The sequence below is a fragment of the Leuciscus leuciscus genome (assembly GCF_965113295.1).
Source record: "Leuciscus leuciscus genome assembly, chromosome: 23".
Classification (NCBI taxonomy): Eukaryota; Metazoa; Chordata; class Actinopteri; order Cypriniformes; family Leuciscidae; genus Leuciscus; species Leuciscus leuciscus.
The window spans coordinates 33711427-33855605 of NC_138747.1; the positions used below are offsets into that span (position 1 = coordinate 33711427).

The window sequence follows — 144179 nt, forward strand, 5'->3', positions numbered from 1 at the left end:
TCGGCCCATTCTCCTCTGACCTCTAGCATCAACAAGGCATTTTCGCCCACAGGACTGCCGCATACTGGATGTTTTTCCCTTTTCACACCATTCTTTGTAAACCCTAGAAATGGTTGTGAGTGAAAATCCCAGTAACTGAGCAGATTGTGAAATACTCAGACCGGCCCGTCTGGCACCAACAACCATGCCACGCTCAAAATTGCTTAAATCACCTTTCTTTCCCATTCTGACATTCAGTTTGGAGTTCAGGAGATTGTCTTGACCAGGACCACACCCCTAAATGCATTGAAGCAACTGCCATGTGATTGGTTGATTAGATAATTGCATTAATGAGAAATTGAACAGGTGTTCCTAATAATCCTTTAGGTGAGTGTATATCCTTTCATTTGCCAAAAAAAAAGCCTATAGACTGCAAATGTACTACGCATGTGCATGACGTCACCGTTTTCACAGTTTCACGGTAGTTTACACAGAGATGATAAGTGTCGCTTTCAAAAACCTGTTTTCAAAAGTTTACGTTTTCATGCCACCGAAACACCGCTGTCGTGTAAATGAACGGCCAAAACGCATAAAAATTCTTCCATTTTTTGTTGAAAACAGTGTAAACTGCCCCTAAGACTTAAATACACAAGGGAAGATCATTAACAGAACAGGGAACACATGTGTAACTCAATTAGAAAACATAGCAAATAAAAATGAACGAGAACTCAAGCAAACAGACTTTTTTCCTTGCAATTCTGAATTTCTGACTCAGAATTGCGAGAAAAAAAGTCAGAAAGTCACCAGAATTACTTTTTTTTTCTCAGAATTTTGAGATTTAAACTTGCCATTGTAAGAAAAAAGTCATCATTTTGAGATAAAAAGTAGTAATTACCTTTTCATGTGGAAACCAGCAAAACAAAAAAATTCTGAGAATGTTTTGCTACCGTTCCCATTGAGTTATGAAACCATTGTTTCCTAATGTTCTCTGAACGTTCAAAACGTCCAGTTTTTTTAGATGTTTTAAAAACGTTTTTCCTTGGTTATGTGAACGTCATGGGGACATTCCTTTGTATTATTCCTCAAACATTATGGGAATGTTACTTTTGAATGTTCTCTGAACGTTCTGAAACAAGTAGCAACATTTAAAACACGTCACATGAACGTCCAACTACATGTTTCAGAAATGTTTTTCCATGAACAACGTTTAAATAATGTTTTAGTGCTAACGTTTTGAGAACATTATTAAAGACCAGATAACTTTGGAAGTACATTTGTTCATAACGTTATAGCTAAAGTACTGAGAACGTTCCCTTTTAGCTGTGAAACAAGCTTCCATAATAAGTTTCCATACTTGCTGAACCAACCAGCTGAAGCCTGAACACACACACACACACACACACACACAGAGGGATAAAACACAAATCTGCCATTAAAGTGCTGGTCATGTCATCAGGGACGAACCTACGCAACACATCCATTAACCACCATGACAACTAATAGGCTTACAGACTAAAGCATTGATGTGTATGGGAGTGACTGAGACACTGTTTCTGTCTTATTACAGCGTAATTCACATGTCCAGCGATGATTCACAGCAAGATTACTAAAAGTCGAGTCTGAGATGCTCTGTTGATACTACGATGTTCATCTAGACATCATGATGCAGTTTAATGGCAGCGATGCTGAAAGTGAAAGACTCTTTAGATAAAAGCATGTGTGAATGAGTGAACATGATGGAGATTCAGTAAGTCTCAGAACACGTGCTGACGCCGACGCCGAGGTCTCTGGGGAACCGCTGGAGTTCGAGAGATTCACTGTTCCTGACGAGGCTTTACACCAGAATGGACTCCAGTTCATCATGATCACTTACTGAACTACTGACTTCCAGACTCAGAAACCTCTAGACAGCTGATCTCACAGGCATCAGGGAGGCTTATATACACCACCCCTGTGAAAAAGAAGTGCACTTAACTCTCTTAAATGTGCACTTCAAGACCATGTTTCTTAAACTGTACTCAAATCAATTAAATAAAAGACATTTTAGCTGTACATGTTCATTACTGTTTCTTAACACACCTTTAAATAATGTCTAATTAAATTAAGTTTTACTTTCAAGTACTTTTTAAATCATGTCTTAATAATCTTTTGTAGTGCTTTAAAGAAGGGCACGTGTTCTGATGTGTTGACTAACGCACTAAAGCACATGTAAAGTACTAAACTACCAGGTTTATTTATGGCATAAACATCATGTGAAGTGATGATGCGTTTGACAGGTCATTACCTGAGGTCCGTTAAACTCACACTCTCGTCTCCGTGCCATGAGAAACACATCACTGTATTAACATCTCATTAATGTATGCATACTTGCTTATGAAGGCAGATCTGAGAGAATAACAAAGCAAAAAAAGATCCCACTTAATTTTTTTATCACTATTATATATACTTATTATTTAGTTGACGGTGGACTTAAAGTGCACTTCATATTGTCAGGTACTTGTATGTAAAGGCTATATTTGTTTAATTGAAACATGATTTTCCCTTCATTGCTGTACGTTTACTGCACAATCTGCTCTGTTTGCACACAATATGTTATTTTCTGCAGATTCACACAGTTCTGCCTCAATTATTGTTTCTGCAGCAATAAAACATCTGACATCAGACCTGAAGCTGGTGACACTTTGGACTTTTATTCGTTTGTCAGCATGTGCAGTGTCAATAATGTACATCAGGATCATACGGATCATGTCTTGCAAACATAAATACATCTCAGCCACACACACACAGCATGGAATGTGTTTAAAACAAACACCAGAACGAAACACGGGTTATGCCACAATAACTCACATCTGTTATAACGAGAGAAACAGTAAATTAAAGTCATCACGACTGGCATTTCAGAGCACAAACATGAACGAGACGAAACTTCAGAAGATCAATGACAAGAATGTAGAATATGACATGGATTGAAATTTGAAATTGATTTAAAGGCACTTTTGTGGCTTCATGAAAGGTTTTTGAAAAGCTGAATCAACTATTACGCCTCAATGGTGTAGGGTTAGGGTTAGGGCTAACTGTGTTACGCATCACTGGTGTAGGGTTAGGGTTAGGGCTAACTGTGTTACGAATCACTGGTGTAGGGTTAGGGCTAACTGTGTAACGCATCACTGGTGTAGGGTTAGGGTTAGGGCTAACTGTGTTACGCATCACTGGTGTAGGGTTAGGGCTAACTGTGTTACGCCTCACTGGTGTAGGGTTAGGGTTAACTGTGTTACGCATCACTGGTGTAGGGTTAGGGCTAACTGTGTTACGCATCACTGGTGTAGGGTTAGGGCTAACTGTGTTACGCCTCACTGGTGTAGGGTTAGGGTTAACTGTGTTACGCCTCACTGGTGTAGGGTTAGGGTTAACTGTGTTACGCATCACTGGTGTAGGGTTAGGGTTAGGGCTAACTGTGTTACGCTTCACTGGTGTAGGGTTAGGGCTAGGGCTAACCCAACTGTGCTATGCCTCACTGGTGTTATACTGTCAAATGAAGGCAGAACATCTGTTGACTAAACAGATGAAGGTTTGAAGTATTCATGCACAATCAGCATGGATGTGAAATGATTCAATGAAAATGATGATGGATGAATATTTTATTGACGGAAACGAGAACACGTTTGTCTTCATCCCAGATAAAGACTGTCAGACGACAGGGTTCATGAGCTGATGCCGTTTCTGCCGTTCCTTCAATAAAATAAACACTCATTCTTCTTTGATTCAGCCATTTACTTAAAACACACGCTTTAGTGTGAAAATATTACCACAGGTCATAAAACTCTTCATCGGTTTATTCATGTTAATAAAAACAACAAATATGTAAGAACCCTTAAATAACTGTTGAATCATCCAGTCTGCCGTTCATCATTAGTAAGTTAGTGAGTCATAAACTGACTTTGTACGGCTGAATTATCTTCAGACTGTTCTTTTATCATTTCAGTAATTATATTTTAAATGCATATTTATGCAGCTGTTGCAGTGAATAACTTATCTCAGTAGATCTACTCTATCGGTTCTGCCAGACCTACAATAGTAGATCTATAAAACGTGGTAAAGAGCCACGGATCAGGAAAGGAAACACAGGAAAAGAAACACATATTTGGATTGTACTGTTTGTCACAGTATGGACGTTCCTCACGTTAGAAGAACAAACGTTCATACTTTGGATGCGATCATGCGTTTGGTTCAGGAATCGAGCTCTGGCTGTTCGTCGATCAGAACGGCGGGTGGAAACCGAACCGTTCCTCTGAAGTCCAGACGAGAGACGCCGAGAGCGATCAGACAGATCCAGACCTGAGGACAGAAGAGATGGCACACATGACCACGGCTCTCACCCACTCATAACTGACCATTCAAAGACTCCCACCTGATTCACAACATGCACGTACGCTAATGAATTACTTCTTAATGAATTTGTAGTGTTTTAAATGAGCGATGCGTGTCTTAAGAGAAAATTGCGTGCCATATAAGGAAATTCTGCACAGGTTTTCCTGACTCCCAGCAAACATGAGACGTACAGCTAAAAGCCTAGTCTGTCTAAACCATTTCAAACTCAAACCACTTTAATACTAGCGCTGGGACAATAAATTGATTTTGAATGAATCGAGAAATGATTCTGGATCGATTCCAATTTTTTCCGAATGCATTGCGATTCTCTCTCGAATCTGGGCTTCGTTTTTAACAGCAAAAATTATTTTAGTTTTTAGCTTTCCTGTAGCTCCAAGCCGAGGTCATGGGTTCGATTCCCAGGGAAAGCAAGAATTGTTAAGAATGTGAATGTGTGAACCTTGAAATGCAATGTAAGTCGCTTTGGATAAAAGCGTCTGCCTAATGCATAAATGTAAATGTAAACAGCAGATGAAGTGTGTGCTTTAGAAACAGCCCTCTGCTGTTAAACACTAGCCTAGAGCGCCCTCTGCTGTTAAACACTAGCCTAGAGCGCCCTCTGCTGTTAAACACTAGACTAGAGCGCCCTCTGCTGTTAAACACTAGCCTAGAGCGCCCTCTGCTGTTAAACACTAGACTAGAGCGCCCTCTGCTGTTAAACACTAGCCTAGAGCAGTGGTTCCCAATCCTGGTCCTGGGGACCCACAGCTCTGCACAGTTTGCATGTCTCCCTCATTTAACACACCTGATTCAGATCATCATCTCGTTAGGAAAGAGCTCTGAACTGAACTGGGTGTGTCAGATAAAGGAGACATACAAACTGTGCAGAGCTGTGGGTCCCCAGGACCAGGATTGGGAACCACTGGCCTAGAGCGCCGCCTGCTGTTAAACACTAGCCTAGAGCGCCCTCTGCTGTTAAACACTAGCCTAGAGCGCCCTCTGCTGTTAAACACTAGCCTAGAGCGCCGTCTGCTGTTAAACACTAGCCTAGAGCGCCGTCTGCTGTTAAACACTAGCCTAGAGCGCCCTCTGCTGTTAAACACTAGCCTAGAGCGCCGTCTGCTGTTAAACACTAGCCTAGAGCGCCGCCTGCTGTTAAACACTAGCCTAGAGCGCCCTCTGCCGTTAAACACTAGCCTAGAGCGCCCTCTGCTGTTAAACACTAGCCTAGAGCGCCCTCTGCTGTTAAACACTAGCCTAGAGCGCCCTCTGCCGTTAAACACTAGCCTAGAGCGCCCTCTGCCGTTAAACACTAGCCTAGAGCGCCCTCTGCTGTTAAACACTAGCCTAGAGCGCCCTCTGCTGTTAAACCCTAGACTAGAGCGCTGCCGTCTGCTGTTAAACACTAGCCTAGAGCGCCCTCTGCCGTTAAACACTAGCCTAGAGCGCCGTCTGCTGTTAAACACTAGACTAGAGCGCCCTCTGCTGTTAAACACTAGCCTAGAGCGCCGTCTGCTGTTAAACACTAGCCTAGAGCGCCCTCTGCTGTTAAACACTAGCCTAGAGCGCCCTCTGCTGTTAAACACTAGCCTAGAGCGCCCTCTGCTGTTAAACACTAGACTAGAGCGCTGCCGTCTGCTGTTAAACACTAGCCTAGAGCGCCCTCTGCTGTTAAACACTAGCCTAGAGCGCCGTCTGCTGTTAAACACTAGCCTAGAGCGCCCTCTGCTGTTAAACACTAGCCTAGAGCGCCCTCTGCTGTTAAACACTAGCCTAGAGCGCCCTCTGCTGTTAAACACTAGACTAGAGCGCTGCCGTCTGCTGTTAAACACTAGCCTAGAGCGCCCTCTGCTGTTAAACACTAGCCTAGAGCGCCGTCTGCTGTTAAACACTAGACTAGAGCGCCCTCTGCTGTTAAAAACTAAGCTCAGAATCAATTCGCGATGCATTCTGAAAAAATTGGAATCGATCCACGAATGGCGATGCATCGATATATGATCCCAGCCCTATTTAATACAGACTCTCACTGGCAGCTGATCACGCGTGTTATAAAGAGAAACCTCGCAGCTCCAACTGTTCTTACTCTGTCACTGGATATGATGGAATATTGATGTCTAAAACTTCATCTGACGAACTGCTGACCTGCAGGATCTGCACAACTGAGCCATTCAAACGAAGGATGCATTGAGTCTAGAGTTCAGACACTGCACATGATCTCACCAGATAGATGACGAAGCTCAGATATGCGATGGAGAGGAGGGCAGAGAAGACGTAGAGGATGGTGCTGTTGAGAGCTGTCACGTACACCACCACGAAGTACATGTTGATGGCACACACCATCAGGATGAGCACACCACCGCTGATCTTCCACACGCTGCAAACACAGAACAATCCTCAGTCCACTGGACTACACAACAGGACTGGAACTGTTGATCAGATCTACTGAAACAGCTGACTGATTTGATGAAGTTTACCTCACTGATCGTTATTTTCCTACTGTGAAGCTGCTTTGTATAATGTGCGGTTCATTGTTATTAAGTGACGTCACACCCTTATATTGGAGGGCAAAGCAAGGCTTTCCTCCATCGGTCGCCAGTCATTTTTCACATTTCACATACACGCTTTTCACGCTAGTGTAAATTGGCGGAGGAAAGCAAAACACAAAAGCGAGTAATAAAAAAATGCACTCACTATATACAGGGTTCCCACACCTTGGTTAACTTCAAATTAAAGGTCCTTTCAAGCACTTTCCAGGTCCAATACCCTCAAATTCAAGGACTTAATGTAGGGACACATTTCAAGTGAGAGCAAGGTCACATCGTGTTACCTTGTAAGATAGCTTTTTTTGCATTTATTTTTGCCCATATGAGATTTGATATTCTATTTGTCGTATTTCTGTTTTGCATAAAACTGAAGAATATTTGGTACATCCTTCACTGTATTCTAAAATGATCAGATATTAACTGTTGCATGGATTTTATTGAAAAATTAGGCTTAGGCTCATCTAACCAGCCAATTTTTGCAATGTTTGCAACATTGAGGTACCATCGTAGTAGTTTTGTGCGCGCGTGAACGCCATGGCAACGTACAACACAGGGTTAGCAAGCAAGTTAGTAAAGAAAGTTACAAAGCAAGCTAGCATGCATAGGCCACGAAGTGTTGGCGAAATAACTCATTAGCGTACCGGAGGGAATAATATGGAATTTTTTCCAGAAAACGTCTTGCACAAAATAAATTCAACACTTCAAGGACCTGCATCTATGTATGCTTATTTTCAAAAACTTCCAGGGCCTTGAATTTTTTGGTTTCAGATTTACAAACATCCAAGGATCAAGGACCCGTGGGAACCCTGCTATTTTAACATTTAGAGCGTGTGCGTAGGTGTGTGTGCGCATGTGACTGTGTGTGCGTTGACATAATCGTAATGGAATTGAATTGTGAGACCAGTGACAATTCACACCCCTAACAGGGATATTAAAAGACCAAATACAGTATACAGATTACTGAAGAAGCACATACAGGCAAACAGATGAACCCAGAATATAAACACAGCCCATCGTTTCTCGAGTTTGCAGTCAGGTACAGTATAGATACTCACAGTCCGTTAGCGAAATCGTTCATTAGTGACGTCAGACTGGTGAAGGTCAGGATGGGGATCAGAGCAAACGGCAGCTGTTGGAAACAGAGCAGAAGATCAGGAGAGCTGCATGGGTCAGGAGTGTCTACAGAATCAGGAGTGTCTACGGCATCAGGAGCGTCTACGGCGTCAGGAGCGTCTACGGCGTCAGGAGCGTCTACGGCGTCAGGAGCGTCTACAGAGTCAGGAGCGTCTACGGCGTCAGGAGCGTCTACGGCGTCAGGAGCGTCTACGGCGTCAGGAGCGTCTACGGCGTCAGGAGCGTCTACGGCGTCAGGAGCGTCTACGGCGTCAGGAGCGTCTACGGCGTCAGGAGCGTCTACAGAATCAGGAGTGTCTACGGCGTAAGGAGCGTCTACAGCGTCAGGAGCGTCTACAGAATCAGGAGCGTCTACGGCGTAAGGAGCGTCTACGCCGTCAGGAGCGTCTACGCCGTCAGGAGCGTCTACGGCGTCAGGAGCGTCTACGGCGTCAGGAGCGTCTACGGCGTCAGGAGCGTCTACGGCGTCAGGAGCGTCTACAGAATCAGGAGTGTCTACAGAATCAGGAGTGTCTACAGAGTCAGGAGTGTCTACGGCTTCAGGAGTGTCTACAGAATCAGGAGTGTCTACGGCATCAGGAGTGTCTACAGAATCAGGAGTGTCTACAGAATCAGGAGTGTCTAGAGTGTCTACAGAATCAGGAGTGTCTACAGAATCAAGAGTGTCTACGGCGTCAGGAGTGTCTACGGCGTCAGGAGTGTCTACGGCGTCAGGAGTGTCTACGGCGTCAGGAGTGTCTACGGCGTCAGGAGTGTCTACGGCGTCAGGAGTGTCTACGGCGTCAGGAGTGTCTACGGCGTCAGGAGTGTCTACGGCGTCAGGAGTGTCTACGGCGTCAGGAGTGTCTCTACGGCGTCAGGAGTGTCTACAGAATCAGGAGTGTCTACGGCATCAGGAGTGTCTATGGCATCAGGAGTGTCTACGGCATCAGGAGTGTCTACGGTGTCAGGAGCGTTTATGGCGTCATGCGTCACACGTGTACCTGCATGCTCTGCAACACGTTGAGGAAGTCGTTCATGCCTGTGAGATGCCGCACATCCTGAAAGACGGCCACCAGGAGAGTGGGGAATATGGCGATGGAGCGCGTCAGCAACACGCGAGCGAAGCGAGACCAGCGCAGGTTCAGGAAACCCTGCGAGAAAAAACAGCTCGTACAGATGCACATTCCCAAATGCAATGCCATTAGATGAACAAATAAAGAGTACATCTGTAGATGAACATACCTCCATCACAAACTGACCAGAGTAGGTTCCCGTCATAGTTGAACTCTGTCCAGCCGCAAGGATCCCAATCGCCCAGATATAGAGCGCAGCGGGGCCAAAAAAACAGCCCAAAACCACACCCTTCAGTCACAGGAAGACAAAAGAAACCGTTCATTCATTCATAAGCACACAAACCTCACATGAACCACGTCAGTATTAGACTGAATATAAAATTGCAGTGACTATTTAAATTAAAGTGGAACACACTACAGGCAAAACTATTTTTTTCATGCACCGATTCATTTTGGGCTGTTTCTGTTTCAGACTATTGGAAGGAAACCTTCAAGACACATTTAAGTGAAATCTACAGATGCAAATATATGAAGTGCAATAAAATAAACAATCTTTAAAGGCAGTGAGTTTGAGTAAGAAATCTCCACTTCAGCAGCTTTACACACAACAAAACTTTTATTCATATCTATATTCTGAAGGTTTGTTCAGATATCATTCACCTGATTTATGCAACATTGCACTCCTAAACTCTGTGAGTAAATGTATTTGGTGGGAAAAAAAAGGTGAACATCGGTTTGTTTTCAGTCTGTTGACAGTATTTTCTGATTGTTATCCAAAGTCTCCTCTGTAAAAACCTTTAACTATAATCAACAAAATCAAACAAGAATTATGACCCTGCTTTATCCAATGATCAGATTTCTGTTCTGGGAATGTATGCAAATTAGTGCATATTTCATAAAACTTATACCATAATGTCTGTAATTCTTAATGTAAATCAATCAAATGTGGAAAGTATGTTGATATCTATTAGTTTAATTGTTTTCTATTAAGCTCGAGTTATTGAACATGCACTTTTTGACCCACAGGTGGCCAAACCAAACTCCTCAGCTCATATCAAGTTATGAATATGCTGATCCTCAGGGTCTGTTCACCGTCTGATGTAGCACACGAGAAGGGCAAGGTTATCAGATTGTGTAGTTGTGCTTGTTTTATTTGTGTAATAACACAATGAAACATGACAAATTGTGCATCATTTTTGGCCACATGCAAAAACAAGAGAGAACCAACCAAATATTAATAACTGAATATGTTGTTGTCAATGTGTGCTTTTTCCCATCGGCTTTTTTTCTCGTAAAATAGTCAAATAAAACCTATAGCTGTAGTTTGCCTTTTTTGCTAAATAATTTTGTCAGATAAATACCATAAACCAAGATTAGTGTTTTGTTCTTCCCTCATATTGGACATGTTTAATAAATATTTTCCTCATATTTTGATGGTATTAATCAAACTTGTAGGGTCATTAAAAACAAATCTCTCCTCCAGATATAACTTTTGGACACTACTATATTCATTGTGAAATTATTCCAACGATTGTTCCCGTCATACCCCTTTGTAGATGTCGACTTCCAGTGTCTCGTTGTTGGCTGGGAAGAGATCGCTGTGAGGACTTCCAGACGCATTACACTGCTGGCCCTGAAGGGAACATGTCAACCAAGAGCTCAGAGGAATCGCACTCAAACATACCGATATAAGAGTCTTTAACAGGAGGCAGATATAAGTCCTCACCACTTCCATGTTTGTCTTGCCATAAAAGGCCTCAGCAAAGACGGCCACCACAAAAACATTGATGAGGAAGGAGACAAAGAGCGCGATGGTGGACTCGATGAAGTAGTACTTGTTGGCCTCCTTCACCTCCTTCTTGTTGCCTCGATTGATGTCTCGAGACTGAAGCAAAGATAAACACCAATCAGCCAAATAGGTCAGATTAAACATCAGATGGATTCTCTAACTCTGGGCTGTTAGCTCTAGCTCTCTAACTCTAGCTCTCTAACTCTAGCTCTCTAGCTCTCTAACTCTCTAACTCTAGCTCTAGCTCTCTAACTCTAGCTCTCTAACTCTAGCTCTAGCTCTAGCTCTAACTCTAACTCTAGCTCTAACTCTAGCTCTAGCTCTAGCTCTAACTCTAACTCTAACTCTAACTCTAACTCTAGCTCTAGCTCTAGCTCTAGCTCTAACTCTAGCTCTAGCTCTAGCTCTAACTCTCTAACTCTAGCTCTCTAACTCTGGGCTGTTAGCTCTAACTCTAGCTCTAGCTCTAACTCTAACTCTAGCTCTAACTCTAGGTCTAGCTCTAGCTCTAGCTCTAGCTCTAACTCTAGCTCTAACTCTAGCTCTAACTCTAGCTCTAACTCTAACTCTAGCTCTAGCTCTAGCTCTAGCTCTAGCTCTAGCTCTCTAACTCTAGCTCTCTAACTCTAGCTCTAGCTCTAGCTCTAGCTCTAGCTCTAGCTCTAGCTCTAACTCTAGCTCTAGCTCTAACTAGGTCTGGTGCAGTTCACTGACCTTAACGAGAGCAGAATGCAGATAGATGTTGTGAGGCATTATTACGGCTCCAACGATCCCGACGGCCTGCTCGAGCTGCACGGGTCCACAGCCGCTGCAATACGGCACAAACATGCCCTTCAGAACCTCCGCCTGGTCCGGAGCCACACGCACATACTGCAAACACACACACACACACGCTCAAAAACTGCAGAGACGTGTCTACCTGACAGAGCCAGTCTACAGAGAACGAGCTTTACTGAACCTCGTAGCCGAAGCTGATAGCCATGATGGTGATGAGGAACCCAAAGAAAGCCTCCAGCTTCCTCAGACCTGACCAAAACAAACCAGATATGCTAATCAGATAGAGATACGAGTCACTCTCTTCACTCTAACTCTCTTCAGAGCTGACCTACCGTACTTGTCCAGAAACAGGAACACAAACGTGTCGATGATGGTGATCAGCACTCCAGCCCACAGAGGAATCCTGCAGAAGAACAAACACAAGCTTCCTCAAGATCAACTCTAATAAACTCAAACAGCAAACATTAAAACCCTCTAACAAAAAATGTAATTCAGTTAAGAGCTCTTTATTTATCAGATTTACAACTTCAATTGTTTTCAGGGAAAAAACTGGGTTTGTTGAAAAATATATCAAAATGTCCACATAGATGATGCTACCCAATTGTTTCTCTCTTTATGATAGTGATAGACATGAAATTAAGAGAGTGTTGCTGAACAATATCAGCTATATATCAGGGCATGTGAGCGGAGTGGAGCGGTGAGAATCTCTGCTCATCGCTCACGGAACTGTCCACCCCTCCGCTCCTCCGCTCCTCCGCTCCTCCGCTCCCCCGCTCAAAGCTACATCAGGCCGCTCCGCTCATTATCGCTCAGCGCTCAACAAGGTTTGCTTCGCGCTCCACTCAAATCGCCCCCTCGCTCGCTCCGAAAAAGGACAAAAATCTACATGTATATCACTTTTAGTTTAGACCACAGCACAAATTTTTCAAATTGAAATGTTTTATTTCAAATTACAGGCCTATGTAAGAAGGAATATAGCCTAAACAAAAAGTCCTGTAAAATTAAACGAATAAATGGGCCTAATAATATAAATAAAAATTATATAAACAAAAATATACATATACATTTTTAAAAAAGTAAATTAACTATAAGGCCAGAATTTTGATAAGTGAACTTTTGCGCAACGCGCACGATTAAAATTTTAATGGGCTTCCATACACACAAACTGCTGTAAAATTAAACGAATAAATGGGCCTAATAATATAAATATTATTACGGACGACACAAATTCGGCTAAATAAAACGAACCATTAGGTCTACTTGAATGAAAAAACGAATTTGTTTGAATATTACGCTATATTTAATTTACACTTTGTTACAAGTTACCGTATTCAATTTGCTAACCTTTTGTTGCGTGTTCGCGTAGGTCACGTTCATGTTTTCGAGAGATGTGTCTTTTGAGATTCCAAAATGAATCTTTGCTGACTGAAACGATGTCTCCACATTCGTTTTCTTGTACCACATTATCATTTTTAGTTAGTTTTATATTAATAGTAGCGTACACCTGTATGACTTCTCATTTTCCTTTTTGAAGTAGCCTACTTTTTGAACTCCATTATTGAGCCGAGTTTTGACTGAAAATAGTCTACTGTTGATGACTGTGCAAGACAGATGGATCCTGGTTTAGGTTTGACTGAGCATGCTTCAGACTCGTGGTGTGAACTGAGCGAAAATGGAGCGGGAAATAAGGCGACGCTCCGTCCTTTTAAAAATGCCGCTCTGCGCTCTGTCCAAGATCCGCCCGCTCCCGCTCCCCGCTCGCATGCTCTGCTATATATATATATATATATATCTGATATGCCCTTATATCTAGAAACAGTAATAGATCTCATCTCTGCATGTGGAAGATTAACATGAGCTTTAAATGAATGTTTCGTCCCACTGAACTGATGCCACAAATGTTTGAGTAATTGTTTGCCGCAGCTCTACAGACTGACCTCCTACAGACTGACCTCCTACAGACTGACCTCCTACAGACTGACCTCCTACAGACTGACCTCCTACAGACTGACCTACAGACTGACCTCCTACAGACTGACCTCCTACAGACTGACCTCCTACAGACTGACCTCCTACAGACTGACCTCCTACAGACTGACCTACAGACTGACCTCCTACAGACTGACCTCCTACAGACTGACCTCCTACAGACTGACCTCCTACAGACTGACCTCCTACACCAGGGTTCCAGACTGCGACCAAAATGGTCGCACATGCGACCATTTTTTGAGAATGTGCGAGCAAAAATTTTTTGTGGTCGCATTTGTGCGAGTGCATGGTCGTTAAATTCACGCATGAATTTTCCTGCATTGAACTTGTTTTAGCGCCCGCCAAAGTTCATTTTTGTCCCCCCCAAAGTCTTTGATCGATGAGTAATGTAGATGAACTGCTGCGCTTGTGACAGGGCGCATGTTTAACTGAAAGAACGAGCAGAGAGAGAGAGAGACCCGGTCGCGCGCACGCACTCTCTCTCTCTTCGGAGCCAGGCGAAAGCGTAAACAAGACTTCACCGTCTCCAAACTAAGCGCTGTCTTGCTCTCTCTCCCTCGCACATATTAATCAAAATAAATCGACACGGTGGTAAAAGGTCGGAAGACCAAAGTTTCATGTGGAGCATTCGGAGAATTTTTATTTTATTAAATTTTTTTTTTGAATTACCGCTGGGTGTGAATTGTGCTAAATAAGCTGCCTTATCTTCTCTGAAAAGCGTTCCGCACATTCAGCTGACATAAAACAACACTTTAATTAAACGAAAAAAAAAACTATCCAGTGATAAAATGTTTTCTGTGTTGACACAAATCTTGGATGTCCATGTCCTAACTGCTGGGATAATCACACAAAGCGCACGACACGTCCAATTCGCGAACTAATGACTCCTTCGAACCGATTAATTTTAATGAATGGTTAAAGCAACAGATTTTTCCAACAGTGAACTCAGGAGACGTCTGAATCGGTGTATAACTAATCAGTAACACTTTACAATAAGGTTCTATTTATTACATAAAAAGTACAGTTTGAAACCACTTGTTTTTTTGAAAAGCATATGACTACATTTTTCCACACAGTGCTATCAATAATCGATAAGAGAATCGTTAAAGAATCGGATCGATAATCAGAATCGTCAGTAGCATTATTATTGATAAAATCTTATCAATTCCCATCCCTATCCCTATGTGAAGACAGTAAAATTGTAATCAAACATTAAAGAACATACATGTTTTTTTAATAGTTTTTTTTTGAGAGTTAAAAGATTAAAACATTTAGCTAACATGAGGTCTTGTCACTGTCAGTCTTTTTACATCAGTGCAAAACTAAGGTATGCAGATTAAAGGACAAGTTCGGTATTTTACACTTAAAGCCCTGTTTACAGATCGTATCTGATGAAATAGAACGGTTAAGATTAAAATTTGGACACATGCTGCTGTCCCGAGAATTTTAGGTTTATTTCGCTCCCCCCCCCCCCCACCCCCACACCCCCACAATGGTTGTCTATATGCACTGGAAGATTCCGTCCTAAAAACACATTCAACTTTCGTTTACAAAGACGTGAAACTCACCGAGTGGTCAGGGGGTGTTCACTGATTATGTTCCATCAAAAATCGCTGAAAAAGATGCATTCCAACAGGTTTTATCGTAGTTTTTGTCCAACTCCATTGACTTAATAGGACGTGCTGTGAGACCGCAGCACCTTTACGGTATTACTCCGCCGCTTCTTCTTCTGCTTCTTCTGTGTATTCAATGAAATGCCCGTGGTTTGCTTGCAATTGGCAAAGGTGCATTATCGCCACCAACTGGGCTGGAGTGTCTATTATTCAAGCTCTCAACGGAAGAATCACGGGTGTGACGCGTTTGGCAAAATAGGTCCACAAAAGCGAAATAAACCTAAAATTCTCGGGACAGCAGCATGTGTCCAAATTTTAATCTTAACCGTTCTATTTCATCAGATACGATCTGTAAACAGGGCTTTAAGTGTAAAATACCGAACTTGTCCTTTAAGACCACTCACTATTCATCAGCATGCATTGATTAATCTCATGGCATGTATCAAAAAAAAAAAAAGGTTCACCAAATCATATGCTGGTGCGACCAACTGAGAAAGTTGGTAGCACCAGTGCAACCAGTGGAAAGTAGGCATGTGCCGGTATCACATTTTCATGCTGCGATTAATTGAGTGATCTTTTATCACGGTATACGGTATTATCACGATATTTTAATTGCACATGAGAAACAAATGGATTGGGGGGGGGGGGATGCAAAAAATTAAATAAAACTTGCATCACAAGGTGTAATTGTGATTGTCAAAACATTTGGTAAATAAACTGAATTTTATTAAGTTTAGTGACAACATGTTACAATGATTACATGGTACAATGACTGGTAGGCTACTGTTTGTATTGCTTAACACAAATTTAACGATTTCAATTCAATACTTGGGATTTGATTTAAATCTTGATTCAATATTGACTAATTTTGGATAAATATTAGGAAGGCTACAGTAGATAGCCCACATGTTATTTTTTTCTCATGAAAAAAAAAATATCTCACATAATGCTATGTAACCATATAGAGCCCTATCAGCTGGTATTATTAAAGGTTACAAATAACTAATTAAATCAAATATAATGTGGTTTTCATTATAATAACAATTATGTAATGACACACGTAAAAAATATAATAAATATGTAAAAAAGTGCAGTGCACATATTCAGCAAAATACTCCTCTTTATCTATTTGTTTTAGTCATCTAACATGCTGCCGGTCATTAAATGGTTTAAATGTAACGTTCTGTGACACAATTGTTCTCCTGTTTCATATCAAAAGTAACCTGCTCTGTCTTGTTTGACGGTCTTCGTGTCCTCTTTGCTCCGCGATTTTTCTCTGCGTGAGAAAACGGATGTGTGGCGTGAGCGTGTGAAGAGTCTCGCGCTGAATGCGTCGAGTTGGCAGCTCTGCTTTTAGAAGCGGGATGGATCCGGATAGATCGGCGGCGGCCATAGACCGTAGGCGGCGGCGTTCCTCCTTCCACCATGCTGCTTCTCCATGTGAGGACTGTTTACATTAGACTAGAAGTGCGCACCGGCCGCATGCTTATACACGTGGCGATTGTTTACATCAGAGTGCGCACGTGTTTCGCGCAGCATATACGCAGTGTTTGTTTAAGCGGTTGATGGAAAATAAGCTATAATGCGCGTTCTAAAAATCTAAATTCGGATCTATTATTTTTCACGGTATTTTGAAGTGCCCGCGATAACAATATCGTGCATATTCATTACCGCGATTTATCGCATTACCGAATACCGGCACATGTCTAGTGGAAAGTAGGGCTGGGAATCACTGGGTACTTCACGATACGATACGATACACGATACATTGTTCACGATACCGATAATATCACGATATGGCGATACTGCGATAATCGATATATTATCAGTAATAACTCACAATATATCATGTTTTAAGAAATAAAACGTTTTTTTTTTTTAATTAGGAAAATTAATCTCCATTTATTTTTTGGGATGAAACACAATAACAAAAACAACTTGTGTCTTATCAGTTGCAACAAAACAGTCACAGACACTATTTTTGTTTTGCTCGCAGATGATTTTTTTCACTCGGGAGAAATCGAGTGGATGATGCTCGCATGGTCGCGGCTCGCAGCGTGTGAGAGGAATTACGAGCCGAGCCGAGCACGTTACCAGCACCTCCCGATCATTTTTAAACATGTTTAAAAAATTCGGGGAGTCGGCCCGATTTTCACCAGCTGTCCCCTATTGCCCTAATCATACACAACCACGTCGATGGGGCTATACCTCAGTGGCAGCAACCATACAGCGTGCGCATACACTGTCACACACACACATCTCTCTCTCTCTCTCTCTATCTCTCTCAAGTTTTTATGTTGAAAGGAATGGCTACTGTTCTCTGCTTTTCAACAAATCATTTGCACACACATTTATGTCATTTTTCTATCTGAAGCTTTGCCTGCATGCAACATGACGGTCTCTGTGTTTAGCGCGAAAGCCCACGTGATTGCTGCCGGCTCGGGATAAAATTCGTGCAGGACAGTCGTGCCGTGTACCAGCTGCTTTGACGTGATTATCAGTTAAACTGACTCGCAACGTGACGTGTGCAATATCACGACCTCCCGAGTGTCCGAACTCGCACCGTGTACGCCCGCCATAACGGCTTTTAAGATCGATACTTGGCAAGAGCGCATCGAGAATCGATCGCGGGAGAAAATATCGCGAGATATCGCCATATCGATATTTTGGCGCACCCCTAGTGGAAAGGTTAGTCTGGAGCCCTGTACAGACTGACCTCCTACAGACTGATCTCCAACAGACTGATCTCCAACAGACTGACCTCCTACAGACTGATCTCCAACAGACTGATCTCCAACAGACTGACCTCCTACAGACTGACCTCCTACAGACTGATCTCCAACAGACTGATCTCCTACAGACTGACCTCCTACAGACTGATCTCCAACAGACTGATCTCCAACAGACTGACCTCCTACAGACTGACCTCCTACAGACTGATCTCCAACAGACTGACCTCCTACAGACTGACCTCCTACAGACTGATCTCCAACAGACTGATCTCCTACAGACTGACCTCCTACAGACTGATCTCCAACAGACTGATCTCCAACAGACTGACCTCCTACAGACTGACCTCCTACAGACTGATCTCCAACAGACTGACCTCCTACAGACTGACCTCCTACAGACTGATCTCCAACAGACTGATCTCCAACAGACTGACCTCCTACAGACTGACCTCCAACAGACTGACCTCCAACAGACTGACCTCCAACAGACTGATCTCCAACAGACTGATCTCCAACAGACTGATCTCCTACAGACTGACCTCCTACACGCTGACCTCATACACGCTGACCTCATACACACACTTAGAAGAACAGCGTTTGATCATGATGACGTACCTGCCGACCGACAGCAGATTGAAGGCGATGGCGCACCCGATGACCTCCTGCATGTCCGAGCCGATGATGGCCAACTCTACCATCAGCCACAGGATGATCCGAGGCACCTGCACAGCACAGGAAACACTTCAGGAACAGGAAACATTTCATTAAAAAAAAAACCCACAGCCTTTGCGTTTTCATAATCGCAATAAACCAAATCAGTTTAAGCGCAATTTCATGTTAATTGCGATTAATCGTGCAGCCCTAATGCACATCATTATTGTTTTAAACTCATGTTCATCTTGAATCAGAATAACTTCCTCTTGCAGCATCTCTTCTCTGATGACGAGGGCGGGGCAACCTGTCACTCACATGAGATCCACCAATAGCAAACCACAACCATCCAATCAATTCCCCACAGACACAATCAAGCCCCGCCTATAACTTTCTCCAGGCTGTTGGTCTCGCTCAGGAACGTACCATGGGATAGTGGCGGTTGCAGACCTCGGCGAGATGCATCCCGGTGACGACCCCGAGCCGAGCGGCCAAACGCTGCAACAGGAGCCCGATGATGGTGGAGCCCAGGAGCACCCAGAGCAGCTGCGGGACACAAACACACACACACAGACGCACACGTCACACAGACGCACAGGTATGGCGTTCCGATCGGCTCTTTAATATGACTTTGCAACATGCACTCGTCTCAATGAACGTGACGTCTGCGTCTGCCGAACGTGACGTCTGCGTCTGCCGAACGTCTCGTCTGCGTCTGCCACATCACTCGTTCGTGTGCCGAACGTGACGTCTGCGTCTGCCATAGTCTGCTGCAAGGGCGGTTGCCAGCACATTCCACACACTCATTCTTTATTATTTTTTCCCACTGATCTTCAGTTGTATTTTATTAGCAATTAAGTGATTTTACCTTGCTTATGTATAGCTTTTATTCCAAATGTTCATGTTAAAATATTTGTTTGCCATTGTTTCTTGTCAACATATCCTGATATTCATTCATGCACTGTAACTAAAAGAGATAATCGATCAGTTCATGTCCTGCTTGGACAGTAAAGAGTCATAAAATGGTGTGTCTATTTATTATTTGAATTTCTTAAACATTTCCAAAACTGTAAAAGGTTAGGTTATAAAAATAAAACATTCATAAATTATTTCATGAAAAACATTAGCCTACTGAACTCATTTATAGTTAGGTAAAAACGCAAATAATAATAATTCATTATTAATATGCAGGCTAGTCTAGGCTACATATTTAGAAGACGCTTTTATCCTAAATGGGAACAAAGCAATTCGTCAAATGTCAGTCATAATATAAGATTATCACATATAAACACAAGATTTTGACGCATATCCAGTGTTTGTGCGAAGTGTGGAGCGCGCTTGCTGCATGCCACGGAGGCGCGGGCGCGAACACTTTCCTATCAACAGTGGGAGCAACTTAAAATAGCCTGTAATAGCTGTAAACTCACAATAACAAGAAAACATTGTGCTTTTGTAAAATAAAATAAAACAATCAGCCGCATGATCTCCGTGAACTGGAGCGCGTCTCAAAAATGAACTGAAACAGTGTAGGCCCTATACTGCCTCACAGTCAGACTTGAGGAATATACTTGAAATGGCTACTTTTAAATGAACAAGTTCAAATCGAAAGTGTCTTTCTCTCTAAGGCGCATCCGCAGCGGAGGAGATATGTTTGCAGACACGAATAAAAAATAAAAAAACACTTTAAACAATTAAAATGCCTCTTTATTTTTTTCAGACACATTTATTATAATTAGCCTACTTTTGCTGGTGCTTTGCAGCAAGATTTATGCGTGCGTTTGAGCTATAGCCTACCATGCATGCACCCAGTATTTAATTAATATAAACGTGCGATTAGTCGACTAATTGCTTAAATAAATTACTACTAGTTGACTACAAAAATCTTTAGTCTATGGCAACTCTAATCAATACATTTATTTGACATTTTTTACTTATTATTTATTGGATAGTAATTATCCAGTTATTTACATTGCATTAGTTGAGTTAACATATATAGCCTAATTAGTAAATGAACGAAAAAAAGAGATTAAATCAATATGCTATGTACCTCTTCCAAGCGGGCCAGGGCCGGCTAATCGAGCCGCACCCGGGCACGGTTCGGAGCACTCACACTAGTCAAACGAACCGCGCTTTGGTGGTCAAACGCACTCGGGCACGGTTCAAACTGGCTAGTGTGAGTACACCCTAAGACAATTTAAAGTATTCCACTTAATACACAATATACAATAATTAACAACGTATCGCTTGCTGTTCTAGTGAGGACGGGCTGAAAAAAAATATTCCTCCAATTTATACCCACCCCACCAAATACACCAAAATTCTCTCTCTACACAACTTTAATAGTTGGGAATGCATTGCTGTACTATTTTCTACATCTCACAATCCATAGTATATTGTTTATACAATTGTTATTTCCCTGTCGACTGGTGATATAACGGATTGCACTTTATGGAGTTTTTATTGCACTTATATTGTAAGATTCTCTGATGTTATTTCGTTGTTATTTATAACAATGACAACAAATAAAGAAAAAATAAAGAACAAACAATATTTACAAGACGCTTTTATCGAAAAAAGGAACAAAGCAATTCGTCATATGTCAGTCATAATACAGGTTAGACAATAATAATACAGGGTTTTATTTGATAATCACAAATCAACACAAGATTTTGACGCATATCCAATGGTTTGTGCGGAGTGGAGCGCGCACTGCGTGGCACGGAGGCGCGGGCGCGAACACTTGTATTTTCCTATCAACAGTGGAAACAACTTAAAATGCTCATAATTTATGGTCATATAGAAAATAATAATACATAATTTGCAACTACTTTTATTTGAGTAAACTCAAAATAACAAGAAAACGTTTTGATTTCGTGAAATAAAAGAAAACAATCAGGCGCGCTTTCATGATCTCCGTGAACTGGAGCGCATCTCAAAAATGAACTGAAACAAAATAAAGCTTGAAATGTCCAATTTTAAACGAACAAATTTGAATCGAAAGCAAATACTGTCTGATAATCCGCATGAACGGTGCATTTCTATCTAAAGGCGCATCCGCTTTACAGCGGAGATGGATATGTTTGCAGCCGACACTGATTAGAAAATACTAGTTTATTAATAAAAACAATTAAAATGCCTCGTTATTTTTTCAGACACATTTATTATCATTAGCCTATAAACCACCTATAGCCTAAATCAGCTCTCTGTATGTTTCCAGAGATGGCTCTTCTCATTCAGCCCTGCGGGAAAATAATTTGGCCTTAGAAAACCAGTAAAATCTAAAAAGAAAATCCATATTAATTTGTGAATATTTTAAATATTTAATAAAGGGGCAAAACGTCATAAACAAAAAGTCAAATAATAGTTTACAAACTATTTTAAAAAAAAAGTTTACAGTCGTTTTTTTTTTCACCACAGGTGACTTATATATAAAAAATATAGCCTATTTTTCAATTCTATTCTTCTATTTAAAGGATCTACAGAAACAGTGTTTGCACGATCGAGTTGTCTGTTTTCTAGTTTACCAAAGTGCTGTAGCCTAGGCCTTTTAAAACTATAAAAAATTAAAAACACAATAACAACCCTAACAATAAGCTATAAAAATGCAATAGCCTATATCAAGTTTGTTTCTTCATATTTCTATCTTTGTAGGGGGCATTTGGCCCTCAAAATGTGGGTTAAACAACACACACACACACACACACACACACACACACACACACAATATCCAATATATAAATCACAGACGTCACGTTATAAGACAGACGCAAGTGTCACGTTCATTGAGACGAGTGCATGTTGCACAGTCATATTAAAGAACCGATCGCAACCGCTGGCACACTGCACTGAGCTGTGCTGAGTCGAGTGTTAAATACGTGTTAAATACGTGTTAGAAAAAAATAAAATAAATAACTTCACTGCCACACGTGAATGACGCGTGACGTCTGACTGGACACTTCACTGCCACGCGTGATTTACGTGACGTCAGCGTGACGTCTGCGTCACGTCTGCGTCTTAAAATGAATGGAATAAATAGCAGAAAGAAAAAAAAAATAAGACGTTGAGTGAGACATTAATTGAGACGAGTGCATGTAGCAAAGTCATAATAAAGAGCCGATCGGAACGCCATACACAGGTCACACAGACGCACACGTCACACAGACGCACACGTCACACAGACGCACACGTCACACAGACGCACACGTCACACAGACGCACACGTCACACAGACGCACACGTCACACACACACGTCACACAGACGCACACGTCACACAGAGGTTACACAGGTCTCACACACACACACACACACACACACACGTCACAGGTCACACACATACACAGGTCACACACAGGTTACACAGGTCTCACACACACACACACACACACACACACACACACACACACACACGTCAGAGGTCACAAACATACACAGGTCACACACAGGTTACACAGGTTACACAGGTCTCACACACACACACACACACACACACACACACACACACACACACACACACAGGTCACACACAGGTTACACAGGTTACACAGGTTACACAGGTCACACACACACAGACACAAGTGTCACGTAATAAACAAGTGAAGATGAACCCTTCCTCACCTTAAACCCTGCTTTAGCCCCGGACTGCAGGTCCGACTCGATGTTCCCCGGGTCCAGATAGGCGATGCTCATTAGGAAACCCGGGCCAGTGAAAGCCCACAGTTTCCGAAAGCTGAACATCTAGAGAGAAGAGGAGCAGTGAGAGTCAGCACAGTTCTTCTCCATCTGGACTCAGAGCGCTCACGCTGCACACGTCATGTGACTGCAGGGAAACGTGGGCATGACGACACTAGCTTCCAAACACTATTATTTGAAAAATAATGAAAAAACACTGGATGGAAATGCCAAGATGTAAATACAAAATGTATGCACTTAATTGAAGCGGATCATTTTTTATCCAATAAGCAGACATGCACATAAACTACGACGGAGAGACATTTACTAAATAAATCCCTCAAACCTTCATGTGACTTTGCCTCAGCAGAGGCAGTGATTGGATAACTGGAGTAACCAGTGGACCAATGGCATCGCAGCATCTCTAATGGCCAGAGTCAAAATGTGTGATCAGAATGATCTGGTTTAATTCCCTCCAGAAGCGTCTCACACACACACGAGTGTGTTCCCGAACACCAGCATCCGAACGCCAGAGAACATGACAGCGTGTACTGTGTTTCGTCTGGCGCTCTGAGACGCACTCGTTTATGATGGAGGGAAAACAGCCTGATTGAAGAAACTTCGTTTATAACTGATATTTTGAGTCGATTTCACAGGAAGTGAAGATTTTGTTCTCTTGAACACATGGGATGGAAACGATGCTTTAGTCACAAATGTTATATGAATTATCCAGTTTTGTGCAGAAGTTGATTTCGCAGCTTTGGATGGAAACACAGCTAGCGAGAGTCTGACGGTCTGTATGAGCGTGCTCTACTTTCACTTCTCCACAATCCTGATCCAGGTCAAAGGTCGGTGTAAAGCACATGCTCATGCACATGTTTTCGCTTCTACAGTCCCCTTTTTCTTTTAAAGCTGCCGTCGGCAAGTCTGGCAGATTGGGTCGATTAGCCAAAATTTTGAATGTTTACAACTCTCATGCCCCTCCCCACTACCAGCGAGCACCCTCCCATCGAGGTCGTGCTCGTCAGTGCGTCACTGTGCGTGTGTACCTGATTTTCTGTGAACGTGTCCGTCTCTTCAGCATCTATCAACACCATGGACTCGGAGGTAGGCTGCCCTGGCTAATCTATCCATAGATAGCAATAACCGAGGAATTGGAAGCTTGTTAGTAGATTTTCTCTCCGCCATCACGCTTCATGCAATCTCCAGGCGAACTTCAGGCGTGGCGTGTGCATGTGATATTAACGTGCGCGAGTGAGGGGGGATCTGTGGCGTGTGCACGACCTGTGATTGACAGTCAGATCTCACACCCCCCTGCGCTGATTGGACCTGATGAAGCGGGAGCGCTGGGTTTTTGCAAAACAAATAACACACTCCAGGTGGAGTTAGAAGCTCGGGTTTTTTCTAAAACCATCTTATTTATGTTGTTCTGTCGGATTATAGTGTCGATTACACTGAATATGATAAAAAAACCTTTAATAATCACCTTTAATAATCAATAAACTTTATTTTGATTGGCAGACTTTTGTTTTTGTGTCCTTTATGTTGCATCCCTAGAGCCAGGGTTGTAACAGTGTCGGACCCGTATCGATCTCAAGAACACATGACGAGTGTACAGTTACGCTGTTTTTTCACTACTTCCCTTCTGTCTTTATTTTTCCACTTGAGTCTGTTCCTCTTGTTTGAGCTTGAAGAAATCAAGATTCATGATGTTTTTAGACTAATTCATGAGGAAGAATGTAATAATTATAAACATCACAATCTGACAAAGCACTGTGTTCTTTCCAATGACTCTTCACACTCTCGAGACTGATAACAACAGATCCCTCGCTCTCACAAACCCTCACTGCCATAGGCCGACAATATATTGACATGAAACAGTCTCAGCTTCAAATCCTGGCAGTTTCCTCAGTAAATCCACTCAGTAAATGTGTGTTTGTGTGTGTTTAATGTGTGTGACGGATGAACCGATCATCTCTTCCTCTTTACTACTAGTTACAGCAGCAAATAAACATCAATGAACATCAGAAGGAATGTTGAAAGATACAGAACAACTTCCTGAAATCAATCATGTCTCAATTCATCAATCAGTGTTTCAACCATCAATAAAACAGCTGGAGAACAATAACGTCACGTAACGTCACATTATCCTCAGAAAAGCCTTTCCGTGACTATAAACTCTAGAGAGGTGTTCTAATTAATATATGCGATTACATACTGATTTTTACTACACCTGTCCTTAAATATCTAATGTATATTTGAATAAATCCATCAAGAAGTAATTACATCCACCATTTAAAGTTTAATTGGAGTTATTAAATTAATTTACATTAAAGGGCATCTATTATGCCCCTTTTCACATGATGTAAAATAAGTCACTGGTGTCCCCAGAGCGTGTATGTGAAGTTTTAGCTCAAAATACCCCACAGATAATTTTTCACAGCATGTTTAAATTGTAACTTTTTGGGGCTCAGAAAAACGTGCCGTTTTAGTATGTATCCCTTTAAATGCAAATGAGCTGCTGCTGCCAGCACAGGGGGAGGAGCTTCACGAGCTCTCGCTCCGTCAGGACAATCTCATCTCACGGAATGATAATATCGAAACAGAAACTCTCAATAGCAGTGTTCATTTCGACCTGGAGTCGGACAATAATGCCTACAGACTCAGAGAATATACTCTGTATGGAGACAGAACAGGTATAGTTAGTTTAATTACGGTTATAACACACATTTATGTTCAAACACCATGTAATAGTGAATTTTGCATAATAGGTGCCTTTTAAGTTAAATATGCCTTTTAATGTTTTAATGAGTGTCGATGATTATATCTAAAAAATAAATAGCAACTGAATTTGGCAGGATTTTTGTACTTTACAGCTTCAGTTCAGAGAGATTTTATTCATGAAGAAAAATTGACATGAATGTGTTTGGCAGCAGTATCGAGTGCGCAGACTGACAGAGAACCAGCGGAGGATAATAACGCTGTCATAGAATTATTTTGAATGCATTTGTTTTAAATAAAATATTTTCAAACAACCAAAATGAATAAAGGAAAGTTGGCATACTTAGGGTGGAATTAAGGCCTTCTAGGGTCCATACGGTAAAAGCTATTTTATCTAAAACTACCTGAGACCAGACCCCTGACCCCGAAGGCAGTTCTGAGGGTGTCGGGTTCGGTCAGGTCTCGGGTCAGGTAGTACTCGGTTCGGGTGTCAGGTCAGGTAGGTTCTCGGGTCAGGTATCGGTTCAGGTCTCGGGTTCGATCAGGTCTCGGTTCGGTTCTCAGTCCGGGTATCGATTTGGGTCTCGGGATCATTCAGGTCTCGGTTCGGGGGTCGGGGCGGGTCGGATATCGGTTCGATCAGGTCTCGGTTCGGGTGTCGGTTTGTGTCTCAGTTCTACTCTCGGTTCGGGTCTCGGGTTCGATCAGGTCTCGGGTCGTTTCTCAGGTCGGGTATCAGTCCGGGTCTCGATTCGGATCGGGTGTCATGTGGGATGTCCTCTACCTTCGCTCGGTCATCCTCCGGGATGGGGACCTTCTCCTCGAAGTAAGTGGAGACCGGCTGATCCTGCGGGAGAGGAGACACAGGACTGTAGAGGCCCGGCTCCTGCGGGCTCTCTGAAACACACACACACACCAGAGAGAGAGGGACAAACGGGTCAGAAAGACTGAACCTTGAGATGTGGCAGAAACTCTCACACTTCAGTCACATGACCCTCAACACATAAACTCAAATTAAGACTCAAACATCCTGCAGTTAAAGATCCTCTTGATTGTCCTCATGCATTTATGAGCCAGAGATATGATCAGATCTCCTGTAATATAATCTCTCATTTCCTTCCACTGACATCATCAAACCCAAAACTGCCCAGAAAGCAAATAACATTTTAGTGTTGGTGTTTAACTCATGACAAGAGACATACATTGTGTAATCAGACAATAATGACAGCATATACATTTATACATTATTATTCCATTTCTTTTTAAAGTAGTACACGTTACTTAATCCTAACCCTGTACACTGTAATATAACCCGTACTGTTCAGAGATCTTTAGTACAGCAACCATCGCTCTAGGGCTCACGAGATAATATTCTAAAAGCATTTTTAAAAGAACATGAAGGTGTATGTTTTATAGGCATTACTGCGTTAAACACTTGCAAAAAAACAAACAAAAAAACACCTGCAAGGCCTGGAAGAGATTGCAAACATAAAACCATTAATGTAATGTAATGAAACTAGATACTTTTTTAGGGAGTCACCATTATTGAAACGCATTACTTTTAAAAGTACGCTTCCCAATGCTGTGTAGAGTGTGGAAACAGCAGAGCAAGCCGAGTCACTGAGTTCAGAAGAGGATATGACTCTCCATAAACCTGGACATCACGAGAGCAACGTTCATCATAAACACGAGGAAACTACCCTGATGACTTCCTCTCAGTTACGACAGCCATTCATAAAACTCACTTACACACACAGCAATAATACATCTACCAGTCACACACTCACAGACACTGGCCTGTTTCTCTGTTGATCTGATGGACGTACAGAGTCAGTGCCTTAACCAGTTTAATCTTCTCTAATAAAGACATCTGATTAACTGGTCAACACTGGTTTTCCTGTGGTTTTGAATCATTGAGCTGCACTGATGCTCATTCAGGAGACGTGCGTGTGTGCTGACGGTCACGTGTGTCAGGAGACGCGCGTGCGTGTGCTGATGTCACGTGTGTCAGGAGACGTGCGTGTGTGTGCTGACGGTCACGTGTGTCAGGAGACATGCGTGTGCTGACGGTCACGTGTGTCAGGAGACGTGCGTGTGTGTGCTGACGTCACGTGTGTCAGGAGACATGCGTGTGTGCTGACGGTCACGTGTGTCAGGAGACATGTGTGTGTGTGCTGACGTCACGTGTGTCAGGAGACGTGTGTGTGTGTGCTGACGGTCACGTGTGTCAGGAGATATGCGTGTGTGCTGACGGTCACGTGTGCCAGGAGACATGCGTGTGCAGACGGTCACGTGTGTCCGGAGACGTGCGTGTGTGTGCTGACGGTCACGTGTGTCCGGAGACGTGCGTGCGTGTGCTGACGGTCACGTGTGTCAGGAGACGTGTGTGTGCTGACGGTCACGTGTGTCAGGAGACATGCGTGTGCAGACGGTCACGTGTGTCAGGAGACATGCGTGTGCTGACGGTCACGTGTGTCAGGAGACATGCGTGTGCTGACGGTCACGTGTGTCAGGAGACATGCGTGTGCTGACGGTCACGTGTGTCAGGAGACGTGCGTGTGCTGACGGTCACGTGTGTCAGGAGACATGCGTGTGTGCTGACGGTCACGTGTGTCAGGAGACGTGCGTGTGTGTGCTGACGGTCAAGTGTGTCAGGAGACAGGATGTGATGCGTGTGTCAGGAGACAGGATGTGATGTGTGTGTCAGGAGACATGCGTGTGCTGACGGTCACGTGTGTCAGGAGACGTGCGTGTGTGTGCTGACGGTCAAGTGTGTCAGGAGACAGGATGTGATGCGTGTGTCAGGAGACAGGATGTGATGTGTGTGTCAGGAGACATGCGTGTGCTGACGGTCACGTGTGTCAGGAGACGTGCGTGTGTGTGCTGACGGTCACGTGTGTCAGGAGGCAGGATGTGATGCGTGTGTCAGGAGACAGGATGTGATGCGTGTGTCAGGAGGCAGGATGTGATGCGTGTGTCAGGAGGCAGGATGTGATGCGTGTGTCAGGAGGCAGGATGTGATGCGTGTGTCAGGAGGCAGGATGTGATGCGTGTGTCAGGAGGCAGGATGTGATGCGTGTGTCAGGAGGCAGGATGTGTGCTGACGGTCACGTGTGTCAGGAGACATGCGTGTGTGTGCTGACGGTCACGCGTGTCAGGAGACAGGATGTGATGCGTGTGTCAGGAGACATGCGTGTGCTGACGGTCACGTGTGTCAGGAGACGTGCGTGTGTGTGCTGACGGTCACGTGTGTCAGGAGGCAGGATGTGATGCGTGTGTCAGGAGACAGGATGTGATGCGTGTGTCAGGAGGCAGGATGTGATGCGTGTGTCAGGAGGCAGGATGTGATGCGTGTGTCAGGAGGCAGGATGTGTGCTGACGGTCACGTGTGTCAGGAGACATGCGTGTGTGTGCTGACGGTCACGCGTGTCAGGAGACAGGATGTGATGCGTGTGTCAGGAGGCAGGATGTGTGCTGACGGTCACGCGTGTCAGTAGACATGCGTGTGTGCTGACGGTCACGCGTGTCAGTAGACATGCGTGTGTGCTGACGGTCACGTGTGTCAGGAGACGTGCGTGTGTGCTGACGGTCACGCGTGTCAGTAGACATGCGTGTGTGCTGACGGTCACGCGTGTCAGTAGACATGCGTGTGTGCTGACGGTCACGCGTGTCAGGAGGCAGGATGTGTGCTGACGGTCACGTGTGTCAGGAGACATGCGTGTGTGTGCTGACGGTCACGCGTGTCAGGAGACAGGATGTGATGCGTGTGTCAGTAGACATGCGTGTGTGCTGACGGTCACGTGTGTCAGGAGACGTGCGTGTGTGTGCTGACGGTCACGTGTGTCAGGAGACATGCGTGTGCTGACGGTCACGTGTGTCAGGAGATGTGCGTGTGTGTGCTGACGGTCACATGTGTCAGGAGACATGCGTGTGTGCTGACGGTCACGTGTGTCAGGAGACGTGCGTGTGTGTGCTGACGGTCACGTGTGTCAGGAGACGTGCGTGTGTGTGCTGACGGTCACGTGTGTCAGGAGACAGGATGTGATGCGTGTGTCAGGAGACAGGATGTGATGCGTGTGTCAGGAGGCAGGATGTGATGCGTGTCTCACCTTCCAGCACCTCCCCGTCCCGTTCAGTCTTCATGAGCTCCAGGAGTGTGTGTGTCAGACTGAAGGACAGAAAACACACACGGGTCACACACAGACAACAGTTCTACTGCAGAAATAAACTGTATAATAATAATAATAATAATGAGGCGTGTTGCATATGCCGTGGAGGAATGACAAACTGTGCCTCAGTTAAACTACAGATCCTGTTCAACATTTTACTCCATTAAATTCTTAATTACCTAACCAAAATTACCTTTTTTTTGTTTATTAATGCAAGTGGAGTGGAACTCTGTATAAACCCAACTGGGTTTCGTTCCCCTCCTTGTACTGTATCCATGTGATATTCGTGCAGAACAAATAAACATAAACATAAAAAAGTATTTAAAAGCAAACACTTTTCTTAGCTTTTTATTTATTTTTTATTAAGATTAATAATTTTAAGATTCTCATTTCATCTCAATTACTGAGAAAAGATGATGTATGAGATACATTTATAAACATTTAAATCTTCATAAAATTTTTAAAATCCAACAGAACTCAAATCAAGCACAGATTCCCCAAACTAGTGAAGTATAACAGAGTATTATTACTCAAATGCTTCACAACCGCTGCGGTAATAAACCCACTAACATCAAACTTCTCAAATAAAAACATTAATTATTGCATTTGTCATGTATGATGTTTGTGTGTTTTAAGGGAAACTCCTGCACAGAATAAAACACACACGAACACGACTGAGATCCTTTAAGCTCAAAATCCCACAGGAGAAGCTTTTCCCATCAGAACCACCAATTATAACAGTAACTGAAGCTCCTGTGAAACCCCAGAAAACAGGGAACGTTCCGGGAAGATTCCCTCACAGTCATCAACACGTTCTTACAGTAACGTCAGGAGAACGTCTGGTCTAATCTGGTCTTTAATAATGTTTCTTCCTGAAACATTTTAGTTGGATGTTTGTGAAACTGTTTTAAATGTCGCTACTTGTTTCAGAGCGTGTTTGAAGAATGGAGTGTGTCCTTAAAGTTCGTTCACATAACAAAGAAGAAACATTTTAAAAAACGTTCAGAGAATATTCAGAAACAATGTATTCATAACTTAATGGGAACGTTAGCAAAACATTCTTTGAATATCTTTCAGTTCAGAGGAAACACACACTCTGTGTGTGAGAGAGAGAGTGTGTGAGCTGGGTGTGTGTGTGTGTGTGTGTGTGTTTGTGTGTGTGTGTGAGAGAGAGAGCTGGGTGTGTCTGTGCCGTTGGGTTTATCACAGAACTCTCTCGCTGCTCTTCACAGATTAAACAGTGAGAGTGAGTGTGTGTGTGTGTGTGTGTGTGTGTATGTGTGTGTGAGTGAGAGTGAGTGTGAGAGTGAGAGAGAGAGTAAGCAGTGTGTCTACTCACAGCCTAACTCAACAGAAGATCACTGGTCAGATGAAGAAAAGCACCGAGCGCCACAGTGAGTGATGTCATTCATTCAAGTGAAGGATTCTGGGAAACGGAGGAAGCGCTCGTAGACTCAGCTGTTTAATCTGTGAAGAGCAGCGAGACGGTTCAGTGATAAACCCAACGGCTCACACACACTCTCACACACACTCTCACACACACTCTCACACACACTCTCACACACACTCTCACACACACTCTCACACACACTCTCACACACACTCTCACACACACTCTCACACACACACACACTCACACACACACTCACACACACTCTCACACACACTCTCACACACACTCACACACACACTCACACACACTCTCACACACACTCTCACACACACTCTCACACACACTCTCACACACACACACACACACACACTCTCACACACACTCTCACACACACTCTCACACACACACACTCACACACACACACACACACACTCACTCACTCACTCACTCATACACCCGTTACAGTGTGATAATGAGCGATACACACGTTACAGTGTTAACGAGCGATACACACGTTACAGTGTTAACGAGCGATACACACGTTACAGTGTTAACGAGCGATACACACGTTACAGTGTTAACGAGCGATACACACGTTACAGTGTTATTAATTAGTAGTTAATTACAACAGAAAACACATTTACTGTCAGCTCATGTAAACTAGTGTATTTAATGTTCACTGCTTTTGTAAAGTGTTACAGTGACATTTCTCAGATAGTTCGTAATCTGACGCTTATTTCTCATTTTCCAACGACAGAAAAATTAGAAACGACTCTAACGAGTGACAGGTTCAGGGAAACTCGTCATGTTAATCTCTGGGTCAGGGGGACACTAACCCTAACTCATCATGTTCATCTCTGGATCAGGGGGACCCTAACCCTAACTCTGGATCAGGGGACCCTAACCCAACCCTAACCCTAATCACAGTGAGAAGCTTCACAATCTCTGACTGGGTCGTGTGTTTATTAAAGCGCAGAATCTGATGCAAACACTCTCACACACACACTCTCTCTCTCACACACTCTCTCTCTCTCTCTCTCTCTCTCTCTCTCTCTCTCTCTCTCTCTCTCTCTCTCTCTCTCTCTCTCTCTCTCTCTCTCTCACACTAAACTAACGAGACGCTGACAAACACTTCCATGACGAGACGAGTGTTTCAGTCCTGCAATCCTCCACAGATTAATGTGTTCATGTTTCCTATTCTCCAAACACTAGAGCTGTTCCTCTGATCCCGAGAGGACCTGATTGAGCACAGGTGTGACTCTGGCCTGATGGGATCTGGATCTACTGTCCACACACACACACACACACACACACTCACACTCACACACACACACACACACACACACTCTCTCTCTCTCTCTCTCTCTCTCTCTCTCTCTCTCTCTCTCTCTCTCTCTCTCTCTCTCTCTCTCTCTCTCACACACACACACTCACACACACACACACACACACACACACACACACACTCTCTCTCTCACACACACACACTCACACACACACACACACTCTCTCTCTCTCTCTCTCTCTCTCTCTCTCTCTCTCTCTCTCTCTCTCTCTCTCTCTCACACACACACACTCACACACACACACACACACACACACACACACACACACACACACACACACACACACACACACACACACACTCTCTCTCTCTCACACACACACACACACACACACACACACACACACACACTCTCTCACTCACTCTCTCACTCTCTCACTCTCTCTCTCTCTCTCTCTCTCTCTCTCTCACACACACACACACACACACACACACACACACACACTCACACTAGATGAACATCTGAAGTGATGATCACAGCGCGATTATGAATCAAACAGCAATAATACATTTGGTTACATTTGGTTAAATTACATTACATTTGGACATTTGGTTCCCACAATGTAATATAAATCAAACGCACACACACACACACACACACACACACACACACACACACACACACACACTCTCTCTCACACACACACACACTCACTCTCTCTCTCTCTCTCTCTCTCTCTCTCTCTCTCTCTCTCTCTCTCTCTCTCTCTCTCTCTCACACACACACACACACACACACACACACACACACACACTAGATGAACATCTGAAGTGATGATCACAGCGCGATTATGAATCTAACAGCAATATTACACAATCATAAGAGTGCAGAAGTGAAGGACACAATGTTGCAACTCCAGAGTTTCCCTCAGTAAACACAAACATCCTCAGCTGTGTGTGTGTTCAACACATAATGTGCTTTTATAAATCAATATTCACGCTATAGATGCAGAAATCACGATAAACTGCTTTCATTAGTAACTACTTACAGAAACTCTTTACTTTAAGGTCATGTTGAGTGTACTTACACGAAGAGCTACTGAGTCATATTAACTGACAACATGTACGTACTAGGGTTAAGGTTGTGTTTAGGGTTAGTTGCTTGAAGTTATACAGTATTAGCTGTTATTACTACAGTAAATAAAGTCACTTGTGTAACTGCGTCGCCATAAACTAAAGTGTTGCCTTCCTCTTATTATAACTCTATTATTCTCCCACAATCTGTCCTTCTTCATATCCTCGGCTTATCCTTGCGCGCATATCAATTGTTAATTAAGTCCTTACAAACTTTGCTTAGATTTCATTGCCATTATTTCCACACACACTGACTCAAGCAGAACTTCAGGTAGAGCCGCTGTTCACTTTAAGAGAATTCATTCATCGGCAACATTTCCCTTTCACTCGCTGATCGCGCCAGTCTGAGAAACCACTAACTAAACATCATGTTTTCATCGATGTGACACTGAATCAACTCACTCACTCACAGAACAGTCTCCTGATGAAGAAGAAGAAGAAGATGAAGATGAAGATGAAGAGAAGAAGACCCGCTCAGTCTACAGGCATGAGGACGCGAAGGTGACAGCGAGTGACGACAGCAGCGAGACGTTTCAAAATAAGAGTCCGGACACCACGTGGAGTCACGTGTCAGTTCTTCTGCTGTTCTCTACAGAGACAATAAAGTTAATTAATTATTTATTTTAAAGTCACCATGAAATCAAAATTGACAGTTCGTATTTTATGGAATATTGCAGTATTTATTATAAATTATTTATCCGGGCACATCATTATTTTTTAAAACTTGTTTTAATGTGCTCTCCCAATCTTTAAAGTCAGCATGAAATACGTTGTCGTAATTACAACTTGTAAACTGGGAATTTTCCGAGATCTCCCACTTGTACCACATGACTGCTGCAGATTCATATTGGTTTTGATAGCATCGCCATAGAGATAATAAAAAATAAATAAATAAGTAAACATAATTTTAGATTCGAGGACTGAGCATCATATGTGTTGTCAAATCGTGAAACAATGACGACATGAACTGAACGAATACAAAAATAGACCTTCGTCAGGTTATACTCCATATTGAATTAAACGCAGATGAAAATGAGGAATAGACATATATACTCTTATTACAACAGCACACACTATAAAGCTCATAGATCATATCATTTCTGTTTGTTTTTCAGAAAGATGTTTCGTCAGCTGAACAACCGCTATGTTGTTAAACAACAGCCCAGTCGACTGAACCCGCTGTAATCTGTCCCTCTCACAGACAAATGTGGGCGGGGCTTGATTGTGTCTGTGGGGAATTGATTGGCTGGTTGGATGGTTGTGGTTTGCTATTGGCTGATCCCCTGTGAGTGACAGGTTGCCCCACCCTCGTCATCAGAGATGCTGCAAGAGGAATTTATTCTGATTCAACATTATTAACACAATAATGATGTGCACCCATAAATCATGTAGAATAAACACTGCAATATTCCATAAAAAATAAGAATTGTCCATTTTGATTTCATGCTGACTTTAAAAGAGTGCAATGCTATGTTTCTAAGGGAAATGTGATTATTTAGTTTTCGTGTCGCGCTCCATCACAGTAGTTTCAGAGGCTGGTTTACAGAGTGTCCAGCAGGGGGCAGCAGGCGCGCGGCCGAGGCAGCGCGCGCCGCAGAAGAAGACCAGTGTCGCACGTGCGGTCAGAGAGTGAAGTCAACACGAGATTATTGTGATTAACCTGAGACTGTTTAACCTGTGACATCACTGTATAACCTGAGACTGTTTAACCTGTGACATCACTGTATAACCTGAGACTGTTTAACCTGTGACTTTATAACCTGAGACTGTATAACCAGTGACTTTATAACCAGTGACATTACTGTATAACCCGTCCGGAACACTATGAGTGTGTCGATGCCCCAGAAGCGCTATTACCGGCAGCGCGCGCACTCCAACCCCATGGCCGACCATACCTTCCAGTAGTAAGTGTGTGTGTGTGTGTGTGTGTGTGTGTGTGTGTGTGTCTGTTAGTCCTTTACTGTGTGTGTCTGTGTGTGTGTGTGTGTGTCTGTGTGTGTGTCTGTGTCTGTGTGTGTGTCTGTTAGTCCTTTACTGTGTGTGTGTGTGTGTGTGTGTGTGTGTGTGTGTGTGTGTCTGTCTGTTATGCTGGGTACACACCAAAAGATAATCGGGCTGATTATGGGCCGATTTCTCCCCTTCCGACAATCCTAGCTATGTCCCGATTATCTTGATGGTTTAACAGATTATTTAATCAGATTTTCCCTTGGTGTGAGGTGTGTTAAGAGTGTCCGAACCTGCTCGGAAGAACGTCGGAGCCGCTCCGATCGCGAATCGTAAATATTAAACATGTTTAATATTTACGATCAGAAATCCTGATGTGTGGGGGGAACTCCGAGGACAAACACGCGCACACACTGGAGATTATCGCGTGAAACGAAACAATATCCAATCAGAAAGCGAGATGATGGAAGACACGGTCATTCTCTCTCACACACACACACACACACACACACACACACACACTTGCAGGAAGCTTAATGTTAAGATTTAGTATTCATATTGTGTAAATTTCGAGGAAACAAGCCTTTGTTTTTCATTTTAAGAGCAGAACTTTTACAATACCTAAACACAATATTGGGTTTGAAAAATAAGAAAGCTGCAAAGTGTTTTTTCAATCTGTAAACATTTTCAAATTTTTGTTTAACTTTTAAGTTTGTCACTGTTTATGTATATGTCTTTTTATGTTTGTTTATCGGCTTTACTCTTTGTACCCCCCTGACTGTAATTGTATAATTCTTAAAATCAATAAAAAAAAAGATAAAAAAAAAAAAAAGCTGAGTGTTAAGGGTTCAGTGAGGTTCTATAGACTAGAGGGATTAAATAACTTTTTCTAAAGAGACAATAAATCCAATAAAGAATAAATAAAGACAATAAAGAATGAATATATTTCTGTATAAAAGGTTATATATAATGGTAGGTACAATGTTTTTTTCACGTGAAATTTTCTGTGAAAATCATTCCAAACACTATCGCAATTTCTTCCTGCATATCGTCCGTCATGCTTATTCTGAAGTCTCACGATATTTTGCGAGATTTCCTGTGTTCATAGTCGAGACTCTGGTTGAAAAGCTGTTTGTGTGTGGTGTGCTGTCTTTGTCACATCATGGCACACCACACACTATAGGAGCAAAACGCTTAAATCTAGGATTTTTTGTCCTCATGTTTGTGGTCTGTCACATTTTGAAAATCTTATAAGATGTAAAAAATCTTTTGGTGTGTACCCAGCATTAGTCCTTTACTGTGTGTGTGTGTGTGTGTGTGTGTGTGTGTGTGTGTGTCTGTTAGTCCTTTACTGTGTGTGTGTGTGTGTGTGTGTGTGTGTGTGTCTGTTAGTCCTTTACTGTGTGTGTGTGTGTGTGTGTGTGTGTGTCTGTCTGTTAGTCCTTTACTGTGTGTGTGTGTGTGTGTGTGTGTGTGTGTGTGTGTGTCTGTCTGTTAGTCCTTTACTGTGTGTGTGTGTGTGTGTGTGTGTGTGTGTGTCTGTCTGTTAGTCCTTTACTGTGTGTGTGTGTGTGTGTGTGTGTGTGTGTGTCTGTCTGTTAGTCCTTTACTGTGTGTGTGTGTGTGTGTGTGTGTGTGTGTGTGTGTGTGTCTGTTAGTCCTTTACTGTGTGTGTGTGTGTGTGTGTGTGTGTGTGTGTGTGTTAGTCTGTTAGTCCTTTACTGTGTGTGTGTGTGTGTGTGTGTCTGTGTCTGTTAGTCCTTTACTGTGTGTGTCTGTGTGTGTGTGTGTGTGTGTCTGTTAGTCCTTTACTGTGTGTGTCTGTGTGTGTGTGTGTCTGTGTCTGTGTGTGTGTCTGTTAGTCCTTTACTGTGTGTGTGTGTGTGTGTGTGTGTGTGTGTGTCTGTCTGTTAGTCCTTTACTGTGTGTGTGTGTGTGTGTCTGTTAGTCCTTTACTGTGTGTGTGTGTGTGTGTTAGTCTGTTAGTCCTTTACTGTGTGTGTGTGTGTGTGTTAGTCTGTTAGTCCTTTACTGTGTGTGTGTGTGTGTGTGTGTGTGTCTTTTAGTCCTTTACTGTGTGTGTGTGTGTGTGTTAGTCTGTTAGTCCTTTACTGTGTGTGTGTGTGTGTGTGTGTGTGTGTGTGTGTGTGTGTGTGTCTGTTAGTCCTTTACCGTGTGTGTGTGTGTGTGTGTGTGTGTGTGTCTGTCTGTTAGTCTGTTAGTCCTTTACTGTGTGTGTGTGTGTGTGTGTGTGTCTGTTAGTCCTTTACCGTGTGTGTGTGTGTGTGTGTGTGTGTGTGTGTGTCTGTTAGTCTGTTAGTCCTTTACTGTGTGTGTGTGTGTGTGTGTGTGTGTGTGTTAGTCTGTTAGTCCTTTACCGTGTGTGTGTGTGTGTGTGTGTGTGTGTGTGTCTGTTAGTCCTTTACTGTGTGTGTGTGTGTGTGTGTGTGTGTGTGTGTGTGTGTGTGTGTGTCTGTCTGTTAGTCTGTTAGTCCTTTACTGTGTGTGTGTGTGTGTGTGTGTGTCTGTTAGTCCTTTACCGTGTGTGTGTGTGTGTGTGTGTGTGTGTGTCTGTTAGTCTGTTAGTCCTTTACTGTGTGTGTGTGTGTGTGTGTGTGTGTGTGTTAGTCTGTTAGTCCTTTACCGTGTGTGTGTGTGTGTGTGTGTGTGTGTGTGTGTGTGTGTGTCTGTTAGTCCTTTACCGTGTGTGTGTGTGTGTGTGTGTGTGTGTCTGTTAGTCCTTTACCGTGTGTGTGTGTGTGTGTGTGTGTGTGTGTGTGTGTGTCTGTTAGTCTGTTAGTCCTTTACTGTGTGTGTGTGTGTGTGTGTCTGTTAGTCCTTTACCGTGTGTGTGTGTGTGTGTGTGTGTGTGTGTGTTAGTCTGTTAGTCCTTTACCGTGTGTGTGTGTGTGTGTGTTAGTCTGTTAGTCCTTTACCGTGTGTGTGTGTGTGTGTGTGTGTGTGTGTGTGTTAGTCTGTTAGTCCTTTACCGTGTGTGTGTGTGTGTGTGTGTCTGTTAGTCCTTTACCGTGTGTGTGTGTGTGTGTCTGTTAGTCCTTTACCGTGTGTGTGTGTGTGTGTCTGTTAGTCCTTTACCGTGTGTGTGTGTGTGTGTCTGTTAGTCCTTTACTGTGTGTGTGTGTGTGTGTGTGTGTGTGTGTGTGTGTGTTAGTCTGTTAGTCCTTTACTGTGTGTGTGTGTGTGTGTGTGTCTGTTAGTCCTTTACTGTGTGTGTGTGTGTCTGTTAGTCCTTTACCGTGTGTGTGTGTGTGTGTGTGTCTGTTAGTCCTTTACTGTGTGTGTGTGTGTGTGTGTCTGTTAGTCCTTTACTGTGTGTGTGTGTGTGTCTGTTAGTCCTTTACTGTGTGTGTGTGTGTGTCTGTTAGTCCTTTACTGTGTGTGTGTGTGTGTGTGTGTGTGTGTGTCTGTTAGTCCTTTACTGTGTGTGTGTGTGTGTGTCTGTTAGTCCTTTACTGTGTGTGTGTGTGTGTGTGTGTCTGTTAGTCCTTTACTGTGTGTGTGTGTGTGTGTGTGTGTCTGTTAGTCCTTTACTGTGTGTGTGTGTGTGTGTGTGTGTCTGTTAGTCCTTTACTGTGTGTGTGTGTGTGTGTGTGTGTGTGTGTGTCTGTTAGTCCTTTACTGTGTGTGTGTGTGTGTGTGTGTGTGTGTGTGTGTGTGTGTGTGTCTGTTAGTCCTTTACTGTGTGTGTGTGTGTGTGTGTGTGTGTGTGTCTGTTAGTCCTTTACCGTGTGTGTGTGTCTGTTAGTCCTTTACCGTGTGTGTGTGTGTGTGTCTGTTAGTCCTTTACTGTGTGTGTGTGTGTGTGTGTGTGTGTGTCTGTTAGTCCTTTACTGTGTGTGTGTGTGTGTGTGTGTGTGTGTGTCTGTTAGTCCTTTACTGTGTGTGTGTGTGTGTGTGTGTGTGTGTCTGTTAGTCCTTTACTGTGTGTGTGTGTGTGTCTGTTAGTCCTTTACTGTGTGTGTGTGTGTGTGTGTGTGTCTGTTAGTCCTTTACTGTGTGTGTGTGTGTGTGTGTGTCTGTTAGTCCTTTACTGTGTGTGTGTGTGTGTGTGTGTGTGTGTGTGTGTCTGTTACTCCTTTACTGTGTGTGTGTGTGTGTGTGTGTCTGTTAGTCCTTTACTGTGTGTGTGTGTGTGTGTGTCTGTCTGTTAGTCCTTTACTGTGTGTGTGTGTGTGTCTGTCTGTTAGTCCTTTACTGTGTGTGTGTGTGTGTCTGTTAGTCCTTTACTGTGTGTGTGTGTCTGTTAGTCCTTTACTGTGTGTGTGTGTGTGTGTGTGTGTGTGTGTTAGTCCGGTGTGCCCGCAGGAGATGGACTGGGCTCAGCTTTACCGTGTGTGTGTGTGTGTGTTAGTCCGGTGTGCCCGCAGGAGATGGACTGGGCTCAGCTTTACCGTGTGTGTGTGTGTGTGTTAGTCCGGTGTGCCCGCAGGAGATGGACTGGGCTCAGCTTTACCGTGTGTGTGTGTGTGTGTTAGTCCGGTGTGCCCGCAGGAGATGGACTGGGCTCAGCTTTACCGTGTGTGTGTGTGTGTGTTAGTCCGGTGTGCCCGCAGGAGATGGACTGGGCTCAGCTTTACCGTGTGTGTGTGTGTTAGTCCGGTGTGCCCGCAGGAGATGGACTGGACTCAGCTTTACCTTGTGTTTGTGTGTGTGTGTTAGTCCGGTGTGCCCACAGGAGATGGACTGGGCTCAGCTTTACCGTGTGTGTGTGTGTGTGTGTTAGTCCGGTGTGCCCGCAGGAGATGGACTGGACTCAGCTTTACCGTGTGTGTGTGTGTGTGTTAGTCCGGTGTGCCCGCAGGAGATGGACTGGGCTCAGCTTTACTGTGTGTGTGTGTGTGTGTGTGTTAGTCCGGTGTGCCCGCAGGAGATGGACTGGGCTCAGCTTTACCTTGTGTTTGTGTGTGTGTGTGTGTTAGTCCGGTGTGCCCGCAGGAGATGGACTGGGCTCAGCTTTACTGTGTGTGTGTGTGTGTGTGTGTTAGTCCGGTGTGCCCGCAGGAGATGGACTGGACTCAGCTTTACCTTGTGTTTGTGTGTGTGTGTTAGTCCGGTGTGCCCGCAGGAGATGGACTGGACTCAGCTTTACCTTGTGTTTGTGTGTGTGTGTTAGTCCGGTGTGCCCGCAGGAGATGGACTGGACTCAGCTTTACCGTGTGTGTGTGTGTGTGTGTGTGTGTGTTAGTCCGGTGTGCCCGCAGGAGATGGACTGGGCTCAGCTTTACTGTGTGTGTGTGTGTGTGTGTTAGTCCGGTGTGCCCACAGGAGATGGACTGGGCTTCGCTTTACCCGCAGTTCTTCCGCGAGGGAAACGGGAGCGCGCAGGTGGAGTTTGCGGACATCGGCTGTGGATACGGAGGACTTCTGGGTAATCTACACTTATTTCATATGTCTGAGAAAATATATAAATGTATATTGATAAAATATATTGGGCCATTTTATTTTAGAGAGTGTGTGGTTCAGGACCAAACTCCCCACAAAGACAGTAAAATCAGAAGTTTGCTCAATGCTGGAGGAGGTGTGAGTGAGGCCAGCAGGGGGCGCTGTTCACCCTGTGGTGTGTGCGGTGAGGGAGGCCAGCAGGGGGCGCTGTTCACCCTGTGGTGTGTGTGGTGAGTGAGGCCAGCAGGGGGCGCTGTTCACCCTGTGGTGTGTGTGGTGAGTGAGGCCAGCAGGGGGCGCTATTCACCCTGTGGTGTGTGCGGTGAGGGAGGCCAGCAGGGGGCGCTGTTCACCCTGTGGTGAGTGAGGCCAGCAGGGGGCGCTGTTCACCCTGTGGTGTGTGTGGTGAGTGAGGCCAGCAGGGGGCGCTGTTCACCCTGTGGTGTGTGGTGAGTGAGGCCAGCAGGGGGCGCTGTTCACCCTGTGGTGTGTGCGGTGAGGGAGGCCAGCAGGGGGCGCTGTTCACCCTGTGGTGTGTGTGGTGAGTGAGGCCAGCAGGGGGCGCTGTTCACCCTGTGGTGTGTGTGGTGAGTGAGGCCAGCAGGGGGCGCTGTTCACCCTGTGGTGTGTGTGGTGAGTGAGGCCAGCAGGGGGCGCTGTTCACCCTGTGGTGTGTGTGGTGAGTGAGGCCAGCAGGGGGCGCTGTTCACCCTGTGGTGTGTGTGGTGAGTGAGGCCAGCAGGGGGCGCTGTTCACCCTGTGGTGTGTACGGTGAGGGAGGCCAGCAGGGGGCACTGTTTACCCTGTGGTGTGTGTGGTGAGAGGCCAGCAGGGGGCACTGTTTACCCTGTGGTGTGTGTGGTGAGTGAGGCCAGCAGGGGGCGCTGTTCACCCTGTGGTGTGTGTGGTGAGTGAGGCCAGCAAGGGGCGCTGTTCACCCTGTGGTGTGTGTGGTGAGGGAGGCCAGCAGGGGGCACTGTTTTCCCTGTGGTGTGTGTGGTGAGTGAGGCCAGCAGGGGGCGCTGTTCACCCTGTGGTGTGTACGGTGAGGGAGGCCAGCAGGGGGCGCTGTTCACCCTGTGGTGTGTGTGGTGAGTGAGGCCAGCAGGGGGTGCTGTTCACCCTGTGGTGTGTGTGGTGAGTGAGGCCAGCAGGGGGCACTGTTTACCCTGTGGTGTGTGTGGTGAGTGAGGCCAGCAGGGGGCGCTGTTCACCCTGTGGTGTGTGTGGTGAGTGAGGCCAGCAGGTGGCGCTGTTCACCCTGTGGTGTGTGTGGTGAGTGAGGCCAGCAGGGGGCGCTGTTCACCCTGTGGTGTGTGTGGTGAGTGAGGCCAGCAGGGGGCGCTGTTCACCCTGTGGTGTGTGTGGTGAGTGAGGCCAGCAGGTGGCGCTGTTCACCCTGTGGTGTGTAGGGTTGGGAACCGAAACCCGGTTCCAATAGGGAACCGGTTCCGACGTAAACGGTAGTAACGAGACCGAATAAGAACTAAACTTTCGGTGCCTGACTTTTTTCACCGCCCCTATAAAACATCTCGCGGCACGAATGATCCAATAACAAAACATATCCAGTTAACCAGCAGAGCATTCATTTAGTTTGTTTGTTAAATAAGAGACGATCTAGCGCTGAACTGTGTTTTTTAAATCAAGTGATCAAAGTGCTCGTTGCCGCTGCGATCAGTGGCGCGGATACAGTGTTTTCTCTTGTGGCTCGCGCACACCGCACTGTCTTCACTCGGACGCGCGCTTCAATACGTTGCAGAGATCGATCTATTTATGAGGCGCCGTCTATATGAGTGTGTGTGGAGAGTTTGTGTGTGCGTGCTCGCGTCTCAGATGAGTATGTGCGCGGAGAGTTTGTGTGTGCGTGCTCGCGTCTCTGAGTATGTGCGCGAGTTTGTGTGTGTGTGTGTGAGTGTGTGTGTGCTCGCGTCTCAGATGAGTATGTGCGCGGAGAGTTTGTGTGTGTGTGTGTGTGTGCTCGCGTCTCAGTCTCAGATGAGTATGTGCGCGGAGAGTTTGTGTGTGTGTGTGTGTGTGTGCGCTTGCGTCTCAGATGAGTATGTGCGCGGAGAGTTTGTGTGTGTGTGTGTGTGTGTGTGTGTGCTCGCGTCTCAGTCTCAGATGAGTATGTGCGCGGAGAGTTTGTGTGTGTGTGTGCGCGGAGAGTTTGTGTGTGTGTGTGCGCGGAGAGTTTGTGTGAGTGTGTGTGTGTGTGTGTGCGCTTGCGTCTCAGATGAGTATGTGCGCGGAGAGTTTGTGTGTGTGTGTGTGTGTGTGTGCTCGCGTCTCAGTCTCAGATGAGTATGTGCGCGGAGAGTTTGTGTGTGTGTGTGCGCGGAGAGTTTGTGTGAGTGTGTGTGTGTGTGTGTGCGCTTGCGTCTCAGATGAGTATGTGCGCGGAGAGTTTGTGTGTGTGTGTGTGTGTGTGTGTGTGTGTGTGTGTGTGCGCTTGCGTCTCAGATGAGTATGTGCGCGGAGAGTTTGTGTGTGTGTGTGTGTGTGTGTGTGTGTGTGTGTGTGCTCGCGTCTCAGATGAGTATGTGGGCGGAGAGTTCCGCGCGTCTCGTGTGTGTAGAGTTTGCGTGTGTGTGTGTGTGTGCGTGAGCGACTTTAGATGTGACGTTGTGCATTTCATATAGTTGGAGCATTCAGCAGTATACTGCTACATGTATGTGTGACTACTTAGTAGAGGTCGACCGATTCATCGGTTTTGCCGATTAATCGGCACCGATAGTTGATTGGTGGAACTATCGTTATCGGCAAAAATACATACCGATAGTTTTTCCTGGTTGCGTCCGTTGCTGGAGCGGCTGAGGAGCGCGCGCTGTCATTCATTACACAGTAAGAGAGAGCTGAGAAGGGTCTGCTGGCATCATGCAGTACAAGAGCGGCCTCTAGAGGTGTAATAAAAACTATCGCTGATGCCTCGTGTTGTTTATTTCGACACGTGATGCTGCGTGCTGCACTGAGAGCACACGCTGCCTGGAGAGCGCTGACATCAGATGCTCGTTTAAAGCACCGACAGCTAAAAGGTAGCCTATGTATACACTACATTTTGTCATATCATTATAAAGTGATTAATTTGTTGACTAAATGCTGCATTAGTAGAGAAAGAACAGCACAACATTATGTTTGTTTGCCTTCGAGGCTGAGAGGACGCTAACATTAGTAGTACCTCAAGCGGTTAAAACACTGACTAAAATAAATGTCCGACCCGAATGTTTAATGTCACAATTGTTACCTCTATTTGCATTAGTTTATATCGAGCTGGTCACTTTTATGCATTTAATATGCAGAGAAGTTGCATATTTAAAGCTAGAGACGTAAGATAGCAAACTGATATGTTCATACAGCCGACAGAAACATTTAAAAAAATCAGAAAAGCATTCGATTTCGGTTATTTTTTCGTCATCACTTTAATACATGTTTTGTTATTTTGATTAGATAATCATCAAGTGTTTATAAAATAGAAGCAAAAATGTGAGACTATACATTTAATATTTATGTAATTTCAATGCTCTGGCATTGTAGATATTTAAGCATGACTGTTTGGATTTATATGAAATGATAACACTTACAATAAAATTCCATATGTAACATTAACTAAGGTTAATAACTTCTGTATAAGGATTGTTCATTATTTGTTAATTAACATGTACTAATACATTTTTAAATTAAGGTTTTTATTTGTTAATCATAGTTAATGCATCAAACTAACATGAATGATCAAGGTGCAATTGTATTGCTCAAATATTATACCGATCAAATTTTGTTACTTTTTTATTCATTAAGTTGGCTTGAAAAATAACAGTTTAATAGTTACATTTTGAATGTAACTGGTTTTATTTGTTATTTAGAGTATTACTTTTTGTTTCAGTTTGAATGAATGTCTTTTATTGACTTCAGTATTTTTTCATATTATATATTTATTTCATTTAGCATGTTTTCATGGTTCAATACAGTTTTATTATTTTTATAATAAAGTTCAGCACTGTTTTACTTGGAGTGTTATGTTTGTTTTTATCCAGTATCAATTTTAAAAACTATCGGTTGATTAATCGGTTATCGGCAAGTATGGCCCAACCTAGCAATCGTTATCGGTAAAATCCACTATCGGTCGACCTCTACTACTTAGTATGCAAGCGTTTTATGTGTGCGTGAATGAAGTTCGATTTAAGCCCTAGACGGCGCCTCATATCTATTCGTTCTGGTGAAATCACAAAATATAATGCACACAAAGTGTCCCTGCTTGATATACAACCACTGATGAGCATAATCGGGTAAAAAAAAATAAAAAAAATAAAAAAAAATACGAATGCGGATTAGAACCCAAAACCTCTGACACTCTTGACTAAAGTTAAAGTTCAGCTGCAGTGTTCCTCTTCGGGTAAGTCTAGTATTTTAATGCCAACTGCAAATCTTGCATATCAAGTATGAAGTATATTTATATGAGGCTATACTATGTGTGTTAAATATTTCTGCTCAGTGTCAGATATTTCTCTGTTTTGTAAAAGTCTATAATATATAATATGTAATATAATATATATATAATATATAAATAATATGAGAAGACAAAATTTTGATCTTAACTTAAGTGTTTTCGGCTACATCAGTAGCCTTTTAAACGGCACAATTTTTTATTTAATCAGAAATCAGAAAATCTTTTTCAGAAAACACACACAGGTATTATTTTTTTGATAAAGTGTGTGCGCCGGAACCGTTTGAAAAATACAGAGTAGGTACTGGTATCGGATAAAACCCAACCAATACCCAACCCTAGTGGTGTGTGTGGTGAGTGAGGCCAGCAGGGGGCGCTGTTCACCCTGTGGTGTGTGTGGTGAGTGAGGCCAGCAGGGGGCGGTGTGTGTGGTGAGTGAGGCCAGCAGGGGGCGCTGTTCACCCTGTGGTGTGTGTGGTGAGTGAGGCCAGCAGGGGGCGCTGTTCACCCTGTGGTGTGTGTGGTGAGTGAGGCCAGCAGGGGGCGCTGTTCACCCTGTGGTGTGTGTGGTGAGTGAGGCCAGCAGGGGGCGCTGTTCACCCTGTGGTGTGTGTGGTGAGTCAGGCCAGCAGGGGGCGCTGTTCACCCTGTGGTGTGTGTGGTGAGTGAGGCCAGCAGGGGGCGCTGTTCACCCTGTGGTGTGTGTGGTGAGTCAGGCCAGCAGGGGGCGCTGTTCACCCTGTGGTGTGTGTGGTGAGTGAGGCCAGCAGGGGGCGCTGTTCACCCTGTGGTGTGTGTGGTGAGTCAGGCCAGCAGGGGGCGCTGTTCACCCTGTGGTGTGTGTGGTGAGCTGGTTGAGGAGAGATCCCCTGATTTGATTGTAAAGTGCTTTGGGTGTACAGTATAGTACAGTAGTACATATGGAAGCACTATATAAATGCCTCATTCATTCAATATAATGTACAAATTGGTTTCAGCTATTCTCATTTTATAAGTGCATATATCCGCAAATAATTTAGTGTATTAATAATTCATATAGTCAAGTCAAGTATATTTGTATAGCGCTTTTCACAATACAGATTGTATCAAAGCAGCTTCACAGTATTAAATTAAAATAATACAACAAAGTTTGTTTCAAGAGGAATTTATTGATTGATAAAATTAAATTAAATATCCCCAAAATATCCCCAACTGAGCAAGCCAAAGGCAACAGTGGCAAGGAACCGAAAAACTCCATCAAGTGACCTAATGGTGTCCTAAAACTCCATCAGGTGACCTAATGGAGAAAAAAAAACCTTGGGAGAACCCAGGCTCAGTCGGGGGCCAGTTCTCCTCTGGCATTTATGAGCTAGAGGCCGGATTGTAGTTTGAACTGTGGGATTATATGAATGCCTGGCTGAAGAGATGCGACTTTAATCTAGTTTTAAACTAGGAGAGCGAGTCTGAGCAACGAACAGTATCAGGAAGACTATTCCAGAGTTTTGGAGCCAAATGTGAAAATGCTCTCCCTCCTTTGGTGGTTCTGGATATCCTAGGTATGACCAAAAGCCTTGAATTTAGTGATCTTAAAGAGCGCGATGGATTATAGGGTGATAGAAGATCCGTTAAATAGACTGGAGCTAAGCCGTTTAGGGCTTTATAGGTCAGTAGCAATACCTTGTAATTAATACGGAACTTTATAGGTAACCAATGCAGTGATGATAAAATCGGTGTTATATGATCATATTTTCTTGATCTCGTAAGAACTCTAGCGGCGGCATTTTGGACTAACTGTAGCTTGTTTATTGAGGATGCAGGACAACCAGCTAATAAAGCATTACAGTAATCCAGTCTCGAGGTCATGAATGCATGAACTAACTTTTCTGCATCAGAAACTGATAGCATATTACGTAGCTTAGCAATGTTTCTAAGGTGGAAAAAGGCTGTTTTTGTAACATATGAAATATGATTTTCAAAAGACAGGTTGCAATCGAGTATAACACCCAGGTCTTTTAGGCTTGTTGAGAAATATAGTCTTTCTCAACAAATGTCATATTATTGTTTTCTTGTCTTATTTAATATTTAAAAGGCTGTCTAATAGTGTTGTCACGATACCAAAATTTTTGTTTCGATACCGATACCAAGTCAAGTATTGCGATTTCGATACTTTTTCGATACTTTTCCTGAAAAGGGAGAAACACTCTCAAATATCACTGCTGTGCTTTATTTTAAAACCGGGACAACATTCTAATCATATAACACACTAATAAATGAACATATGAACAGCAGATATATTAAACATTTGAACAAAATATGAAATATGAAATATAAAAAATAAATTAGAGCAATGACATTCAAGGAAAAAAAAAAGATAAATTTAGCAGCATTATATCATTTATCATAAGAAACATAAGAGCTTTATCTTGATTCTGAACTTTGAATAAAAATATGAACAGCGATTATATTAAACAATGTTTAATATTGGTAACATATGATAAGCCTCATTGGGGATATATTTTACATGTGGGGAGAGAGTTGTGGAAGGCCTATACTTCATGTTAAACATAAATATATAGCAGCAAAGACAACAATAGGCTACAGAATAATTCGTTCTGTATTGAGAGGTGCAATATTTGAAAATTGATAATATTTTTTTAAATTACATTTATATTGTATTTATGTCAAAACTTTCAAACATCAAAATGTCATTTATTAATATGTATTCGTGTCAAAATGACATAGAAACATCTTTTCCTATTCTATTTTGCCTGGAAACGCTTCCAACAGGCTTGCGTGTCGCGTGAAAAATAGGCGTCGGTTCTATTTATAGCATACACGCGTTTTCCGCGCGTCTCGAGCTGCGCCCAGACGCGTGTGTCACGCAGGCAGTTAACATGGGAGCCGAAATAAAAACGGACACGACACGCAGACAGTGTCTCGCCGGCCTTACAAATCTGGAACGTGGTCATTCTTAGAAGTATGATACTAATAAATTAAGGAATCGTGACGTTTTTCATTTCCTATTTACTTTTGAAGTATCGGTGCACCGTGCAACAGAGCAAGGTAGGCAACGTACTTCCATATGTCACTCCTCGCGTCATCTTTTTCTACGAGTCGTTCACCACTTGTGCTCGCACATGCAGCCATCTCGCTGTAGTGTTTTGTCACATGACACTGACAGCGGCCGGTTCTTTGCTGCGTGCGTCAGGAAAAAAACACAGACGTCCATAGGGAGGCGTTTTTTCAAAAAAAAAATTTAAGTATCGATACTGATAAATTTAGGTATCGTGACGTTTTTAATTTCCGAGTATCGCGATACTTTTGAAGTATCGGTACACCGTGCAACACTACTGTCTAATAATAATAAGGCCAGTATGAAGTATTCTTAAAATAATGATTTCTTCCTAGTCAGCTGTAACTCGTGTGTGTGTGTGTGCGCTGTTCCTCTACTATATCGGGTGTTAGTTCTCAGTGTAGTTTATAAAGCACATGATAGTTGGTTGTGTGGTCTTTGGTTGTGTGAAAGATTGCAGTAATCACTGACTCTGATTGGCTGATGCAGTTTGACCTCAGCGGTTAGGGTCAGGGTTAGCATCAAGGTTAGCGTCAGGGGCAGAGTTAGCATCAGGGTTAGCGTTAGCTTCACCGGCGTTTCTGATTCTGATTCAGTGTCTCTGCATCTCTTCTCTTCATCATGATCGGTTGTTTAGAAGTAAAGATTGCCCTGTTCTCACGCTCTCAAACTGTTCGCTCTCCTTCCAGAGTTTTTATAATAAACAAAAAGTGGATATTTGTGAAAATGTAAGCATTAACTTCTATAGTACCACCTTATAGCTTCACAACATCGAGCAACATATAGAAACCTGGAACTAAGTTGGCTTTCTGAAGGCATGACTACATCCTAACCTGTATAGCTCATCCAGCGACGTGAGGCTCGCCGTGAAGCTCGCCGTGAGCCCTGTGCAGGAGCCTGTGTGTGCGATGCGCGGGAGCCTGTGTGTGCGGTGCGCGGGAGCCTGTGTGTGCGGTGCGCGGGAGCCTGTGTGTGCGGTGCGCGGGAGCCTGTGTGTGCGGTGCGCGCGATGCGCGGGAGCCTGTGTGTGCGCGGGAGCCTGTGTGTGCGGTGCGCGCGATGCGCGGGAGCCTGTGTGTGCGCGGGAGCCTGTGTGTGCGGGAGCCTGTGTGTGCGCGGGAGCCTGTGTGTGCGGTGCGCGGGAGCCTGTGTGTGCGGTGCGCGGGAGCCTGTGTGTGCGGTGCCTGTGTGTGCGCGGGAGCCTGTGTGTGCGGTGCGCGCGATGCGCGGGAGCCTGTGTGTGCGCGGGAGCCTGTGTGTGCGGGAGCCTGTGTGTGCGCGGGAGCCTGTGTGTGCGGTGCGCGGGAGCCTGTGTGTGCGGTGCGCGGGAGCCTGTGTGTGCGGTGCGCGGGAGCCTGTGTGTGCGGTGCGCGGGAGCCTGTGTGTGCGGTGCGCGGGAGCCTGTGTGTGCGGTGCGCGGGAGCCTGTGTGTGCGGTGCGCGCGATGCGCGGGAGCCTGTGTGTGCGGTGCGCGGGAGCCTGTGTGTGCGGTGCGCGGGAGCCTGTGTGTGCGCGGGAGCCTGTGTGTGCGGTGCGCGCGATGCGCGGGAGCCTGTGTGTGCGCGGGAGCCTGTGTGTGCGGTGCGCGCGATGCGCGGGAGCCTGTGTGTGCGCGGGAGCCTGTGTGTGCGCGGGAGCCTGTGTGTGCGCGGGAGCCTGTGTGTGCGCGGGAGCCTGTGTGTGCGGTGCGCGCGATGCGCGGGAGCCTGTGTGTGCGGTGCTCGCGATGCGCGGGAGCCTGTGTGTGCGGTGCGCGGGAGCCTGTGTGTGCGGTGCGCGGGAGCCTGTGTGTGCGGTGCGCGGGATCCTGTGTGTGCGGTGCGCGGGATGCGCGGGAGCCTGTGTGTGCGGTGCGCGCGATGCGCGGGAGCCTGTGTGTGCTGTGCGCGCGATGCGCGGGAGCCTGTGTGTGCGATGATTGGTTCAGATGAGATGGTAACTGCTGTTAATGTTCCTCTGGTAGTTCGGTTGTCGGAGCTGTTCCCCGACCGGCTGATCCTGGGATTGGAGATTCGGGTGAAAGTGTCGGATTATGTGCAGGACCGCATCCGCTCGCTGCGATCGGCAGAACCGGGCCGGTACCAGAACATCTCCTGCCTGCGCAGCAACGCCATGAAGTACTTGCCCAACTTCTTCACCAAGGGACAGGTAGTGTGTGTGTGTTTATCTGCTGATGTGTGTGTGACGTTAGTAATGTGTAAATACCCAGAGCACATGTGTGTGTGATCATCCATCAGAGGGAAGCGTTTCCCTCATTCAGAAGCTCATGTCCGTCTCAGAAGTGCTCTGACAGGGTTAACCTCTCTAACCCTAACCCTTGCTCTGACAGGACGGCTCTACGGTAAACGCTAAAATGCTCACGCCAGCGTTGGTGTAATGTTTTCCTCTGTGCACCTGTTGATCACTCAGTGACGGCCGTGTTGAGGTGTGTGTGTGTGCGAGCGCATCAAGTCAAGTCACCTTCATAAAGCCCTGCTGCACAGGTCAGAGGTCAGATCTAAGCCTAACCCGACCCGTGTCCGACTGGAGCCCGCCCTTCTGTTGCAGCCATTAATGCTGGCGCATGTAATGCTGTACTTCATCGTTATCCTCCTCCTGCTCCACAGTGTTTTCCCACTCTTCCTCAAACTCGGCCAGCTCTTCTTTGCTGCGTAGCCCGCAGTGTTATAAAGTATGTGATAGGTTATAAAATGTCTTTCTATGTTTGTTTTTCCATCGTCAACTTCTCATATTTTCTTTTAATTAATGTCTAAAATATAAAAAAGGATACAAGCTGAAGTCCTGGTTTATAATGGACATCATCTGACTAAATCCCTGTACCTACAGAACGACTCGGGATCGACTCAGACTCAGATCGAGTCCCTGAAGACGTTCTCATGATCTCGCTCTGCCTCAGCTTGTCTTCTGTACGGTGGTCTGTTTTAACTCTGGAACAGGAATAATCCATAAACACACTCTAAGGCATAGACTCGTATACTTCAAGGACCCAATACTGAAGCAGGAAATGTTTTATAATGTCTAGTGCAGAGAGGACTGTCTGGACTTGTAGATCAGGGAAGTAAAGCTGTATAGTTCAGCGAGAGAGAAGGTTTGTTCCCATCGTCTGCCAGCATCTTAAAACCCAGTGAAACTTCTTCAGGACACCAGCATTTGAAGTTAGGGCTCAAAAGAGGCACTGAAACTTGACGGACCCCAAACCAACTCTTTATGAAACGTTTACGGCTTCTAATGTTTCTTAATTAACTTTTGTCAAATCATGTGGAAACAAAGATTGCATTTTCCGGACCTTTGCACATGCATTTAAACTAGAATGTTTCCTTTAGTTTGGATAGTACTCTCTTATTTGGCATTTCTGTCTCCAGTTTGAGCTGATTCTGATGTAAATCTCACTCTCATCCAACACCCTGATGCTCTTATATGTGGAATTCCTGCTTTTGTGATGGACAGAGTGTGTTTGAGTAAATTAATAGATGGTAAAGAACTAAAACACCTGTGCTGACGTCAGTACTGTAGTAGAGTGGTATTACAGGGACTTTAAGTGAGCATCTCTTCTTGTTGAACAGCCCAATACTTCTGACTCTTGTCTGGCATCTGTGTCAAATAGACAAACTCTTATTTGATCATATTAAACAAACTTTCTTCCTGCTTCTCAGTAAGCATCTACTCCGTTCATGCATGTTCTGTTAACACTTGTTAAATGAGATGTTCAGTTCCTTAAAAGGCTTTGTGCCATCTATTTCTAGCCTTAAGTAGTCATTTAGTAGAAAATGCTAAGTTTATATCTTTATATATAAAATAGCTAAGTTGTAAATAAATAGAAGATTATTTAAGTATATCTTTAGGCCAGTTGTTCCTGCGGCGACAGACACACACTGCAGTACGTCACTTCAAACACACATTCAACATGTTCAGTCGGCGAAAACACAAGACACGGATCTGACAAAACCGACGGTGTCTGTTGCCGTCAGTCGGTGCCTTTACAAGAAAACATTTCAGTCTTTCTACTTAAGAATTTTACATTGGATTCATTGGTCTCGGGGATGTGAATAACAGCGTCAGCACACCTGAACATGACAAGAGCATGAACCGCATCAGACTGAAATGATGTTTCAGCTCTGGAGGGCTTTTGGCATGAAACCCCAAAGTGAACAGTCTATTTACAGCGCCGTCTTTTTTCTTTCTTTTAATAAAGCCTTAATTAAAGTGGTGTGTTTTCCAGCTGGTGAAGACAGCCTGAGGCCTGCTGATCCCAGTAATTATCCCAGTTTCTCTGTCTTCATTTATTTGTCTAATAAAAGCTAGTGTGCAGACATATTGCTGTATTAGCTGCTGATGTGAAGGGAATGACTGTGCGATGGCAGTGTGAGGTGGTCCTAGTGTAAAAAAAAAAGCTCATGAAGGGGGAATTCCAGACGGTAACGCGCAGAAACGCTGACGGCGGCTCAGATTCATGAACTAATTATGCCCTCCGTCACTATGAGCTGAGGCCTATGAGCCGAGGCCTATGAGCCGAGGCCTATGAGCCGAGGCCTATGAGGAGAGCTCTATGAGCCGAGGCCTATGAGGAGAGGTCTATGAGCTGAGGCAAGATCTATGAGCCGAGGCCTATGAGCCGAGGCCTATGAGGAGAGGTCTATGAGCCGAGGCCTATGAGGAGAGCTCTATGAGCCGAGGCCTATGAGGAGAGCTCTATGAGCCGAGGCCTATGAGGAGAGGTCTATGAGCTGAGGCGAGATCGAATTTTCTCATTCAATTACCTGATGCTGCTAATATAGAGCGGTGCAGGTATGACATCACTATGACGAATCAGGTATGACATCACTATGATGAATCAGGTATGACATCACTATGACGTGTGTCGTAGATTTTTCCCTAAAACCTAACTATCTGGGGCGTCTCCAATCGACACCCAATTGATCTTATTACCTGGGGCATCTACAATCGACACCCAATACCTTTATACTCTAGCTTGCGTCTTCAGTCGACAACTGGCCGAGTTTCTTACTCGAACTTAAGTTTCCCTAACTTACTTGCTGCGCAGCAATAATCAACAAACAGACTTCATCAAATGTCTTTTTAAATGTTTTTATCACGGCCGGAAGAGTTCCCGAGCAGTTCTCAGGGAATCTCTCCCAAGAAGAAGCAAGGCCGGAGGATCTCAGACAAATTCCATTGAGAATCCCACTAGTTGTAAGAATACAACAGTTTTTACAGAATAGAGACAACTAGGGGTGTGACGACAACCGCATCACCGCAATATCGCGTTAATGAGATGCCTACCGCGGTGTGAGGTCATCACCGCACTTTTCTTTTTTTTCTTTTTTTTTGCTGAAAGTTACAGGAGTGCATATGGTGTGTAATATGTACTATAAACACATTAATATTTGCTTATAATTTACTGTATTCTGCGCGTCCCATGTTCAAGGGCTTCTGGAGAAAAAAAAACGCTCCCTGCGCAAGGGTGGGACAGTCCGTTAAACGTGTGTCTGATTATTATTAATTAACTGCTAGGTTTCAGTACTTGTGATGTTTACAGATAATGTTCAATTAAATACAAACAAACACAGGCATAAAAGACAAGTATAACGTAAACAGTTGGAGTTAGATTTTAATTGCAAGTAGCAATCTCTCTTATGTGGTATAGGCAATAACAGTTGACGGCGCTAGCCGAATGACATTATTAAAAAAATAGCCACGAATCTAGTGTCTAAGCCAAATACTGTGTCGCCTTTGAGGCAGGTGACAATTAAGGGGAAGCCGGTGAATTTGGACAAGGCAATATGCCGTATTTGTCGCACAAAAGTATCCATCTCGCGAGGAAATACCACTAACTGACCACATCTTAGAAATATTAACCATCCTGTGGCGTTTGCTGGACTTAAAGGAACACTTCGACTTTTCGGGACTTTAGCTTATTCACCGTATCCCCCAGAGTTAGATAAGTCCATACATACCTTTTTCATCTCCGTGCGTGCTTTAAGTCTGTTTGACGCACCCACCGCTAGCCTAGCTTAGCACAAAGACTGGATGTAAATGGCTACAGCTAGCATACTAATCCCAATAAGTGACAAAATAACGCCAACATTTTCCTATTTACATGTTGTGATTTGTATAGTCACAGTATGTACAAATAACAAGGTCATATGAGACACAGACATTTTTTAAACGTTTAAATACTGGGAACTATTTTCTCAGAAGGCGAAGCACTGCTACTTGGGCGGAGTGATGAGCGCAGCACCCGAGAAGCGCCGTACCGTCAACAAAACCAACGTGACTAACTAGCTAGTAGCGAATGTGATTCGTGATCATGGCTGACTTTGAGGAATTGTCCGAGGATTTTTATTTGGTATCAAACCAAGATCCAGAACCATATCGTTTTGAGCCAGAATACACAGACGAGGAGTTACAAACTTTGGAAGCTGATAGACAATGCCGAACAGACTGAGGTTGAGGGGAGAATCAGAACGGGAGTAGACTACTATTTCACAAACAAGGTCACTGTTTCTCAAAAATGAAAACTGCCCATACCCCCTCCTATTCATTAGCAAGTTGAACGCTTCAGTCCTGAAAGTTACCTTTAGCGCCGCTTATTTGTTACTGGGGCGATAGAGCGCGTTTGTGACAACACAATACTAACATTACAGGGGATACATGGAGCCCGGGAACAACTGTAATAGTAGTGAGTATGTACATTACATCTAACGTTAACGTTAGCTAATGGCACTGTAACAGTAGGCTAGTCATCTAAAAACATAACGGGACACTTACCGCAGCCGCAGGTGATCCACTTTGTCCTGTCTTTACTATCGATGGGACGGCCGTAACGTTATCCTTCAGCACACGTTTCATGGTCCGTGTGGCAAATTCCATTTTTTCAAAATAGTCGTCCTAGTGAAATGTTCTGAGCAAACGCGATAGTCCTTGATAATGTCTACAGGTGTGTTTGGATCTGTATCCAGAGCAATAGCCATTGATTCATCAGGTCAGCGTTTTTGTTTGGAATCCCCCTGTTTATTGTCGCAGCTCTTTACAATACAGCGAACACCCATGATTGTAAACTTTTTTTTTATTTCGGCTCCCATGTTAACAGGTTAGAGCTTGCACACTGCCTGCGTGAGACGCGCGTCTCAGTTGCTGCACGAGCCGCGCAGAAAACGCGTGCATGCTAGAAATAGAACCGACGCCTTTTTTTCACGCAAGCCTGTTGGAAGCGTTTCCTGGCAAAATAGAATAGGAAAAGATGTTTGTATGTCATTTTGACATGAATACATATTAATAAATTACATTTTGATGTTTGAAAGTTTAGGTTTTGACATAAATGCAGATATAAATGTAATAAAAACATTTTTTTAATCCATTTTCAAATATTGCACCTGTCAATACTGCCGACGCTGTCTTTGCTGCTATATATTTGTTTAACATTAAAGGGCACCTATTATGACTCTTTTCACAAGATGTAAAATAAGTCTCTGATGTCCCCAGAGTATGTATGTGAAGTTTTAGCTCAAAATACCCAACAGATAATTTTTTACAGCATGTTTAAATTGTAATTTTTTGGGGCTCAGAAAAACGCGCTGTTTTAGTGTGTATCCCTTTAAATGCAAATGAGCTGCTGCTGCACGGCACAGGGGGCGGAGCCTCACGAGCTCGCGCTTCAGTCAGGACAATCTCATCTGATAATATCAAAACAGAAACTCTCAGTTGCGGTGTTCATTTCGACTCGGAATCGGACAATAATGCCCACAGAGCCAGAGAATATATGCTGTATGGACATAGAACAGGTATAGTTTAGTTTAATTATGGTTATAACTTATTTGTCATCTGCTTTTATCCACTAATACAAGCCTGCTGTAGCAAAACCCGTCCGAATGATGACCAAAATATACTGACGAGTTCAGTGAAGTTTATTGTACATCACACAAAAGATGAGCGTTTGTTTTACTCCAGAGAATCTCTGTAAGAGCTGAATAAACATAGTATAAGAAGTGCACATTAAAGTCTTATCCATAAACTCTCTCTCTCTCTCTCTCTCTCTCTCTCCCTTTCATTATCAACAACATACACAGCGAAGTACACAAAACACTCGTTACAACTAACAGTAAACAAATATACACACCTTTTCAGTGGGTGCTAAATACACTGGTAAACCTTGTATCCGTAAAATGACTCGAAGAGCTGTCATAAAGAGCGTTTACCGCCAAACCGCGAGATTTGTTGCTTCTTTACCGCGGTAAGAAAAAATCCCATACCGTCACAGCCCTAGAGACAACAAATAAGATCATCGTGACTAACATGTCACCTTCTATCAATATGATTGGTTCAATTGGTGAAAGCAAGCCCTTCTGTTGCTAGGGAATGATTCCTTCATAATCACAGGGTTTCAAACCTAGTCATCTGTCTAGTTTCATTTCCCCTATTTGTTATTTATACACACACACTCAAAGTCACAAGTTTTCTGAAAGGGCACACATGTATTTAGCCAAAGAACAGAACGTCTTAGTACATTGTGTTTCAAAGTGTTAGAATGTTAGATGTTAGAGTTATGATTAGCTTGATATATAGTTTACTATTTTATTAATTAAAAAATCCATCACACGTATCAGGAATGACATCACTATGACGTATTGGGTATGACATCACTATGACGTATCAGGTATGACATCACTATGACGTATCGGGTATGTGACATCACTATGACGTATCGGGTATGTGACATCACTATGACGTATCGGGTATGTGACATCACTAGGGGTGACCCCGAATAGTCGAAGATTCGATGCTTCGATAGGAGGAGCCTGATTCGACTACCGATCTCACGGTCGAATCTTCGCAGAGGTGTTATGAAACGAGGATCATGCCACTTTGGCTATATGAGGGGCGCTCAATGTCTGATTTCACATAGAAGTTAGAACTACCGGTTTTCTGTCAATACGTTAATATTCAGCCTATTATGATAATGCTGTATATAAAAATGTCCAAAGAAAGAAGCTTTAAATAAATATTTTTTTAACGTGCGTCAATAAATCCAAACACCCCGTGACAGATTTAAGTTTCACTTTCAATCCGTGACCGACAGAGGAACGTCTTCGCGGCAAGGATTTAAATCTTTAACAATGTCTGGGATAAGAAAATCTAAAGTGTGGATGTACACGATCAGAAAGGATATTCTCCAAGGCTGGATTTAGCATCAGGAAACCCATGATCGCACTTCTGCCGGCCAACGTTAACATGTTTCACGCATAGACTGGGTTTCACATTAGAATGTATTTTATCCGCGCGCAAGATTTGAAAAGACTCCAACGGACAGACAGAGTGAAAGACGTTCAGGATTTGTTCTCTCGATCAGGTACAAGTGATTTCAAAACTTTTCAGCCGGTTCTAATTTTATTTTTGGATGCTGTGAACATTTTTAGCTAAAAAGACTGCCTCTCCAGTTTAGCTTATTGTTGTTTCTGCAGTTAAAAAGACAAAGTTGAAAATTCTGGCTACGATCGTTATTTTAATAATTTATTAATTTTTATTTAATTATTAATCTGTCAGGGTTATCTAATCTAACTATTTTTGGCTTGTGTTTTGAATATATGTTCCCCTGCACTTTAGGCATTTTGCACACATTTGCTCCTCATCCTGTGACTTGATTCTGATTTATTTCGTTTTGTATTTTTATTTATTAGAAAGGTATATTCTGTTCTAATTTAATTTAGTAAATTAATTGTTTATTTTTTCGGTGCATCGATGTTGTGCTGTAGGCTGGCCTGCTCGCACAGGTAATTTAGCCGATTTAATTTGATTTGCATGTGAAATGCAAATCTGCAGTGTGGCCTTTCTGGAGTTATTTATATTATTTCTTAGTTTTATTGATCAAAAATGTTTTTATACATTTTCTTCTATATCTTTGTGTGATTTTCTGTACATCGCAGCTTTGAAACGTTAAAGCCCCGCCCCCAGCCCCACCCCCATACACATGATTCGACTATTAGTCGACTATAGGCAAGACATGACGATTCTGATTCGACTATGAAAATCCATAGTCGGGGACAGCCCTAGACATCACTATGACGTATCGGGTATGTGACATCACTATGACGACATATCAGGTATGACATCACTATGACGACATATCAGGTATGACATCAGTTGCATTTTAGCACTTCTGGTCCCATCGTCCCGAACTCAGTGGGTTTTTTTGAGTAGGGTTTTGGGTAAATGGCTGAAGTAAGTAGGGTTGGGTATCGTTCAAAAAATTTCGATACCGATACCTTGATTTCGATACCGGTTCCTGAACGATACTTTTTTCAATACCAATTTTATGAAATCCATTTTAACAAGATTACATAACACATTACCACATCACATTATTTTTATTTTTTCAGTTTGACTCATGCTCATTAGTCAGTCCAGAAAGGAACAAAAAAAAGCACAAAGGAACAAAATATTTTTTTATAAAGAGCTCATGCTCACCAAACCTGAATTTGTTTGATCAAAAATACAGTAAAACTTGTAATATTGTGGAATAGTATTACAATTTAAAATAGTATTTGAATATATTTCAAAATGTAATTTATTCCTGTGTTGTCAAAGCTGAATTTTCAAAATCATTACTTCAGTGTCACATGATCCTTCAGAAATATGAAAACAGTTTTTGGAAACTATGATACATTTTTTCATGATTCTTTAATGAGTAAAAAAATTCAAAAGAACAGCATTTATTTGAAACATAAATCTTTAGTAACATTACACATGTTTTAAGGTCATTTTTGATCACTTTAATGCATCCTTACTGAAAAAAAATTCTGACCAACACATTTTTGAATGGCAGTGTACATTCAGTAGGTCATTATTGCAATATAAACACTGTCAGAGTGATCAACAGGTATCTCTTCATTTACCAGTCGAAGACGGAGCAACTTTCTGCTCTTATGTTTACTCGTGCACTGTCAAGGGCTTCATCATATCTGTCGCGGTACCGTCTTTGCAGCAATTATTTTACCGCAAATACTGCATCGCACGCTTGGCATCGAGAATGGAGAAATGTAGCCACACTTTTGATCGGCTTTTCCACATCTTTAAGGTATTGTGAGTGTGTGTGCTCGCGTCTCATTGAGTATGTGCGCGAGTTTGTGTGTGTGTGTGTGCTCGCGTCTCATATGAGAATGTGCGTGGACAGTTTGTGTGCGCGTGCGCGTCTCATATGAGTATGTGCGCAGAGTTCCGCGCGTCTCGTGTGTGTAGAGTTTGCGTGTATGTGCGTGAGCGACTTTAGGCGTGTCGTTGTGCATTTCATATGTATTTGTTTGAGCACTGACGTTGACGAGTTAACCCCTTAGGTATCGAAATCTGGTACCGAAAAACAAGTCATTTTTCGATACTCGATAGTATCGAGGCAATTCGGTCGGTACCTAAGTATCGAACTCGGTACCCAGCCCTAGAAGTAAGGTCTGTGACGAACACAAGCTCAAGACACTTTCACCTTTTATTCTACGACATAAAATACATCAGTATTACACAGTCGTGATTATTTGAAGCTGTTACGTGTCTTGAAAAAGGCGGATGCCAACAAGATTCTAAAAGGGATGAGTCTGTCGAGGAGATTAAACATCAGCCAAACAGATAAACTCAGTTCGCTTTTACAGCCGAGTTACGCTTATAATCTTGCTCTTTTTTTGATGTTCTTATAAACTATTATAACTCAAACACTCTGGGAAAATGTGTTTAGATAAAGACTGAAAGAGTTGTTGAAGCTCACTAATGGTGACGTTGAAGTCATGTGACCGTGGTGTAGTTTGTTTATAGCCTAGCTTTAGCTTTTTACTTCTAAGGTCTGCATTTTGGCTTCAATAAAGGGTTGACCACCCTTTGCAGCAATAACAGCTTCAACTCTTCTGGGAAGGCTTTCCACAATGCTTAGGAGTGTGTTTATGGGAATCTTTGACCATTCTTCTTGAAGCGCATTTGTGAGGTCAGGCACTGATGTTGGACGAGAAGGTCTGGCTCTCAGTCTCCGCTCTAATTCATCCCAAAGGTGTTTTGTCGGGTTGAGCTCAGGACTCTGTGCAGGCCAGTCCAGTTCCTCCACATAAAACTCCTCATCCATGTGTTTATGGACCTGCTTTGTGCACTGGTGCGCAGTCATGCTGGAACTGGAACATCCCCAAACTCTTCCAACAAATTTGGGAGCATGATATTGTCTTGGTATTAGGGATGTCAACGATTAATCGACGATCGATTAATTGTCGATAATACATTTAATCGATACAACTTATCGATCATGGATTAAGCAGGTCTTCATGCGTGTGCGCGCTGCTCAACCGCGAAACATGTAAAGCGAGCGCGCCGGAGTTATGTTTGGGACCATTTTACACCTTCATCATGACTATAAGTTTGCGTGTGCATTCGCAGCCTTTTGTTTTGTGCAAATGTAAGTTGTAATACTGTTTATTTTCTGTAGGCCTATCTATATCTGATTTATCTCATATTGGATGCATTTGGTTAAGAATTAACTCTGTAGTAAAGCGTCAGCTTCAGCGCGCGCAGCTCAAACGGCAGTGCACGACTAATAATGACTATTGGGACTGTAATATTACATAACATTATAAAGAGAACAATATTGTAATAAAACATTGTGAATTATTTGGGTTTAGTTGCCGTGTCGCGTTGCTCCAGGAAGAGCGCGTCCACAACATGAGTAGTTCTGAATGAATGGCACGTAACTTAGTTCAAGTTCACTTGTGCATGAATTTGCGTCATTTTGTGCAGATATAATTTGTAATATTATGTTTATTTTGAATATATCTGATTAATCTCATATAGGATGCGTTTCTTTTAGATAAATAACGTGCTAGCAAAGTGCTCCAGTTTAACGGTAGCAGATTCATTCAGCGCATGCAGTTGTTCCAGGAAGAGCGCGTCCACAACAGTCACACATTCTAAGCGCATATGAGGCGGCGTTGGTGACACGTTGTATTAGTAGTTATATTTGATTATTAAATAATTAATTTAATTATCAATCACATCGAAACATTTTACAATCCTACTAGCCCTTTATTTATATTTAAAACCATTCTAATTGATTTGGTGAGGAACATAGCGTTTTGAGCAGCATTTGCAGACCCTGTCATGCTGTTGGCCATAGCTACTGCAGTAGACGCATATCGCAGTATTAAGGCTAACGATTATTCGATTAATTGATCGTTAATTTAAACGACGATCGATCATGGGAATTTGTGAAGATTGACATCCCTACCTGGTATGCTGAAGCATTAAGAGCATTAAAAAACATTAAGGTACACACCACTGCATCCCACGCTTTACCACCACTGCACCCCACGCTTTACACCACTGCACCCCACGCTTTACACCACTTCACCCCACGCTTTACACCACTGCACCCCACGCTTTACACCACTGCATCTGACGCTTTACACCACTGCACCCCACGCTTTACCACCACTGCATCTGACGCTTTACACCACTGCATCCCACGCTTTACACCACTGCACCCCACGCTTTACACCACTGCTTCCCATGCTTTACCACCACTGCATCTGACGCTTTACACCACTGCATCTGACGCTTTACACCACTGCTTTACACCACTGCACCCCACACTTTACACCACTGCACCCCACGCTTTACACCACTGCATCCCACGCTTTACACCACTGCATCCCACGCTTTACACCACTGCACCCCACGCTTTACACCACTGCACCCCACGCTTTACTCCACTGCATCCCACGCTTTACACCACTGCACCCCACGCTTTACTCCACTGCATCCCACGCTTTACACCACTGCATCCCACGCTTTACTCCACTGCATCCCACGCTTTACTCCACTGTATCCCACGCTTTACACCACTGCATCCCACGCTTTACTCCACTGTATCCCACGCTTTACACCACTGCATCCCACGCTTTACACCACTGCACCCCACGCTTTACACCACTGCACCCCACGCTTTACACCACTGCACCCCACGCTTTACACCACTGCACCCCACGCTTTACTCCACTGCATCCCACGCTTTACACCACTGCACCCCACGCTTTACACCACTGCATCCCACGCTTTACACCACTGCACCCCACGCTTTACACCACTGCATCCCACGCTTTACACCACTGCATCCCACGCTTTACTCCACTGTATCCCATGCGTTACACCACTGCACCCCACGCTTTACACCACTGCACCCCACGCTTTACTCCACTGTATCCCACGCTTTACACCACTGCATCCCACGCTTTACACCACTGCATCCCACGCTTTACACCACTGCACCCCACGCTTTACTCCACTGTATCCCACGCTTTACACCACTGCATCCCATGCTTTACTCCACTGTATCCCACGCTTTACAACACTGCATCCCACGCTTTACTCCACTGTATCCCACGCTTTACACCACTGCATCCCACGCTTTACTCCACTGTATCCCATGCTTTACACCACTGCACCCCACGCTTTACACCACTGCATCCCACGCTTTACACCACTGCATCCCACGCTTTACACCACTGCATCCCACGCTTTACTCCACTGTATCCCACGCTTTACACCACTGCACCCCACGCTTTACACCACTGCACCCCACGCTTTACACCACTGCACCCCACGCTTTACACCACTGCACCCCACGCTTTACACCACTGCATCCCACGCTTTACACCACTGCATCCCACGCTTTACACCACTGCATCCCACGCTTTACTCCACTGTATCCCACGCTTTACACCACCGCACCCCACGCTTTACTCCACTGCATCCCACGCTTTACACCACTGCACCCCACGCTTTACACCATTGCATCCCATGCTTTACACACTGCACCCCACACTGCATCCCACGCTTTACACCACTGCATCCCACGCTTTACACCACTGCACCCCGCGCTTTACACCACTGCACCCCACGCTTTACACCACTGTATCCACGCCTTAAACCACTGCATCCCACGCTTTACGCCACTGCATCCACACTTCACGCCACTGCATTCACGCTTCACGCCACTGCATCCCATGCTTTACACCATCATTCCATGAAGCTCTATGCACTGTTAATCTGAAGGCCACAGAAGTTTGGAGGTCTGTAGCTATTGATTGCAGAAAGTTGGCAACTTCTGCGCACTGTGAGCCTCGGTATGCGCTGACATGCTCTGGGATTTTGCGTAGCCTACCACTGCGTGGCTTAGTTGCTGTTGTTCCCAATTGCTTCCACTTTGTTATAATACCACTAGCAGTTGACCGTGGAAAATTTTGTACTAAGGACATTTTAATTCACTGAGCTCCTGAGAGTGACCCATTCTTTCTTTGTAGAAGCGTCTGCATGCCTAGTGCTTGATTTACACAACTGTGGCCAATGGCCATGGAAGTTATTGGAACACCTGAATTCAATGGTTTGGGTTAGGGTTAGGGATGTCCCAATACTTTTGGCAATATAGGCTAGTGTATAGATGCCCAACAGTCATGCCAATAAAGCTTTGATTATTCTGGCGCACGGAAATTTTTACGGCAAATTCACTTTACGGGAATTTAACATTTTATTTTATTTAGGTTTAATAGGCATAATAATAATAAAAATATGAATAATAATAGTAATAATAATAAAGACACAATCAGTGAATGGATTTAAAAGGCTGGGATGGGTGAAAATGTTTTTTTGTAGGCCTGTTATTTTATGTTACATATTCTTTCATCATTTATTGATAATAGAAAACTTAATTTGTATGCTGTCTATAGGCATCATCACGCGCAATAATAGGTTATTTGAATTTCTTAATTACGTGCTTTTGCTTAATTAAAAATAAATATTATTATAGACCTATCCATCCAACTTGCATTTTGAAACCAGTTTTCAAAAGATCGCGTTTTCAGGCCACCAAAACGCTGTTGTCGTGTAAATGAACAGCCAAAACGCATAAAAAGTCTTCAGTTTTTAGTTGAACCCGGTGTCGTGTAAACAGCCCCTGAGACCTGACTAAACAAAAACCAGGATAGATTGACTAAATATGATAAAAGCTAAAAATGACATTTGACACAGGACTAAGGCTAAATTAAAAAGTAGCTGACTAAATTAACACTATGTAGAAGACAGCTAGCTATAGGACTCAGTCGGAGATCATAAAGTTTCAGAGTTTGAGCATTTCCTCCTCCAGAGCACAAGGTGGCGCTGTGAGCGGCTGAAGAGTTGCAGTAGTTCAGCTTATTCATTTGTGACTTCTTCTACAGCAACAAGCTCACTTAACGTGACAAAAGGCTCCATCACAGTTTCTTCTCGAGCACAGCGCTGTAGACAAGATTTCTTGACTTTAACCATTAAAATTATGACAAACTGGTAGTTTTAAGGAACTTCACTTTCAAAGTTGCGGAATTATATATTACTCTCACTATTACTGCCATAAAAAGATTTGGTAAAAATAGTAAGAGTAGAGCAACTATCTTCCCTAACAGATACTGTACAGTTCCACAAATCACAGGTAACCTTATGCTTTCATTTGTTTCTGTTTTTTGCAGCTCAGTAAGATGTTCTTTCTCTTTCCGGATCCACACTTCAAGAAAACCAAACACAAGTGGCGCATCATCAGCCCTACGCTACTGGCGGAGTACGCGTACACACTCCGGGTCGGGGTAAGAGCACTTTACTCTTTATGAGCCGTTGTTCAGTGCAAGGGGTTTAATTGTTAGCACATTTATCACCAGTTCAAGTCCTTCATGATGACCTGAGAGGCCCGAACTCTTCCAGCTTTAGGAGACGCCGTACAGATTTACTTCTTTTGATGTGGAAATTTACTTCGAGAGTGACTCTCTTTATTTATTAGCTTTACCTTAATGTTATTGATATGGAATTAGAGAAAACATGGCTCTGAAATAACCTTCTGTCAGTCTTGGTATATTATCTCTATGTGTGTGTGTGTGTGTGTATGACAGCACTGAGGGAGGTAGATGAAAGCAGAACAATGGCAGGCTTGTATTTGTGAATGTGGGTTATTAATACAGACTGACTGCACATTCAGCACTCGTGTGTGTGTGTGTGTGTGTGTGTGGTGTTCCCTGCTGGAGGCGAGGAAACGTCTGGAAAGGCTATAGAAAGAGAGAACCCGCCTTAAGGAGTGTATATGTAGATTTGTCTACAGTGGAGATGTGAAGACGAAGGTTAAATGAGGGATCTGATGACACAGCTCAACTAAAGCAGTGAAATAACATTAGAGATTCATGTAAACGCTTTCCACGTCGTCTTCATTCCAGGCACATGTTAGTGAGAGTGAACGGCTACTGAAGTCCCTTTGATACTTCTGAGAATCTTATCTTCCCGGTTATTCTATCTGCACTGTCTAAAGAGTAAACGCCAATGACACGCGATAAGACCAATGTTTGCTGTCCTGCTGTTTCGACTCGCTCTGTCAGGGAATCTGGGACAGTTCAAAGTGTGTAAGGCAAGACCACTGCATTGATTTCCATGTAAACTGTGCTGGACTGGAGATGTGGAGGTGTGTGTGACACACACACTCTCAGGTGTTCGACACACACTCTCAGGAGTTCGACACACACACTCTCAGGTGTTCGACACACACACACTCAGGAGTTCGACACACACTCTCAGGTGTTCGACACACACTCAGGAGTTCGACACACACACTCTCAGGTGTTCGACACACACTCTCAGGAGTTCGACACACACACTCTCGGGTGTTCGACACACACACACTCTCAGGTGTTCGACACACACACACTCTCAGGTGTTCGACACACACTCTCAGGAGTTCGACACACACACTCTCAGGTGTTCGACACACACACACTCAGGAGTTCGACACACACACTCTCAGGTGTTCGACACACACACTCTCAGGTGTTCGACACACACACTCTCGGGTGTTCGACACACACACACTCTCGGGAGTTCCACACACACTCTCTCGGGTGTTCGACACACACACTCTCGGGTGTTCGACACACACACACTCTCGGGAGTTCCACACACGCTCTCTCGGGTGTTCGACACACACACTCTCGGGTGTTCGACACACACACACTCTCGGGAGTTCCACACACACTCTCTCGGGTGTTCGACACACACACTCTCGGGTGTTCGACACACACACTCTCGGGTGTTCGACACACACACACTCTCGGGAGTTCCACACACACACTCTCTCGGGTGTTCGACACACACACACTCTCGGGAGTTCCACACACACTCTCTCGGGTGTTCGACACACACACTCTCGGGTGTTCGACCGACACACTCTCGGGTGTTCGACCGACACACTCTCTCGGGTGTTCGACACACACACTCTCGGGTGTTCGACACACACACTCTCGGGTGTTCGACACACACACTCTCGGGTGTTCGACACACACACTCTCGGGTGTTCGACACACACACTCTCGGGTGTTCGACACATACACACTCTCGGGTGTTCGACACACACACACTCTCGGGTGTTCGACACACACACTCTCGGGTGTTCGACACACACACTCTCGGGTGTTCGACACACACACTCTCGGGTGTTCGACACACACACACTCTCGGGTGTTCGACACACACTCTCGGGAGTTCCACACACTCTCTCGGGAGTTCCACACACACTCTCTCGGGAGTTCCACACACTCTCTTGGGTGTTCGACACACACACTCTCGGGTGTTCGACACACACTCTCTCGGGTGTTCGACACACACTCTCTCGGGTGTTCGACACACACACTCTCGGGTGTTCGACTACACTGACGACAGCCACACAACTCACAACTCTTCATTCATGCACTTCTGATATTGACACTCACCAAATGAATCTGTGGTTATGATGAATAAATGTGTATTGTGTGTTGTGTAGGGTTTAGTGTACACTAACACTGATGTGTATTGTGTGTTGTAGGGTTTAGTGTACACTAACACTGATGTGTATTGTGTGTTGTGTAGGGTTTAGTGTACACTAACACTAATGTGTATTGTGTGTTGTAGGGTTTAGTGTACACTAACACTGATGTGTGTTGTGTAGGGTTTAGTGTACACTAACACTGATGTGTATTGTGTGTTGTGTAGGGTTTAGTGTACACTAACACTGATGTGTATTGTGTGTTGTGTAGGGTTTAGTGTACACTAACACTGATGTGTATTGTGTGTTGTAGGGTTTAGTGTACACTAACACTGATGTGTATTGTGTGTTGTAGGGTTTAGTGTACACTAACACTGATGTGTATTGTGTGTTGTAGGGTTTAGTGTACACTAACACTGATGTGTGTTGTGTAGGGTTTAGTGTACACTAACACTGATGTGTATTGTGTGTTGTGTAGGGTTTAGTGTACACTAACACTGATGTGTATTGTGTGTTGTAGGGTTTAGTGTACACTAACACTGATGTGTATTGTGTGTTGTGTAGGGTTTAGTGTACACTAACACTGATGTGTATTGTGTGTTGTGTTGTGTTGTGTTGTGTAGGGATTAGTGTACACTAAAACTGATGTGTATTGTGTGTTGTGTAGGGATTAGTGTACACTAACACTGATGTGTATTGTGTGTTGTGTAGGGTTTAGTGTACACTAACACTGATGTGGAAGAGGTGCACGACTGGATCGTCACACACTTCAGGGATCATCCTCTCTTCACCAGAGTGTCGGACGAACAACTGGTATGTTTTACATCTGTCTGTTTCTCTGCCTGAAATACTGAACATAGTAATTGTATTAAACCACAAGATTATGGCTGATTATAATGCTTTCTTGTGTATTATTGACAGTATTTTTTATAAAAAACATCTGAACTAGTTAACCCTGCTCATGTTAACCCCGGGTTAATGCAATCCTAGGTTATCCTGCTTCACGTTTCACGTTGCTCATTATCAATTTATCTTGGGTATTCATATACTGATGTTTCTCACTGTACATCCCTAAACTCCTGGTTGTCGTCCTGATTTGCATATTTGCGGTGTCAGTGTCACTGATTGGACGAGCGCATCACGTGACCGGTTTACATAAAGGCTGTAGTGTTGCACATCCATGTATTATCAGAAGAATCAGAATCAGAATCAGAAAGAGCTTTATTGCCAAGTGTGCTTGCACCCACAAGGAATTTTTCTTGGTACTGAAGCTTCCAGTTAGACATGTGCCGGTATTCGGTAATGCGATAAATCGCGGTAATGAATATGCACGATATTGTTATCGCGGGCACTTCAAAATACCGTGAAAAATAATAGATCCGAATTTAGATTTTTAGAACGCGCATTATAGCTTATTTTCCATCAACCGCATAAACAAACACTGCATATGCTGCGCGAAACACGTGCGCACTCTGATGTAAACAATCGCCACGTGTATAAGCATGCGGCCGATGCGCACTTCTAGTCTAATGTAAACAGTCCTCACATGGAGAAGCAGCATGGCGGAAGGAGGAATGCCGCCGCCTACAGTCTATGGCCGCCGCCGATCTATCCGGATCCATCCCGCTTCTAAAAGCAGAGCTGCCAACTCGACGCATTCAGCGCGAGACTCTTCACACTTCACGCCACACATCCGTTTTCTCACGCAGAGAAAAATCGCGGAGCAAAGAAGACACGAAGACCGTCAAACAAGACAGAGCAGGTTACTTTTGATATGAAACAGGAGAACAATTGTGTCACAGAACGTTACATTTAAACTATTTAATGACCAGCAGCATGTTAGATGACTAAAACATATAGATAAAGAGGAGTATTTTGCTGAATATGTGCACTGCACTTTTTTACATATTTATTATATTTTTACTTGTGTCATTACATAATTGTTATTATAATGAAAACCACATTATATTTGATTTAATTAGTTATTTGTAACCTTTAATAATACCAGCTGATAGGGCTCTATATGGTTACATAGCATTATGTGATTTTTTTTTTTTCATTGAGAAAAAAATAACATGTGGGCTATCTACTGTAGCCTTCCTAATATTTATCCAAAATAAGTCAATATTGAATCAAGATTTAAATCAAATCCCAAGTATTGAATTGAAATCGTTAAATTTGTGTTAAGCAATACAAACAGTAGCCTACCAGTCATTGTACCATGTAATCATTGTAACATGTTGTCACTAAACTTAATAAAATTCAGTTTAGTTACCAAATGTTTTGACAATCACAATTACACCTTGTGATGCAAGTTTTATTTTATTTTTTACATCCCCCCCAAATCCATCTGTTTCTCATGTGCAATTAAAATATCGTGATAATACCGTATACCGTGATAAAAGATCACTCAATTAATCGCAGCATGAAAATGTGATACCGGCACATGCCTACTTCCAGTGCACATATACAAATACAAATACAAATACAACAAGAAACATAGTAATACAAATTCTAAGAATAAAATATATATAAAAAAAAAAAATTTGTATAAAAAGTAAAAAAAGGGGTCACAGTTGGGTTTAGTCTGAATAAACATTTACAGATTATGAACATATTTACAGTATTTTGAGTAGTATGAATAATATAAATATAAATATCACCTGAGTTAGAGAATATTACACTAGACAGTGGGAGTCTAGTGCATGTTACAGATTATGAACATATTTACAGTATTTTGAGTAGTATGAATAATATAAATATAAATATCACCTGAGTTAGAGAATATTGCACTAGACAGTGGGAGTATTGCACTTACAGGCATATGCCTTGGGGGGCATGTTAAGTGTTCAGAAGGGAAATGGCCTGTGGAAAGAAACTGTTCCTGTGCCTGGATGTTCTTGTGGCCAGTGATCTGTGTCGCCGTCCTGACGGTAACAGTTCAAACAGGGGGTGTCCAGGGTGAGTGGAGTCTGTGATGATTTTACCTGCTCTCTTCCTCACTCTGGAAGAGTACAGGTCCTGGAGGGTTGGCAGGGGGGCACCAATAATCCTCTCTGCAGTCCGGACTGTCCGTTGTAGTCTCCTGATGTCCGATTTGGTAGCTGAACCAAACCAGACAGTGATGGAAGTGCTTAAAACAGACTCAATGACGGCTGAGTAGAACTGGATCAGCAGCTCCTGTGGCAGATTGAACTTCTTCAGCTGGCGAAGGAAGTACAGTCTCTGCTGGGCCTTTTTCACAATGGAGTCAATGTGATTTGCCCACTTCAGGTCCTGAGAGATGGTAGAGCCCAGGAACCTGAATGACTCCACTGCTTCCACAGTGCTGTTCATGATGGTGAGAGGGGGAGTGCTGGGGATTTTCTCCTGAAATCCACAATCATCTCCACTGTTTTGAGCGTGTTCAGCTCAAGGTTGTTATAGCTGCACCAGACAGCCAGCTGTTCAACCCCCAGTCTGTAAGCAGACTCGTCACCATTTTGGATGAGACCGATGACGGTGGTGTCGTCTGCAAATTTCAGGAGCTTGACAGAGGGGTCTTTAGAAGTGCAGTCATTAGTGTACAGGGAGAAGAGCAGTGGGGAGAGAACGCACCCTTGGGGGGCGCCAGTGCTGATGGTGAGGGTCCTGGATGAGAGCTTCCCCAGTCTCACTCGCTGCTGCCGGTCCGTCAGGAAGCTGGAGATCCACTGACAGATTGAGGATGGCATGGAGAGCTGAGTCAGTTTGGCTGTGAGAAGATCAGGGATGATGGTATTGAAGGCCGAACTGAAGTCCACAAATAAGATCCGTGCATAAGTCCCAGGTCTGTCAAGATGTTGCAGGATATAGTGCAGTCCCATGTTGACTGCATCATCCACAGACCTGTTTGCTCTGTAAGCAAACTGAAAGGGATCCAGCAGGGGTCCAGTGATGTCCTTCAGATAGGCCAACACCAGTCTTTCAAACGACTTCATGACCACAGACGTGAGAGCGACAGGTCTGTAGTCATTAAGTCCAGTGATTTTAGGTTTTTTGGGAACCGGAATGATAGTGGAGCGTTTGAAGCAGCAGGGAACTTCACACTGCTCCAATGATCTGTTGAAGATCTGCGTGAAGACTGGGGCCAGTTGGTCAGCGCAGGCTTTTAGACAAGCAGATGAGATGCCGTCTGGGCCTGAAGCTTTCCTAGTCTTCTGTTTTTTGAAGACTCGGCTCACGTCCTCCACACAGACCTTAAGCTCAGGTTGGATGGCAGAAGGGGGAGGAGAGGGGTTGCAGGAGGTGATGGTGGATGTGTGAAGTGCACATCAGAGCGGGTGTGAGGTGTGAGTCTGGGCTTCTCAAACCTGCAATAGAATGCATTGAGAGTGTCAGCCAGTTGTTGATTCTCCACAGATCGGGGGGATGGTGATTTGTAGTTGGTGATGTTCCTCAGGCCTCTCCAGACTGATGCCGGGTCGTTGGCTGAAAACTGGGTTTTCAGCTTTTCAGAGTAGCTTCTTTTAGCAACTCTGATCTCCTTTGTCAGTTTGTTTCTGGCCTGGTTATACAATATTTTATCCCCACTTCTGTAAGCGTCCTCTTTGGCATGACAAAGCTGTTTGAGTTTGCCAGTAAACCATGGTTTATCATTAGTGAATGATAAGAATGTCCTGGTAGGAATGCATGTATCCTCACAGAAACTGATATATGATGTTACAGTATCTGTGAGCTCATCCAGATCGGTGGCTGCAGCTTCAAAAACAGTCCAATCAGTGCAATCGAAGCAGGCCTGTAGATCCTGCTCTGCTTCGTTGGTCCATCTTTTTACAGTCCTTATTACAGGTTTAGCTGATTTCAGTTTCTGCCTGTAGGTCGGTATAAGATGAACCAAACAGTGATCAGAGAGCCCCAAAGCTGCCCGTGGGACGGAGTGATACGCATTCTTTATCGTGGTGTAACAGTGGTCCAATATATTACTGTCTCTGGTAGGACATGTAACATGCTGTCTGTATTTTGGCAGTTCACGGGAGAGATTTGCTTTGTTAAAATCCCCAAGAATGACTAAAAGAGAGTCTGGGTACCTTTGTTCCATTTCAGCTATATGTTCAGCCAGCTGTTGTATCGCCGCGCTCACACACGCGTCTGGAGGAATGTAAACATTCGCGAGAATGAATGAGGAAAACTCCCGCGGCGAGTAGAAAGGTTTACAGTTTATGAAATGTGCCTCTAAATTAGGAGAGCACATCTTCTTCAGTGTTGTTACATCTGAACACCAACTTTCGTTAATGTAGAAACACAATCCACCACCTCTCGTTTTCCCCGTTAGTTCCGCGATGCGATCCGCTCGGAACAGCTGAAAGCCCGGCAGATGTAGTGCGTTGTCCGGTATGGCTTCACTCAGCCAGGTTTCAGTGAAGCACAGAGCAGCGGAGTTTAAAAAATCCTTGTTAGTGCGGGTGAGGAGAAGAAGTTTGTCCATTTTGTTAGGAAGAGATCGGAGATTCGCAAGATGAATACTGTGGAGTGCAGTGCGGAGGCCGCGCTCGCGGAGTTTAACCAGCGCGCTTCCCGCGTTTGCGTCTGACCGCGCGTTTGAACAACACCGCTGCCCCTCCGACGAGAATGTCCAGTAAAACGTCTGAGTAATCAAAATCTGTAAAAAAGTTGTCTGGTGTGTGTTTCCTAATGTCCAGTAGTTCGTCTTTGGTGAAACTGATAGGAAAAGAATGACTAAACGCAGAACAAACCAACAAAAACAACACAATAACTAGAGAGCTCCACACCGAGGCAGCCATCCGCGGCACCATCTTGTTTCTAATATTGCTGACTGTACATTCACATTTATACTGAATGGAGTTTTCAGACTATAAAAGGTAAGAATAAAACACTCTCGTCACTCCAGTTGCGTTTTCTGTCACGGTTTGTCAACCCTAACTCTGGGTTTAGCACGACCTTAACCCGGGGTTTAGCACGACCTTAACCCGGGGTTTAGCACGACCTTAACCCGGGGTTTAGCACGACCTTAACCCGGGGTTTAGCACGACCTTAACCCGGGGTTTAGCACGACCTTAACCCGGGGTTTAGCACAGTGTGACAAGTGTTTCAAATACATAAATAATGGTTTGAGCCCTCAGAATAAATAGTCTGTGCTCATTGGGTTGAATGACTTGATGTTTGGACTGATTGTGTCACAGGCTGATGACATCATCATTGGTCACCTGGGCACATGCACGGAAGAGGGAAAGAAGGTTCAGAGAAACGGAGGCAAAAACTTTTTAGCAGTTTTCCGCCGAGTGGAAGATCCCGCGACGTGAGACTCTGTGGCCTGAAGTGACGGAAGAGAAGATCATTTACAGCAACTGATTCCCAAACCAGCATGTTAAATATTTTTTCTAAATCTGAATAAACAGATCTTGACATTTTCTGTATATTAAATGTTTATTATATTAAGCGTGTCTCTGTTTCATGTGTCCATGAGCTCGTCCTTTGGCTGATGGTTCTGATTCTGAGAGCTTCATGTGAGGTTTCTCTAGTGTTTTCATAGACTATTCAAGTGAATTTAAATCCCCAATCGCTGCGTGGCTCCTTAATGCCAGTAACAACTGATGCGCTGGATTACTCAAGTTCATCTTCATGAGCAAAAGGGAAAAGGCCAGTCTGTGTTTGAATGCAGACACACACACAGGATCAGACACACACACACATGATCAGACACACACTTATGATCAGACACACACACACTTATGATCACACACACACACACACACACACACACACACACACTTATGATCAGACACACACACAGGATCAGACAGACACACACAGGATCAGACAGACACACACAGGATCAGACACACACACAGGATCAGACACACACAGGATCAGACACACACACAGGATCAGACATACACACAGGATCAGACACACACACAGGATCAGACATACACACAGGATCAGACATACACACACAGGATCAGACACACACTCACAGGATCAGAGACACACACACAGGATCAGACAGACACTCACAGGATCAGACACACACACAGGATCAGAGACACATACGGGATCAGAGACACATACGGGATCAGAGACACTCACACACACACACACACAGGATCAGACACACACACAGGATCAGACATACACACACAGGATCAGACACACACAGGATCAGACACACACAGGATCAGACACACACAGGATCAGACATACACACAGGATCAGACACACACACACAGGATCAGACAGACACACACAGGATCAGACATACACACAGGATCAGACACACACACACAGGATCAGACAGACACACACAGGATCAGACATACACACAGGATCAGACACACACAGGATCAGACACACACACAGGATCAGACACACACACAGGATCAGACATACACACAGGATCAGACACACACAGGATCAGACACACACACAGGATCAGACACACACACACAGGATCAGACACACACACAGGATCAGACACACACACACAGGATCAGACACACACACACAGGATCAGACACACACACAGGATCAGACACACACACAGGATCAGACACACACAGGATCAGACACACACACAGGATCAGACACACACAGGATCAGACACACACACAGGATCAGACACACACACAGGATCAGACAGGATCAGACACACACAGGATCAGACACACACAGGATCAGACACACACACAGGATCAGACACACACACAGGATCAGACACACACACAGGATCAGACACACACAGGATCAGACACACACACAGGATCAGACACAAACACAGGATCAGACACACACACACAGGATCAGACACACACACACACACACACAGGATCAGACACACACACAGGATCAGACACACACACACACACACACACACAGGATCAGACACACACACAGGATCAGACACACACACACAGGATCAGACACACAGGATCAGACACACACACAGGATCAGACACACACAGGATCAGACACACACACAGGATCAGACACACACACACACACACACACACACACAGGATCAGACACACACACAGGATCAGACACACACAGGATCAGACACACACACAGGATCAGACACACACAGGATCAGACACACACACACACACACACACACACACACAGGATCAGACACACACACAGGATCAGACACACACAGGATCAGACACACACACAGGATCAGACACACACACAGGATCAGACACACACACACACACAGGATCAGACACACACACAGGATCAGACACACACACACACAGGATCAGACACACACAGGATCAGACACACACACAGGATCAGACACACACACAGGATCAGACACACACAGGATCAGACACACACAGGATCAGACACACACACAGGATCAGACACACACAGGATCAGACACACACACAGGATCAGACACACACAGGATCAGACACACACAGGATCAGACACACACAGGATCAGACACACACACAGGATCAGACACACACACAGGATCAGACACACACACACAGGATCAGACACACACACACAGGATCAGACACACACACACAGGATCAGACACACACAGGATCAGACACACACAGGATCAGACACACACACAGGATCAGACACACACACAGGATCAGACACACACACAGGATCAGACACACACACACAGGATCAGACACACACACACAGGATCAGACACACACAGGATCAGACACACACAGGATCAGACACACACACAGGATCAGACACACACACAGGATCAGACACACACAGGATCAGACACACACACAGGATCATACACACACAGGATCAGACACACACACACACAGAATCAGACACACACAGGATCAGACACACACACACACACACACACACACAGGATCAGACACACACACACACACACACACACACACACAGGATCAGACACACACACACACACACACAGACAGACAGACTTGAGTCACTTTTAATGTCTGAAATGCATTGCATTAGACACAATACATCAACTGAAATGGCTTCTGCGCTCAAATGATGCAAGTCTTTACATTGTTTAAATCTCCAGCTGATTCTTCATGGCTGTATGAAGTCAGTTCTCCTCGTGTTCACACCGAATTCATCACAGGAACAGAGGAACATCTTGCATACAGTCTGACCAACAGAATGGAGAGACATTTTGAAAGTTTTCAAACTTATAATTTATCCAAATGAATAGATAAATGATTTTGAAGGGGGAAATGGTCACAATATTGCTGCCATCAAACTGGACATTTACTGTTTTTGCTCTGGTCTTTTCTTGGGTCGTCCTGTGACCTTCTCTCCACATAACTTCACCGGTCACCTGATTCCTATACATAGAAGCCTATTGACCTGTACTCAAGTCTTTCATGGTGTTATGTGGTACTGGAGTAAATCACAACACTAATATTGATGTGAAAAGTGACATCAGTACGATCTTCATTGCATCTTTGCTCTTGTATTTCACACTATCCAGGCCTTCAGCAGGTCCGCAGTTTCCATCGCATGTTCCTGAAGCCATAATTCATTCTATATGTATTACCATGATGAACGGGTCCTGGACGCACATCTCTGGCTCTGGAAGGAAGGGAAGAGAGAATGTTATGTTTGGATCTGGCAGTGTTTTCATTCCTCCTTTTGTATTCAATTACAATTCAAATCTGCATTATAAAGCCCTAAATGTTCATGCTAGAATCCTCCCATTAAAGTCACAAAAGTCCAGCCAACTGATGAAATCCAGAGAACCGCGTTAGAATGGCCTTCCTGGTGGGCTTGAGACTCAGACTCAGATCTTCAGCCAAACATTTGCCTAAACTTGTAGTTACGCTGCATCAGTCAGTTCTGCCAGAATCAAAACCAGTCCTCAGGATTTCTGCACTTTAAAATGAGTATCATTCTGCTAACATTATTGCACTGATTCTCCCTGTTTCCACCTTGGGATACTAGAAGTCGTATGGGATACTCCGTGTCCAGCTTCACACACAACCACTGTAAATCTGCCATAAACAGTAACACTATAAATCAACATCAGACGACCACTTGCATCTTATATCAGCTTCACTGACCACTGCCTAAAATCATTATCCAATAGCTTAGTTTGTTCAATGAACACATGACTTGTCTTGTTGTATTACATGCTGTGTAACTAGATAAAAATAGGATATGTGCATTTGTAAACCAATACAGCTGACTTGACTGACATTTACTGAGCCTGATTATCTAGAGTAATCGAGACTGTTAAAGTGGTCAGCAAAACTCTTTATAAGATATCTTTTTGATTTTGATTCCACCAGACATGCTTCTCTATCCAGCCTTTCTATGAAAAAGGATTGCGGTTCAGATGAGAACTGCACTGGTTCTCAGTACTGTTGATATTAGCTCATTGCGCACACATGGACATCTGCCACATCCACTGGAATCAGGTCAGGATCTCATCATAACCTATGTATGTATGAGAGAAATGAACATGTGTGAAGCAATAAATCATACTCTCGTTTTATTTTTAAAGCTGTTTTTATTTCTTATTTTTTATGCTGTTTACTTATGGATCAGGTGCTCCAGTCGGATAAAGGATCTGAGAATAGGCACACAGTCATGTCTGTGCAGGTTTCTTGATAACCCGTCCTCCGGTTACATCATGACAAGTCAATGTATTGATTTATTTCAGAAGAGTCAACTCTTTAGGTGCTAATCTTTTAAGAGCTGTGAGAGAAATTTCCGTGTATCACATTATGAAACATTAGTCAGACCACGTCCACTTCCCAGATCAGTGGGCGGGGCTTTCGCGCTCCCTGCACGCCATTGGCTGAGCCCCAGAAAGGTGTGCGCGGAAGGCGAGCGCTCGTGCGATATAAACAGAGCACCGGTGAGCGCGTGCAAGGTGATCCGCGCGTGCACTGGAGAAGATGCTTCCTCAGACCCTGAAGGTGACCGGCAGGAGCGCGCTCCCTCTGCTCAGGTGGGCTGACGTCATGCGCGCGCCCTCGTCTCAGCAGGTGAAGACACTCGAGCACATGCCCGGACCTTCTTCCGCGGGATTCCTGTGGGATCTGTTCTTCAGACGCGGACTCACTCGCCTCCACCAGATGCAGGTGCGCGGACTGATATCTGCTGCTTAGAAACTCATTTCATCCTATGGTTATTATGTTTATTTTATTTTAAGAGGGACCCTTATGTTCATCTGCAGTCATTAAATTATGACACATTCTGTTAAATGGCAGCAGCTCTGCAGCGACTACATGTAGGGCATTATTATTCATAAATGCAGCTATATGTTTTCATGCATAAAGACCTAATTTATACACATTTAAAGTGTATGTCATTCCAATTAAAAATATTATTTGAGAAATATTTAGTGCCTGTGAACTTGCATTGAGTTTTGTCCACTCTCCACTAACACACTTTTAAATGTATTTGTTTAAATGAAATTATTATTGTATACTTATTTATTTTAATCTAATTTTTCATAATTTTTAAAACACATTTGCGTTGTTTAATCTAATTGTATCTAATGTATTATTTATTTTAATCCAATTTTAATTGATTTCAATTAATTGATTTTAATATATTTAATTAATTAATAATTGTAACTATTTTTACACAGTTTTTTTTTATTTATTTTTAAACCTGACACCCAATCATGTTAATAGTTCCTCTGTGCATGAGTGTACACCTGAAACAGAAGCTGCTGCATGAAGTGTGTTTGAAGCTGTGAAGTCTTCTGGGGAAGCTGAAGCTTCTGAAGCTCATGAATGATAAGCTCATGAATGATAAGCTCATGTATGATTAGCTCATGAATGATAAGCTCATGAATGATATGTGCCTGTGTTTGCAGCTGGAGGGCAGGAGTAAGTACGGGCCGGTGTGGAAGGCCAGATTCGGACCCATCCTGACGGTTCATGTGGCAGAACCGGATCTGATCGAGCAGGTTCTGCGTCAGGAGGGTCATCAGCCCATGCGATCCGATCTCTCGTCCTGGAAGGATTACCGGCGGCTCCGGGGAGAAGGGTTCGGACTCCTGACAGCGTGAGTACAAGAGCTCAGCAAACGCGCTCTCCCAACGCTTTACTCGTCTGTCTGGCGCAGTAGCTCTTCCTGAAGAACTGCAGGTTTTGAAAAACCTTGTTTGCAGGAGTAATCAGGTGCAAAATGTGCTGTATCTCACAGTCTACACAAGGGGATTCACTCCATTATGACTTTATTTACAAAACCTTTCCATACGATAACTGGCAAACTCAAAAAAAGACAAAGGTCATCATAAAAGAAGTCCATAATGTTCTTTTAATGTGACGAGGGAGTCTGAGCACGGGCTGGTTATCGCTGGTGATGGGAGGTGAAGCTGACTGAAGAAGAGATGAGTTGCATGAGTGGACACGGTCACATCACATCCGTCATGAGTCCAGATATCAGCATCTATCACTGACTTCTGCTTGCCTTGTTGCTGCAGATCGCTGTTATCCACACATGCTATAATCACACACAGTTATAGAGTCAGCTGGTCTATCAGAGTTGATAATACTGTGTTCTGAGAATTGTCTGATTCTCTTAGTAATTTGAAGATTGCAGCTGTTCTCATAGTAGATGGGGTTTAAAGCGTTATTCTTTGCTTGTGATTTATGGTATGCTTGTAGTCATTGATCCCTCGGTGTGTGTGTGTGTGTGTTCAGTGAAGGCGAGGAGTGGCAGAGCGTGCGGCGTCTGCTGGGGAAACACATGTTACGACCCAAAGCTGTGGAGGCGTACGACCTCACGCTGAACTCCGTCGTCACGGACCTCGTGGAGAAGCTCAAGCTACGCCAGCGGGAGAACGCTAGCGGCCTCGTGTCCGACGTCTCGGCCGAGTTCTACCGCTTCGGTCTCGAAGGTGAAGCACTGACACTCCTCAAGAACCAGTGAACGGTTTGTCAGATACACCAGAGTTTGGTGTGGTGCTGTATGACTGTCACTGTCTTCATGCCACGTTTTCTCTTCCCTGAAGGCATTTCCTCGGTGCTGTTCGAGTCCAGGATCGGCTGCCTCGACCCGGTGGTTCCGGTGGAGACGGAGCGCTTCATCCAGTCCATCAACAGCATGTTTGTCATGACTCTCCTCACGATGGCTATGCCTCAGTGGCTCCACCGGCTCCTTCCCAAACCCTGGGAAACCTTCTGCCGCTGCTGGGACGACATGTTCCGGTTCGGTGAGTGTCTGAAAGAGGTTACAGGTTACTGGGTTCAGAATTGGCTCCCTTTAATTAATGAGTGTGAAACTGAAACGGACACCTCTTGTAGGAATTGGGATTCAACTTGAAACTTGTGAAATTCAATGAAATTCTGATTCATTGTAGGAAATTAAGTGTTTTATAAAGCAGTTTATATTTGTAAGTCAAGTGGCATTTGTAAATCTCTTTGAATGAAAGCATCAGGTAAATGAATAAATGTAAATATATAAAGGTGACATTTCAAAGATATCTGTCTGTAAAAACCATCAAACATCAAAGACGTTAAAACGTTCAAACAAGTATGGTGCATGTAGTTTTAAAAGCTTTGGTGGAAGGGGGAAATTATTCTTTGAAAAAGTAATATTGGCAGTCCAGGGGGTGTTTCCCCAAAGCATTATTAGCCAGCTGTGGTCGCAACTTTCATCATTACTAACATAGTTAAATCATAGTTCCAACAAACAATCCCAAACCGCATTGCAGAGGTGTTTGTTTGGACCTGTAGCTCTTTACCTTGTGGTTAGAAGAATAGTTTTATTAGTTTGACTTGTGGACTGGGATAGATCATACTCTTGAGCAAAACAAGAAGTTGACATGCAGTACAATCTAATCTTTATACGATCTATTTCAATCTCTATTAGGCCGCTGTACGTGAGCTGTATCGTTCAGTTTCGTTCACCAAGTGGGGCACTAATTTTTCTTTTGCTCAATATGTTCAACGTTAATAAAGGTATCCAAGCAAAAAGTTCTCCACGCATTATCCTGCAGTTAATGAGAAATTGTAATTTATTGGCGCACTATATTGACTGCGTATTGAGACGTCTAAAACGGTTGAGCTCGATTTTCAACCAATCAGCATCGAGAATGTAAGTAGGTCACAGCCGAAATCAAGACAATATCACTACGCACATGTAAACAGAGGAGGACGTAAGCAGCGCATCTTCATCTGATAGCGGCGATCAAGCTCGATTAACACCGTAAAGTGTATTCTTCATGTCGGAAAAGATGGTGGGAAAGGTCCGCAGCCCTTTACTGAAGTCCGATGGGAAAAAATCAAGCAATGTGCGTAGGAATGGCTCAAAACGTCGGACACTACGGTGCTAACGTTAGCTATTGCTAATAAACATGTTGCCCTCCTGGACAAACTGGTCTCTGATGTCCCAACAACTACGGGTTTCACCCGGCCTGATATCGGCGTTTTATAGGCTAGAAAAAAAAAAAAAAACACGCTTGACTTGTGTGTGTGCGTGATGGGTAGGTTAAGGGGTCGGGTTAGTGTGTGTGTGTGTGTGAGAGAGAGAGAGAGAGATGGGTAGGTTTAGGGGTCGGGTTAATGTGTGTGTGTGTGTGTGTGTGTGTGTGTGTGTGAGAGAGAGAGAGAGAGAGAGAGAGAGAGAGAGAGAGAGAGAGAGAGAGAGAGAGAGAGAGAGAGAGAGAGAGAGAGAGAGAGATGGGTAGGTTTAGGGTCAGGTTAGTGTGTGAGTGTGTGTGTGTGTGTGTGTGAGAGAGATGGGTAGGTTTAGGGGTCGGGTTAATGTGTGTGTGTGTGTGTGTGTGTGTGTGTGTGTGTGTGTGTGTGTGTGTGTGTGTGTGAGAGAGAGAGAGAGAGAGAGAGAGAGATGGGTAGGTTTAGGGGTCGGGTTAATGTGTGTGTGTGTGTGTGAGAGAGAGAGAGAGAGATGGGTAGGTTTAGGGTCAGGTTAGTGTGTGAGTGTGTGTGTGTGTGTGTGTGAGAGAGATGGGTAGGTTTAGGGGTTGGGTTAGTGTGTGTGTGTGTGAGAGAGAGATGGGTAGGTTTAGGGTCAGGTTAGTGTGTGAGTGTGTGTGTGTGTGTGTGTGTGTGTGAGAGAGATGGGTAGGTAAATAAATAAATCAAAATTAAATCTTGTTTACAATAATCATTCCTGTGAATATGTACATGTAGTGCAGTTACTGCTCGTGTATGCAAATTAACAATTCACCATTAAATGTGTTATTTTTAAAAGTGTTTTCTTTGTATACTTTTGAGTTTAACTTGGAGTGAGATTTGGGGGGGGGGGGGGGTGGGGGGGGGGGGGGGGGGGGTTTGCAAAAAAAAACTTGCATCACAATAAGTGTATTGTGATTGTCAAAACATTTTAGTAACTAAACTGAATTTTGACAACATGTTACAATGTTTATATGGTACAATTTCTGGTAAGCTAAGTTTTTTGTTTTTTTTTTTACAAATTTCTTAAAGAAATTTCACGATTTCAATTCAATTCTTGTGATTTGATTTAATGTTGACTCATTTGGATAAATATTAGGTACACAAGATAGGCGTTCATTTTTCTCAAGAACAATAGGCTACACACAGACAGCCCTATCAGCTGGTAGTATTATTTAAGGTTAAAAATAACTCAAATTAAATATAATGTGTTTTTTATTATAATAACAACTTTATTTAATAAGTACAAATATAATAAATATGTAATATAGTACACATATTTAGCAAAATACTCTCTATAGCTCTTTTTCTAGCCATCTTACGTGCCTATATTATGGTCATTAAATGGCTTTCCTGAGAATGGATGTGCTGAGTGTCAATTGCGTGAGTCTCACAGTGAATGCGTGAGAGTTGGGAGTTCTGTTATTATATTTTGGCTTAATTCTATTTGTTATTCAGATTTTACCTCAAATATTACCTTTGAATTGGAACAACATAATGAGAAGTAATTGGGATGTTAATGTTACAGTAGAAGTTTTCTTGATAATCTTATCATGTTTACTGTCCCTAGATAGCAACTTCAGGTATATCACACATTTCAAACTGGTTTAAAATTTCAACATTTTATTTTGTACTTCAAGTGGTAATTCGGCATTTTTTGTTTTATATGATAACAGGTTTGAAAGTGCAAAATTCCCTATGTTTTCCCTTTTTTCAAAATGGGCACCTTTAGCATAATTTTTCTCAAAAACTGCAAGATTGTGTGTGGAGAACTTTTTCCTAAGGAATCTCTATATATTTCTGATATTAAATATGTGGAACGAAACCCTATTTCTAGGCCTCTTTTAGGCTACTGACAGCAGCCTATCTCTCTCTCTCCTCACACACACTAACCTGACCCCTAAACCTATCCATCTCTCTCTCTCTCTTTCTCTCTCTCTCTCACACACACACACACACACACTAACCCGACCCCTAAACCTACCCATCTCTCTCTCTCTCACACACACACAGACACACACACACACTAACCCGACCCCTTAACCTACCCATCACGCACATACACACAAGTCAAGCGTTTTTTTTTATTTTTATTTTTATTTTATAAAACGCCGATATCAGGCCGGGTGAAACCCGTAGTTGTTGGGACATCAGAGACCAGTTTGTCCAGGAGGGCAACATGTTTATTAGCAATAGCTAACGTTAGCTCCGTAGTGTCCGACGTTTTGAGCCATTCCTACGCACATTGCTTGATTTTTTCCCATCGGACTTCAGTAAAGGGCTGCGGACCTTTCCCACCATCTTTTCCGACATGAAGAATACACTTTACGGGTGTTAATCGAGCTTGATCGCCGCTATCAGATGAAGATGCGCTGCTTACGTCCTCCTCTGTTTACATGTGCGTAGTGATATTGGCTTGATTTCGGCTGTGACCTACTTACATTCTCGATGCTGATTGGTTGAAAATCGAGCTCAACCGTTTTAGACGTCTCAATACGCAGTCAATATAGTGCGCCAATAAATACACTTTTCTCATTAACTGCAGGATAATGCGTGGAGAACTTTTTTCTTGGATACCTTTTATTAACGTTGAACATATTGAGCAAAAGAAAAATTAGTGCCCCACTTGGTGGAACGAAACCCTATTTCTAGGCCTCTTTTAGGCTACTGACAGCGGCCTATATATATTAGTGTCAAGAAGAAAGTGTTTTTGTAGAGAAAGCATGTATACGGGAGGGACGTGTATTTACATGATGTAGACATGAACTCTTGTCTTCAGCAGTTTCTCTTAATAAACGGCTTTCTGTGTTTCATGCAAATGAGCTATAATAATCTGATGTCCATTCTATTTGGAGTCGATTAATGGGCAGAAGTTACACTGTACTGTTGTAGTTAAGCAGTAAGTTACATAATTGTTCAGCAAATGAACCCCAGATTAATACTGGCTGATGATCACTGGGTTAAAATGTAGGTATTTGCTTTAAGTTTCCTACAAATGCACCCCTAATAGTCAAGTCAAGTCACATTTATTTATATAGCGCTTTTTACAATACAGTGTTTCAAAGCAGCTTCACAGAGATAACAGGAAAATGCAACAAGGTTTGTTTCCAGAAGAAAAAAGCGTCACAGTCCAGCTTCAGTAAGTTCAGTGATGGTTAATTTTGTTGTAAAAAAGTTATTCATTTAGTTCATTTATACATATAGCCGCTCGTGACGTCATCGTCCAGCTCAGTTCAGTTCTCATATAATGGTGTCAATGCAGGCAGATCAATATTATTGTTGAATATTAAATTAAATGTTAAATTTAATGTCCCCAACTAAGCAAGCCAAAAGCCAATGGCAACAAAGGTGAAAAAAAAAAACGAAAAAGGCGACAGTGAAGGAACCAAAACTCCATCAGGGCAGAATGGAGAAAAAAACCTTGGGAGAACCCAGACTCAGTCGCTCAGTTCTCCTCTGGCCAACGAACGAAGTCTTTAAATCTTTAAAGCTTCGAGTCTTTAAATGCCAATCCCAATGCATCTTTTTCGTTATCTACATGTATAATAAAATCACCAACAATTAGTACTTTATCTGCAGCCAGTACTAACTCTGATAGAAAGACCCTAAACCTACCCACAAATCTCAAACATGATTTATCATTTACACTAGATAGTGTTACATTAAGCACAAACACTTCAAAATAATTCTATTTGAAACTAGACTTCTCAGTAATTCTGAAGATATTACTATAAATTACAGCAACACCTCACCCTTTGCCTTTCAGATGAGGTTCATGTTTATAACAGTAATCTTGCGGGGTGGACTCATTTAAAGTAATGTAATCGACTGGTTTTAGCCAGGTTTCTGTCAAACACACCATGTCTAGGTTATAATAATAATAATAATAATAATAATTTGTTACATTTATATAGTGCTTTTCTAGGTACTTCGGGGAACAGACACAGTCTCTATATGATGATATCTAGGTGAAAGAGGCTCTATGTGATGGGATTTATCTGACCTTGGTGACGTGAGACAGCTAGCAGACGGTCGGTTTAGCCAGTCTGTCTGCTTCCTGACCTGAGCCCCAGATTGTCATGTTTGAGCTCTAAGACTATGTGCCATATTACTAGATAGAAGAGCAGCACCATCCCAGGAGGAATGAATACCATCTCTTTTCAACAGGTCAGGTCTGCCCCAAAAAGTTTTCCAATTGTCTATGAACCCTGTATAATTTTGCGGACACCACTTAGACAGCCAGCCATTGAGTGAGGACAGTCTACTAAGTATCTCATCACTCCGGCGAACAGGAAGGGGGCCAGAGCAAATTACAGTGTAAGAACAAATTCTCTTAGAGAATTTACGATTAGCATTAGCCATCACTTTTAAATTTGCTTTAATGTCAGGCGCTCTGGCTCCTGGCAAACATGTGACTATGGTGGCTGGTGTCTCTATTTTCACGTTCCGTGTGATAGAATCGCCAATAACTAGGGCACATTCAACAGGATTCTCAGTGGGTGTTTCACTGAGAGGGGAGAACCTGTTTAATGTTGTAATTGGAACGGAAGAGCGGTGTTTTGTCCCGCAACTACAGCGTCTCACCGTCACCCAGTTGCCCTGCTGCACGGGCTCTACTTCAGCCTGAACCCAACAATGCACAATAGTGACTAAATCATTTACCAAACTGCCCCAGAACCTGATTTGAACCGTCGTAAAGAGTACATGTGGCTTAATTGCTGGAAATGTCATGTGGATGTTCTTCATCTGTACTGTGATTCTGGCCGTTCTGATGTGGATTGTAATGTCCTTAATGATGTGTGAGATTTTGAAACTCTTCCTGTCATCACAGCGAAAGGTCACATCGATCAGCGTCTTGAGGAGGAGAGGCAGAAGCTGTCTCGAGGAGAGCGTTTAGAGGGACGATACCTGACCTATTATCTGTCTCAGGCCGGCGTGCCGCTGAAGTCTGTGTACAGTAATGTGACCGAGCTGCTCCTCGCTGGCGTCGACACGGTAGGAATGAATTAAATGAAATATACTTTATTGTCCCTGATAGGGAAATTTGTAATGGACTCCATAGCCAGCATTTCGCCGAAACCTGATACATTACACTGTCTTACAATCATTCAGATTATCACAAAAGTACTGGGATAAAAGTTTATAGTTCAGTTACAAACACTGATGTCTACGGTAGAGATCAAAATGGAGTAAATCACCTTTTGAAAGAAACTTGATGCTTCAAATAAATATTGTATCAATTATATCTTTACACCAGTAGGTGGAGACAAGATACTGTTTAAAAAAAACGTTCAAAAACACTGATTCATCCAGGAACGAAACAAATAAAGTCTTTATAAGTGAGTCATTGAATCATTCAGTGAAATCGATTTTATTTAATTTTTTTAATAGTTGAATATTAAGTACATCTGGGGGGTCTTGTTGTCAGCGGCTATACTCCTGATATCTTCCGACCCTAGCAACACCCCTGACGTGGACCCTAATTAAAAAGTTTTACACCTAAGTAAATGAGTTTTACTTTTGACAAATCTGTTGTCAGTAGCCTAATAAAAGCTTTGCAGGGGCAGATACTCGATTGACCGGGTTAACCCACTCGTTATTAGACACTTCACAGGCTTTCTCCAATGGCCTTGGTCAAGTTTTCTACAGCGATTTACACAGTACAGACGGTTTTAAAGCAGGTTCACAGTAATAAACAGAATCAGTGATGCAAACTTCATCAAATATCTACAGAAGACAAGAGTCATTATTCAGATCACTTCACTTTAACTACTACTTCTGCATGATGCTGCATCCACACCTCTAGATAAGTCATACCTTTATATAATATCAGGCTGATATTCTAAAAAAGACTGAGGTTGGGTGTCCAAATACAAATTCCTGATGTATGTTTCTTTCTCATCGCTGTAGATCTCCAGCACGCTGTCCTGGTCCCTGTACGAGCTCTCTCGGCATCGGGAGGTCCAGAAGGCTCTGCGGGACGAGGTTCTGGGCGTGATGAAGGACCGGACCGTCCCAAACGCAGGTGATGTCGCTGCCATGCCTCTCATGAAGGCCGTGATCAAGGAAATCCTCAGGTAGAAGGACTGAAGTTTTGTGCTTTCACTCTTCTGTCAAATACAGTTTATCCGTTCCTTTTCTTTTGATGAGTTCATTATATCAAATTAAGTACTGAAACATTTCCAGGCTCTATCCTGTAATTCCGGCCAATGCGAGAGTCATCCCAGACAGAGATATTAAAGTTGGAGGATATCTCATCCCTAGAAACGTGAGTAAAGCTTTTGTGCTTTAAAACTCTATACGTGCACTTAGTGAAGCTGGTGTTTACAGGCGTGTGTGTGATCAATCCTTCACAGACTCTGATCACTCTCTGCCACTACGCCACGTCCCGTGACCCGAAACACTTCCGAGACCCGGACTCCTTCGTCCCGCAGCGCTGGATGAGCCGGTCCGAGGGAAACCATCCGTTCGCCTCGGTTCCCTTCGGCGTGGGCAAACGCAGCTGCATCGGCCGGCGCATCGCTGAGCTGGAGCTCTACCTGGCGCTTTCTAGGGTATTTATTCTGTAATCAAACCTGCATGTCTGTCATTGTGACGTGAACGCCGCCATGAAGTGGAACTGACCTGCTCTATTTTCTACATCAGGGTTTCTCAAACTCTGTCCTGGAGGGCCACTGTCCTGCACAGTTTAGCTCCAACCCTGATCAAAAACTGTGAGTTTCTAGTGATCCTGAAGACATTGATTAGGTGTGTTTGATCAGGGTTGGAGCTAAACTGTGCAGGACAGTGGCCCTCCAGGACCGAGTTTGAGAAACCCTGGTCTACATGCTTGTTATTGATCTTATTGAGAACAATTCGTCCATGCTTGCTTTGTTTATTTTTTGCCCCTGTAATATTTAATCAGAATATGATCACTGGATCTTCCAGTGAGTTGTCAGTCTTGTCTCTGGTGACATATGCAGGATTCTCCTGGAGATGAGTCCCTCACTGTCCTGCAGAGTTTATTTCCAACCAGCTTTTCCCAGCGAGCCTGAAGAGTGTGATTAGCTGGCTCAGGTGTGTTTGATTAGGGTTGGAACTAAACTCTGCAGGACAGTGATTTAGTGCACCAAAGCTCCGCCCCTGCAACACTTAAGCCCCGCCCCTGAAACACATAAACTCTGCCCCTGCAGCTCACACTCATCTGCATACACCTTTGAAAGCCGTGCCCACATCTCAACAACCAATCAACAACTGATGCACAGAACCAAGCCCCGCCCTACATTTAGCGTTGCCCTCGGATGTATGTCACAATACAGAAGGAAAGATCAGTCATTGGTCCACAACTTTAACAGAGACGAACTCTCTCGCCTTACACCGTGTCCTAACTACAAGCTACGCAACATTGCAACACACGATAAAAAATTATTTTCCATGTTAATGAGAGTGTTTGTCCTAACCAGCCGCGACGGCGACACGCGACGATTCTATTTTAGAAACGGTTTCTATTTTTCTGTGACGTCGCGCTGGAACAACAAACACAGAGTGTGGCGATGATAATCTCAGGTGCTGTTTATGTGCTTTATTTAATGTTAAAAGTGTGTCATGTGACTTTGAATATCATTTAGTGCTCCAGCTTTGAGCTGTGGATAATTCATGAATTAATCACCTCAGATCTTGAAATTAAACAAATGGAAACAAGAACGTTCAAACTGTGAACAACCTATGTGTGACAAAGATTGTTTTAGTAACTCAGTAGCCTATGTATTCTAATAATGTTTAAATGGTGTAATATTTGTGAATTTGATTATGTAGTTACTTGTCCATTTTCTTACGAGTGCCGTCAAGATTACTCTCTGGTGCCGTGAGACTCCGCCTACACACTGTTCTGATTGGGTGACTCCCCCCACACGCTGTTCTGATTGGCTGACTCCGCCCACACGCTGTTCTGATTGGCTGACTCCGCCCACACTCTGTTCTGATTGGCTGACTCCGCCCACACGCTGTTCTGATTGGCTGTGGGTTTTGATTGATTTCTACGCATCTCGCAGTCGCGTCTAGTGTGGACAGACAAATTATTTGTCGCTGGAATCTTATCGCACCGCGTCTGGTTTAGACACGGTGTAACACTTTGTCCAAATCAGGAGCCACCTGATGATCAGTTCATCCGCCTACACACACTGAACAAGTACTCGTGACACGATCTCAGCCAGAGTGTGTGTGTGTGTGGGGAATGGACAGTCACATGGGTCTGTCGTGGATCTCGATCAGAGAGAGAGCTTTCACTGTTTATCACATCGCTCCTGTTTGGACACAGTGTAAAACTCCACACACACACACACACGTCTGGTTCACTATCTTTGGACTCACCATAGACTTAATGGTTTTTATACAGTACAAACTGTATATTCTGTCCCCTTACACTAACCCTACCCCTAAACCTACCCATCACAGAACACTTTCTGCATTTTTACATTTTCAAAAAAATATAATTTAGTATGTTTATTTACCCATTCCCCTCATGGGGACCGCTGGCTGGTCCCCACAATGGAGGTGATCTCAGGTTTTACTATCCTTATGGGGACATTTGGTTCCCACAATGTAATATAAATCAAACGCACACACACACACACTCACACTCACACACACACACACACACACACACACACACACACACACTCACACACACACAGTGTGCTCCAGGTTCGTGTGTTTCTTTGATTCATAACACATTTTTCCTCTCACAGATTTTAATGCACTTCGATGTGGAGCCGGCGAAAGAGAACGACACAGTCCGTCCGATGACCAGAACTCTTCTGGTTCCAGAGAGACCGATCAACCTGCGTTTCATTGAGCGCTGATCTGGAGGTCAGAGGTCACCAGGACCCGGTGAGACAGAACTGGCCGTCTCTGATGGTGAGATCCAGAGAGACGTCCCGAAGAGAAGGAGGCCTGAGGCCAGCAGCGGGTCACGAGCCGGCCGTGTGTCCGAGTCCCTGTGTGGATCTGCGTGAACTCTGACACTGGGGGAACTGAAGTGTGGCCTTGTATCATCATCCATGCTAACAGAAGAATGTAAGAACAGCTGAAGATGTCCATCGTTGGATAAAGTTGCACAGAAAGTACATTTGCTGTCTTCGGGACTCGGAAAACGGAAAGGCACAGGAATCTTCTTGTCAATATATTTACAGCTGTTCATTTATAGAAACTTTTATATAAAACAGCTCAAAAATGAAGAGAGAATCCATGGAGAGGAGAAGCTTATGGTCAAATGAAGATGAAGATGAAGATTGGTGCTAATATACGGTCTCTGGTCTGATCCGCTGTGGTCACTGTCTGTCGAGATGAAGGATGAGGACACAGCGTGTGTTTATAACTCCATATAAAGATACTTTTCCCACATTAACTGTGAACTGGAATAATATAGAATCTCAAAACATCAGCCATCCATACATATCCAGGAACAATATTAGACTCTAAATAATTGGTGATAAAGATAAACCATATTCAGTGATTAATTAATGAATCACACCATATGTGTTTGTTAAATAGGTCTCACTTTATATTAGGTGTCTTTAACTACAATGTACAAAAAAACCTGAATTACACTTCATCTTAAGGTGTCCTTATTATAGTGTAATTATACATTTTAAATATTGAATAATATTAATCAACTATATGTACTTTAGGGTTTGGTTTAGGGTTAGTTGCATGTATGTAATCATGCATAATTTACTGTTATTACTATAGTAAGTTGTTATTGATGTGGATACTGGTATGGGGAGGGTTAGGGATGGGTTAAAGTTTAAAGGTTAAAGGAAGGTCAACAGTGTAATCTCAGCTGTAATTACATGCAGGTATTTTTAAAAATAATTACAATGTGAAAAAATGTATGTACACACTAAGTGCACTTTATTGAATGGTTAATTTACATGTTAGTACATACTAGTTACAGACACTAAATGTAAATGGCACCATTCATTTTCTTTCAAGTAAACTTCACAGGGAACTGCATTTACTGTATTCTTTAAAAAAACATTCATGTTGCTGATTATAAAGTGTCTGCTTTTGATAAAAACTTGTGGCTCGCTCTTGTTATTATATCGTCCATGCTAATCCACAGAAGCTTGTCTAACTTCACAGGACTGACACAGGGTTCTCAGAAGAGGATTGCAGAGTTACGCTGTTCTAGTAACACAGAGGCTGATGAACACAAGGCCACTCTGTGTTTGCTCTGACGGTTTCAGCCGAAGTCTTTAAACACCAGCCGCTCTGAGCCTTTGAAAAACGTACAGGGATCAGAGTGATCAAAGCTCATGTGTGCTTCCAGCATTATTACTGGGAAACGTGCAGGAGATCGCTCCACAGAAGCTCCTCGTCAGTCTGGGGTTTCCATTTGTGGACTGAGAGTCTTCTGGTCTAGTCGCCGCTAGAAACCTAAAGCACGTTCTGGTGACCATGTTCAGATTCAGGGTCATAAGTGGACGGGAATTTATTTCATAACAGCAAAGAAGAACTGAAATAAACTGAAGAACGAATGGTCATCTCTAGATTGTTAGAACTGTGCCATTCTCAAGTATATAATCGTTTTAATGAATAATCTTTATGCTTATGCTTATTTGAAAGCTCTAAGTGTGGATGTAATAGCAATAAATTATAGTTATGGGTTGTTTGTGCACAGCAAGTCCTAACCTGAGGGAAGGATGCCATCCTGTGGTGAGGCCTGTCCGAGAACTGAAAGCCTGACATATGAGATAATAGGCAGAAAAATAGTATGATAAATAGTATGGCTCATATAGTATGGCTCATATAGTATGGCTCATATAGTATGATATATTGGGAATATGGAGCTCATTGTCGAGGAAAAAACACCTGACAACAAAAAACAGTGATATTTAAAGATTAAATTCTATATATATATATATAAACTTTATTACAGGCTCTAGGCCCAACAGCAGGACATACACCATACAAAAACAAACAACAACAACAACAACAACAAAAAAAAAAAAAAAAAAAAAATTACATAAACATATACAATACACCCTTTTTCACAAAAGTCTTAAAAGGCACTCATACCATTGCTTCCATAGATGTGATTGATATCGGACCGAGCTACACCTGGGACTTGTGAGTCTTACTATAATATAGTTTTGTGACTCATCAAGTCGACCCATAAACTTAAACATTAGGTTCCTCAAGAGGGCCTGTAAACAGCTTAGCCTCAAGTCTCAAAAAAGCTTACTTGCACTGCTGCTCCTGGGCTTCTTCAGCAGTATCCTCAGACAATCATTATATGCTACCTGCAGTTTGCGCATGGTCTCCTTTTTGTAGTTGACCCATAATGGGGCTGCATACATAGGGGTACAGTAAGCACGAAACAAGTGCACTTTCACATCATCAGAGCAGTAATGAAATTTCCTGACTAACATGTTCGCTTGTACATACAACTTTCGTCTTTGCCTATACATGTCAGCATCATCTTCCATCTTGTCAGTAATGATATGCCCAAGATATTTTGTACAGTTAGATACACAGATATATTGCCCTGACAGGTAAAACATAGTAAAGTGCAGCTTCTGATCTTCCTTAGTCCTACAAACCAACACAACACTCTTCTTTGCATTGTACTGTACATCAAACTCACCGCCATACTTGGAGCATATATCCAACAACTGCTGGAACCCAACAGTACTGGGGGACATAACAACTAAATCATCTGCGTACATCAGGTGGTTTAACAGAGTGTTCCCTATTACACAACCCGTCTTACATATCCCCAACTGCTTTGAGAGGTTGTCCATATATAAGTTAAACAGTGCCGGAGACAAAAGCCCCCCCTGCCGTACTCCATTACTTACACTGAATGGTGACGATAAGCTATTTCCCCATTTAACCTGCATGCTTTGTTTTGCATACCAGTAAGCCAGTATACGTATGATGCATCCCGGCACACCCCTAAGCATAAGTTTTGTAAAAAGCTTATGATGATTTACTCTATCAAATGCCTTGGACGCATCAATAAACCCAATAAACATTGTAGATCCCTGCCTTCTTCTTTCAATGCATAGATACATAGATCAGTACTGTGTTGAGACTTAAAGCCAAATTGATTTTCCGTGGTGTAAATGAGCCCACTCAGTCTATCTAGTAGCATCTTTTCTAACACCTTTGAAAGAATGCTAGCTAGAGCGATGGGTCTATAGTTGTCCAAACTCCCTATTTTCCCCGCCTTGTCCTTAATGACGGGCACTAATGTGACGATCAACATGGTGTCTGGCAGTACACCATGAGTCATCAGCCCTGTCAGGCAAATGGATAGAAGGGCTGACACTCTGGGGCTGGCTAACTTGAGATGCTCCGCAGTGATGTTATCTTTGCCACTAGCTTTGTTATCAGCTAGTTGCTCTATAGCATTATAAACCTCATTGGGAGTAAAGTGGATTACATCCTCATTTAACTCCCCCACACAATAGGGCTCACTTTTAATGCAATTAAACAGAGTTGCATAATGCTGCCTCCACAGCTCTGCTATATTTTCTGCACCAGATACCCCTTCGATATGGCAAGGCAATATTGTCTTGGCCCTATTTGTAACTTTCACCTCCTTCCAGAACTCAGTGACATTGTTGCCAATCAAGTTTTCAGCCATAGAGTGAGCTCTTAAGGCTTCCTCATGCTTTCCAACAAAGTGCACTGCATATTTATATCTAGCCCTGGTAAGCTTTTTGTGTTCTAACTCTGGCCCCTGTCTGGGTTTACCAGCTATAACCCAGGACCTATGAGCCGTCTTAGCAGCTTCATGGTGGTCAACTACATACTTATTCCAGCCAGGTTTGATATTCTTAAACTTTCTGGGGTGTGTGTGTAGAAGACGACTGGCATCATCTATAGCCCTCACTATACCATTGTACATTTCATATAGGTCATTACAGTGAGTGACATCTTCACAATTAATATTTGAACATAAAATAGCACCCATGGGTAACTGTACTTCCCTTAGAAGAGCATCCAACCTCCCACAATAGTACAATACATCCTCTCTATTTAGTTTATCCCAATCCACTTTGACCATGTTGGCGCCATCTTCTGTCAAACTACTGCAGTCAGGTAAGTTATCAACATTTATAATCATAGAGACAGGTAAGTGATCAGTTGTAGTCAACTCATACAGAATTTCAACTTTTTCCAGACTTTCATGAGCATCGGCTGTACAGATTACATGATCCAGCCAAGATGTCGTGTTCCATGCTTCACTGACTTAAGTATAACTACCGGCAGGTAGGAAATTCATACTGGAAAGAACCAGTTTACTATCCAGACAAAACTGTAACAAGTGCTGACCAAAGAGAGATTTGTCATCAGAAATGTCTGCATTCAAATCACCCATCACAAATATATTTGCATATGTACATTCCTTAATATAAGAGTTCAAAAAGGCCAATCTATTCATATATTCATCTTCATTTTTATAGCAGTCATATGGGGTATAAACATTTAAAATAATAAAAACATTCATAGAATGCACAACTTTAATTGCAATGCACCAGTCCACCTCTAATCTGATAATACTGATCATTGGATCATATTTCTTGCGCCACAAAATGGCCACACCTCCAGGTATTCTACCACACACCAATTTGGTGCTTAAATCTGTTGTGGATTCCCCTGCTCCATGAAAATCACTGTGGACAGAATTGAGTTTATCAAGGTCCTGTTTGGCTAAAAATGTCTCTTGCAGGCAGATAATGTCTGTGGTCTCCAGTAGCTGACCAACCACAATCCGATGTGCTCTGTCTCCAGCACTCTGTCCTAGGCGCAAGCCTCGTGAGTTGTATGACACCACTCTGAGCACCATCACTGTTGCTAGTACTAGACATCAGGTCCCCCAGATCCCATTACAGGCACGTTCAACACTGATATTGGCACAGCTATAGATTTAGGTTTGCGTGCCTCATAGAATCGCCGCACGAAAGTGCCTTCCGGCCACAGCTCTGGATTATACATTTCATCTACTTCTTTACACTCTGCGGTTATTTTAAAAGAACTGAACCGACTTTGCACAGCTTCTATCTTTTGGCAGGTTACATTATGCCCAAGTTTATCTTTCATATAGTTAGTCAAAGTCTCAGAGTCCAAATCAGGTGAGAATTTTGTTGCAAATACACTCACCATTTTGGATTTTATGACTCGGATGTCTCCACCCGTACCAGTTCCAACAATGCCAGCAGTTTTCTTCCCTTTATGAGGATTCAGGCGAGGTTTGAGCTTTACTGAAGCATTTTCAAGGACCTGTTTCCTGCGGTTGTTGCTCCTCTTGCCCTGGACCAGGTTCCAGGGTGGAGTAGCTACCATGTCACTCCACTTCACATGAGAGTCTTCCTTTGCAGCACTGGTTAGCCTGCCCAGGCCTAAGGCAGAATTCTCCATCTGGCTTGAATCTCCTTCGCTGGTCTGACCCTCCATGTCATCTTGGGTCTTGTCCCAGGCTTGAGGAGTGGACACTCTCTGAGTCATTGCATGTTTGTTGGTTTGGAGAACAGGCCCTCTCCTCAGACTTGTTCTAGGCTGCTCAATAGCACTCAAACGTTGGTTTATGTCCGTATTGATAATCCGCAGATCGTTACAGGTGTTTGCCTGCAAAGAAACAGCCTGTTTCATAGTTGTAATATCCACACTTAGTTGTTCAATCTTACCAAGCAGACAAGACACATCAAGGCTGTCGAAAGTCACAGGTGGAAGTTCATCAAGATGGTGAGAAACAAACCGAGGAACATTTTCACCAGCTTCATTAAGGAGCTTAAGGCAACTCCTGATGTTCTTTAAGTCTTTTTGAGGCCCAGTGTGAGCCACAAGCTTGCGAGTAGAGCCTGGACACAGTTCAAAAAGCAGTTTAGTGGAGTTTACAATCCATTCTGATCCAAAATGGTCCAGAGCCATCAAAACAATCTCATCCTGCTTCACAGTTTTGAGCTTGACATACAAAAAGTTCAAAAACTCATCTTCCACAATCACTTGCCCTGTATCTGTGCGGTAGATTTCAGGTTTTGTTCGAATTTTGCTCCTGCCTGTAGCAACTCCACATGCTGCGGCAGCCATCTTGGATATAGCCTACAGCTTATTGATAATGCAGACTATATACAGGCAACAGATGAACCATAACATGAATGCAACATTTTCCAGCATTTTTCCATAGAAAACCATTATAAAGAAAATGCTTTACCATTTCCGTCGACCAGGCTACACATTACGAGTCGTGGTCTCATTGGCACAACATAATTTAGATGAGATTAGACAGAACTGTATTGATCCCAGATTGATTCCTTTCTTGTATGTCACGGACTTCCGAAGCTTTGTTTAGTCACATGCTTTTTCTGCTCTGAGGTGATTTGTTAGATTGCGGAGAAGCAAGTCTGACCACCAGATGTCGCTAATGCTCATTGTGCTAAAAGCTAAGAGTAATGTCGCTAATGCTCACTGTGCTAAAAGCTAAGAGTAATGTCGCTAATGCTCACTGTGCTAAAAGCTAAGAGTAATGTCGCTAATGCTCACTGTGTTAAAAGCTAAGAGTAATGTCGCTAATGCTCACTGTGTTAAAAGCTAAGAGTAATGTCGCTAATGCTCACTGTGCTAAAAGCTAAGAGTAATGTCGCTAATGCTCACTGTGCTAAAAGCTAAGAGTAATGTCGCTAATGCTCACTGTGCTAAAAGCTAAGAGTAATGTCACTAATGCTCACTGTGCTAAAAGCTAAGAGTAATGTCGCTAATGCTCACTGTGCTAAAAGCTAAGAGTAATGTCACTAATGCTCACTGTGTTAAAAGCTAAGAGTAATGTCGTTAGTGCTCACTGGGCTAAAAGCTAAAAGGGAATGCACCGTTTTCGGCACAATATGATGAGAGCCTCAAACGCTTCAGAAAGCCTCGGTTTTCCTTCACTATTATAAAGAAAATGCTTTACCATTCGGCATTTTGTGTTTACGTTTGTGGAAGAAATTGAATATGTTCAATATGTTTGTGTTTTCTTATATTCAAAGAATCTTAGAAACATGATGTGATTAGATTAAGGTAATAAAACGCCCGAGGATTACATGTGGAGTGCCATGCTTCTCTGCTGCACTGATGGAGAAAATAACTGTTATCAACCCTTATGAATGTATGTGTGATATACGTGTATACGTGGCTGGACAATAAGAAATGTGTGACTAATGAGAAATTATATATATAATTGTGAGATGGGTGTGAGAGTGGAGCTGATGGTGTTTATGTGAGATGGGTATGAGAGTGGAGCTGATGGTGTTTATGTGAGATGGGTATGAGAGTGGAGCTGATGGTGTTTATGTGAGATGGGTATGAGAGTGGAGCTGATGGTGTTTATGTGAGATGGGTATGAGAGTGGAGCTGATGGTGTTTATGTGAGATGGGTATGAGAGTGGAGCTGATGGTGTTTATGTGAGATGGGTATGAGAGTGGAGCTGATGGTGTTTATGTGAGATGGGTATGAGAGTGGAGCTGATGGTGTTTATGTGAGATGGGTGTGAGAGTGGAGCTGATGGTGTTTATGTGAGATGGGTAAGAGAGTGGAGCTGATGGTGTTTATGTGAGATGGGTATGAGAGTGGAGCTGATGGTGTTTATGTGAGATGGGTATGAGAGTGGAATGGATGGTGTTTATGTGAGATGGGTATGAGAGTGGAGCTGATGGTGTTTATGTGAGATGGGTGTGAGAGTGGAGCTGATGGTGTTTATGTGAGATAGGTATGAGATTGGAGCTGATGGTGTTTATGTGAGATGGGTATGAAAGTGGAGCTGATGGTGTTTATGTGAGATGGGTATGAGAGTGGAGCTGATGGTGTTTATGTAAGATGGGTATGAGAGTGTAGTGGATGGTGTTTATGTGAGATGGGTATGAGAGTGGAGCTGATGGTGTTTATGTGAGATGGGTATGAAAGTGGAGCTGATGGTGTTTATGTGAGATGGGTATGAGAGTGGAGCGAATTGTGTTTATGTGAGATGGGTGTGAGAGTGGAGCTGATGGTGTTTATGTGAGATGGGTGTGAGAGTGGAGCGGATGGTGTTTATGTGAGATGGCTATGAGAGTGGAGCTGATGGTGTTTATGTGAGATGGGTATGAGAGTAGAGCTGATGGTGTTTATGTGAGATGGGTATGAGAGTGGAGCGGGTGGTATTTATGTGAAATGGGTATGAGAGTGGAGCTGATGGTGTTTATGTGAGATGGGTATGAGAGTGGAGCGGGTGGTGTTTATGTGAGATGAGTATGAGAGTGGAGCTGATGGTGTTTATGTGAGATGGGTATGAGAGTGGAGCTGATGGTGTTTATGGGAGATGGGTATGAGAGTGGAGCTGAGATGGGGATGAGAGTGGAGGGGATGGTTTTTATGTGAGATGGGTATGAGAGTGGAGCGGGTGGTGTTTATGTGAGATGGGTATGAGAGTGGAGTGGGTGGTGTTTATGTGAGATGGGTATGAGAGTGGAGCTGATGGTGTTTATGTGAGATGGGTGTGAGAGTGGAGCGGATGGTGTTTATGTGAGATGGGTATGAGAGTGGAGCTGATGGTGTTTATGTGAGATGGGTATGAGAGTGGAGCTGATGGTGTTTATGTGAGATGGGTGTGAGAGTGGAGCTGATGGTGTTTATGTGAGATGGGTATGAGAGTGGAGCTGATGGTATTTATGTGAGTTGGGTGTGAGAGTGGAGCTGATGGTGTTTATGTGATATGGGTATGAGAGTGGAGCTGATGGTGTTTATGTGAGATGGGTATGAGAGTGGAGCTGATGGTGTTTATGTGAGATGGGTATGAGAGTGGAGCTGATGGTATTTATGTGAGTTGGGTGTGAAAGTGGAGCTGATGGTGTTTATGTGATATGGGTATGAGAGTGGAGCTGATGGTGTTTATGTGAGATGAGTATGAGAGTGGAGCTGATGGTGTTTATGTGAGATGGATGTGAGAGTGGAGCGGGTGGTGTTTATGTGAGATGGGGATGAGAGTGGAGCGGGTGGTGTTTATGTAAGATGGATGTGAGAGTGGAGCGGGTGGTGTTTATGTGAGATGGGTATGAGAGTGGAGCTGATGGTGTTTATGTGAGATGGGTATGAGAGTGGAGCTGATGGTGTTTATGTGAGATGGGTATGAGAGTGGAGCTGATGGTGTTTATGTGAGATGGGTATGAGAGTGGAGCGAATGGTGTTTATGTGCGATGGGTGTGAGAGTGGAGCTGATGGTGTTTATGTGAGATGGGTATGAGAGTGCGGATGGTGTTTATGTGAGATGAGTATGAGAGTGGAGCTGATGGTGTTTATGTGAGATGGGTATGAGAGTGAAGTGGATGGTGTTTATGTGAGATGGGTATGAGAGTGGAGCTGATGGTGTTTATGTGAGATGGGTATGAGTACGGAGATGATGGTGTTTATGTGAGATGAGTATGAGAGTGGAGCTGATGGTGTTTATGTGAGATGGGTATGAGAGTGCGGATGGTGTTTATGTGAGATGAGTATGAGAGTGGAGCTGATGGTGTTTATGTGAGATGGGTATGAGAGTGAAGTGGATGGTGTTTATGTGAGATGGGTATGAGAGTGGAGCTGATGGTGTTTATGTGAGATGGGTGTGAGAGTGTAGCGGATGGTGTTTATGTGAGATAGGAATGAGATTGGAGCTGATGGTGTTTATGTGAGATGGGTATGAAAGTGGAGCTGATGGTGTTTATGTGAGATGGGTATGAGAGTGGAGCTGAGATGGGGATGAGAGTGGAGGGGATGGTTTTTATGTGAGATGGGTATGAGAGTGGAGCGGGTGGTGTTTATGTGAGATGGGTATGAGAGTGGAGCTGATGGTGTTTATGTGAGATGGGTATGAGAGTGGAGCTGATGGTATTTATGTGAGTTGGGTGTGAGAGTGGAGCTGATGGTGTTTATGTGATATGGGTATGAGAGTGGAGCTGATGGTGTTTATGTGAGATGAGTATGAGAGTGGAGCGGATGGTGTTTACGTGAGATGGGTATGAGAGTGGAGCTGATGGTGTTTACGTGAGATGGGTATGAGAGTGGAGCTGATGGTGTTTACGTGAGATGGTTATGAGAGTGGAGCTGATGGTGTTTATGTGAGATGGGTATGACAGTGGAGCTGATGGTATTTATGTGAGTTGGGTGTGAGAGTGGAGCTGATGGTGTTTATGTGATATGGGTATGAGAGTGGAGCTGATGGTGTTTATGTGAGATGAGTATGAGACTGGAGCTGATGGTGTTTATGTGAGATGGGTGTGAGAGTGGAGCGGGTGGTGTTTATGTGAGATGGGTGTGAGAGTGGAGCGGGTGGTGTTTATGTGAGATGGGTATGAGAGTGGAGCGGGTGGTGTTTATGTAAGATGGATGTGAGAGTGGAGCGGGTGGTGTTTATGTGAGATGGGTGTGAGAGTGGAGCTGATGGTGTTTATGTGAGATGGGTGTGAGAGTGGAGTGGGTGGTGTTTTTGTGAGATGGGGATGGGTATGAGAGTGGAGCGGGTGGTGTTTATGTGAGATGGGGATGAGAGTGGAGCGGGTGGTGTTTATGTGAGATGGGTGTGAGAGTGGAGCTGATGGTGTTTATGTGAGATGGGTGTGAGAGTGGAGCGGGTGGTGTTTATGTGAGATGGGGATGGGTATGAGAGTGGAGCTGATGGTGTTTATGTGAGATGGGGATGAGAGTGGAGCGGGTGGTGTTTATGTGATATGGATGTGAGAGTGGAGCTGATGGTGTTTATGTGAGATGGGGATGGGTATGAGAGTGGAGCGGGTGGTGTTTATGTGATATGGATGTGAGAGTGGAGCGGGTGGTGTTTATGTGAGATGGATGTGAGAGTGGAGCGGGTGGTGTTTATGTGAGATGGGTATGAGAGTGGAGCGGGTGGTGTTTATGTGAGATGGGTGTGAGAGTGGAGCTGATGGTGTTTATGTGAGATGGGTGTGAGAGTGGAGCGGGTGGTGTTTATGTGAGATGGGGATGGGTATGAGAGTGGAGCGGGTGGTGTTTATGTGAGATGGGGATGGGTATGAGAGTGGAGCTGATGGTGTTTATGTGAGATGGGTATGAGAGTGGAGCTGATGGTGTTTACGTGAGATGGATGTGAGAGTGGAGCTGATGGTGTTTATGTGAGATGGGTATGAGAGTGGAGCTGATGGTGTTTATGTAAGATGGATGTGAGAGTGGAGCTGATGGTGTTTATGTGAGATGGGTATGAGAGTGGTGCTGATGGTGTTTATGTGAGATGGATGTGAGAGTGGAGCTGATGGTGTTTATGTGAGATGGGTATGAGAGTGGAGCTGATGGTGTTTATGTGAGATGGATGTGAGAGTGGAGCTGATGGTGTTTATGTGAGATGATGTGAGAGTGGAGCGGGTGGTGTTTATGTGAGATGGGTATGAGAGTGGAGCTGATGGTGTTTATGTGAGATGGATGTGAGAGTGGAGCGGGTGGTGTTTATGTGAGATGGGTGTGAGAGTGGAGCGGGTGGTGTTTATGTGAGATGGATGTGAGAGTGGAGCTGATGGTGTTTATGTGAGATGGGTATGAGAGTGGAGCTGATGGTGTTTATGTAAGATGGATGTGAGAGTGGAGCTGATGGTGTTTATGTGAGATGGGTATGAGAGTGGAGCTGATGGTGTTTATGTGAGATGGATGTGAGAGTGGAGCGGGTGGTGTTTATGTGAGATGGATGTGAGAGTGGAGCGGGTGGTGTTTATGTGAGATGGGTGTGAGAGTGGAGCTGATGGTGTTTATGTGAGATGGGTGTGAGAGTGGAGTGGGTGGTGTTTATGTGAGATGGGTGTGAGAGTGGAGCTGATGGTGTTTATGTGAGATGGATGTGAGAGTGGAGCGGGTGGTGTTTATGTGAGATGAGTATGAGAGTGGAGCTGATGGTGTTTATGTGAGATGGATGTGAGAGCAGGGTGGGAATTATACCGCGGCCACGCGGCCATGGCCGCCGTTGCCCTACACTTTGGCCTTCAAGCCCCGTGAAAAAAAAATCATCGTACGGCCACAGTGGCCTGTGTGCCCTGGCCCTGTCCAAGTTCCATGTATAAAGCGCCAGTGCGGCATAGTGGGCTTGCTTTGAATTACAGCGAGCCACCCAAGTAGTCTCTGAACTTCAATTAGTTCGTGGATTCGCGCAGGTGCAGTGTAGGGCTGGGCGATATATCGATATAAAAAAAAATTGCGCTGTGATCCTTGCTCCCCGCGCCTCCTTTTCCACTCTGTGTGCGTGTTTAGAGCATGTTATGTTATGAGAGGCGAATCATGACTACTTCAGAAAACCCAGCACAATAGGAACTACCAGGCAGTGACATAAGTGTACGCTGAGATAAAGTTTTTCACCTCAGAAAAACTGACTTTCTTGTCCTGTCAGCCGTTATCCTGTACTCGTAGCGCACACTCTTCAATTGCACGCGCAAATGCGACGGCGCGCGCGCTGTATCGCCTGAAGGCCAATTTATACTTCTGCGTCGGGTGCGCGTAGAAGGTACGGCGTAGCATACGCATTGACGTGTACCATACGTCGTACCCTTCGCCGTACCCTGACGCGCACCTCCTAAAAAATGTAACTACGCGTCGCGGCGACGCGGACCGCAAGATCTGTGATTGGTCGGCTGGATACCATCGCGTTTCCTCCTACGCATTTCCGGAATGATCTTCTGCACTCTGCAGCGCCCGCCCGCCATTTTTAAATTCCGAAGATCAGTGAAGAGCCATGGAAATAGACCAAGTGACCGAGAGATTGCTTGAAGAAGTGCGGAAATACAGCCATCTGTATGACTCCTTCAGTCGCCATTGCTCGTAGAATCCTAAACTCAAAATAGCCGCGAGGAATGTAAACACAGTGGAACTGGAACATTAAAACCCACCCGCGCCAACTAGCGTTTCGGCGGTGTAACTGCAGAGCAACACAGACATTCGCAGAAGTATAAATGCTCACGACGGCGTCGCCTACGTGCGTAGCCTACGACGTACACTACGGCGTACACTCGACGCAGAAGTATAAATTGGCCTTTACTGATCAAGTGCAAAAGAAACTACGAGCATGCAACGCCGTTACGTTGTAAATTACACGAAATAAAAGTAATGCAGGTATGATTTTCATTCACCAGGAGCAGTTTCCATGTTTCATTAACAGTTATTGTTAATATTGTGTATTCACCATGGTAACTGTCCTTTCCATATTAACCCCAGAATGCCACTATTTTTTCTTTGTGTTATTTTTTATATTTTTAAATGACTGTAGTGGCTCATACCAACATTGTATTAACAAAAACTAGTTTGGGACTGCTATTTAATAACTTTAGCATAAGCCTAATGTTTATTTATTAGTACTAGTCTTTACTATTAGTCATATTCTTACAATTTATGTTATATATATATATGTATATGTATATGTATGTATGTATATATATAGGCAAATTATAACATGTTTACACAAAATTTATTTATAGCCTATATTGAATGTAAACTTTGATAATCATAATTAAAAACTCACATTCTCACATGATATAGAGGACTGAATGAATATTTTGAATGCTTTTACTGGCATTTGTGGTGTTTCTGAATGCTTTTACTGGCATTTGTGTTGTTTCTGAATGCTTTTACTGGCATTTGTGGTGTTTCTGAATGCTTTTACTGGCATTTGTGTTGTTTCTGAATGCTTTTACTGGCATTTGTGGTGTTTCTGAATGCTTTTACTGGCATTTGTGGTGTTTCTGAATGCTTTTACTGGCATTTGTGTTGTTTCTGAATGCTTTTACTGGCATTTGTGGTGTTTCTGAATGCTTTTATTGGCATTTATGTTGTTTCTATTGTTGTGTGAGGGTGTATACCTTCTGGATGTAATGGCGCTCTCTCTCTATCTCTCTCATTAAAAAAAATATATTTTTATTAAAAAAAGTCATAATCCATGTCTTATTCCAAATTAGGATGTTATGGTATCAATCTGAATGGGAAAACAATCGAATTGTACTCAATGGCCTTTGTGCCCTGTCATATGGCCTTGGTGCCCCCCCAAAAAAAGAAAAGGTGGAGGCCAAATGGCCTTGCCCCTAAAATTACATAATTCCCACCCTGTGTGAGAGTGGAGCGGGTGGTGTTTATGTGAGATGGGTATGAGAGTGGAGCTGATGGTGTTTATGTGAGATGGATGTGAGAGTGGAGCTGATGGTGTTTATGTGAGATGGATGTGAGAGTGGAGCTGATGGTGTTTATGTGAGATGGATGTGAGAGTGGAGCGGGTGGTGTTTATGTGAGATGGGTATGAGAGTGGAGCGGGTGGTGTTTATGTGAGATGGATGTGAGAGTGGAGCTGATGGTGTTTATGTGAGATGGATGTGAGAGTGGAGCGGGTGGTGTTTATGTGAGATGGGCATGAGAGTGGAGCTGATGGTGTTTATGTGAGATGGATGTGAGAGTGGAGCTGATGGTGTTTATGTGAGATGGGCATGAGAGTGGAGCTGATGGTGTTTATGTGAGATGGATGTGAGAGTGGAGCGGGTGGTGTTTATGTGAGATGGGCATGAGAGTGGAGCGGGTGGTGTTTATGTGAGATGGGTATGAGAGTGGAGCTGATGGTGTTTATGTGAGATGGGTATGAGAGTGGAGCTGATGGTGTTTATGTGAGATGGATGTGAGAGTGGAGCTGATGGTGTTTATGTGAGATGGATGTGAGAGTGGAGCTGATGGTGTTTATGTGAGATGGATGTGAGAGTGGAGCGGGTGGTGTTTATGTGAGATGGATGTGAGAGTGGAGCTGATGGTGTTTATGTGAGATGGGCATGAGAGTGGAGCGGGTGGTGTTTATGTGAGATGGGTATGAGAGTGGAGCTGATGGTGTTTATGTGAGATGGGTATGAGAGTGGAGCTGATGGTGTTTATGTGAGATGGATGTGAGAGTGGAGCTGATGGTGTTTATGTGAGATGGATGTGAGAGTGGAGCTGATGGTGTTTATGTGAGATGGGTATGAGAGTGGAGCTGATGGTGTTTATGTGAGATGGGTGTGAGAGTGGAGCTGATGGTGTTTATGTGAGATGGATGTGAGAGTGGAGCTGATGGTGTTTATGTGAGATGGATGTGAGAGTGGAGCTGATGGTGTTTATGTGAGATGGATGTGAGAGTGGAGCTGATGGTGTTTATGTGAGATGGATGTGAGAGTGGAGCGGGTGGTGTTTATGTGAGATGGGGATGAGAGATGACACCTTACACTTCTGGAGACTCCAGGTTGGTTGCAGTTCTGGAAAATGGTGGCGCTGGAGACTAAAGGGTTCCTGATGGTTTCACACTTAATTCTTCATTCTTTTGCAGTTAACATGTGTCTTTTCTTCTCCACCTGTTTTTGTCTGACCCTGCTGACCCAATGAGCATTTCACTGTCCAATGGTCATGCCTTAACTGCAATCTCTAGTATTGCATTAGTATTGTATTCTTCTCATGGGGATTTAATAATTTTTTACTTTTAAGTCTTTGTTATATCTCTTTTTGGCTTATTTTATCTGTTAAAGAAAACATGCCTAATAATTCTGCACACCTGAATATAAGGCGTTTTTCATTTCCAGCCTTCATGAACAATTATATATCACTCATAAATTATTAAATACAAAATTAATAGTAGTTATTAAGATTAATGATTTCATGTAGTTTAAGTGTTTAACTCCATTAATGAGAATGGCATATTTAATCTAAATGTTTATATCAGAAGTAAAACATAGTTCAAATCATTCTTTTATTTGTTTAAACTGTTATTGTGAACATGCACTGTATTTATGATTAGGACTCATGATGAAGATTTACACCCTAACCCTTATAAATCACAATGTATTTGTGGGAAGTGGCGTACGCCTCTCTCAGGCCCTGTTCTGTGCGTACGCAGCGGTTATAAATGAGGCCCCTGAAGCCTGAGTTTGTGGCTTTAACTGAAGAAATGCTATTGTCATTTTGAAAGAAATGCTACTGGACTCGTCAGAATCAATGATCTATGCTAAGCTATGCTAAAAGTGGTACCGTCAGACCCGGAGTTCGGCTGAATGGATTCTAAAACGGTAAAACTCAACTGTTTAACTCTGGGGGAGTTGTAAAATGAGCATATATCCGAAAAAAGTGGAGTATCCCTTTAATGGCAGGGAAAAGCATGACGATTTAAAAACTATTGATTTTCGTTTGGGGTTGCTCATGATTTGGGGGCATTGTGGAAACATCGACAAATTTTGAAGTCAGATGGTCGTCCTATTATTCATATTTGCTGGTTGCAATTTTTTTACCTGATAGGATTTCAATTTGGAAATGAGAAAGCGCATACTAACAAAAAAGATTTAGTTTCTGTAGGAAATGGAAGGGCAGACGCAGCTGAAAAGAACGGACATTGTGTGTAACTTCTTATCTGAAGGTAACAATCAAGTGAATGTTTGTCTCTTATTCAGTGATAGAACTTTGTTTGCCCACACGTTCGGCTCTTCTGCTCGCCTGTATATAGTCTGCATCATCAATAAGCTGTATACTGAGTTTGTTCTTTCAATATCACTGTTTTAGGGTGTACTCACACTAGTCAAGTCAAGTCACATTTATTTATATAGCACTTTTTACAACACAGAGTGTTTCAAAGCAGCTTTACAGAGATAACAGGAAAATAATGCAAAAAAGTTTGTTTCCAGAAGAGAATATCTCCACAGTCCAGCTTCAGTAAGTTCAGTGATGGTTCATTTCTGTTGTAAAAAAGTTATTGAGTTCATTTATATATACAGCCGCTCTGGAGAAAACCGTGATGTCATCATCCAGCTCAGTTCAGTTCTCATATATTGTTGTCAATGCAGGAGATCAATAATAATGTTGAATATTAAATTAAATGTTAAATTTATGCTAAGCAAGCCAAGCCAATCGCAACAAAGGTGGAAAAAGTCGACAGTGGCGAGAAACCAAAACTCCATCAGTGACAGAATGGAGATAAAAACCTTGTGAGAACCCAGACTCAGTCTCAGTTCTCCTCTGGCAAACGAACCAACAGTGTATGATTATGATTATGATTATGATTCAGGCAGCATTACAGGTCAGAGGTCAGATTGGATCAGAATATTTATCCAGTTCCATCTGGTCTTACTAGAGCGTCTCGTTCTAGCGTTTAGCGCTGAGGACACAGTCTTGCGTTTGAGAAACATACGTTTCAGAACATTAAGGCACTTTAATTCCATGAATCAATAAAAAAATATATATATATTTGACAGTAATTAAAAAAAAAAGGCACTTTAAGTGTTTTTCACATTAAGCGTTTTATATTGTCCAGCTGTGTTTAGTGATTGAAATATTACAGCTGGTTATGGATCACGTGCCCAAAAACTTGCGTTTGTTTACTTTTTTTCTTTTCTTTTTACTTTTTTAGATGTAAAATGGCCAGGCTGCAGTTCTAGGCGCCGGTCACGTGTGGAGAACCATGACTTCAGGGCAGGATTTGCACTGACCTGGTTTGGGGAATAAAATCATGAACTAAAGAGTGCCGTATATGTAAGGTCACCGCTGACTGACTGGCCAATGAAGATCTCAGCAACTGAGAACGCTTTCTGTTTCTCGACCCTACACAGTCTTCACTCTGGTCCTCTTCAGCGCCTGTAAGTGATCTCTCTCATGCAGACACACAACATATCATATTAACAAACAATGAAAAGCATAGTGGTAATGTATAATAAAATAATCTGAAACAGTACTGACAATGTCTAACGTCTATATCCTTGTAGTGTGACAATATATAGCAATCAAACAACAAATTACTGTATTTACACAAATATTTATTTAAATAGAAAGAAACTGGGAAACAAAAGTACTATAGTCTATATAATAGATATACGATCCGTGAAACAAAGAATTATAAATTCATGCTACGGCGCAAACAAAGCAAAATGTAGATGGTTAACTCACAAATAAAATTATTTTTTAACATCAAGATTGTATGTTATGTATAACGGAAAGATGCTTGCACTGATAATTTCTTTCAAGGTGTTTAAATAATAACTTAAATGGTATTTTTTGCAGTTCAATTCAATGCTTCTATAGTGTGACATTGAAAATGTCTCACATTTACATAAAATAAAAACGAATAAAACAGTAGTTTGAGAAGTGTATCAGTGCAGGATGCAAGAAATGTAATTTCACTAGAAACACTAAATGATGAGAAATCAGAGACTGTAAACAGACAGTGGCAAATTATCTCAAAACGTAATATTCAGAACATCGATGTTCCAGCTGTTGACTGTAGCAGTGGCGGTCGTCTCTTCTGGGTCTGGTGGCTTTCCGTAGCCTACTCCCTATTCCTGTCCTACTCCAGCTGCTTATTACTGTCCTATTCCGCTGTTTCTACATGTCACTCTGTGATAAAAGCTTAACTCTTGAGCTAAACGAGCAGACTTTAGTGTGTCCGAGACAGCGATGATGATGAACGCAGATCCTGAACTCTCTCTGTTTCCAGAAGACTGTCGTTTATTTGAGGACTCGTTCAGCGCGGAAAACACATACCGAGTTTCTGGACAGAACATCACAATTCATCAGTATTACTGCGCAAACCTGGGCGTTTCTGCGTCCGTGTGGGACTCCGTGAGGCTTTATTAATACAACTTTTTACATATTGATACAGCAGCTTCTATAGAGAAGTCTACGGTGACCGGGAAGGACATGTTCGGTTCACTGAGTTTTGTCGTAGTAACTGAAAGCTGATAATCAGAGATATGATATGATGTCTATGCTGATAATGTTGTGGACACGCGTTTAATGCGTAAACAAACCTGCGTGACCATAGCGACCTGGGATTATCACAACTAATTAATATTTTATTTTTAATTAGGAATGCTGCAATGTCTTTGTCATTTTATAATGTCTTTAGTCAGAATTAAATCGATTAAAAGTGTAAAATAAAGTAAAAGATATAAATAATTATATGTTAGGAAAAATGTAATTTAAGTCATTTCTTTGATACACTTGTTGATTTGCACTGTTTTGTCATCTAGGCTCTTCATTTATGTCAGTTCTTTGAGAAAGAGTCTCTGGATCTCAGTGGGAAGCGGATAATAGAGTTGGGAGCAGGAACGGGGCTTGTTGGAATAGTGGCTGCACGATTAGGTAAAATATTGATTTATGCTTGTGCAATTGTTGGCCATGAAGTTCTCAAAATGCTGATTGTCATCTTTCTTGATTGTCAGCTTATTTTTAACTCTATTCCCTTCATGGAAGGGATTAATCATAGGGATTGAGGAAATGGTAGCAAATAGTACACAGTGTATTAACATTACTGGCATGATTTCTCATTCTTGAATAACTTCAATACCATTGAAATCTGGCGTGTTTTATATTGCCATGGAAGCAACTGAACGAACATCTCACACTCAACTAAACTTTCACTGTTAGAAACATGAGCTGTAATGCCGATTCTAACTCACAGACAATCTTCTGTGGTCTTCAGGAGCCCAGGTGACCATCACAGACCTGCCTTTGGCCCTCGCTCAGATCGAGAGTAATGTTGAGTGTAACACTCCTCTCTCCGGCTGGCCCTCAGTCGCTCCGGCGGTGTTCCCGCTGTCCTGGGGCCGTGACCACAACTCCTTCTCCTCCAGCTGGGAGTTTGTGCTGGGCGCTGATATCGTCTACATGCCTGAAACCTTCCCTCTTCTCCTGGACACACTGGCTCATCTGAGTAAGGACGGAGCTGTGGTCCTCCTGGCGTCCCCGATGCGCAGAGAGCACGGCACTCAGGACTTCTACAACACTGTGTTACCACAGATGTTCAAGGTGGAGCTGGTGCAACGAGATCCTGAGAGCAATATCAATATCTATAAAGCCACTTTGAGATGAGTCCAGGATATTGGAGCCGATCTCAGCGTGTTCGGCCATGAACAGGGAAACGGCCCGAACGGATGGACAGTCCATCACATGAGGCAGACATATTAATGAACTTTATATCTGGAGCTGGGAGGTTTGAATATATACTATATTTATACATTTATTTATGAATAAAAATTATCTGGCACATTGTACACTTCAGTAAAATTATTGTTCTCCATTAAATTTTGGTGTGAAAGTGAATGTTAATTGTAACTTACTGACGGTGTTGGGGAGTGCTCACATTCTCTTCAGAAATTGTAAAAATCATTTGATAGATAGTTGATAAGTAGTTTTATATGTTTGAAATTAGTCATTTTGATATTTCAGAAAGTTGTAGAGGAAAGGCTTTAAACACACAGGTATACTCTATACTGTATGATTATAATAGCTTCCAGAAGATGAAGAACGGCTCACTGTGGGTGAGATACAGAGATACAGAGCTTATAAATATAAAGCAGCTTATGCAATTAATCAGTAAAATCAGGAAACTATATATCTATTCTTTTAACAGGGTTATATCCATGAGGCTCAGCTCGACTGCCCGTAGTTACATTAATGTTGTCAAAAATAATATAAAAGTATCTTAAAAGTGCAAATTCCGATACACCTGAGTCTTTCCATTCAGATGGATGTACATTTTCAGAGTAAAAACGGCAAACAGCTCACCTCTCTAGTGCAAGAAATACAAGTCACAGATACACAAGCCATGTTGTATCTGTAATTTAATATGTAAAAATTCCAAACCGTTTGCATCAAACTTTACAAGGTGTCATTTTAAATGTGCATTACATGACAGATTTGAAACCTAATACATCAGTCACACTACACTAGAATACTTCTCTAATACATTTGAATTTGTCTTAAAATATACTATTTTTTGGTATACAAATGTCATAGAACCCTTGCAAAATTATTTTGACTAGATTAAGAAAGCCACCGCCACATCTCTGGTTAGATTGATTCGTTTAGATCCAGTGAAATAGCCACCTTGGCAACACCACCTCATGTTTTAGGTCTTGTTCTATGAGTTAATACCCTGCAATCCGCAATCTCACCACTAGATGCCACTACACAAATGCATGTTGTAGATTATAGAGTGAAGTTTTCGTAGGTTTCATGAAAAGGGTTCCCTGTAAATAAAGCAAATGCTGAAATCTAAAATTACAAGAAAATGACACAAGCCGCTGCATTAGAATCACCCTCACAGCAGCATTAACTAGTTTTTTGTAATTTGATACAAAGGTAATATAATATAAAGTATAGTGTTATAAATGTAAATACATATAAAAAAAAAAATGAATAAATAAAAAACTTTGCAGGATTTACGATGCTGATGATTTTGACGGTCACCTTGCTCAAACATGCATTAGCTTCTGCTAGTGTTAGCATCATAATCCTTATACACTTCACATAGCAGCAGCCAAGGGAAGTTACTCATTTTAAAACCAGGAACATCTGCCAACCACTGAAGGACTAATTCAAGAGCTACTCAATAGTAAACCATTAATTTGTCTCATATTTACACTGAGCTACTTTCAAATTTCACAAGCTTTTGGCTGCTGGCAGCTGGTGATAATTCCCATCTGTGCCTAGCGGTGACATTAGGAGCTTTAGCTTGTTTCACCTGTAGTCTCTTTGCTCGTTGATGCTCGGAATATGTGCGTTATCTTGGAGCATTTTGCTCCCTCCTCCTCCATCATTTTTTTCCTTTTGAGTCTGACTTTCTCAGCGCCACCTTTCCTTTCCATCATGTAGACTCACTCACACACTGTCTAACATTAGACTTCCAAAACATGACAAGGAAAAAAAGAGGTGTTCGATGGCTTTACGTCATAGGCCGACGTCATAGGTTATGCCGTTTGGGGAGGGGCCGCTCACTGATCCCCCTATATTTGTGAACATCCTAGACATGGTTGGACCTGCACTTCGTTAGCGTTCCGATTAGCCTGTGTTTGTCTTGAAATAACAGGATCTGCGGCGCGCCGTACGGGTTTAGCAGAGAGACTGCATAGTTAGACCAGCAGCCGCCGGATGGAGTTGCTAAGAACTAGCAACGTATCACTATTATCAGACCGGCCCTCGCGGCCTCGAAACATTACCGACTCACCGGGAAAAGTCCAGACTCTCCCGATTGCCACTCCTGGACCTGATCAGACTCTACTGAACAACATCAGACCACATTAGACCGGATCTCAGGCCACTGGACCTCATCAGAGACTTTTTATAATTTTTTTACTATATATATGTATTTCCTTATTATCTGATGGATGAAAATCCATATATATAAACAGACAAATTGCCCTCTAATTTGACTGTTTTCACTATATGTAAATTTTTAGCAAATGATCCATAAAGTCATGATGAGGACCTTTGATGTTCTAGACCCATTTCACTGAAACAAATGAAAATGTGCTCTTTTAGTGATGTTGGTATTTCACGGATGTGTTCCAGAATGCCGTGTTTCTTCCTGGATCGAGCCAGTGTCCAGCTAGCGCATCTCTGCGGCTCAGAGGTGTTGAGGACCTCTTGAAGACTGGAGGATAAAGAGGCAATGACCGTTCAGTGCCTCCTCATATAGCAGGAAATCCCACGAGCTGAGACTCAAACTCGGGTCGCCAGAAGCAAGTCTGAGCACTGATCACAAGGCCGTCTGCACTGACAGGATTTATATCAGGCCATACATGTAATGATGTTTTATTAACAAGGTTCGGGAGGAACACGTTCTAATGATCAAGCAATCAAGTCATTCTAACCAGCTGTCATCAATCAGTAATCAACAGGTCCACTCAATCAGCATGAGTTAAACCTATAAATATACGCAGTCGACTCACCCATATTCCTCGACAGTTTTCAGCATCCCTCCACCACCCCATCTGTGTTCGGGCCCAATTTCCGAGCTCGGAGCCCTCCCCCCGGACAGCACGCCAAATACGCATAACCATTTACTCTCTGATCATTCGTAAGTGTGAACTCGTGAACTCCTATTGGACAAATAACTCCCCGCTGGACAAATCCAGCTTCAGGCAACAAGCATAGCACATTTCTTTGTGTAATTATTTATGCAAATGAAATATCATGTTGCAAGCAAACACACCCTTCTTGCATGTTGTTAAAATAGTTTCAAACAAAGACAAACCAGAATTAAACATTGTTGTCTCTGAGCAACACACAGCATGTCATTTCTTGTTCCTGAATCATGAATCAGTGTTTTTTCACTGGTTGGTTGAGCAGGAGATTCAATAACTCGCTCATAACAATGTAACCTGCAGAACGCATTGCTTTAAAACCCCTACCACTAATACACAGACTGACCTGGAACAAACACAAGCTGAGTGTTACAAACAGTCAAATATTGGTGTGATGTCACTGTTTCTTTTGCTTTTGCAGCCTGTGCTTGTAACACACTGATAGTGTACACTCAGTGTTCTCTGCCAAGGGAACACTTGTTGACTTCTCTGAAGTACGGTCCTCCAATACTCATTCCTCTGTGTTCGACCTCTGATAACGCGAGTCAGTTTGTTCCCCGAACTCCACCGCCTCCTCTTCCTCTGTCTCGGAGTCAGGAGCAGTGTGTTTCCGGATGCGACTTACAGCGTCCCATAGAGACTTGGTATGTTGCATTTTTTGTTTGTGTTCAGGGGGAGATGACGTGCAGAGTAAGACATCAGCAGGCGTGCTTCTTGTCTTTGATAGAGATGGATTTTCAAAAGCAACTGGAACAGGAGTTGAAGAAAGCGAGGGAAGTGAAGAGTACTGGGGGCCTTTGGTATTTGTAGAAGATGGAAGCAACAGTGGTTTATTCTCTGTGTGAGATCCATCCAGCGTGTTGGAAGCAGAGGGGAATGACACATGAGGTGAAGAGCTTGATCTTCTGAGTGTACTGAAACCCACAATGGAAGGGAAAACAACTTTGTGTTCACCATGCTGAATTTCTTTGATGGCATTTTCTGCACATGTTTTTAGGAGAGGTTTGGAGCAATCCAAATCAAGCTCTTCCCTGTCCTCTACTTCATCTGAGAGGGTTTCTTCTATTGAACTATCGTTGGTATGGTTCTTTGGTAAAGTATCCTTCTGATTATCTGTCTGTGTTCTGTGTTTAACTACACTGTCGTCCAGTGTTTGTCCATTTTCTTGATTTGTGGCTTGATTCATTTGTACTGTGGTCTTTTCAGTTTGTACCCCAGAAACTTCAGATGTGGACTTTGCATTGGTTAAAGCCACGAAGTCTTCAATCGCAGCTTCAGGTTCTTTTGCAGTGGTTTGGTTTCCCACCTTCATTATGTTGAGCGTTTCCTCTAAACCTTCATTATTCTCCAGTGTTGTCCCACTCCAGGATTGTCCCGCCATCAGTTCATTTTCCAGCACTTGCCAGTCTTCAACAGTTTTGGCTGGAGATGGAGATTCCTCAAACTCTTTTATTGGATCCTCTATGTTACTCCCACAGGAACTGACTCGTTCTTGTGAAATGCTCTCATATGTCTGTAATCCTGTCCTGGGATACTCATGTGGTATTCCAAGAATCCTTTCTTCTCCCTTGTCCAAAGTACTGTTTTCAGGGGTCTCTTGGCTTGAGATGGCACTGCAGTTCTGCTTTAGCACATCGGTCCTCTCCCTGTCCTCTGTCAAACACACATACTGGACATGTTCCTTCTCTGGAAGAAGAACAAGCTCAACCTTGACAACAACACAACTTGCATCAATGACCACAAGACTCTTCTGTTGGTCTTTTGTTGATATGTTTGTGTCCTCTGTGTTAGTAACTTCGCACTCATCGTTGATCCCTTGGCTTTGCTCATTTCTTTGCTTTGTCATATCTGTCAAGTGGTGCTGATATTTTGGTTCTTTCCACAATGGGAATTTCTCTACTATTTCCCTGTGCGGTTTCTCCATATATGTCTTCTGGGTTAAACAGCGTGACTGTGAGTCATAACATTGCAGCTCTTGTTTATCTTCATTCGGTTTTATCACATTACTAAAATCTTGGATAGAACTAGATCTTTGTTCCCCTCCTGTCTGTTCTAGGGATGTAAACCCAAACTCTCCAGACATAAAAGATCCATGGAGCTGCCTCACTGCTCCATCCTTCTGCAGATGTCCATCCTGATGTTGTCTGCTATCATCATTGCACTGAGGTGAGTTTGTCTGCTCAGGTGTGATTGTCATGTCATCAGGTTTGGAATCAGTTAACAGAGGTAACACATGGGATTTAAGTGGTTCCTCTGGAGAAGTAGACAAGCCGGACACCTCCCCCATACGAGAGACGAGACAAAACACAATCTCACCACCTTTTCTTCTCGCGAGTTTGGTCTGCTTAGTCTGAGAAATATCAGGACAGGTCATTTCTGAAGACTCTCGGTATTGAAGCTGTGCTTGTGGAGAAGAAGGTTTTGTGTTTGTTGCTGTGTACTGCATGGCAGAGGCAGTATTTAAGCCTTCCAGACAGCCTTGCCCCCTCGTGAGATCAGTACGATAACTCTCTGTGTTCTGTGTCTGGTTATTTTTTTGTAAATAATGTCCATTGTTTGCTGAAGGATAACATTGTGTTTCTGTTGAATCTGTAGAGTTTACTCTCCTGCTTTCAAATGTTTGCTCCCTAAAAGCTCCCATACTTTCCTGTGCAGTATATTTCGGGGTTCCTGCCAGCTTGCCACCGTCCTTCGAGGAGCTGTATGCTGGTGGTGCCGTGTAGGATGGAGGCTGTCTAAATGATACTAGTGGGAAAATACTTTCTGTATTTCTCGTATTACAAGTGCTCCATTTCCTCCACTGTTCCCTCTCTCTGTTGCTGAGGTCAGGTTTGTCTTTTTTGTGTGGTGTCAATATAGTTGGCTGGTATTTGTCTTTGGTCTCTGCACTAACATCCCACTGCCCATATCCCAACACCTTCTCCATGCCTGAAGCACACTTAGATGATTTCCACTCCCCAACCTCAAAACCAGACGTTTTTTTGGAAAGTGAATGATGATAGCAATTGGCATAAGCTTGTAGCTCTTTCTGCCTGTTTGTTCCATATTTTTCTCTTTTTCCTCTGCAATTTATAGGCCATGTGCTTTCCCACCCCTCGCGCTGTTCATGTATGTCTCTTTCTTTATACCTCCCCATATTTGATCTCTGTTTTTCTCTTCTAACTTTACCAGTATAGTCAGTTAATTCTCTGTGAGATAACTCGCTTTGTGAAAGGAATTTTGTAGTTGATATCTCAGTCTGCTTTTTAATGTCAGGAATATTCCAGCTAGTTCCTGGACCCAATGTCACCCATGTTTTTGGTTCTCCAGTCGAGCTGTTATACTTCGCCGGGTGTTGCAGGTAAGTGGCTGTAGAAGGGTTGCGCTGATATCTGTTAAGGAAAACAAGAGTCATGTACAGTTGCAAGAAAAAGTCAGTTGATGTCTCCATAAATTGGTCATAAAATATGATCTTGTTGTTCTTAGTCAGAACAATAGACAATTAAAGTCTGCATAGACAAATTTGAACATACCATGTAAACATTTACAGTGCAGGGTGGAAAAATTATATGAAACCAGGAAGGGTTTCGACATGCGTTTTGATCTTCCTTTAGCTTGATATGGCATTTAAACAATGCTCATCATGTACAAAACACAACACAATGGTTGAAGACATCCGTCTAGTGGATATTTACATTTAAAAAATACATTTATAAAGTAGCATTGTGGGACACAAAATGTGTGGACCGGCCCTTAGTAGGTTGTGCTGTTGTTGTTGATTTTCTCAGTTTTTTACGCAATTCATGTGCTCAAAACATATTTCCCGAGGAAAAAAAATATGGAAATCTGTAATAATATAGAAAAATAACATCCGTGGAGATTTTAGCTGTCTAAAGTGTGTCAGCCATTTAATAAATTATTAAATATATTAAGAGTTTACATACCTTTTCCATTCTTTAATGACTGCACAATGTTTCAAAAAATACATAAAACATTGTTTGTGTTTTATTGGTCTAAAAATACTATGCTTGCCTATTGTTGTCACTCGGTTAAAGACAAGATTTCATGACTGATTTACGCAGAAATGTAAGTAAATCCATACTGTTTTGTTTTTGTTTTTTTTGCATGCAACGGTATAGGGAGGAAAATGTCTTATTTGGCATATTTGGTTTGGTACATTATGTAATATAGTTTATGAATAGAAGTCAATGCATTTAGCTGTCTATGGACTACTTGCACAACCACTTCACATTTTGCTTATTAAATCTTAGGTGTTTCTGTTAACAAAGTTCAGTGCATCTACTACATACAGAGAGTTTTTCATGGGAAGGCAGATTCTTTTTTATTCTTATTCTATTTAATTTATTTAATCAAATTGCATTGATTTCCTGGATGATATATAATATGTGTATTTTTGCTTCTAGCTTTATTATAGTATTTGACTTATTGGTGATTTTTCATATTTGTTGTTGCATCTGGGCAACAGAATTTGCAGTGGTTATCAGCACATAACAACACAGCAACAATAAAACTAAAACAAAAATACATTAGAGAGCATATGATAATACAGTGAAAACAACAAAGCTAAGAGGAAAGAATGTTTTTTCCAAAGAGGAAAAAAGGGCAAAAACAGTTTATATGCATGGATAAGGTATTATTGCTCGGTTCTGGGTTTAAAGTTTCTCAAAATACAGTCTGTTATCTTCTCAGTTGAGTGGATCACTTGTGCAGGCTGAAGTAAATAGACTGTGATGGATGAGGTGAGTACTGAACAAGGAATGGCAGAGAAGAAATGCAGCGATTCAGTTGCCTCAGAAAGAACATTCCCTGTTGTGTTTTCCTGACCAGGGCAGTGATGTTGTTCTCTTATTTGAAGCTGTTAGATATGGTGGCTCCAAGAAATTTGAATTTGACTCAAATGTTTTCACAGCTGAGCCATTTATAGTCAGGCTTTTTTTATGCTGGATTTTCTTGAAATATTCCCTCAAATTCCAGTTTAGTAATAACAAATCTGTAAGAAAAAAAAAGTGAAGCATAAGGGGCCGTTCGCACAGAATATGTTCTTCACAGAGCATGTATGTGGCCAGCAGGGCAGGCTGAAGGGCGTGCTGGCCTCAAATCTCTCACGGAGGAGCTATGGAAGCGTTAGAGGAGGAGCGACGAAAGTGAAGGACGAGAGAGGACCAGGCCTGGACTTTACATTATGTTTTGTTTATGTGTGTGCAGCAGTCGTCCGTGAGGGGCTGCCGCTTTTACTTTTGTTTTGTGTTTGTTTTATTACAGTTTTTCTCGATTGCTTAAACACATTTCTTGAAAATATGCCTCGTATTCTCAAACCCGCCCCCCCCCCCCCCCCCCCCCCCCCCTCACATGATTTACACAAAAGACATTGATGATCAGTTGAACTTTATAGACCGCATTGCTAGAACTGCCTGATCCTGCAAATTTGCCTTATACAACAATAGGTGGATCATTCCTTTCCTATCGGAGCTATACAACTCCTGGTCCAAGCTCTTGTTCTATCCAGACTGAACTATTGTAATGCTCTCTTGGCAGGCTTTCCAACATCACCGTCAAACCTCTGCAACTGAACCAGATGCTGCAGCTAGAGTGGTCTTTGACGAGCTGAAGAGAGCACACGTCACTCCTCTCCTCACTACACTGCACTGGTTTCCAATTGCCACTCGCATCAAATTCAAGGCACTTATGTTTGCCTACAGAACAACCAATGGCTCTGCCCCCCATTCCTAAACTCACTACTTCAGACCTATATATCCTCCAGAAGCTTGTGTTCTGCAAGTGAACGGCGTCCTGTGATGCCATCCCAAAGAGGCACAAAATCACTTTTACAGACCTTTACCTGGACTGCTCCCTGCTGGTGGAATGACCTGCCTAACTCAACCCGAGTCTTTAGCCATTTTCAAGAAACTGCTGAAGATGCATCTTTTTCGGCAACACTTGACCCACTAATACTAACACTTACTATTGTATATCTATTAAAAACAACAACAAAAACAAAAAAAACTTGTTCTGTGCTTGACTAACTGGGACTCTTCACAGCACTTGTATACTGTTGCATTATTGTTAGTTTGATTGTGTAAGGGTCAGACAGGGATCCGGGAACTGCACAAACCTATGGCGAAGCGGCAAAGACGCGCGGACCTATCAGGGCGATTCCCGCCTCGCGCATGTGAAACCCGCCAAAATGGGCATGGCTACTGACTATATAAGCGACCCATTTCGCCATAGGAATCAGGTTAAATCGACTGAAGCGACTGTACCTGAACGTGAAGCTTAATAGCACGCCCTTTGGTGCAGCCGCCGAACCATATAAAGAGCTGTTCCGACTGCCTGAACGGGGCAACTGAATGATTTTGTGTGCGCGCGATCTTCACGTGATATGCGCACTACTGTCTGTGTGTCTGTGTGCATATCGCAGCTGCAGTTTAGAACGCTGATTAACTTACCTGTACATTAAGCTGTGTAAAACATGCATTCAAGCGATCAAATTTGAGCATCCAGATGGAATATCAAACATATCTTGTGGAGCGCTCTCTGAGTATGCATTTATTTGTCATTTTAACTAACCCTAACCCTAAAAGTTGAAAGATTTCTTATCCTGTTGCTCCCTCTATAGGCCATGAATGATCAGCAACTAATCGACATCAAGCTTAAAGTGTCATGGCAGACCATTAAAGCCAACTAGTTGACTAGTCTGCTCAATCCTTAGTTTACACATTTGAAGAATTAGTAGATTTTAAAAACTTTAGTACGGTACAGAAGGTAAATAGGGACTATATTTCACAGACATATCTTAAAAACAAAGCAGAATATTCAGTTCTGCCCATAAAAGTGCTTTGATGTTGTCACGCTGTTAACTTGGCGTACAACAAGAGAGCACACAAAGACAAACATAATTCAAATAAGTCATATTTATTCCAGGCAGACGAAGAGTACACACACTCACAGGGTAACACACACACACTCACAGGGTAACACACACTCTCACAGGGTAACACACAAACACTCACAGCATCACTCACTCACTCACTCACGACATAACTGTTACAGATGTAAACTAAGAACAACGAATACATTTGATGCTGCTAAACTGACAAACTTTGGCAAATCCAGTGATTATTTCATTCTCAAATATGTTCACTAGGGCCGCTCGATTATTTTTGCTGAATATTGAAAGCTCGATTATTTAACACGATTATAGGTGGGTGATCTGATCAAAGTCTTATTTCATGATATGAGTCACTTTAAATGTCAGTGAAATTTCACAATTATCAATACTTCAGCAAAAACTAATTCTAGGTTAATTAATGTTAAAGAGGTCATGAACTGAGAATAAAACATATCCTTGATCTTTTGACACTTAAGAGTTTGTTATACTATAAAAAAATACCCTGTAAGTTTCAAAACTCAAAACTTCCTTGTTATTCCAAAAACTGCTTTTATTGAATCTAAGGCCAGAAAATGACAGGATCTAAAAAGTGGAGCCTTATGACGTCACAGGGCGGCGAAAGAACGCCTTTTCAGAAGAAGATTAACGCTTACGTCTTCATCACCGCGTCTTTGGCCCCGCCCACTGGAGCGTTAGTGAATATGACATGAAAACAAGAAAAGATCGACACAGGTTCAATACCATTACCGTGCAAAAGATCATAATGCTAGGATTTTTTTTTTTTTTTTACAATGTGAATGTCTCAGTACATTCTACCCATAGATACAGACGGTTGGTCTGGGAACGCCCCCGGGAACGCCCGTCACGTGATGTGAATTTAGCCTGTGGGGGGAAACATTGCCTTGGCGCTCATTGAAATACACGGGGGAATCATGCCGAAGAGTTGCTGTGTCGTTTTCTGTACCGCCAATAAACAAACAAATTATGAATTGATGTTCTACATCCTTCCTAATAAACACACAGAACCGGAAATGAGGACAAAATGGCTTTTGAGCTTTCTTTTTTGAGATTACTGTGTGAGTAGATCCCTGTGTGATATAGTGGTGGGTGTTAAACTCGTATTAGGCAGTGGTGGGCTAGTTTTGTCTACATCCCTTACGAAAAAGAACTATAGTAATCCTATAAGATTTCTATAGTAGTGTATAATACTTATGTGATGTTCTGTAAAACCTCTATAGTACTTCTATAGTATGTCCCAAAATACTACAAGATTCCTATAGTTGTTTTTCTTAAGGGATGTCTCATTCACATTAGCGTTATCAGCTGAAGGCTCATGATGCGAGCTGTGAAACTATGGAGTAGACTCACTGCAGTCTGTGAGTTACTAGAGGACTTTAGGGATAACTGTCAGCACAGTCCCTCGGCAACTTCGCACTACTGATCATCGTTTTACAAAAGGATTAATAGTTTGGAGTGAAGAATACGTACAATTGGTAAGTGACAAGGTTTTATGGAGTTATAGTATGCAACATAAGTTGATTGAGTTATAGGCTAATGTTACCGCTACAGCTGCCGCGATGTCTTGGAGATTCAACCAGATCACAAAATATGTCTGGAAATATGAAATATGACACCTCCGGCCATTTGGTTGGGTCATTGACCCAATTTTTAATTAAATAAGGGCAATCATAACCTATTGTAGTTAATTTTACAATGTACCGTTTGCCGGTCGGCAGGCGTCAATGACTCGCAATATCACATTTTTGTCATTCAAATACACACGATGCTCGCAGTGTTTTCCCCCACGCCGACTCCACCCTCGCCACGCCCCCAACTATGACTAGATGCCGACTGTATATATTGCAATGCAATATCATCACACAATAGCAATGCTTTCCCACATATCTAGCTATTATCACTGTGCTTATTTCCGTCGTTGGGATAAGTAGCAGGTAATTGACAAGAAATGTGCAGTTTTCTACCATCTTACTGATAACGTTTCTTTAGTCTTTTGGCAATACTGCAGCCTGAACCCCTGTAGCCTAACCACACTTACAGTTGGAAACCAAATTCGAAATCGAAAATCAATTATGATTAATCGGTCCGTGTTCATTCGTTTTTTATCGAGGACTTTTATTCTGCAGTGCGGAACTGAGGAAGAACTGATGACGGAACAGTTTGATCTTCGGCTGACAAATCAGAGCACAGGGGCGTTTCATTCCCGCCCAAGTGTAGAAATCGAATATTTAAGCTGTTTATAATTTTTTCTACCTGAGAACGAAAAACGAAAAATCAAGCTGAATACTTGTTTTTGTTTTTTATAAAAAAATGAAAAAGGAACTATTTTCTCGTTTTTCTACTTTCAATATTAAATCCAAAAAGGAATGAATGCAACATACACAGACCTTAATCGCACAGCCCTAATGCTCACTGTATCAGTGCAGTACCGTGCTAACATGTTTCCAGAGGGAATGATAAAAACAACTGCATACACTTTACTCCCAGATGTTGTGTAAGGCTGTGTAAGGATATGTGCATAACATGATGTTTTCTTCTTTGTAACATTACTGACAGTCGTGAGCATACAATCCCCGGCGCAAACATTGTTGGTGCTCTTATTCCAGTCTTTAACAATCACACAGAACAGAATGAAACAACTGTAATGTCAAACTGAATAAATGTGTTAAATAAATGTACACAATGTTACACATAAATAATCTCAACCATTAACACTTTCATTTTGGCAGTCCTGCTTTTAAATATATGTTTGTAACATCTTGTTAGCAAATTAAACCATTGAAACTTTATTAGCTTTTCAAAATAATCCATTAAACAAGTTGTAATTTGAGGAGCGTGCAGTAATACTCTCAGCTCCACTCGTTTCAGGGACACGCCCACAATGTGGGAAATATGACATTATAAGTGAACCTCAAGAAACATAAAAAGAATAAAATAAATACAAGTCAAAACAAGTCATTAAAACAACCATTTAATAAAAGTAAATCAAATATAGATTTTTGTACAGATAGGTCTGTTTGATCAGAATTAGGTAAATCTGGGCCTGAAGGGCCAGTAAACAAACAACTACATCAAACAGAAGATAACGTTACTGTATGTTTATTCGAAACACTCGCTGCGGTTATAATCTGTGAACATAATTGCTTTTAAGTCATATGGATTTTGATCGGCTGATGATGTGTTCATCGGCTCTGAAAGTGAATCCAACCGTTACGTTTCGCTGTGTCAATTTTTGATATAATCTTAGTGTGGATTCCGCTATTCTCTTAAAGCTCGAATGATTCTTAAATCTTTATAGTTATTGCTCATAAAGCCAGGTGCAAGTAGTCCATTGTGAAAAAAACAACAAAAAAAACTTTTTATTCTCATATAAATATTATTTAATGTTAAACACAGTTTTATTTTTTACCCTATATTCTTATCACAAATGCTTTACTAAATTGTAAAAAGAAATGCAAAATAAAATATCAAATTATATCATAATAACCATAATCAATCCCAAATATCACAATAATGTGCATGTCAGCATCTTCTATAATCAATCTTGGTTCTGCCATACTATTTTCTACACAATATCTTATGTATATTAGTGGATAGTGGATACAAGTATTTAGAAGGTAATTATGAAACAAATCAATTCTCCATTTTAATCTGTAGGGATTCAGAACAGAATAAACTGGTTTAATGGTTTGGTTACTATTACTTTAGTGTGTTTCCAGCTGTGAACCCCAATGTAATATACAATTCTTGCTTGTAATGTCTAGACTTTTTTATTTTTGTAATTTTTTTTAAAGATGACAACCGTATAGATTGTGACATTTTCGACATTTCAATTAAATATTTTTATGAACTTACATGTGTGAAGAATGCCATCCAGGAAAAGTGCTGTATTTGGCTCTCAATGGGTCCTTCTCTCTGCTACTCAAAAAATCCATCTTGTAATCCTTAAACAGGGGTTATAACATCAAATAATACAGTGACTTTCACAAACATTTGTTTCTTTTGTTTTACAAACAGTGATAGTAGAACTTATTACTTTATTAAGACATACAGTAGGCCTTACATTCTTTTAAATCAGCTTTATTTCTAAGAGAAAGCATGTTAATGCCCTGCTGTGATCAGTCATGAAAATCACAACCAACGGAAGACAGAATTTGGATTTACCGTGAGATGAACTTCACAGCGGAGGCTATAAGCGCTTGAACTGAAGCGGGATGTGTTTTTCACGAGAGGAATGTTCATAACCAGTCCAGTCTCCACCCATCGGTCTCAGCTGGAGGCTCTCTGCAACATCAGGCACAACTACAGTTTAATTAAAAGCTTAAAAGTCCTGTAGAGAATCTGCTCTAATGTAAACAGCCTCCACCACAGAAGGTCAATTAGATGTTAATATGACACTCATGTAAGTCACACACATAAAAAAGCTGCTTACTTGGAATGTGTTACTCAGCACAAAAAGGGTTTTCATTGTTTTTGCAACAAAGCCATGCTTACGGATGGCTATGTGATGAGCTTCTGAACCAGCACTGGATAAAGGAAATCATAGCATCCAATATCACAAGAACGCTATATACACTTCTGCAAAGCTGCTGACATGTGGAGAATTTCTATTTATTTCTATTTTCATATGCACATAGTTGTACAGTAACATCAATCCTGTCACGTTTGTAATATTTATCACATTCAAGATTATGAGTCTTTTAATGATCGTGTTCTGTTTGTTTACAATGACTTTTATTTTGTCACGATTGGTGAATTTGCAGACAGTGAAGAGGCTCTGAGGCTCTGGGTTTTCTGTTGTGAAGCGGCTGAATAGCAGTAATGCCGCCTTTCATTGAAACTCTCCAGCGTATACTAAACAGGCTTTCCTCTCTGAACAAAACTCTGGGCATCAGCAAAGAGCAGAGGAAACGGGATGTAGACTTCTAATCATTTTAGAATGAGATGGCAAATGTATTGTTTTTCTTTGCTCATAATAGTCAGGGTGAGAGATTTTGATATTTGTGGAAGAGGTGCATTTTACAAAGACGTCACATTTTTATTTAAAACAAAATGAACTTTGTCAATGTCATTAATGAGCTTAGCAATGAAATTACAGCCTAGATAGCACTGAACCGACCTTTGTGGAAATGACAGAAACACACAAGGACTACTGTGAAATTTGGGATACAATGGGGACATTTTTCGTGCACTTCAGGGAAAAGATGCCTTTTGTTGTGGCATTCCCAACAAAAGTGAATGTTAAAAAAACTGACTGTACCCCTTAATATGACCAATAAGTGTCAAACAGAGGACATGGGTGCCAGGTCTATTTCAATACACTTACAGTACTAACTTTATCCAGGCTCTCATAGACTTTTTGCTTTTACATTTATAAAAGGCTTTTGTGATGGTAAATGGAGGTGCTACAGTTAAGCACTATCAGTAACAAGTGTCATAAGCACATTTAATAACAGATGATCCTATCATACAATGTCCTTATTCATTATGTGTGTGTGTGTGTGTGTGTGTGTGTGTGTGTGTGTGTGTGTGTGCACGCGCGTGTAGAGAGAGAGAGTAGGCCTACATTAAATCTTATTGAATCATATAAGCTTATATTATATTTTATTGTCACACTTTAATGGGAAAATGAATTTATTTAATGAACAAATCAAACACAAACATGAAAGGCTTTTATTTGTACACATAACATTGAAACTGAGGAGTGTGTTGTGGTTGCTTCATCTGCCAGAGCTTCTAACACAGGCTTCTGGCTGCTTTATTTTAAATAAGCACCGCTGTTCTCCACACTCTCGAAGCTTTGAATCTTTTCCCGGAACAGTCAGGGGAAAGCCTCAGTGATTCATGAGGCTTCATTTCCCCATCCCTAGTATCAACAGGAGAAACCGCTCAGAAATGTCAACCAGGGTGAAACAAGACTTAGCAATGAAGCAGTGGAGAAGTGCTGTATAAATAGTCCGGGTGATGAGTGGCAGGTGTGCAGATAATCAGTACCAGGCACGGGGTTATGGGAAATGGAGTGAAACTGTGTAATGTTAATATTCAGGAGATGGAGCCCTCTGGTGGCGAGTGGGAGGAACCACAGAGGCTTGATTTGTGACAGCTGTCTTGGGACCATACAACACAGCAAGGCTCCTACATTTTTTAAACCTCCTCAATGAAATCCTCTTTCCACAGGGTGATCAGGAGCAAATGGTGCGGAATTTTGTAGTTGTTTGGGACAATGTCCAATTCCACCATTCAGCACTAGTGCAAGAGTGGTTTGAGAATCACCCACATTTCAGGATGGTGTTCCTTCCACCATATTCTCCTTTCCTGAATCCAATTGAGGAATTCTTCTCCTCTTGGAGATGGAAAGTACATGATCGCAACCCTTACAACCAAGTAAGTCTTCAAGCGATGGAAGAGGCCTGTGGAGATATTGGGGCACAAGCATGTCAAGGATGGATACAGCATTCAAGGCGTTTTTTCCCACGATGCATGACTCGTGAAAATATTTGTAATTGAGAGGCATGATCAATAAATTAATTGATTCAATGAATGCAGTACATTTTTTTTTTTTTTTTTTTTTACCTATATACTTATTTGCATACAAAAAAAATTGTGAGGTGACAACTCATTGTCATACACCTGAACTCCTAATTAAAGAAAATGTATTTTCATTTATTTCTTTGTGTATCTTCAGCTGAATTTGTTATCAAATCAACAGAGAACACACTTAGTTTTGATGTTAATATTGAATTTTAATAAATGCATTACTAGAATAAAATGCTGTGTTTCATTGTGCAGTGAATACTTAACTGTTTCGACAACATAAGAGTGTGTTTAGTATGCTGTGTTAACTGTTTTGAGAGCCTTTACCTGAGTTTGGAGAAATGTACCAAATCGATTGAGAAAAACTGTTAGAGACAAACATTTCCAATAGTCTTTGATGAGGTGTATTTTCTTGCAAGAAAAGGCCAGCAGTCGTACAGTCACACAGAGTGGCACAGAGTGTGACAGTGAAGCATCCTTCCTCCTTTATAGTCTTGACTCCCAGAATGTTATCTTTCTAGGCCAATGATGGTATTTCAACCATATGTGGAACATTCTTAGACGTGTTCATCATATTGTCTCCTTGAGTGGAGGCCCTCCTGTCACGTACCAACCCTCTTTACCATTCCAATACAATTCCATATTAGAATAAGGTTTGTGTGTGCTCTTTTACTGTCATATGATGGTCACACCAACGCATTCTCATCCTTGGGCGTCATAATACTGACGCTTTTGACATTTCGTCTACATTGAACGCACATGGCACCCTTTAGCGTCAATATGAGACGCACAGAGCTTTGTTCGGTTATGGGTAGGTTTAGGTTCACACACATCTTACTGTTACAGTTTTTCTCAATTGTTTACACACATTTTCTGAAAGCATGCCTCATATCCTCAGAACTCTACACACAAATCAAAAAACACACACACAATGGGCAAAACCCCTGAATTCTCCTGCAAAATGAAACTTTACATGCAAAACAATGTTATTTCTTCTCAAAATGGTATTTTGTTTTGAAATGACACACACAAACCATCATATGAATAGACATTTATAAGAACCAGTTGAACACTGATGTGCTCAATGTAAAACACTGTGATGAATGGAAAACACTTCTTCTCCATTCATCATAATGACTTAGGCCTTTTTTTGTTCAGTGTTACACTTACTACAGACAGTACATACATAAGTGTGTTGTAAAATATTGGAGAATATTGTTTTTATACTCAGAACACACAAATACATGGTAACAAATATATTTTATTTTTCCCACAAAAACAATGTACACAGTGTACATCCCAACCAACACAAAGTTGTACATACAGTGGTCTACATACAAAACAACAGAAGAATTGAATGTATACAGTTACAGTAAAAAAGCAACATAACTTACCAGTTTTGGAAATGTTGTTTTGAATTGATTGCACCAGTGTATTAGACTATGTTTCAGTGTGTGTGATTTTGAGGGCTTGTGTGTCCTGTCTGAGGGCAAAGTTTGGTTTTACCGGCGTTTTCAGAGTGAATGGTTTTGAGTGTAGAGCTTCATTTTAACCTGAAAATAGGATGTTTGGGGAATTGGGTGAGACGTTATAGATTTGTGTTTACAGTTTTGAGAATACGAGGCATAGTTTCAAAAAATGTGTTTAAGCAATCGAGAAAAACTGTAATAGTAGTCTACAGAATGGCATTGTACCACTTTGCCTTAAGCAAGCTATTGTTGAGCCCTCTCGCAAAAAACCAAGTCTGGACCCAGGCAGGGCAAGGCAAGGCAATTCAAAGTGCTTTACATAGAAGAAATTAAAATAATTAAAAGAAATAAGAATAATTAAAACAGCTTAGAAAAATAAAATACAGTACAGTACAAACAGTCGGACGAACAGTGGCACAGTGCTCATTCAGTAAATGCATAGCTAAACAGAAGTGTTTTGAGTCTGGATTTGAATGTGACCACTGTAGGAGCACATCTGATCTCTTCTGGAAGCTGGTTCCAGCTGCTGCTGGCATAATAGCTAAAAGCGGACTCGCCATGTTTAGAGTGAACCCTTGGTATTTCTAGCTGATATGATCCTAATGATCTGAGTGATCTGTTGGGTTTATATTCAGTGAGCATATCTGCAATATATTGAGGTCCTAGGCCATTGAATGATTTATATACCAGTAATAATATAAAATCAATCCTAAATTTAACTGGGAGCCAGTGTATAGACCTGAGGACTGGTGTGATATGTTCATATTTTCTGGTTCTGCTCAGAAGCCTCCACACCTTCTTGCCTGGAAGGACGATAGGAGAGGGATTACACCGAGTGTATCTGTCACTGTTGTTCCGTGATAACCCATACAGTGATATTATTGGATAACACTGGGAAAGGGTGCCTGATCTGAAGGAGGGGAACGCTGCGGGAGCCACATTCTGAAGGAGAGTTATGTGGGAATACACATATGGACTAACCCGAGGGTTGTACTGCATATGAATAGTGGGTGACTTAGCCCAAGGGAAAGACACAAGCTTCCGTTTAGGAGCAGCCATGGAGAATATATACACATGGGATCCCCGTAGGGTCAACCATATGGAACCCAGCCTAGACCCAGTTCTCAAGGATTCAGCGGACAAAGGCCTGGCACCGGATGCTCCACCATGTCTGGGCCGAGGGTGTTGGAGGACTCAACAGGTTTGATTCTGGAGCAATAAGGATGCACAGTAGGGTGCAGCAAGCCGACAGAGCCGGTACTCACTGTGCTTCTACCCGTTTAGGGTGAGAACACAGGAGGACACGGGCTCTACACGTAGGCTATAGTATCTAGCGAATGTGTTAGGTGTCGCCCAGCCCGCAGCTCTACAGATATCTGTTAGCGAGGAGCCACGTGCCAGTGCCCAGGAGGATGCAACGCCTCTCGTGGAGTGTGCATGCAACCTGAGCGGGCAGGGCACGCCTTGAGCTTGGTAAGCCAAGGCGATGGCATCCACTATCCAGTGGGCCATCCTCTGCTTGGAGACAGCCTTTCCCTTCTGCTGGTCTCCGTAACAGACAAAGAGCTGGTCTGAGGTCCTGACGCTTTGAGTTCAGTCCACGTACATACGCAGAGTGCGAACGGGACAGAGCAAAGCCAGGGCTGGGTCTGTCTCCTCCTGGGGCAGCGCTTGTAGGTTCACTACCTAATCTCTAAAGGGAGTGGTAGGAACCTTGGGCACATAGCCAGGCCGGGGTCTCAGTACAACATGGTTGTCACCCGGCCCGAACTCTAGGCACGATTCGTTGACCTAAAATGCTTGCAGGTCCCCTACCCTCTTGATCGAGGCCAGTGCAATCAGCAGCAAAGTCTTCAAGGAGAGAAGCTTTAAGTCTGCTGACTGCAAAGGCTCAAAGGGAGCATCCTGAAGTGCTCGAAGCACCAGGGAAAGGTCCCAAGAGGGTATGGAGGGGGGACGAGGAGGATTTAAACGTCTCGCCCCCCTAAGGAACCTGACGACCAGGTCGTGCTTTCCAACTGTTTTGCCATCTATGTGGTCATGATATGCTGAAAAAGCGGCAGCATGTACTTTGAGGGTGGAGGGAGACAGAAACAGCACTGGTTAAAGTTTTAAATTATATTGTACTGACCCTTGACCCTGGCAAGTCTGCTGTGTTAGTGCTGTTGGATTTGAGTGCAGCGTTTGACACTATTGACCACTCTGTCCTCATCTCACGTTTGGAGCACTGGGTGGGCATTCGGAGAAATGCCCTTAAATGGTTTCAATCATATTTGAGGATTTCATGTTTTTCGATAGTGCTCTCAAATTTGACAAACAGATTAGTATGGTAGTCAAAACCAGTTATTTTTTCAGCTCAGAGTCCTAGCTAAAGTTAAACCATTTCTTTCTTTTAAGGATTTTGAAAGGGTGATTCATGCTTTTATTTCAACAAGGCTTGACTATTGTAATTTCCTGTATTCGGGCATTAACCAAGCAACTCTGAACCGTCTGCAAATGGTGCAGAATGCAGATGCTAGGCTCTTTACGGGTGTGTGTAAACGAGAGCATATTACTCCAGTTTTGAAATCGCTGCACTGGCTCCCAATCCGTTACAGAATTGATTTTAAAGTCTTGATGCTGGTTTTTAAATCCTTGAATGGATTGGCTCCTTTATACATTTCTGATTTATTATCCATCCACAATCCAGGAAGGTCTCATAGGTCATCCGACCAGAGACTTTTAAATGTTCCTCGGGTTAGATTGAAAACGAGAGGAGATCGAGCTTTTGCCGTTGCTGCACCAAAACTTTGGAACAGCCTACCTGTTTTTATTAGAACTGCCTCTACACTGCATGAGTTTAAAGCAAAACTCAAAACCTATCATTTTTCTTTGGCTTATAATTGTAGCTGATTTGTGCTGTGTCTTGTCTGTTCGGTGTTCTGTTTTTGTAATTTTGTTGTATATGGTTTTAAATGCTGACGATATGTGTACAGCACCTTCGTCAACAATTGTTGTTTTTAGTGGTGCTATATAAATAAAGTTGAGTTGAGTTGAGTTGAGCCCTAATAGAGAGTCATTAACAAAAAGGTAATGTTGCTTATTAGCTTGAATCTAATGCCCAGACAAGTTTAGAGCAGAAAAATAATAATTGATAAAACAGTGAAAATAGAATAATGTTGCAGCAGCTTCAGTGCTTGAACCCATAAAATACACTTGGATTAAAATACGTTTAACAAACCACACTTCTACTTGAATTATAAATGATTGATGTGACTCTACTATAAAACGTCTCAGTTACTTGTGTAACCCTCGTTCCCTGAAGGAGGGAACGGAGACGTAGTCGATGTGTCAACTGATTGGGATCACGCCAGGGAGCCAGTCATCTTCGAGTATTGCACAAACGAGCCAATGGACATTGGCATGCATAAATTCCATCACACACCCTGCTCCGCAGCGTGGGTATAAATATGGAAGTGGATGCACACACCAGTTGTTTTTTGCTAAGGAGCCGATCGGAACTCGGTCAGGGGTGGTAGAGCAATAGTGGCAAGAGGACTACGTCTCTGTTCCCTCCTTCAGGGAACGAGGGTTATACTAGTAATCGAGACAATCCCTTTCAGTCGGTAAGTAGTGTGATGTAGTCAACGTGTCGACTAATTGGGATCCTAATAAAACGCCACTACTGCTGCCACCTTCCAGTGCCTAGACAAAAGCCTCCATATCCTCCGCACCTGCGGAATGACAGGGCTTAGTCCAGGAAAGTCACTGCTGTTCCACAGGACCACTGGGAAAGCGTTACTTTCTTTGGAAGGTCTACGCTGCGGAAGCCACATCCTGCACGAAGGAGGTAACATGTGGAGAAACACATATGGACTGAGCGAATTTAGTGGGCAGTACAACATATGATATGTCACTGAGGTGGCTCCAGCCAATAACAGGGGGGAGCACAACCGGTCAGTGACGGCAGAGCAGGCTCTGCCAAGGAAGATACAGGCTCACCGCAGGGAGTCACACTGTGGAAGAATACACATACGGGATCACCGTAGGGATCACAACATATGGACCCCACCTAACACAAGTTACACAAGCGTACAAGTATCAGACGCTCCGCCACGTCCAACACCGACGGGGTGAGGAGGAACTCAACAGGGTTAGGAAAAGGGAACTCGACTGGAGCAAAAGGCACACTTATCCAGTCCACAGGAGGGGAATGGCGCAGCAAGCCGACGCTACAAACCGGGCTTAAGGTGAAGCTGGCTTCGTGTGAAGGGAGCCCACGAAGCAACCGGCCTTTGACACATAGGCTAATTTCTTAGCGAATGTGCTGGTGTTGTCCAGCCCACAACTCTTAATCTGTCAGTGAGGCATTCATGTCAACACCCAGGAAGGAGCTAAACTCTCTTTATGGAGGAGCTCACTACCCAGGTGGGCACGGTGCACCTTGGAATTTACCCAAGATGATGGCCACACTTCTCCTAGTGGGCCAACCTCTGCATGGAAACCACCTACCCTTCTGCTGGTTTCTGAGACAGACAAGAGCTGAAGAGGTCCTGAGAATTTGCATTCTGTCCTATATAACCACACAGCGGGAGGAACAGAGAAAAGTCAGGGCTGGGGCAGCCGGGACTCCGGGGCAGCGCTTGCAGGCTCACCACCTGGTCCCGTTTTAAGGGAGGGGTAGGAACCTTGGGCACATATCCAGGCCGGGGTCTCAAATAGTGAGAGTTAGCCGGCCCGAAACCAGGCACGATTCGTTGACCGAAAATGTGTGCAGGTCCCCTACCTTCTTGATAGAACAAGCAAGTAGGAGAACTGTTTCTTTAAAAACAGATTTTTAACTCAACTACCTGGAGTACTCAGGGGAGGTCTCAGAGTGCAGTAGCACTGGAGATAGGTCCCAAGAAGGTAAAGAGGGGACGCAAGGCAGATTTCATCTCCATTTCATCTTTTTCACCCCTCAACGCAAGACACAGGATGGCCTATGTTTACGGAGGAGTGGATATCTGAAGTATGCGTCCTTCAGGCCCCACGCTGCAGACCATCCAAAGGGATGGCATTAGTAATGCGTACTTTGTAGTAACCCTGAATGGAGGCTTAGACAAAGGGCCCGAATCAAGCACACAGATCCCTAATGGTCTAACTCATTATAATTTGAGTACAATGAAGAACAGGCCTCACTTAGAAGCCTGTTTTCATATCGGTTGGAGGAACGGCCCTATTGCAACCTTCACCAGTAGGAAGCGACCGCACACACGGCAGCACAATCTGAACACAGATGTGTAACAAACAGTGCTGCACATGGGCGGGGGCCGGAAGAACTGAATCATCTTAGCCAAGTCTGATGATACAAGAACCGGCTGAGTCGGTCAGGAGCACTTTTCAGTGCTACAACGGACCAACACAGGGGGCCCAATGTATCAGAGACATACTCAGAGTGAGGCAGCGGGTTAGAGACAGGGACCCAGCTCGGAAGGCCCGAAGGCAGCCCGAAGCAGGGTCTGAGTTGTAAATACCTGTCTCTAGGTAGCGGCAGAGAATGCATGAGAAGGTGTGACCGGTCTTCAAACGCACCCAATGCCACCTAATGAAGCCGTGTCTGTAGGTACGGGGGAAAACGCTGGATCAGCCAGGAGCACCGTGTAGTGCTACAACTGGGCGATCAGGGGAACCACAGATACCACAGACTTCAGGCAACAAACAGGGACCCAGCTCGAAAGGCCCGAAGGCGCCCGAGACAGGGTCTGAGTGTGTTGTGCAACTCTTACCTGTTTCTAGAAGACCTCAGTGAAGCGTGAGAAGGTGAAACCAGGTCCTCAAACCGCCGTCACTGTAGGATGGTGAATCAGAGGTAGCTGAAGGTTGCAAGGCTATAAAGGGCGCACACCGACCAGCTAACTTCTCTGGGCTCAGCAACAGAGGAATTTGCTCTTTCTTTGAAAATGTAGGTACCGCTGGCTCCACTTTTACAAGAGCCAGTGGCAGAACAGACATACACAAACAAAGACTCCTCCTGATCCTCCACCAGCGGGAGGGAGTGGATCGGTGACCATCTCCAAGAACTCTCACTCCATCCCTGAGCGGCCCGCTTCAGGGATGCTTGCGCTTGCGCTTACCACCTGGCTTGTCAGCGTCTGGAGTGGGCGGGGCGCCATGTCTGCGACCGTGTCCATGCTGAGATCTGGTTGGGGCGCCGTGTCTGCGACTGGGTCCACGTTGAGATCTGGGTGGAGGCTGCTGCGATGACTCAGCGGGGAGTAGAGGCGGATGCAGACGGATGCCCTCGGCGATGAGCAGGTGGAAGATATACCCCAGGCAGACGGGTGGAGGCAGCAGCAGGCCGCCAGAGCAGGATGTGCCGGATGGCCTGCGTCTGCTTTTGGACAGCAGAGAACTGTTGGGCAAAGTTCTCCACTGCGTCGCTGAATAACCCAACCTGGGAAATGGGGGAGTCCAGGAACCGAACCTTGTCCGCTTCCCTCATATCAGCCAGGTTGAGCCAGAGATGGCGCTCTTGGACCACTAATGTGGACATCACCAGACCGACCGCATGAGCTGGAGGGCAAGGTCGGTTGCAGTGCGGAGCTCACCTCTGAGCTCACAGTCTGAACTACCCTTTTGCATATCCATGAGTGCTTGGGCCTGGTGGACCTGAAGCAGTGCCATAGCATGCAGTGAAGATGCAGCCTGTCCACAGGCTCTGTAAGCCTTGCCCGTCAGGACGGACAAAAACCTACAGGCCTTAGAGGGGAGATGAGGATCCCCCTTCCATGAGGTAGCGGTTGCCGGATACAGCTGCATCGCGACAGACCTCTCCACTGGAGGGATAGCCTCGTAACCCTTAGTCGCAGGATAGTGAGGGAGGGGGAACTACCAAGGTGGTTTCTGGCAGAGAAAGGTGCCATCCACGACCTAATAAGCTCCTCATGCACTTCAGTGAAGAAAGGTACTGGGGCGGCGGGCTCAGGCCCAGCCCGGCCCACCCCGAGAAACCAATCATCCAACCGAGACGGGTTATTATAGTTTTGCATTTTTCATTAGTTTTTATTTTTATTTCGTTTAGACTTTTTGTTTTCAAATTCAGTTTAGTTTTAATTAGTTTTTAAAGTGGGTTTGCTAGTTTAGTTTAGTTTTTATTTTTTGCAAATGCTTAGTTTTAGTTTAGTTTTTATTAGTTTTAGTGTTAGTTTTAGTCTTTTCTTGTAATTTGGGTTATTTGTCAGGGGCAAGATTCAAAAAGGTCAGAAAAAGTATTGTGTTACAATAACTCAACAAAAACCATACAATTTTAGAAAAAAATTCACACCCCATTGAAATTCCTTTACCTCTTACAAAATCCACACGCCGTACCAAAAATCTACACATCTTCTATACAGAATTCACACCCTATACAAATACCACAGCTGTACAATTTTCACACCCTATAGGCTACTAAATGTACCCTATACAGTCAATAGCCTACTCATCTGGATTTAAGCAGCAAACATTAAGTGTAAAAGTAAAAAAATGACATAACATTATTTAATATTTGAATCACAGCTTATATAGTGTTTTGACATCGACAACCACAACCAAAAAGTGCATTTTACCTCAAACTTGCGACTAGTTAACTTTCTAAAGAAGGCGCAATCGCTTCTCGGGTCGACATTAACACACTGACAAAATTATATTCAGAATTAAAAATATTTTTATACCACTTTTTAATGTGTGATTGTGTAAAGGTGTTCACGAGATAGAGATACCAACCTTTCGCGAACTTGCTTTCAACGGCGAACGAACACTCGTTCTCATGGAGACGCGGTGTGCACGGAGGGGAAGGGCTGTGTGTGTGTGTGTGTGTGTGTGTGTGTGTGTGTGTGTGTGTGTGTGTGTGTGCACACGCGCGCATGTGAGAGACGCATGAGTGACAGAGAGATGAGGGAGAGCAGGGAAAGGAAATGCAGCTGAACGAATACGCTGCGTGTTTAAATAGCGTTAAAAAATGAAAGACCTTGACAAAGACGAAAACTAAGGACATTTACTCTATAATTTTATTTTATTTTAGTTAGTTTTGCCAAACACACATTACAGTTTTAGTTAGTTATCGTTTTTTTGTAATGCCTCGTTTTTATTTTTATTTCAGTTCACGAGTTCACACTTACGAATGATCAGAGAGTAAATGGTTATGCGTATTTGGCGTGCTGTCCGGGGGGAGGGCTCCGAGCTCGGAAATTGGGCCCGAACCCAGAGTACTCCCCCGTCTCTGGTTAGGAAGATAACCATGCAAGTGTGAGGAGATGGGGTGGTGGAGGGATGCTGAAAACTGTCGAGGAATATGGGTGAGTCAACTGCGTATATTTATAGGTTTAACTCATGCTGATTGAGTGGACCTGTTGATTACTGATTGATGACAGCTGGTTAGAATGACTTGATTGCTTGATCATTAGAACGTGTTCCTCCCGAACCTTGTTAATAAAACCTAATTTAACGACAACGTTTTTTCCCACCTTTTTCGTTCGTTTTCGTTAACGATTATAACCTTGTTCGGGACACGGTGGAGAATTCCAGACGAGCCCTACCTACCTACAGAAAGCACGGATGAAATGGCATCTTTAAAAAGACGCAAACACACCCGTGTTGCTCTTTTAGAAATGGGACCCGTCACCAGTGCCAGAGCACACAGGGGAACAATTGCGGTAACACTTTTCAGTGAAGCACTCACTACTTCCACCCTCAACCGGCTGTCAACAAAACACTCTATGAAAATGCTGTGAAAACAGTAGTTGAGAGCTTCCGTAGCTTGCGATCACCGCTGCACTTGCTATAAACACCTACACTGGGAGAGTCTTCCAGAAGAACACCGACACAACTGGTCGTTGTAAGCAACACTCTTCAGAGACATCAGTAACCTGATCGGCTCTGAAGCGAAAGACATCTGGTGCATGCATCCACTTCCGTATTTATACCCACGCTGCGGGGCGTGTGATGCAATTCACGCATGCCAATGTCCATTGGCATGTTTGTACAATACTCGAAGATGACCGGCTCCCTGGCGTGATCCCAATCAGTCGACACGTCCGCTCCGTTGAATGTGACTGACTGAAAGGGAACTAAATGAAGCTGATCTTCATCAACACAAACAGAGCTTGAGAAAAGCACAGATACACACTGTCACACACGCTGATGTCTATATGAGGATTTATTACACAGTTATTCTGACATGATATTTCAGTGACAGAAGTTCAGCTGTGTTATTAATATAACGAAGAGAAAACAACAGATTCTACTACATCTCACTGTTACTGATTTATCATGAAGCTCAAAGCATTATGGGTAGAATATCTCTACAGTTTATTCTGATTCATCAACAGTTTTGCTGATGATCCAGTACCAACCCAAAACCCCGGATAGAGCGGCTGAGTGAATGAGGTCTGGACTGTGTGGATGAGGCTCATTGTGTCTCCGTCGATGCTGTAGAAGGACAGAGTTCCTGCACTGTGATCCACATACACTCCTATTCTATGACTGATGGACTTTACATGGAGATCAGTCCGTATGTCATTGTGTCTGGTGTAGTAACTGGAGTAAGAACACTCCAAAGTCCAGGACTGATCATTACGTCCAAACCCACACTCATAAACCTTCCTCTTGATGCTTTTATATGACACTGCTATAGACACATCACCACAACTCCCCTCAATCTCCCAGTAAGAGCGTCCACTCAGACTCTCTCTAGACAACACCTGCTCATAATAATCAAATCTGTCTGGATGATCAGGATACGACTGAAGCTCTGGGTAAGTATTAGTAATCACTCTGTTCTCCTCAGACAGACGGAGGCGTTTATGCACTGTGTTCAGATCCAGAGTGAACGGCTGGGAATCTGATGGAGATAAAACACATCAGAATCAGGAATTATGAATCTGATCTTTTAATTTAGTTGCACTCTTCATGTTCAATGTATCAGCAGTGTCTCAGTGCAGTTTAATCATCATTCACATGATCAACTCTAAAACTCTTCTGTCATGTTTTCTTTCAGCTTCTACCGGAAGAACATGAACACACTCAGTGAGTTTCTCTGCTTGTTTTCTGACTTACATTGAAGGAACTCGCTCCTGGTCATGGGAACATCTGTGGAAATCAACAGACATGAAGAGTGTGATTATCATGGCAAGAGAAAGTGATCCTGCATCCATTGCTAACACATGCAGAAATCCTCCAACACAGATTTAGAAATGTCTCTGCTGTTTACAGAGCCCAGATCCTGACACAACCACTGTTGAGGGTTTGATATTAGTGACATGTCACCATATTTGATTTGGATTCTGTAGACATGAACTGATCACAGATTTGATTTGAGAGGGAATAGGACTCAAATGTCACTTTGTTCATCATCATACAAAGTAATCATATCACTTCATAAGACTTGGATTAAACCTCTACCTCCTTATTCAAAGAGACATCAATTGACTGATAAATGTCTAATGTTCAATCATTTAATAAACCTATATAATAATTCTACTGCTTATTAGAATTTCTGTGAATACACGGAAGCCACATTTTAGTTATAATATTACAATTATAAAAACGCATCATTGATGTTTGGTTTTAAATGCTGATTTCACAAAATCATATCTCTTAAATTCTTGAAAACACATTGTTATCAGATATTAATATCAATATCAATAGAATCAGCAGTATTTAAATGGGTGATTTTAACAGTAAATACAGGCTACAGTAGACCCATGTTAGTGGTGTTAGAAGTGACCCAGTTTTTGGATCTGAGTTGAATCACCCACATTAACGATTTCAATATATATTCAATATATATTTAGACTTATTCTCTCCTAAAAAGACCAAGATCATCCTGACCATACATCGAGTGTCTTCTAATAGTCACACCTTTAGTTGTCATCTTCTGATTGGTCAGTTTGAACGTCTCACATTTGGGTTACAGTCACATGGTCAAGGAAAGGGATAAAAGAAGATTGTAACAGTTGCTCTGGCTCTTTGATTCTCTGGCTCTTCTTTTCTCTGGCTCTTTACGTCTTTTTTTCTAAAGTCCCTCTCTCTCTCCCTTCCTGTCTCTCAGGTAACATTCTACATATATGCTGGGTACAATTAATGGTATATGTTTTTATTATCTCATACATCTATTTTGTAACTTTTTTAAGTGTAACTATAACCATATATTGTCAACAAATCCTTTCAATTACAAATAATGTGCTAACTAGTTTTGATTTGGTATTGACTTTGAAGTGCTACCCATTGCAATTCATTATCGTCACACTATAGCAACACATATTTAGCTATTGTAACTGCGCTTATTTCCGTTGTTGGTATAAGTAGCAATGGATGGTAATAGACGAGAAATGTACAGTTCCCTTTCAGTCGGGCGTAGTCGACGTGTTGACTGATTGGGATCACGCCAGGGAGCCTCTCATCTTCGAGTATTGTAAAAACGAGCCAATGGACATTGGCGTGCATGAATCACACGCCCCACCCCCGCAGTGCAGGTATAAATACGGAAGTCAAGTCAAGTCAAGTTTATTTGTATAGCGCTTTTCACAATACAGATTGTATCAAAGCAGCTTCACAGTATTAAATTAAAATAATACAACAAAGTTTGTTTCAAGAGGAATTTATTGATTGATAAAATTAAATTAATATCCCCAAAATATCCCCAACTGAGCAAGCCAAAGGCAACCGTGGCAAGGAACCGAAAAACTCCATCAAGTGACCTAATGGTGTCCTAAAACTCCATCAGGTGACCTAATGGAGAAAAAAAACCTTGGGAGAACCCAGGCTCAGTCGGGGGCCAGTTCTCCTCTGGCATTTATGAGCTAGAGGCCGGATTGTAGTTTGAACTGTAGGATTATATGAATGCCTGGCTGAAGAGATGCGACTTTAATCTAGTTTTAAACTGGGAGAGCGAGTCTGAGCAACGAACAGTATCAGGAAGACTATTCCAGAGTTTTGGAGCCAAATGTGAAAATGCTCTCCCTCCTTTGGTGGTTCTGGATATCCTAGGTATGACCAAAAGCCTTGAATTTAGTGATCTTAAAGAGCGCGATGGATTATAGGGCGATAGAAGATCCGTTAAATAGACTGGAGCTAAGCCGTTTAGGGCTTTATAAGTCAGTAGCAATACCTTGTAATTAATACGGAACTTTATAGGTAACCAATGCAGTGATGATAAAATCGGTGTTATATGATCATATTTTCTTGATCTCGTAAGAACTCTAGCGGCGGCATTTTGGACTAACTGTAGCTTGTTTATTGAGGATGCAGGACAACCAGCTAATAAAGCATTACAGTAATCCAGTCTCGAGGTCATGAATGCATGAACTAACTTTTCTGCATCAGAAACTGATAGCATATTACGTAGCTTAGCAATATTTCTAAGGTGGAAAAAGGCTGTTTTTGTAACATATGAAATATGATTTTCAAAAGACAGGTTGCAATCGAGTTGTAATAAGGGATCCACTGGAGGCAAGTTGAGAAATGAGAACCCAAGTGCAGTTTATTGTAACTAAAATAAAACATGAAACAAAAACATGACGTGGCATGAAAACAAAAACCATGGCATGAACATGAAACTTACACTACAGCAGAATTACAGGAAACAATACTTGACAAAGACACATGGCAAACATGAGGGCTTAAATACACAGACTAATGACAAAACAAGGGACACCTGTGAACAATGATCAGACAATTAACCAATGACAAGACATGGCAGGATCACATGACAAACAGGGAATCACATGACAGACATGGAAACAAGACATGACACAGAAACATGACAAGAACAAACCCAAAACGTGACAGAATCCCCCCCTCTAAGGGCGTCTCCCGACGCCCAACAAAACCAAAACACAAGATAAGACCAGGAGGGTGGTGGAGTGGAGGAGGTCATGGGGGAGGGATGGTGGGCCAGGCCCGTGCAGGGGGACAGGACATGGGACGTGGCATGGCGTGGACGGGCCTGGGTCGTGGCATGGCGTGGGCGGACCTGGGCCGTGGCATGGCGTGGGCGGACCTGGGCCGTGGCAAGGCGTGGGCGGACCTGGGCCGTGGCAAGGCGTGGGCGGACCTGGGCCGTGGCAAGGCGTGGGCGGACCTGGGCCGTGGCAAGGCGTGGGCGGACCTGGGCCGTGGCAAGGCGTGGGCGGATCCGGCAGTGCAGGAAGCCAGGGCGGATCCGGCAGTGCAGGAAGCCAGGGCGGATCCGGCAGTGCAGGAAGCCAGGGCGGATCCGGCAGTGCAGGAAGCCAGGGTGGATCCGGCAGTGCAGGAAGCCAGGGCGGATCCGGCTGTGCTGGAGGCCAGGGTGGATCAGACAGTTCAGGTGGCCAAGGTGGACCAGACAGTTCAGGTGGCCAGGGTGGACCAGACAGTTCAGGTGAACATGGCGGCGCGGCCTCCATGGTCCTATCAAGGACACTACTGCCCCCCCCAAAAATTTTCTTGGGGACAGCTATGGGGTTATGGGCTGGAACAGACAACGACTCCAGAACAGAAATGACGTGAAAAGTCTCAGCAGTCGTGACGTGAACAGGATCTAGCTCGGCAGACGTGACGTGAACAGGCTCTGGCTCGGCAGACGTGACGTGAACAGGCTCTGGCTCGGCAGACGTGACGTGAACAGGCTCTGGCTCGGCAGACGTGACGTGAACAGGCTCTGGCTCGGCAGACGTGACGTGAACAGGCTCTGGCTCGGCAGACGTGACGTGAACTTCAAATGTGTGCACCGACCACACACACCATATGGCTGTGGCCATAATTGTTAGTGTAGCCATAACTGAGGGCTCAGGTTCAGGCGTGGCGGCGGCCATCTTGTCAGGAGACACAGGCTCAGTGGCGGCCATCTTGTCAGGAGACACAGGCTCGGCGGCAGCCATCTTGTCAGGAGACACAGGCTCGGCGGCGGCCATCTTGTCAGGAGACACAGGCTCGGCGGCGGCCATCTTGTCAGGAGACACAGGCTCGGCGGCAGCCATCTTGTCAGGAGACACAGGCTCGGCGGCCGCCATCTTGTCAGGAGACACCGGCTCGGCGGCTGCCATCTTGTCAGGAGACACCGGCTCGGCGGCCGACGTGGCGTGAACAGACTCAGACTTGGCAGGCATGACGTGAAGAGACCCAGACATGACGTGAAGAGATTCAGGCTTGGCAGACATGACATGAAGAGATTCAGGCTTGGCAGGCGTGACGTGATGTGGTTCAGGCTTGGCAGGCATGACGTGAAGTGGCTCAGGCTTGGCAGGCATGACGTGAAGTGGCTCAGGCTTGGCAGGCATGACGTGAAATGGCTCAGGCTTGGCAGATACTGTGGGTTTGTGGGGATTCTCCTCCTGGATCTGTCTGCTGCCTTCGACACGGTGAATCATCAGATCCTTCTGTCCACCCTCTCATCACTGGGCATCACAGAAACTTCACTCCACTGGTTTGAGTCCTATCTCACAGGTAGGTCCTTCAAGGTCGCATGGAGAGGTGAGGTATCCAGAGCACATCAGCTGACCACAGGGGTTCCCCAGGGTTCAGTTCTTGGTCCCCTCCTCTTCTCCATCTACACCACATCACTGGGACACATCATACAGGCACACGGTTTTTCCTACCACTGCTATGCTGATGACACACAGCTCTTCCTCTCCTTTCAACCAGATGATCCCACAGTAGCTGCACGGGTCTCAAGCTGTCTGGCGGACATCTCCACATGGATGAAGGAACATCACCTGCAGCTCAACCTGGCAAAGACTGAGCTTCTCGTCCTCCCTGCCAATCCATCTCTACAGCACGACTTCACCATCCAGCTAGAGTCATCATTAATCACCCCATCAAGATCGGTCAGAAATCTTGGAGTAACGTTTGATGACCAGCTGACCTTCACAGATCACATTTCAAAGACAGCTCGATCATGCAGGTTTGCACTGCACAACATCAGGAAGATCAGGCCTTTCCTAACTGAGCATGCAACACAACTTATCGTCCAGGCCCTGGTCATATCTAGGCTTGACTACTGCAATGCCCTTCTGGCTGGACTCCCAGCATGTGCGACCAAACCCCTACAGATGATCCAGAATGCTGCAGCTCGTCTTGTCTTCAACGAGCCCAAGAGGGCCCACGTCACTCCTCTGTTCATCTCTCTGCACTGGCTACCTCTAGCTGCTCTCATCAAGTTCAAGGCATTGACGCTTGCTTACAGAACTATCACAGGCTCAGCTCCCTCCTACTTTCACTCACTCCTACGAGTCTACATCCCTACCAGACACCTACGATCGGTCAACGAGCGACGTCTCGTGGTTCCATCACAGAAAGCCACAAAATCACTTTCCAGAACATTCTCATTCACAGTTCCATGCTGGTGGAACGCTCTCCCCACCCTCATCCGGAATGCAGAATCCCTGACAACATTCAAAAAACAGCTGAAAACCAATCTCTTCCGTGAGCACTTAACCTTATAGAAAA

At 43.3% G+C, this 144179-nt stretch overlaps 6 protein-coding genes and 1 long non-coding RNA gene across 12 annotated transcripts; 4 read left to right on the forward strand and 3 right to left on the reverse strand.

The window, feature by feature from the left end:
* Positions 1 to 2650: 2650 nt before the first annotated feature.
* On the reverse strand, positions 2651 to 34524 carry slc11a2 (solute carrier family 11 member 2). Of its 3 annotated transcripts, none has more exons than XM_082155537.1 (16): positions 34413 to 34524; positions 30131 to 30189; positions 26806 to 26918; positions 23247 to 23366; positions 19057 to 19176; positions 18595 to 18701; positions 11978 to 12048; positions 11827 to 11894; positions 11583 to 11738; positions 10806 to 10964; positions 10626 to 10712; positions 9249 to 9368; positions 9008 to 9157; positions 7946 to 8019; positions 6568 to 6721; positions 2651 to 4314 (listed from the first exon to the last, which is right to left on the reverse strand). In XM_082155537.1, the coding sequence occupies exons 2-16, from the start codon at positions 30162 to 30164 to the stop codon at positions 4207 to 4209; spliced, it is 1641 nt and encodes a 546-aa protein (XP_082011663.1). In that variant the 5' UTR covers positions 30165 to 30189; positions 34413 to 34524; the 3' UTR covers positions 2651 to 4206. The 3 variants fall into 3 exon arrangements, with proteins under 3 accessions (XP_082011663.1, XP_082011665.1, XP_082011664.1); XM_082155539.1 differs by having other exon boundaries at positions 34405 to 34479; XM_082155538.1 differs by lacking the exon at positions 34413 to 34524 and adding an exon at positions 31530 to 31646.
* A 1068-nt stretch (positions 34525 to 35592) lies between these two features.
* On the forward strand, positions 35593 to 74076 carry mettl1 (methyltransferase 1, tRNA methylguanosine). Its single transcript, XM_082155545.1, has 7 exons — positions 35593 to 35767; positions 35803 to 35906; positions 41217 to 41335; positions 50803 to 50987; positions 65354 to 65467; positions 68371 to 68472; positions 73821 to 74076. Exons 2-7 carry the CDS (start codon positions 35827 to 35829, stop codon positions 73938 to 73940), a joined length of 720 nt encoding a protein of 239 aa, XP_082011671.1. The 5' UTR covers positions 35593 to 35767; positions 35803 to 35826; the 3' UTR covers positions 73941 to 74076.
* On the forward strand, positions 50997 to 57581 carry LOC309487748. Its single transcript, XR_014201917.1, has 3 exons — positions 50997 to 53470; positions 53574 to 54072; positions 57117 to 57581. It is a non-coding gene; the product is annotated as an uncharacterized lncRNA (long non-coding RNA).
* A 2427-nt stretch (positions 74077 to 76503) lies between the features above and the next one.
* Positions 76504 to 92616, forward strand: cyp27b1 (cytochrome P450, family 27, subfamily B, polypeptide 1). Its single transcript, XM_082155610.1, has 9 exons — positions 76504 to 78716; positions 79460 to 79650; positions 80292 to 80488; positions 80603 to 80803; positions 86839 to 87002; positions 87918 to 88084; positions 88194 to 88275; positions 88364 to 88561; positions 90734 to 92616. Exons 1-9 carry the CDS (start codon positions 78531 to 78533, stop codon positions 90845 to 90847), a joined length of 1500 nt encoding a protein of 499 aa, XP_082011736.1. The 5' UTR covers positions 76504 to 78530; the 3' UTR covers positions 90848 to 92616.
* Positions 92617 to 108999: 16383 nt separating this feature from the next.
* LOC309487738 (EEF1A lysine methyltransferase 3-like) lies at positions 109000 to 111439 on the forward strand. 2 transcript variants are annotated; one of them, XM_082155535.1, is made up of 3 exons: positions 109000 to 109593; positions 110004 to 110115; positions 110435 to 111439. In XM_082155535.1, exons 1-3 carry the CDS (start codon positions 109429 to 109431, stop codon positions 110842 to 110844), a joined length of 687 nt encoding a protein of 228 aa, XP_082011661.1. In that variant the 5' UTR covers positions 109000 to 109428; the 3' UTR covers positions 110845 to 111439. The 2 variants fall into 2 exon arrangements, with proteins under 2 accessions (XP_082011661.1, XP_082011662.1); XM_082155536.1 differs by having other exon boundaries at positions 109014 to 109593; positions 110456 to 111439.
* A 140-nt stretch (positions 111440 to 111579) lies between these two features.
* Positions 111580 to 125014, reverse strand: LOC309487736 (uncharacterized protein). 3 transcript variants are annotated; one of them, XM_082155531.1, is made up of 3 exons: positions 124912 to 125014; positions 124603 to 124691; positions 111580 to 117211 (listed from the first exon to the last, which is right to left on the reverse strand). In XM_082155531.1, the coding sequence occupies exons 1-3, from the start codon at positions 124987 to 124989 to the stop codon at positions 114352 to 114354; spliced, it is 3027 nt and encodes a 1008-aa protein (XP_082011657.1). In that variant the 5' UTR covers positions 124990 to 125014; the 3' UTR covers positions 111580 to 114351. The 3 variants fall into 3 exon arrangements, with proteins under 3 accessions (XP_082011657.1, XP_082011658.1, XP_082011659.1); XM_082155532.1 differs by having other exon boundaries at positions 124784 to 124915; XM_082155533.1 differs by lacking the exon at positions 124912 to 125014 and having other exon boundaries at positions 111580 to 118830; positions 124603 to 124692.
* A 12866-nt stretch (positions 125015 to 137880) lies between these two features.
* On the reverse strand, positions 137881 to 138874 carry LOC309487448 (tripartite motif-containing protein 16-like). Its single transcript, XM_082155113.1, has 2 exons — positions 138807 to 138874; positions 137881 to 138591 (listed from the first exon to the last, which is right to left on the reverse strand). Exons 1-2 carry the CDS (start codon positions 138829 to 138831, stop codon positions 138053 to 138055), a joined length of 564 nt encoding a protein of 187 aa, XP_082011239.1. The 5' UTR covers positions 138832 to 138874; the 3' UTR covers positions 137881 to 138052.
* Between the last annotated feature and the right edge of the window lie 5305 nt (positions 138875 to 144179).

Excerpts from the sequence above, each read along its gene's own strand:
- slc11a2 (XM_082155537.1), bottom strand. The coding sequence starts at position 30,164 with ATGAAGACTGAACGGGACGGGGAGGTGCTGGAAG. Across the intron at positions 23,367-26,805 it reads CGGAGGATGACCGAGCGAAG|ATGTTCAGCTTTCGGAAACT; the intron begins GTAGAGGACATC and ends TCTTCTCTCTAG. Across the intron at positions 9,158-9,248 it reads CTGGTCAGTTTGTGATGGAG|GGTTTCCTGAACCTGCGCTG; the intron begins GTATGTTCATCT and ends TTTTTCTCGCAG.
- mettl1 (XM_082155545.1), top strand. The coding sequence starts at position 35,827 with ATGAGTGTGTCGATGCCCCAGAAGCGCTATTACCGGCAGCGCGCGCAC. Across the intron at positions 41,336-50,802 it reads TGGATACGGAGGACTTCTGG|TTCGGTTGTCGGAGCTGTTC; the intron begins GTAATCTACACT and ends TTCCTCTGGTAG. Across the intron at positions 65,468-68,370 it reads CGTACACACTCCGGGTCGGG|GGTTTAGTGTACACTAACAC; the intron begins GTAAGAGCACTT and ends TGTGTTGTGTAG.
- cyp27b1 (XM_082155610.1), top strand. The coding sequence starts at position 78,531 with ATGCTTCCTCAGACCCTGAAGGTGACCGGCAGGAGCGCGCTCCCTCTG. Across the intron at positions 78,717-79,459 it reads CTCGCCTCCACCAGATGCAG|CTGGAGGGCAGGAGTAAGTA; the intron begins GTGCGCGGACTG and ends CTGTGTTTGCAG. Across the intron at positions 80,489-80,602 it reads CTACCGCTTCGGTCTCGAAG|GCATTTCCTCGGTGCTGTTC; the intron begins GTGAAGCACTGA and ends TCTTCCCTGAAG.
- LOC309487738 (XM_082155535.1), top strand. The coding sequence starts at position 109,429 with ATGATGATGAACGCAGATCCTGAACTCTCTCTGTTTCCAGAAGACTGT. Across the intron at positions 109,594-110,003 it reads CTGCGTCCGTGTGGGACTCC|GCTCTTCATTTATGTCAGTT; the intron begins GTGAGGCTTTAT and ends TTTGTCATCTAG. Across the intron at positions 110,116-110,434 it reads AATAGTGGCTGCACGATTAG|ACAATCTTCTGTGGTCTTCA; the intron begins GTAAAATATTGA and ends TCTAACTCACAG.
- LOC309487736 (XM_082155531.1), bottom strand. The coding sequence starts at position 124,989 with ATGAACATTCCTCTCGTGAAAAACACATCCCGCTTCAGTTCAAGCGCT. Across the intron at positions 124,692-124,911 it reads GCTGTGAAGTTCATCTCACG|GATTACAAGATGGATTTTTT; the intron begins GTAAATCCAAAT and ends CCCCTGTTTAAG. Across the intron at positions 117,212-124,602 it reads GGATGGCATTCTTCACACAT|ATATCAGCGCAACCCTTCTA; the intron begins GTAAGTTCATAA and ends TTTCCTTAACAG.
- LOC309487448 (XM_082155113.1), bottom strand. The coding sequence starts at position 138,831 with ATGACCAGGAGCGAGTTCCTTCAAT. Across the intron at positions 138,592-138,806 it reads CAGGAGCGAGTTCCTTCAAT|ATTCCCAGCCGTTCACTCTG; the intron begins GTAAGTCAGAAA and ends TATCTCCATCAG.